The 125,285-nt window shown below is 38.9% G+C and overlaps 4 protein-coding genes across 4 annotated transcripts; 1 reads left to right on the plus strand and 3 right to left on the minus strand.

Moving 5' to 3' along the window:
- Window positions 1–32,596: 32,596 nt before the first annotated feature.
- Window positions 32,597–47,979, plus strand: LOC118807892 (polypeptide N-acetylgalactosaminyltransferase 5). Its single transcript, XM_036570062.1, has 10 exons — window positions 32,597–34,347; window positions 36,450–36,616; window positions 38,606–38,725; window positions 40,527–40,662; window positions 41,223–41,342; window positions 41,717–41,834; window positions 43,236–43,565; window positions 43,930–44,010; window positions 44,172–44,321; window positions 46,035–47,979. The coding sequence occupies exons 1-10, from the start codon at window positions 33,125–33,127 to the stop codon at window positions 46,185–46,187; spliced, it is 2,598 nt and encodes an 865-aa protein (XP_036425955.1). The 5' UTR covers window positions 32,597–33,124; the 3' UTR covers window positions 46,188–47,979.
- Window positions 47,980–51,327: 3,348 nt separating this feature from the next.
- On the minus strand, window positions 51,328–58,297 carry LOC118810397. The gene is made up of 2 exons (XM_036574129.1): window positions 57,469–58,297; window positions 51,328–52,369 (listed from the first exon to the last, which is right to left on the minus strand). The coding sequence occupies exons 1-2, from the start codon at window positions 58,082–58,084 to the stop codon at window positions 52,182–52,184; spliced, it is 804 nt and encodes a 267-aa protein (XP_036430022.1). The 5' UTR covers window positions 58,085–58,297; the 3' UTR covers window positions 51,328–52,181.
- A 3,247-nt stretch (window positions 58,298–61,544) lies between these two features.
- On the minus strand, window positions 61,545–69,052 carry LOC118807894 (cytohesin 1 interacting protein). The gene is made up of 8 exons (XM_036570077.1): window positions 68,832–69,052; window positions 67,916–67,965; window positions 67,710–67,764; window positions 67,358–67,460; window positions 66,224–66,317; window positions 65,911–65,977; window positions 64,758–64,824; window positions 61,545–63,449 (listed from the first exon to the last, which is right to left on the minus strand). Exons 1-8 carry the CDS (start codon window positions 69,006–69,008, stop codon window positions 63,016–63,018), a joined length of 1,047 nt encoding a protein of 348 aa, XP_036425970.1. The 5' UTR covers window positions 69,009–69,052; the 3' UTR covers window positions 61,545–63,015.
- A 6,452-nt stretch (window positions 69,053–75,504) lies between these two features.
- LOC118807903 (activin receptor type-1C) lies at window positions 75,505–118,388 on the minus strand. Its single transcript, XM_036570089.1, has 9 exons — window positions 118,184–118,388; window positions 110,044–110,274; window positions 95,575–95,817; window positions 94,488–94,718; window positions 92,611–92,778; window positions 86,051–86,207; window positions 83,924–84,048; window positions 82,263–82,393; window positions 75,505–80,349 (listed from the first exon to the last, which is right to left on the minus strand). The coding sequence occupies exons 1-9, from the start codon at window positions 118,251–118,253 to the stop codon at window positions 80,224–80,226; spliced, it is 1,482 nt and encodes a 493-aa protein (XP_036425982.1). The 5' UTR covers window positions 118,254–118,388; the 3' UTR covers window positions 75,505–80,223.
- Between the last annotated feature and the right edge of the window lie 6,897 nt (window positions 118,389–125,285).

The following is a 125,285-nucleotide window of genomic DNA, read 5'->3' on the forward strand; positions in this document are numbered from 1 at the left end:
CTTCATTTGGGCCCTGTCCCAGTAGCCCTACCACTTTGTCCATAGGCCAGGCTACAGAGACCCCCCAGCATGGAGCAGAGAGAGAAAGAGAGCAGGTTACTGGACTTTAAAGAATGAAGGGAAGGGGAGAGGGAGAGAGAGAGAGAGAGAGAGAGAGAGAGAGAGAGAGAGAGAGAGAGAGAGAGAGAGCTTGTTTGGTGATGGTAACATCTACACTAAAGGCATGTCAGGCATGAGCATATGCTTGGCCACACAAACACATGCAAATATTTCATACATAAGCATGCATTTTAGACAACAGTGAATATGAAGGCAGTAGACGCTGAAGTCAGATAGTCACAATGCAGGCAAATAAGTAAATTTAACAATATTAACAACAAATGAAAAAGAGTAGTTTAGAGTAAAACTCAAATAGGAAAAATAATGCACACATTTATTATTCATCTTGAAGGAGTATTGCAACACTTTTCAAACTAATCTCTATCTGCTGTACCTGTAGCATACGGTCATTTACCATGGACAACACTTTTAACAGGTTTCAGTGAACATGAAAAGAAAAGAAAACTCATCGACTCAAAACACACTCATAATAAAGGCCAATGGGCAGTTGTTAAATTCCATCATCTATAAATGTCTATGCCAGGGTTCGGCAACATGCAGCTCCGGAGCAGTAAAATAAATTTAAAATGTTTGTTCTAACACAGTTTTAACTATAAATGGTCTTAAATGCTGGAGTTAACATAGCCTGTAACTGCTAATTCACCAACTTTGTCATACAGCAACGCAGAAAACAATCTCGCTTAGCTAGAAACTAACGAAACATCAAAGAGAGAAATTTAAGAAAACATTGATCATTTGGACACAAATGAACTTATTTGCATTTATAAGCACAACAGCTGGTTACCTGATACATTTAATCTGAAACGAGAAACTGTCAAACACTAAAAAGTCGTGAAGCTGAAGTCAGTTTCTCATTTGCCAGCTTCTCGTTCAAATTTTCCCGTTCCATCTTAAATGGTGCAGCAGTTACATTCTGGCAACTCAGGCACCATTTAAGGTGGAATGGAAAAATTCGAACAAGAAGCTGGTGAATGAGAAGCAACTTCAGCCTTGTAAAAAATCAAACATTGAGAGACATTTTACAAGAAACTATTCTACCTTTGTGGAAAAGTTTCCTGCTGGAGATGCAAGAAAAGTGGCTATGGCTGAGCTAAAGCTTAAAGCAGTAAGTCTGTGTTTTCTTTAATATAATATTTTTTAGCCTATACTAATACATCAGCAGATACTGAGATATATGTACAGCCAAGATGGTAAAATGGATATAAAACGTTGTGGCACCCAAGGTGTTTTTTTTCATTGAAAACACAAAATGGCTCTTCTTAACATTTGGGTTGGCGACCCCTGGTCTATGCAATGACATTAAAAACATTTGTTTTTCAATTGAATATAAACCAAACAATATACATCCATTTTTTCTTACATCAAAACAGAACATCTGCCCAGTTAAGTCATCATGGAAATAATCAACTAGACTCTCAACTGACAGCAAACAGGTTTTATTTATATATGTAAAGAGGGGTCTCAAATTAAATAACCTGGGGGCCACCAGCCAGGTGGCTAGAAAAAAATGTAGGGAAAAGGTGTCCCATATTTTTTTCCTCAGTTATGAATTTTAACTACATATATGTATTAATTTAAGTGCATTTTAGTCAATGAAATGCCTCACAGCCAAAGAAAATGTAACCTTAATTGCCGTTTAATGCTGTTGCTCTGTTGTTCAAAAGTTGGATAAAACTTCATAAGAACAGCTTTCAAGTCAACAGCATTTGTGTTCTTTTAGAGGCAAAAGTAAAGAAATCAAAACTACTGCTGTGGTAAAACACTGGTGTATTCACTGAATGCTGATACTAATGTTTCTGCTTTGAAGAAACATTTAGCAAATTCACTTCTGATCTGCTAAAACAAAGTAAATGATTTAAGAGTTTGCAAACAAAAGGATGAATCACAGGAAGCCCAAGAGCAGAAATGTGCCCAGAAAGGCAATGCTTAGTTTAATAATAGTATATTTCTGCAAGAGAAAGGTGCCTCAGGAAAGATGAAAGCTGATATATATAACAGCTGAACAGAGGCCTAAAAGGGACCACAAAAATCAATTTACAGAAATCTATTTAAACCTTCCACAAAACTTTTGATTGGAATCCAGAAAAGTCTCCACTGTAACCCAAGTTAATAAGTACTGCTCCAGAGAGCTGCGGAGGAAAGTACTGTAGTCTGTGTCGTACTTTACTTGTCCTTCTACATTTGGGAATGTGTTTTGAGAAAGCCAAATGAAGCCTGCTTCCCACCCCTCTACACTTTTCTGGAAGAATCGTTCTGTTTCCTATCCTCTCAGAAATAAAGGTTCTAAACCCTCACTGGGGCAGTACCCTTCTTGTCACTGGGGTGGTACCCTCAAGGGTACAACTCAGTACCTTTATTGAGGGAACATAATTGTACCAAAATCCACTGAAATTATATGTTCTAAGTTGTACTGACTCCACACACCCCGTCTCGTCTCCAGGCTTTTTATTTCATTGTTCTGTTTAACATTAGGTTATGAAAAGGTACAAATCTGTACTTTTCACCTGGTTAAAACTTATTTAAGGTACACAGTTGGACTTTAAACCACTGTTGTACCTCTGAGGGAACATTTACATTGTTTGTACCTTGATGAACAAAAAATATACCTGCACAGAACCTTTATCTCTAACAGTGTACTACAGATTGTTCTGAATATATACTAGCATCGCAAAAAGAATACAATCTGCTGTGAAAACAAAAGGAAGCCAACTCCACATTATGATTAAATCCATGAATTACTAATATAACCATGTATTTCAATAGCAACTATCTGGGCAGAAATATTTTAATACAAGGCACAAATTAGAGTACCTAATTAAGTCCTTGAGGAAAAATAACTCAGCTTAACAATCGGAAATCCTGTATCTGATCCGGGAGCTAAATTTGGTATTATGCACTTACAGCAGCAGCAAAAGAAAAAAAAATCAGCGTAAAGAACTGGGGTGGACGGGACACTAGACGTGCTGTATTCATTAACATTAGCATATGGACCTGTCAACACTCCAGAGAGGCATGCTGTAAAAATGCCATTTAGCCCGGGACCCTGTGCTGCCAGTGGAAATGAGGGCATTTGGTGGGGAAAGGGCCGCAGACCCCCAGCGACAGGCAGCGGACGGACAGCAGAGACACACTCTGACGCCGGCCTTTTTACAGCCAGACCCTGGCCACACACCACAGGCCATCTACATCAGGTCCACTTACGCTCCGATATTGCTCTGAGCTATGGGCATCTCGGAGAGAAAGAGAGATAGAGAACGAGAGAAAGAGAGAGAGAGAGGAAACAATGAGGGAGGAATGGGAGAGGGAGGATTACAAACAAGTGGATACACTTTTCAAAGGATTCAGTGATCATCTCTTTCCAGACTGTATTTGATCTGCAATGAAAACCCTCTAAAGCACACAATGATATTAATACAGACATTCCTATACCCTGATATATATACAGCCATTTCTGTTGATCATATATCTACATTTAAGTTGAGTATTTGCAAACATCCTCAGAAAAATAAATTATTTTGTTAAACAAAACACGGATTTACATACATTTAATACAGGCAGTTAGCGTAAGTGGTGATCCACACCTGATTGTTGTGTCTTCCCGCATGTTTGACTTTACATGCTACCAGCTGGACTCTGTAATGCAGTGGAAGGTAAAACAGGCATGCAGCTGTACATCATGTTAACTGTATGGTTTAAAGGGCAGGTGGACACAAAAAGAGCTGGGGAATCCAGGAAAACTAACGAAACAAACAGAAAAACATGGAAAACCAGAGAGAAACCAAAAAGCACAACAAATCCTCTACACTGAATATTGCAAATTGAACTATATGATGGAGCTAAATAATGCAGGGCAGAGCAGAGGGCAGAGTTCCAAGCCAGGAACACATTACAGTAGTTTAATCTAGTAGAATAATAATAATAATAATAATAATAATAATAATACTATGCAGTAAATAGAAAAGAAATGACAAACTAGAGGAAAATAGCCAAAGAAATATGTTTTTAATCTGCATTTAATTTGACTGAATCTGCATTCCTGATGTTCTCTGGGATGCTATTCCAGAGTTTAGGAGATGTATAACAAAAAATCCATCAGCTGGTCTGTAAGAGATCCTAGTGGTTTACAGTAAGCCCACCTCAGCTAGGTGAAGTGGTCTGAATGGGCTATAATGCCTCAGCAGATCAGTAAGAAATGCCAGCGTTAGGCCATTAAGAGCTTTAAATGTCATATGCAAGGCATTGTATTCAATACAGAACTTAACAGTAAACCCATGTAAACTGAATAAGACCAGAGCAATATGCTCAAACTTTCTTTTCCTGGTGAGCACACGGGCAGCTGTATTCTGAAATAGTTGGAACCTAATCTAGAGAAACAGCAGGGCCAACAATACATGCGTTCCTCCGCAGCTTAGACCTACTTACTATTCCTAGTTTATATGCTTTTGAAAATCTTTATTAAAAATCACATAGAAACTAATATAATACTGAATAACCTCTTATATATCTTTTTTTGCAAATATGTGATTCATGTGCTCCTTCTGGTGTGGTTTCATCCCGACTTGCATGCTAATAGCAGCCCTTTAAACTGCAACACTCTAAATGAGCGATGAACATATTGCGGCTGTCAGAAGAAAATCTCGTATCTCCATTTTTGTCATTTTTCAGTTTTTGACAGAATTTAAAAGTACCTGTTGTCCTTTACATTGTAGGTAAATTTCACGATGAATGGACCAAAAGAAACGGCCCAAAATGACTTCTGAAAGTCTGGTTCCATTAACTTACATTAAAAGTAAAGTATGTTGTTTCCTTCTCCTGTAAAGCTAGCATTTTGGAGATACAAGGTTTTGTTCCGACAGCAGCGATATGCTTTATCAAAAAACAAGGTGGTTTTATTCGTTTGGAGTCATTTGGAGTGTTATATTTTCATAATTTTCATAATTTAACTTATCTGAACCACCAGGACACTTTAACTGTATCAAAAATACTGTGAATATTTCTCAGGCATATGTCAAACTCAGGAAAACCTACAAAACAGACAGTGGGAGATTTACTATACCATTGCCTAACAGTTTTAAGGACCCATAATAATCCAATGTTTTTACAGTAAAAGTGAATAAAACATTGTTTACATATTATTTAATATTATTTAGCAAGCTGTTTAAAATGTAATTAGTCCTAACTCCCTGTCTGTTCTCTTTCCCAACAGTGACCGCTGGCTTTTAAGCACCATCATCAGGTTACTTGTCAATCATTGAAAATATCTGATTATGATTACACTTCAAATATTTGCTTAATATTTGATTAAATACTGAGCTGAGTTTGAATATTCATATATGCATTCTGTGTATAATGTCTAAGTGTGTGTTTATCACTGATGTTATCTTTCTTTGAATCCATGTTGGATTTCCACTTGTGTAAAAGGTATCTTAAATCTTACTGTAAGACTCATTTTACTAATATTTTTCTAAGCATATTCTCTCTTTAAATAATAGGAATATGTTGAAAAGCAGAAACACCTTTGGCGGATGTGATGTTAGCGGAGCTGCCAGCGCAGAAAGACAACAGGGCCTTTCGGAGCTGTTTGTTTGTTTGTTTGTTTGTGATGTGTGCGTTCAGCCCTCCGGTGAGAGCAGGTATTGTTGTGCAGCGGGGCACAGCAGGGCACGCTGCTATTGTTGAGGATGGCTTTAAAATCAGCCGCCTGGTTATCAGTCCACCGCAGCCTCCAGCTCCACCCAGCCTGCTGCAGCTCACGACCCAGCACACCTCCCTGCCAGCCCTGACCCGGGCCATGCCATCCACACCAACACACACTCCACAAAGGAATAAGGAAACACGTACAGGTTGTGTCATAAAGAAGCTATTTGCTTATACTTTGGGGATGTTACAACATTAAGCTTCATTATGATCAAAGAAGTGATCTTGGTGTGAAAAGCAGGTTTTGTCTAAATAATGACTGTTTTCTTTTCCAATCTATTGTAAATAAATGGTTCTGCTACAGTATTTTTAATAAGGAAGCAAAGCAAAGAGACACCAGCTACATAAGGCTAATTGGGGTCTCCTAGATTTCGTTCATTCCTGGCCATGTTAGTAACCACGTTAGCATGTTTTAAAAGCATACTGGAAATCTTCTGGCCCACAAGTGGTTAAAACACCTGAAACATCTAAGTGCTGATGAGTGCTGATAATACAACAAGGGGCTGAAGTGGGTGGGCTCCTGCATTACTATTTGTTAAAGGAAAAGTCCACCTTTCATTATAATTTATGTAAAGTATGTAAAGCAAAGTTAAGAAAAGAAGTCATTCAGGGTGGTTTGTTGAAATGGTTTGTTGTAAAGAAACATACTGACTCAGATTTCTTCAAAGTGGTGGTAACAGGAAAAACCACTGTGAAGACAACACAAATATAGCCATTTTATTTGTTATCTAAAATAACCAGTGAACCTACATGTGTCTTTTGGGCTTTTCTAGGTAATATTATTAATGGTAAAACAGTGTTTAATATGAAATAAACAAACTTTTTCTTAGGTATATATTTTGCTTTATAATGCCTGGCATGCACTTCTCGACCCTCCATGTATTAAAAAGGCAAGGCTCAAAACTAATCTAAGGCAGAATGTGTGTAATGTAAAAGCATTAAACATGTCTGATGTCTGGTTTCTATCACCCCCACTGTGGACAATTCTGACTCTAGAAAGTTTCTCTAGAATGAAGAATTTTTCATTAAACCAACCCGAATGATTCTGTTTACATAACAACTTAGCTATGCAGAAATTCTGAAAAATCGGTGGAATACTCCTTTAAGTATGTTAAAGAAATATGCTCTTTTGTATTAAAGGGCCCATTTCATGGAAAACTTTCCTCGCTTTCTTGAATCAATGAGTTTTGTGCAGTAGGTAAACTGAGTTTTGTTAAAGTGTTTAATTCGTGTTTAATTCACTCCCCAGTCCTTACAGTCCATATAGAGAACGTATGCTAAAACTGTCCTTTTAAATGCACTGATTCTGTGATGGCATGAAAAAACAACACATTTACATACAGAATATCAACCAATTCTGCCTACAGCGGTTTAACTCTTTCCATTCAGTCCAAAGTTGAAAGGAATGTTTCAGCACAGACTGCTTTTTTAACTAGGCACAACACAGAGCAGCCAATCAGAATAGAGTTTATTTACATATATGAGTCTTAAAGGCACAGTAACAAAAACAGCCTGTTTAATTCTAAGCGATACTTAGAGGACTCACACACTCACTCACTCACTCACTCCCATTTACTCACTAAGTCACACTCACACTCATTAATGCTCTCTCACTCACTCACGCACTTCTACTCACACGCGCACCCGTTAATTCTCTCTCACTCACTCACTCACTCACTCACTCACTCACTCACTCACTCACTCATTCACTCACTCACTCACTCACCCTCCATTCTGCAGTCTTGTCTGAGCTCGTATATCACCTGTCTGCACCGTATTTTAATTCATTACATCCCATTAGAGAGTGTGCCGTTTAATATAGGGAGATCTCGGCGGGATTAGGACCTAATTAACCCTGCGATCTGCGTGTGCCAGCAGAAATTGCGGTTCTGCAGCCGGCTGCAGCCCTGTGGAGGAGCGCACGAGTGAGGAGGGAGAAAACGCTCAGAGAACCTGCAGCAGAAAGAGAAATGTAGGAGCCTAGGGCAGCCTGTGATATTTCAGCCTCCTGTCTGCTCTGACCCACACTACATCTAACTGAGACAGACTGGGGGTCAATCAGAATCAAAGAGGGGAAGGAGGAAAGGGAGGAGAGCGAGAGAGATAGAAAGAAATAAAAAGAGGGATATATATAGAGAGAATAGAAGAGATGCAAATAGGGAGAGAGAGTTAGAGAGGCAGTAACAGATTTAGATGAGAAGATGAGAGGGAGAGAGAGCAGACAGAAAGAGAGAAAGAAAGAAAGAGAGAGAGAGAGAGAGAGAGAGAGAGAGAGAGAGAGAGAGAGAGAAAGGGGGAGGAGAAGAAGAAAGAGAGAATTCCGGAGAGATAAATAAATGATGAGAGAGAGAGAGAGAGAGAGAGAGAGAGAGAGAGAGAGGGAGAATGAGAGGAAGAAAGCAAGATAGGAACAGAGCAAGAGAGAACAGAGAAATGGGGAGAAGAAGAGAGCAGGAGAGAAACAGAGAGAGAGAGAAAAGAGAGGAAGGGGAGAGAACAAAAAGAGAAACAGAGAGAGATGGGAGATAAGAGTGGGAGAGTAGAAGAAGAGAGGGAAGATGAGAAACAGAGAAGGAGGGATGATTGAGAGAGTGATGAAAAGAGAGAGGGAGAAAAAGAAATAAAAAAGGAAGAAGAGAGTGAGGGAGAAAGAGAGCGTGAATATAAATAGATAGAACGCCTCATAAAATCCCTCCTCCACCTCCACCTCCACCTCCACCTGCAGCTCTCTCTCTCTGTGCTCTTATAGACTGTGGTGAGTCCAGAGTGGGCAGTGCATCTCTGCCTCATTACAGCCACCTCTGTCCTGTACGCCACACTACTACCTCTGCATTAAAACCAATTAGAAGTGCCTTCATTCTGTCACACTGCTTATTAGAACAGTACATATTCACAGCTCACTAGGACAGAGCCATAATGAGCAGCAGAAGAGAGACTAAGGGTTTTTTTCTGTCCGTTTCCATGACATAAACTCTGAGTATTAATGAGTCAAGGGGAGAGAAGAGAGGGGATAGAAAATGAAACAGTTTCCACATGTAGCAGGTTAGCATTGTAAGGCTCCAGAAAGGTTCCAGAAGTGAAAGAACACACTCCCAGAATTTTAGCTTTCTGATACACTTCATTCAACTGATCTTCAGTAGCAACTGAACAGGAGAGCAGAGTACATTAAAGTAGCTCTTCCATCAGGTGCACAACATGCCCAAAAATGTCCATACACCCTTTAAATTAGTGGACTCTGACATATATTGTTAAAACTTATGCACACAGCTACATAATCTCTATAGAAAGAAGCATAAGCTGCTTTTTCACTGCATGGTATGGCTCGACTCGACTCACTTTTGGTACCAGCTACTTCGTTTTCCACTGCAGATATAGTACTCCCTCAATGTAGCTGGTCATCATAGTGACACCAAAAGATACTGCTGTGATGTGAAGGAGACCAACTTTGATCAGAAGAGGCTGATGGCAGCAAGACAAAAAACTGCTGATCCAGGAGAGTTTGCTCAAAAAAGGCAACGCAAGTGGGTACGCTAACCTGGTAGCTAACATTAGCATATGTGTTTAGCAATTCTCTCCAACCAATCAGTAGTCTGTAGCATTTTTACATCAGCTTTTAGTATCAGCTCAGCTCGTTTGGAACCACGAAGGAGGCGGTACCAAAAATAGCACTTGGTATCAGATACCAGATTTGCCTAGTGGAAAACCAAAAACGCGTCGAGTCGAGCTAGTACCATGCAGTGGAAAAGAGGCTATAGGGAAGTAATGTGAAAATGCTTTAAAGCAGGCACATAGAAGGTCTCACTTATATATATAAACTCCATTGAACACCTTTGGGATGAGTTAGAGGGCTAAAGCTCTGGGATGAGCTGGAGTGATGAAGCCCCATTGGAAAACTTTTGGGTGAGTATAAGGCCCAATCCCATTTCTTATTTTTACCCCTACCCCTTGTTTTCAAGTGTCGCTGAGTTACGAGGGGTAGTGGTTGAAATCTTGCCCTATGAAATGGGACCCTCAAACTAAAAAAAATTAATAAAACATTGCTTCATTAACAGGCTAGTGGTGCTCTGTAGGCGTCTTCAGTGATGGCAGTGAAGGGAAAAGTTCAGCGACCTCACTGCTGGGCTTTAGTTACATTTAGGGCATCATATGCTTTCAAAGAGGGAGTATAAGACAATTATTTATTATCGCCCACCACTAATCCTTCGGTGATATGAAGCTGAAGTCAGCTACTCACCAGCTTCTTGCTCGAATTTTCCCGTTCCACCTTAAATGGTGTAGCACTTGCATTCTGGCGCTTCAGGCGTCAATACTGCTGGACTATTTAAGGTGGAACAGGAAAGTTAGCTAGCTAGCTACCGAAACCTTAGCAAGGTATTAGCGATTTTTTATGCTTGTTATGAAGAAAATGACCATAATACATTGAAACGACATTAAACTAAGATAATACGATAGTTATTGTAATTTTTTAACAGAGAAAATACTCACATTTGTGGGTTTCTTTGGTCGCTCGCGCAGCCATCTTGCCGGTTTTTCTTTTTTTCTGATAACACTTCATTTGGAGAGCCGTGTAAAAGTGCGACACCCTAACCCTAGATGTGAACGTGCAAAACAGAGGGCTAATGCTAAGTAGTAGGGGCAAGGGGTGAAATGGGATTGGGCCTAAATGTTGAAGCTGAGGTTAACACTACTGAGATAAGTTGGAGTGCTGAAGCTAAGGTGAACCACTTTGGGATGAGTCGGACTGATTGAGCGCCACTGGACACCTATGTGAGAGTGACGATGCACTAAGTGATCTTCTCAATGACTTGGAGTAATGAAGCTCAATTGAACACCTTTGGGATGAGTTGAAGTGTTGAAGCCAAGGTGAACCCATGTGGGATAAGTTGGAGTGATGATGAGTTGGAGTGATGGAACGCCATTGAAGACTTATGGGATGTATCTCAGTGGTGATGCACCAAGTCATATTCTCGATGACTGAGTGATGAAGCTAAATTGAGCACCTTTGGGATGGGTTAAAGTGTTGAAGCTAATGTGAACCCTTTTGGAATAAGTTGGAGTGATGAAGCTCCAATGAACAAATTTGGGATGAGTTGGAGTGATGAAGCTCCAGTGAACACCAGTGGAATTAGATGAAGTGACAATGCTTCACTGAACACATTTGTAATGAGTTGGAGTCACGGAGCTCCAGTGAATACCTTTGGGATGTGTTTGATTGATGAAGCTCCACTGAACAAGAAGAGTTGGCATGAAGTTTCACTGAACACTTCTGGGATGAGTTAGAGTATTAAGGATCTACTGAACATCTCTGGGATTAGTTGAAGCTTTATCACTCCAACTAATCCCAAAGATGTTCAATAGAACTTTTGGGAAGAGTTGGCATGATGAAGTTTCATTGAACACTTCTGGGATGAGTTAGAGTTTTGAAGCTCTATTGAACATCTTTGAGATTAGTTGGAGTGATAAAGCTCCTTTAAAGACCTTTGGGATAAGTTGAAGTGACAATGCTCCACTGAACACATTTGTGATGAGTTGGAGTCATGAAGCTCCACTTTGGATGTGTTTGATCGATGAAGTTCCACTGAACACTTCTGGAATAAGTTAGAGTGATGAAGTTCTATTAAACATCTTTTGGATAAGTTGGAGTGATGAGTTTCTATGAATTTTTTGGGGTGAGTTAGAAGGAATGAAACTCTAATGAATACATTTGCAGTGAGTTGGTGTGTTGAAGCTCCATTAAACACATTTGGGACAGGATATAAAATAGCACTACAGTGCTCAGTGTTACTCTGAAGCACTGGTACAGAGATGTGCACTACCTCTAAAGAGAGGAACTGTTCTAATAAAAAAAAAAAGGCTAGACATACATTTACGTTCATGTTCATTTTGTGCTGTTCTCTTTGAGGGTAGACCTGCTCTCTAAGGGTATTTACTATTGTCAGTAGGGCTGTTTCATTTGAATAGCTTGGATATTGTTTTGCTATGAATGTTACTTGAAACTAATGAATTTATGCATTACATTATTCCAGTAGTTCCCAACACTGTGTCCTATGTGACTTACACATTGGGCAGGACATTCTATCCAGACATCATTACGTAATTGCTCCACTGTAATACAGAGAATGTCTATTAACCCTTTAAATTATATTACTTGTTACATCGCAAGGCTTACTCTTCAGTAATTACATTGAAATCAATATAAACTGGCTGAGCTATTAAAAAGTTATAGCAGTGCAGAATGAAAGCCTGGTCCATCCAGCAGGTGCTGAGCTTGTGAAGTCTCCAAATGTGGCTACCAAAAGCATTATTTCCCCTCTCTACTCCTCAGCAACTCAACTGCAATACGGCCAAGATCCCTGTGAGTCAATATTCAAGAGCAACACGAAAAGAGAGCACTCAGCCATGGAGCAAATCTGATCTTCGTCCCAGAATTAAACAGAGTTTTGAACGGTGCTGTGGCGGCGGCGGCTGCTGCTGGTGACAGCCTTCAACAGCTCTTGGAAAAGCCTTCCCCCTCATGCGTCGAGTAATAGAGCTACGCTAAAATTCCCTTTAGCCCTTCAAGCGCAAAATACAAAATGCCTAGCCTGCCGGTACCTGATTCAATCAAGTGTGCTACATTGTATACCCATGGGCTACAAGCAGAGAGAGGGGGAAAGCCGACTTGCGCTTTAATTAATAACGTAATACCCTATTCTCAAAAGCTAGGCCTTTGGCGTTTCTGGGTTGCCTCTCTCTCTCTTTTTTTCATGTTTCTTGTAAACACTTTCAAGACAGCAGCAGTGACGCTCGGAGCCCTTTTTTCCCCTGCCTCTGCTCACTCATTCTGAAATTATACAATTGCATTTGATCTATTATGTGCTGTGCTGCAACTCTGCGGGTTTGCGGAAAAAAAGGAACAACAACAACAAAAAAAAGCTTCAGAACTGACACTTGTCTTTGATTAAAGACAAGCAATGTGGCATAAAAATCACAATACAAGAGAAATATAAGTTCGGGGATTGGAAAGAACATCAGCCTGTGTTGTCATATTTGCTTTTGGTCTAAGAGTGTCCATATCTTGTGAAATTTGACAAATTTGTAGTATGAAAAGTCTCCAAATGCTCCCATCTAGACTTCTTCCTCAGCAGTTCCTGCTCTGTATGAATGAGTAACTGAATGACTGGGTGTATACAGGAAGGTTTTAACATCAAGAAGGCACACGCTTCTGTAACAGTGCTCCAACTGAAACTATTATTATTATTCTTAAGTATCGTCAAGTGGATTGCGTTTCCCCGCTATAACCTGTCTTCTGTTTGGGTCTTTAGGCTTCTGAATGGCTGGTTCATGATTCCTCTGACTGTATCCATCCATCTTGTAGCTGGTCATCCTCTTCCTCTTTTGCCTTCAACTGTTCCAAGAATAATGTTTTTCTGTTAATTGTGTTTTTTTCTCAGAATGTGTCCCAAATAAGAGCTTCAGTTTGATTATCTGGGATTCGAGTGAGAGGTGAGGCTTGATTTGATTGAGGATCCATTTATTTGGTTTTCTTTGCCGTCCAAGGTTCTCTCAAAAGTCTTCACCAACACCGAAGTTCAAAGGAATCTATTTTTTTCCTGTCTTTTCGTTCTTTCCAATAATTACTTCCTCTACTCTCTTGTCTAAGAAAATCGTGGGAACATGTGACATCAGGATCCTGGCTGTGACAGTAGAAAAAATCCAGGGTTAGACATAACAAATGTTAGGGTTTGATGCTTGTGTCTAACTCTTAAATGCTACATTAACAGTATTTGAACCATCTATTCCAACACATTTATTTAGACTATTTGAGTTAAACTGGGTGTAGATGTACCTGTGTGCTGTAAGATTAGAAGCTATATGATAAGCTGAAAGAAATCATATGCATCCAAGTAGAAACTGATAACTAAATCAATCTCAAACACATTTTTTATCTTTCTTACATTCTTCTCCTCCTCTTCTTCCTCATCTTCTTCACTGCTGTTTAACACTTACTGGGCCTTCATCTTTAACAAGACCACAGTGAAGTGAACAAAGATGTGATGAAAAGAAAAATGCAAACCTAAAAAGCAGAAATCAGAGATCTGCTAGAGCAGAAGACAAAAGGATGATGAAAAGAAGCAGGGAAAGATGAAGAGAGAAAGAAAGGTCGTGTGGTTTTGGGCTAATGAAGTCGTGGAGCAGCGTGTTTAACATGTACATATTGTTGCTGTTGGAAAACAACTTATATCTCCAGAATGGTAACTTTACAGGAGAAGGAAAAATGTTCTTAACTTTGAATGAACATTAATGTCAAAAGATTTTGAGTTCATTTCTATAGCTCTATTCATCATGAATATTTACAACAATATAAAGAGCAGCTGGTATTTTTTAATTATGTCAAAAAATGAATAACAAAAATAAAGATACAAGGTTTTGTTCTGACAACGACGAGCAGCAAACCGACAAAAGCAACAGCAAAGTGAAAATCTACAGTTCCCCTCAAAACAAGATGTACCATAGCTGTATGACAGCATGAGGTCTACAATCACAAGAGTTGAGACATGCAGCCACTGTTGCTCTCATTAGTTCAATCTATGGAAATCACATGATTTTTCTCTCAAGTTCAGACTATGGAAATTACATGACTTTGATGTTCAGGTTTGCGTGAACTGTGCCTTGATCTGGTGCCCACTGCTCGTTCGCCTTCTGGAGCAGTTTGACCACCATGGAGTTTCCTGCAGTAAAACACTGTGCAAACCTCACCTGCATGAACTGACCCTCCTGATAACACTGCTGCTCTACAGACTTGAACTATTCAATAACAGCCATTGCTTCAGCTGCTTTTGCCCCTTTTCTGTATTTTAATATTTTATATTCATGGTAAAACCTTATTCTCTGTTCATGTTGCTCTTGTGTTATTGTTTTGCTGTCCAGTGTCAACCAGAGGTTCCTCTCATGGTTTCTTCCCCTTGCTCTTAGGGGGTTTTTCATTGCCACTATCACCATTTGGGGGCTTGGACCCAGATTTTCTGTAAAGCTGCTTTGGGACAACGTCTGTTGTAAAAAGTGGTAAATACAAAAACTTTGACTTGACTTTTTGAACGTTCACATAAGGAAAATAATGTAATTGAATTAAATAAATAGAAGAAATAACTAAATAAATTAATCTTTCTTTAGGCTCAAATTTGAGCACATAAGACAAACACAATCACAATTAAATACACAAAATACTTTGATTAATTACAATGAATTATTTTAGTTGTTTGACAGCCTCAAATTAAATACAGGCATCTTGCGGCATCTTGTAAACGCATCGCGGGACGTAGGAGGATTAATAAAGGCTGCTTTAAATATACTGACCATTGATTTGTAAAAGCAACTCAAAGATGCATTTAAAAGCTTGGTTTAATCAAATGAACATTTTCACATATATTAAAAAGGAAAGAAACCCTACATGTAAACATCGTAATTACTTGAGGTGAGTTTTCCGCACCAGGAGATAGGGAGTGATTATTCTAGCCCTGGGAGTAGAGCTGTCTCCCTCTGCTCTGTCAAAAGGTCAATTATGGCCTGAGTGCGCCACGCGGCTCACACTGACCTGGAAGGACCAGGCGCAACCCCACCACCACGGGCACCAAGCACTGGATCATCTAACATGCAAGCAGCCCCGAGCCATGGAAATCTGACATTTGCCCTCATTCAAATGAACAAAAACAATATGCAGCTCAACCCCAGCGCACACCCTGGGCCAACTCTAAACGCACCGGCACAAGAGGAGGGGACGCTTGCCCACCCAGCAACCCCCCCAAACGCCCGCCACTGTAGCTCTGTATAACATCAAGAAGACTTGATTCTTTTATGCCTAAGGAAGCAGATGGAAAGGGTAAAATAAAAGATTTACTGTGTCCCCTGTCCTCTGTGTGTTCCTTTTCAACTGTATGTGCAACAAGAGTAACATCAATGATACTGCAAATGACAATTATACATAGATATCTACTCAATCTATATACTACTATAACAAGCTAGCCATAAACAAAGTAGCACCTGGCTGAATAATGACTGTTAGGAATTCAGTTCACAGCAAGCAAATAACAATTGCATTGCTTCTGCTGCCAAAATACCATGGAATAAGCGGAATTGTGACACTGGAAGCTACTTGAACAGCCAATAGAATAACAGATTCTCAAAATATCCAGACTGGAGCTTTAACATTTAGTGCCCATGTCATTATTTACCCAAAAGTTCTTACATGAAACGTTGCCTGATGCCTAAAACACTGTTTTACAGTGGTTTTGAGATAAGGTTTTGCCCTAAAACATATTTTTTAAACACGTCCATGGTGGAAAGATACATTCAGGGTGTTGTAAGGCAATATAGTACACCATAAAAACCTTGCCACTGCTATAACATTATCATCATTACCCTAAAAAAAAACCTCAGAATGCATGTGTAGGTCTCTGGTCATTTTAAGTAGCACATAAAATGACTATTTGTGTTGTAGATAACCTGATCCCTGGTCCCCATTTCTCCACCACTGTAGAGAAATGAGTTTTTCTACAATGAAATGCAAAGTAGTAGGTTTAGTCTCAGCTCTGGAGATCTGAATCATTGCATATTTGAATGTTTTTCCCCCTTTAACACACCAGACTCAGCTCACAAATAGCTTAGTAATTACTCAAAGATTCGTTGTGCTTATAGTCAGGAAAACTCAAAAGGATGCAAGATTTTCAGAACTGCTCAGAGGTGGAAATGAGCAAAACTGTATGTTATAAAGACCCACAAGATGCTTTTATTGTCAGTCTTACACAATCTCAAAACTACAGTATCTAACAAGCACAGATAATGGCTTCATCAATACTAAACATCAGTGTGGAACCAAGACTGGTTCTGAGCGCGTTCGTCAGTCTGCATGCGGGGGTCACAGAGGGTTCTTCCATGCGTGTTTGCCCCGAGCTTTCCCTCCCTCCGCAAATGTTTATCTGTGTGGACGAGCTTTCCTTCCCTGTCTGTGGAGGTACACAGGTCTGCGATCAGCGTGTGTCAGGACATAAGGGCTCTCATGACTGCAGGCTATCTGAGCCCAGGCCTCACAAACACATGAACACCAGCTACCATGGTAAAAAGGTTGGGCATATAACTCTGCATTCCTCTCTCATGCACGCACACACAGGGTTGTTTTTAGGCAATGTCAGAATGTGGGGTCATAAATATGTCCAATATTTATGGAGCTTTAACATGTATGTAAGTATCTATATGTGATAATATGCCCCCCACACACATATGTATATATGGGACCTGTCACATAAAGCATAAAGGTACATACTATATATATAGTAGATTTATGTAAGAACCTACCTGTAAAAATAAAATGTCCCATGTATATTATACATATACAAGTACCTATATATATAGTAATAACAAGTCCCATGTGTATCATATAGGGAAAACAATCAGGGAAAAGGAGTTTTTTATCATTATTATTATTATTATTATTATTAAGGCAAGGCAGGTTTATTTATATAGCACCTTTCATACACTGCGGTCATTCAAAGTGCTTTACAAATGAAAAAATACACAGTTGGTGTAAATAATGTAAGGTAAAGGAGAATAGAAATTAAAATATGATTAAAGCATGGTCAATAGATCTAAAAGAGAAAATCATTAAATTAAAAATCACATAAGAAATCAAGATAGTTAAAAAATCGAATTAAAAATTAAAAGCTAGATTAGGATAAAAAAAAGGGTCGTTACAGAGGGAAAGGGCTAGAAACGCTAACAGTGTGTTAAACTGAGCTGAACGCTGCTCAAATAGGAACGTTTTGAGCCTGGATTTAAACGTGCTCAGTGTCAGCGTTCTTCTAATGCTCTGTCAACTGGTTCCATTTAAGAGCAGCATAGTGGCTAAATGCTGCTTCTCCATGTCTAGTCTTCACCTTCGTCAGGACTAACTAAGTTCCTAATGATCTGAGAGTTCTGCTCGGCTCATATCGCTGCAACATATGAAATAAATACGCTGGTCCTGCACCACTGAACGATTTATAGACCAGTGATAGTATCTTAAAGTCTATTCTGTAACAGACTGGTAGCCAGTGTAAGGATTTAAGACTGGGGGTGATGTGTTCCCTTCTTTGACTCCTAGTGAGAAGTGAAGCTTTCTGATTGTCTTTTTTGGGAGTCCAGTTAGGAGACCATTAAAGTAATCAATCCTGATTGAAGTAAAGGCATGGACGTGTTTCTCCAGGTCTGCTTATTATTATTATTATTATTATTATTATTATGATATTATTATTATTATTATTATTATTATTATAGCAACATTAAGAACTATTGTATAAGTGTTAATGATTACTGCACATGACTAAATTATATGTTGGGGGCAATATGCCAAAAGGGGCCTTCTTGCCCAAAAAGTCTAACTTTAAAGAAAAAAAACCTCTCTAAACAAAATGTACTGCTACATGCACATCTATCATAATCATATATTTTAATAACTTCCCTTGAACAACTTTATTCAATTATGCATCTTCGCTTGTGGGGCTTTTCCACCCACATAACCTTGCATGTAAATATGCATATGATACATCTATATTATTATTGCACATATATCTATATGCAATCATATAATCAATAATGTGTTGCATATATTAGATGTAATAATATATAATATTTAGAGTTGTATGCAAAAAGCTTGAACACTCCCAGGCAAATGACATGTTATGTTGATTTTCTAAGTGAAAATAAATTAACACATCCTCTACAGAGAACAAACTTATTTAGCATTTTCTGCAAACTGTAGTGAACAATTTCTATATATTTGATCTACTGGAGTTCAACCTATTGGAATAAAGTAAAACAAAAAAAATTATGTTTTTTCCCCCATGTTAAATAAAAATAAACAGTGATTGCACATTAAAATGTGCAGAATTGTGTTCTCTGATTTTCACTTCAACAAAATCAACGAAACAGGTCATCTGACCAGGGGTTCCCAAACATTTGCATACGAGTGTTTATGTAGATTTTCTAAGCCTAATCCTAAACCTAACCTTAACCTCAGTAACCTAAAAGAAATGGTTTTCCTCTTTGAGTTTTAAAAACATGTAATTATGCAGCCTTTGTAAAACAACTGTCAAAACCATTGCGTTGGTTCTGTAGGTCAGCTCTTTTTTACGTTTTTTTTTTTTGTTTGTTTTTCCACATTTTTGCCTTGAAAATGTAAGACAACAAGCAAACCCACACTTGCCAACCCATTTTCCTCCTTTCATCATTCTGCTTCACTCTTTTGCAATATTCCTCTGCTACGTCATACAGGGAAGTATTACAAATCTTTGCCCTGCACAACCACAATCCAATCATTTCCCCCATAAAACACAAAACACAGAGCAATAGATACTCCATGGGCGAGAAATTGCTATTTTTCACATTCTAATTCAACCAGGAACACAAAAAACCCTCCACCTATATCAGATTGGTTGTGTTTGCGTGTATGTGTGTGTGTGTGTGTAGCCGGCAGCCATTCTCTACATGCTGATATTAGTTTTATATACAGATTGCTGGCAATAACCGACCAGAAGGGTCTCAGTGCATGCTGCTCCACACGCACAGGTAAACCCCCATCACCTTCCATCTCTCTCTCTCTCTCTCTGCGAGAAAGCTTCAATCAGAAGAAAGAAATAAATATACTTATCTGGCTCTGTCAACTGTAAACTGTTATTGATTTAACAAATGAAATTTGTTCATACTGATCGATCAAACACATTATCTTTTTAGACCCCCCCCCCTTCTCCTCCACTCCATTACCAGCTACAGAGGCAGCGCTGGTATCGATAACCACAGAGGCTAAAGTGAGCTGCCTGCCTGGAATAGGCCGCGGGGCGATTAAAACCAAAGTGTTCGCACTTAAAGGTAACGGAGCTGAGTCTCGGCTAACAGCGGAGAGCCTGGGGTGCTGAAGGCAATTCCACAAGACTCCCCATTCATGCTCTCTCTCTCTCTCTCTCTCTCTCTCTCTCTCTTTCTCTCCCTCCTCCCTGATCCCTATGGTTTCTCCCCTATCCTCCTCTTCTGGAGCAAAGCCTTCCAGCTGGCACACCCCACACGCTTTGGCAGGTCGCAGGAACATGAGATTTAAACCTTATATCGGCCTTGTTACTCCTTCTCAAGTATCAGACGACACCAGCCATGCACAGGGGACCCAACGAGAGGGGGTTCAATACTCCTGCTGGCTCCAGGCCCGCAGACTTGGTCAATTGGAAGCCAGGAGGAAAGTTGTGAAAAGGAAGCGCGCCCCTGCGCAGTAACAAGCAGATCTGAGCGGCATGAAGCAATAGATTATAGACGGACTTGCGTTCAAATCAATGCTGAAGATATATATGGTGCAGTAAGTGGTGTGTTGTGAGGCTCAAAGGCCTTCAGGGACCTGTAGAGGAAGGCGGTGAGGAGGTAGAGGACGTTCTGAGCAGATCAGAAGGGACGCTGAAGTTCCTCCAGGGAAATTGACAAAGATAATCCACTAACCAATAACAACAGCCACGTCTGCCAGGCCCTGTGGTTGGTGCACGCTTGAAACGCACTCAAAAGGTGGAGACGTGTGCTTATTAAAGAGCATGTCTAAATTGCCGAGTTTGGGGTGTTTAACATGACTATACAATACAGTGGAATTTACACCCCTTCCAAACCACTCGAAACACTGCCAATTTCTTCACTTCTGAGTTCTGCCTGCTCCTTAAATGATTTAACCTTGATGAGGCTGCCAAAAGCACACTTGTGTAATTGTACTCGTGGCATTTCGTCGCCGCGCCACATTCTGGCTTATGCTTTGATCTTTAATGAAACTATTTGACTTCTCACAGTTTTTTTTTTCAATCGTCTCTTTGCTGAATGTCAAAATACCATGTGCAAGTAATCACCCACTCATCACTTTCCATCATCTTAAGCTCACGACTTGTCATGCCATTCTAACACTTGCAGTCTATGGAGCAACATGGCTGTACTGCCACAGTGAAGCAGCTCAGTGTGCAGGTAATTGCGCAACCTTTAGGTGACTCCACACTACACCAAATCCCTTATTCATACCACACGTTCCTCCTTGTTGTCCTACACACATGTCTTCATTAGTCTTAAAGCTTTCCTTAATGCTGCTGTAGAGTATTTAAATAGCATAACTAAAATTCAGGAAAAAAACACACTAGGCCTGTCACAGTTATGACTGATCGCAAATATTTGAACTGAATTATTTAAACTGACCACTTCTGTTGTCCACAACTGTTAGCTTTCACAATCATATGTTTCTGTTACAACAAAAACTATGTGAATTGGGTGTGTTTTTATCAGGTGGGTTGAGGGAAACATGATAAAAAAAGTAGAAAACAAATTCATTGAGACACGTCATAGGTGTCATAACAAACAACAAAGGTTTTAACTTAAGAATTGCTGCTATAATACCTCTAGAGGGCGGCGGTAAGTCATGTTCGTTTATTTGAGCTTGAGCTGTATCCGTCGTCTGTTGGGAGCTACGGTACAGACAACTAAGAAGCGAGAAAGCTAATCAGCAAATTTGGCCACTATACATTAGTACTTAAACTACATGCTGTACTTAAGTTACAATGAGCAGAAAAAGACATTTAAAATGTTATTCGCAATTACTTATATGGCAATTAATCCTTTTCATGGTCATGACAGGCCTATTAAGTATATATTCGGAGCGATAATTTAACTGGTTTAAGCTGCTGGTGATCAGTGGTTTAACGTCATATAAAGAAACAGCAGGTCAGTTTTCAGACTTTATTCAAACTTGATTAAACTCTGATCGTCTGATAAATTAATACCATATGCTGAATCTGAGAATCAAATGTATGATTTAAGGTGAATGAATTCCTGAAGGAGGATAGGTCACAAGAACTGCTGACCTACTTCACCACTTATCTTCTAATATAAATCCACTCAACGCATTATATAAAGACCAATATAATTTTTTATATATATTATATATATATATATAAAAAAGTGTCAGTTTTTATATATATATAAAAAAAATCTTTGTAAAAGGTATTCATACAGTATTGTACAAAAGTCTTCTCAGATTCAGCATATGGGATTTATTCACTAGATTATCAGAGTTTAATTATGTTTGAATAAACCTGAAAACCAACTATAAGAATAAATCCCTGCCCACCATGCACACCATGCATACCAAAAAAGTCTTTGGGCAAGACTCCTAATACTATATTCACCTACCCCTGTAACATGAATAAAATTTTAAGCCGTTCTGGATAAGAGTGTCTGCCAAAATGTGTAAGCATTAGTTAGGAACCAAACCTGTACTCTTCTGAGCAAGATATAAATAACTTAAATAAAAAAACTTAAATGAATAAAAATGGTATATTTTACAGATATAAGTTTATTTCTATTTATTATACTGTTATACAGTCTTTGTTTTCACAGGCAAAAACAGACTTACTGTTGAGATAAATGACTTTAAACAATTTTCTTGGTTGTGTAAGACTTTATACAGTACCATATGTTATTTTACTATATGACTAAATGTATCCATAAATTCCTTCTTATTGGTGAACTCAGCTACTTCAAGGTGCTGACACAGGTGTTCAACTGTGCACATACAGCTTGTTTATCTCCAGAAAAAAGACTTGCAAATAGAATGGGACACTCTGGAGGAGCCACACATGTGCCTATGGTCACCATGCCCAATGCCAAACATTGGCTAGAGGGGTATAAAGTCCCCCACCATTGGGCTGTAGAGCAGTGGAACTGTTTTTTGTCTGGATTGATAGAGCATCAAATACCATCAAATACACTGTATGTAGTTTAATTTTCATTGACACTGTAAGAGGAATGTATTTGGCTTGAATACAACCAGTCAAACTGTTTATTATTTATAACATTTACAGCATATTCCACTTACGGCCTAGATGGAGTCGACCACTGGGCTCTATCTGGCTCTAAGACTGCATGTTGAGCAGCCTTCTTATAATAACCTACCAAGTGCACTGGAATCCAACACCATGTTCTCCTGACAAAATAATCATTAGTCCATTTAAAACTTTCTTTATGTCTTTGCAACCTGGAGTGGCGAGCTGTCACCAAAGCAAATTACTCATGGAGCCATCCACCTCTACGGCAGCACGCCGGGGCCGATAAAGCCCTTTATTATGGAAAATGATTTGAAACAGCGTAACCAGCACATGCTCGGGTTTTCCTTTTTGTAATTTTTTCCTTCCTCTCTCTTTCTTATTCTCTCTCACCCTCCCTCCCTTCACCAGGTTCCTGCCACTATCACTCCGGCTATTGATAAGATGTCTAAATTTATTGCAGAATAATTCTGAGGGAAGAGAGATAAAAGGTTGCTGAATAAAATATGAGCAGCAGGCTGTAAATTGTGGCAATGCATATCATTTCATTCAAATGTAGGACGCAATTACCATCTGCGACGCTCATCAGCACCTTCCTTTATGACTTAATTATATGTTTAATGCTATCAGATCAAGGAAAGGGCAAAACAGATGAATGAGGGAGAGAGAGAGAAAAGATTCCGCAACAAGACAAAAGGCATATGAAAAAGTAGCATAAAGGATGGAATTGATTTCATTTACTGGCAAATAGAGAAAGTTAATTTAGACGCAACGTGGGCTCATCTCCTCCGCCCGGTGTACGATAATAAAAAGACGTGTTTGGCAATAGGTCTCATACAAATTTAACAAAGGGAGTCAAGTTCCTCAAAACTGCCGCATGTCTTCCTGCATTCGTTTGGAAAAGTACCGCAGGCGTCTTTTCTTTTTTACTTCATCACAGCTCGCAACTCGTTGGGATATTATAAGATCAAAACTCTGTACTGTCCTGTGACACTGGAGCGGGCGCTGAAGGTGACGTGAGTCCGTCTCATGGGCGGCAGTGATAATCAAACCCCTTTGTTGTGTCAGGATCAAGGTTACTATGCAGTCCTTGGTCCTTATGAAAGTTTCTTCATGTTTACAATGTGAGGTCGGGGGTTTTTCAAGTTCTTTTTCATGCATATTCATAGAAAGACATTATGCCTGATTAATAAACAAATGAATGATTATTACCATTCACATACAATATTTTACATCTTTCTAATAACAATAGACACATACTTCACAGAAACTATGTATAGTCATGGTACCAAAACCTTAACCTTCATTTCCTGTCGAATGGACCCACAGAAATGGTCCAAAATAATTTAGACATAAAATCTCCAAGTTAAAAATGCTTTTTTCTTTTCATATAACATAACCATTTCAAAGATGCAAGCTTTTGTCCTGGCGTCTGTGGTCCTCAGAAAGCCTCAGTTCACTGAGGCAGAGCACTACTTGGTCAAACTCTGGGCTGAGGCATTAGGAGTCAGGTTGGCTGCAGGGCTCCAGGCAGGCTAGAGGGCATGAGAGGAGCCAGTACAACCACTGTCCAACGTCCGAGACCCCGGCCAGCTTTCATTAACGACTGACATTTAACATGGCTGCCATGCCAACCCCTGCCATAGCTACTGGACACACAACGCACTCCGATTTACAGGGTTCACAAACTCGCATGAGGACAGGGTCGCATCCAGTGCTTTTTTTACTGATCATACTTGACCACGATGAACAAAACAAAGTGGGACTAGACAACATTAGCAATGCAAATCCAATCTGACTCTCAAGTAAAATAGTTTGATATATTAACAAATGACAATCGCTATTACAATAGGTAGACAACCAAGGTGAGAGTCGTGACAAAACCTTACATCTCCAAAATGGTAACTGTAAGGTAAAGCATTGTTCTTAACTCTGAATGAATGTTTAATATGAATTCCACCAATTTCTCAAAAAAATCTATGAAATTAAATGATTAAGATATAAACAACATCATTCAGAGTGGTTTGGTGTGAAATGATCCGTTCTACAGAAACGTACCAAGTCAGAATTGTTCACGGTGGTGGCGATAGAGAGAAAGATTTAATGTCTATAAAAGCTCCCTCATATAAAGTTATTATATGAAATGGTTATAAATACACTGCCTGATGTTTGAGACACTGTCTTATGATAATTTTGCAATAAACTGTTGACCTAACACTTAATTTTTTAAATCCATTCATGGTAGAAAGATAAATGCAGAGCATGAAACAGTTCCAAAGAAAACATATTTTTAGGATTTACCACTATTTTACCATCATCAACATCACATATAATAACTCTGAAGACACGTCTGGGTTCACTAGCAGTTTTGGATAGTCAATAAAATGTATTTGTGAAGTAGATATTGCAACCCCAGGTTCCTATTACCACCACTGTAAAGACATCTGTGTTGGTAAGTTCCCCTACAATGAACCATTTCACATCAAACCACTGTGAATGACTTTGTTCACATCACCACTGAATTATGAAGAAATTTTGAAAATGTGGTGGAGTTCCCCTTTAAAGGAACAAGATTCTTTCCAAGTAATTCTGAAGCATTTCCACTGCTCCATTCATAATTTTAACACATTGTAAAGGACAGCTGGTGCTTTCAAATTCTGTAAAAAAATAAACAAAAACAGAGGTAGTGGTTTTGCTCTGAGAGCGGTGATAAATAGTGTCGCAATGCCTGGAAAATATGTAAATAATGATATTAAAATGTGCTACTTACTGAGCAGAAGTAAACGGAGGATTAAACAATAGATGAAACAGATGTCTGTTCAAAGTCCTGTTGGCATGTCTGATTTCTTGATCGAGCTGATTGTGACCAAAACCCTGGAAACGACAAAGCTATTCACATCAATTTCATGCCTATTTTAAAATAATTCCTCTGCTATTTTCATAGTCATGGGGCTTAGCAGCTGGAGACAGTTCTGAACCCATGTCCAAACGGAAAACAAAGTATAAAGCAGTAAGTCAAATTTAATTCTTTGTCAAACTCCACGTTTTTTTCTTATGCATGCTCTGTATAAGGTATTACTGTGAACTGTATACAATGATAATTCTAAAGGTGTGCACTATTATAGAAATAGTAACATTTTACTAATACTGTAAACCATTGGTAGTAAAACATCAGTATGGTCAAAACACAATGTCCAATACAGAGCATGCTGAAAAACAATAAAATTTAAGAGAACAGTAATGCATTTAGAAACATTAAGCTTTTTTTATTTATGTATCATGATTATGCATGAGATGACTTTCATTCTAAAGTAGAATTGCAACAAATGAGCCTTGTTTGGTGGCTGGATGTGCATAAAATAAAGCAATATGATTCATAAAATAAATAAAGACATTAATAAAGACATAAAAACAAATGAAGACATTAATCTCACTAAATCATCACAGAGGAATCTGAGACTGAATCTTTTTGATAAAATGAAGATACAGGTATAAATAAATTCAAAATCATATTTAGAGAATATCAAGAATAGCTGGAATTCTCAAATAAACTTTCAGCTGGTGATGCCACTTGTATTCATTACTAAAATCAATACATTTTGTATGGATTTCCAAAATCATTTCATAAATAGTTAAAGATTTAAGACAGTTATATGCCTAACCTTTGAGTTTCTGGTTCGTATTTCCCAAAGCTGTGCACTCAGCAGCACATGTGGTCCTACGTATCCAAGCATTACTGTGTCTGCTTCACATCTGAAGACCAAAGGCTCCATCTTGTGGCTTGAAGGGATCAGTTAAGTACTGCACCACTGAAAAAATCATACTCAACTCCTTTGGGAAGCAGCAGAACACATGGTTATATGAGAACATGAGATAAATCCGGATTAGATAATGTAGAGATTTGGTTCATATTTGAACAACTGTGATCCCACTGTACTGTAAGTGCAGGTAGAACATCACTGTGCTAAAAAAGAAACTGCTTTTTAGGGACGGAATGAATGATTTACACTGATTGATGATTGTTTTGATTGAATTGATAAGGTTATTAGAAACGTACAAAAGCATCAAGCATTGAGAAGTAAATTCTGATTAGGTTAAGATGTGCTGAAATCATAGGTGTTGCCAGGCAGTGAAAGAAAAAAATATACTAATAGTATTAAAGGAATACTACAGCATTTTTCAACCTAATCTCGATCTTTTACACCTTTAGCATATGGTCTATAACCACAGACTCCCTTGTACTTAGTAAAAGAACATAAAACTACAGCAAAAAAATATGTACAGTGGAAGCCAAAGGGTAAGTGATTCAGCACCTGACCATTGCCTTCTATTATAAGCAAGGTTCAAGTCAGTGGGTACTAAGAAAACAAGGAAACAATTGGGGAAAAAGTACAAAGAAAAGTATTGTATACAAACAGTAAACAGTAGATAGAGACCAGGCTGAAAAATATTGGAGTATATCTATAACTCATTAAACTGTATGGGCTTTTCAGGCCAATTCATTTTCTCGCTTTCATATCTTAGGTAACACTTTACTATAAGCTGCTACATAACATGACATAACCATGCCATAAACATGTCATAAGTTATCATGACACATTATGTCCAGCAATATAACAGCGTGTTACTATGTTACGTATTATTGTCATGATATGTGTCATAATGTTTTATGTCGTTACAGCACTTGGCAAAAATGAGCATGTGACAAAAACTGTCATGACACTAAACATTGACATGACATGGCATCAGTCATGACAATTACATGACACTCTTGTATTGCTGGACATAATGTGTCTCATGACAGCATATGACATCTGCCTTGACATTTTTATGGCATGCTTATGTCAACATAACAGTCATATGCACGTTTGAGATGACATGTTGTTGATTTTCTAAATGAAAGTAAGTTAACACATCCTCTACAAGGAACAAACTTATATAGCAATTATCTGCAAATGTAAATTTTAGAGGATAATTTCTGTTAATTTGCTGACTTTAACATATGAGAGAAAAATAAAAGTAACATATAAAATTCAGAAAAAAAGAGTAACTGTGCATTAGTGCTGACATGTGTTCTTCGTAGAGGCTGTGTACTTATTTCCAATAGAAAATTAACAAAAACATCATTTGACCAATACTTTTGCACACCACTGTATGCAGCAGGGTCCAAGTACAGTGTTACAATAACCTACATATTATTTTCACAGCAGTTACTGAATGGATACCGAATTATAAGTCTTAAGGTTAATAAATGAACAGCAGGTCTGCAGTTTGGGTGGTTAATATTTCATCCTTCAGAAAATATCATTTACTCACTGATACTGAATGTTGGGGAATTTTACAGTCTCTAAAAACAGAGGTCCTAGATAACGGTTACACCATCATGATCTCTCTCACACTCCTCTAGTTCTCTCACTGTGACTGGCAGGAACTCCTCTGGGGTCGTCCTGAGCCTGCGTGGCAGAGTGTCATTTACATAATCGAGCACAAGGCCCTGTTTACAAGCTCCAGAGGTTCTTATAACAGATCCCTCGTCTCTCTACCCGACCAGCAATCCAGGACTAATTAAGAAAGCTATCTAAGCATCAGCGTATTAAGGACCCAGCAGCCATTAGGCCTCCACTTTTCATTTCTGTGACTGCTGCATCACCAGAGGGGATGATGATCGGCCATTAGACCAATCTGCATCCAGTCACGGACCGCGCAAATAGCGCCGCACATTTCCCACGCACGCCTGATACAAGTTACAAAGAATGAAAAAGGGAAGTAATTGATTTTAAATTAATTGTGTGAAAGGTCTCTATGATGGGTACCATCTGTCCAAACAAGCTGCACATTGAGGAAAAGAAAAAAAAAAATTAATCTAAATTAATTAAAGTGCTAACAAATTACATACATCATAGTTAACACAGGAAAGAAACTACCGCAGGAAATGTTATGAAACAAATTAGCTCTAACAATGAAAGAAAATTACTTCACATAACTAAATATTACAGTCGTTTCCGCAAGCCATATTTCTTAATGAATTCTCTAATTAATTTAATTCACACATTGTGCATAATTTGGAGCGGGAAATGTCAGTGGGTCAGATTTAACCACAGTCCTGCTGGCTGTCTGTTCCAACAAGAGACACATTAGCTAAACATGACCTCTATGCAAATGAGAGACCAACTGTTGTAATTTCAATTCCAAGGCCTAATTAGCATGTTATAAAGACACAACAGCGGATCGTTCGCCTCCACTCGCACCATGCCAGAGCCCGTTTAACAGCGGCTGGAAACAGCTCAATTAAAACACTGTCTGCCCAGGATCTGCATCATACTGCATATCGGAATCGGACAGGTTCAACAAAAATGTTCAAAGTTTTCCACCCCCCATCAAATGTGAGAACGGAGAGAGGTTGAATTTTGAAATAATGATTCATAATCATATAAACTTGGAAAGAAGATGTGAGAAGAAAGACACACTACAGACAGACTACACTCTTAACTCAGTCATACGGTCTTACTTTGTCCTGTCCGTAATGCAGGTTAAGCAGTAAAGATGCACAATAACGTCAGCGTGAATCTACAGTGCATAAACAGAGCCAGGTTGATGACTGGCTGTAATTGGTTAATGCAAAGGCCTGTGTGAGGTAATGAATGTCATGGGTATTGGCCCAAGGCCTCAGGGCTGTCCTCAGGCTAATGGGTCCAAAGAACCCCTATGAAAGTGTCTCCGCCAGGACGAGAAGGCCACACACTCAGGGATCCAGACTCCCATCTGACCACACACACTCTGCATGGAGTAACAGCCTGCCTGCAACAACACAATCTCAACTTCTCTTTCCCTTTTCACATCTTTTTGCCATTCTTCATCTCTATTTCATCTACGTTACAATGCTGGAAACCCATATTTCAAAACTCAGCACCTTCAGAGGCCTGCTTAAGCATTGAGGTCTTTTATTCATCCATACATAAAACTAGTGTGTGCCAAAATATATGTCCAAAAGTATGGCACCCCTTCTAATTAGTGAACTCAGCTACTTTAAGGAGCACTGGTGAAAGAGGCAGTGGTGGACAAAGTACACAAATCATATACTTAAGTTAAAGCTGAGACCCCCAAGGTAAACTATTACTCCAGTAAAAGTAGAAGTCCTCCCTTTAGACCTCCACTTGAGTAAAAGTACAAAAGTATTTGCCTTCAAATGTCCTTAAGTATCGAACGTAAAAGTACTATAAGATAAATTAACTTAATGCAACTTAGTTACAAGTTTAAGTTTAATAAAAACTTGCTTTAAACACAAGTTCACAAGTGTGTTTTCCTTTACTATCTGTACTATCTGCAGGTCTCTTTTCATAAACACAAACTAGCAAAAACAAATTTACTATAAAATGAAATTCAGTCACAATCGCATATGTGTACATATTTCTATATTGTGGTCCATTTACACAAAGTTAGCTTAGTTCCATCATTTATGTCGACATAGGCACTCCCAAAATTTTACGCTGCTGCACTGACGTTGAACTGTTCAACTGCTGAACAGGTCAAAACAAGCTCAAAACGCATTGTAAACTGACTGGTGTGTTGCTTCACGCTTCTTTTGTTTTGACGTTACGTTTTTATGCACACATAAGCCAAAAGGAACGACAGATTTCGCATAACGTAGTGGAGTAAAAAATAAGATATTTGACTTTGAAATGTAGTGGAGTGAAAGTAAAAAAGTCACCCAAAATGGAAATACTGCAGTAAAGTACAGGTACACAAAAAACTACTTAAGTACAGTAATGAATTACATTTACTTTGTTACTGTCCACCACTGGCATAAGGTCACCATCTTTGTACATGCCAGTAGCTGAATTCACTAAATAGATAGGGGCGTCTGGATTCTTTTGGACAAATTCTGAGTGTCAGCCCCTTCAGGAATTGGGATCCGTAGAACTGTGTTCTCTGGAGTGATGGCGCTCCATCCAATACCTTTGGGAAGAGTTGGATTGATGTTTGTGATCCAGATAATCCAACATCAGTACCTGACCTTACTAATGCTCTTGCGACCAAATTCAATCAAATCCTCAGAGCAATGTTCCAACATCTAGAGCAAAGTCTTCTCAGAAGGCTGTTACTGCAGCAAAGTGGCAGGGGGACAAAACATCTATTAATACCCTTGATATTAGAAGAACCACTGGATAAGCAAATGTCTACAAACTTTTGAACACGCAAATTATATATCCAAAAGTTTGCAGTCACCTGTTTATCCAACACTTCTTCTGAAATGAACTGTACTAACCCTTTATTAGGAAGTTTGATGTAGTGTATGTTTATTTAACACTTTAGGCTGTGTATTCACAGGCACATTAACAACTGGCAACGTTCTAACATGAAGACATTTTTTCTAATCCAGCACTCTGTGACTGACAGTACTGGCTAAACTGGACACGCTTGATTTCATGTGTGACTCAGCAAACATCCAATGCGTCAACAGAATTCCTTTTCCCTACAGTCATTTTAAGGTATTCTGAATTAGTGGATCAACTTCTGATTTGTAAATCTATTTTCTACACAATACAGGGAGCTAAACTAGAAATAATAAACAAAAATATACATATTCATGTAAGTTCATAATGTCATAACCCTGCTCCAGAGGGACCTCTTGATCAGATCTTTAACTGGGTTGGTAACAGTTTTGGAGGTATGTTTTTTGGGATCTTACAGCAATTGCTCTGTTACATATTCTCCTTTGTAGCACCAGTAATAGTAGCTATTTTTTTTTTTTTTGCGATCAAATGATTTTATTTTTAAGATAGTGCTCCAGTGTAATACAAAATACAGTAAGCAGCAATAGACATAGTAACAAAATGAAGCACCCAACCACCCCAACATCCCCCTCCCCCCACATGGTACCCATAAACCCACCGCTGATCAAAGAAGAAAATAATAGTGAAAAAATAAATAAATGAATGATCTCTATGCCATATCAAGTAATACAAAACAGGTTTCACAATAAGTTGCCAATTTTCTTAGCTGGACTTTCCAATTAGCTCAAGGTCCTCCCGCTAGCTCCATGGATCCTTGCAGTTGAAAGTTCCATATTAATAATAAGTTACTGATATTTACTTTTGCCTCAGATTACACTGGTGCTTAATGACTGAACTACACCGGCGTCGGAGTTCCTTATAAACATGGAAACACTTCATTTCCCCAATCACCTGTACGTGGACTGAAGAGAAGAGGCCCGTCTTTAGGATGCGTAGAAAGATAGAAAATTCTGGCCATTTTTCTCTGTAAGAGGAAAGGATAGATTGATTAAGCTGTGAGAGCATACATTTTATAGTATGTTCTACGGAGGTAATGAAGGAATGTATTGCTGTGTATTGTGTTTAGTGCTGTGTTACGTTATTATGTACAGTATTGTGTGTGCCTGTACACTCATGTCTGTCACACCTATCACTTGTCATGTATAGGCTGGCATCAGTCCAGCCTATAAAACCGTGTCAGTTTTCAGTTTTTTGACATCATTTGAAAATGCCTGAAGGCCTTTACATTGTGTGTAAATTTCACGAAGGTTGGACCAAAAATAATGGCCCAAAATGACTTGGACAAAAGTCTGGTTCCAATTGACTTACATAAAAAAGTAAAGTATGTTTTTTCCTTCTCCAGTAAAGTCATCATTTTGGAGATAACAGGTTTTGTTCCGATGTACAAACATGTTATTTATTTATTTGTTTGTTTGTTTGTTTAATGCGCTTTGGTGTTTGTTATACATTTTGGAACAATAAACACATAAAACAATGTAAGTGAAATCCCACTTTTCCCATATTTAAATGTAAATTTACTGTAAAATATAATTTATTCTGTTTCTCACTTAAACTTAACCGCGCCTTAAAATGTATGAATCTGAATTCACACGTGGCCAAATGATTTGGCCTACGTGTAACTTTAAAGTGTGTGTGTTGCGCAGTAGATCCAGGAACTGCTGCATAAGCCACATCCTTGCCAACTACAGGTAGCCGGAGTGAGTGTTGTGGAGTCACTGACCAGCTGTGCTTTCTCCTAAACTGCTGATTTCTGACCTCAAAACTGCAGCGTGGCTCGTCCTCTGCTGGTGGTGCTGTAAGTGTTAATGCAACTTAATACCCTCTGAGCAGCCTTAAAGCTGAAGACTGCCTGTAAGAGAGCACTGAGCTACGACTTAACATGGGACCCTACCTTGTACCTGCACAGCGTGGGACTGGGCAGGAGGGGAAAGGCTTGGCTTGGTGAGTTGGTCTGAATGGCTGCCTGAATTCAGCCAACTTTGCTGTGTTTTTCGCCTTTGACTGCCTTGCTGAAGTAGAAATGGAGACCTGCCACAGAGGCTGGAGCTGTGGGAGAGAGAGATGCTGCCACGCAGACATGTCTCCATGTAAGTCAGCCCCCAAATTCAGTCACCCTCTGTCCTGTAAGTAGGCTTTATTTGAGCGGGATTGTCTGTCTTATCGAGACCAGAAATGAAGATCAGAAAGTATTTCAGGGGCAGCGGGCGGGTTTTTGCCTTTGTTTTCGTGGCCTCCGTAGTTTGGCTGCTGTTTGACATGGCAGCGCTCAGGCTGTCGATCAGCGAGGTGAACACTGAACTTCTCAAGGAGCTGGTCGTCAAAGAAAGAGAGCTGACCAAAAGGCAGGCTACGAAAGGGACCAAAGTAGCGGACAGGGACTTCAAACATCCCCTCCAAAAGGTACAGGCGGATTTGGGGGAGGGTAAAAAGTCAGACAGCTTCGACACCAAAGTTGTTGAGGTGTACAGAAAGCCTGGGAAGTTCAGAGGCAAAGTGGAGCCTAAAAAGGACGACGCGACGCCAACTGGGGCGAAAGGAGGAGAGAGAAAGGGGGTTAATGAGAATAAGAGAGAAGAGAAGAGTTTAAAAAAGAACAATAGTGGCAAAGACACAACTGTGAGAACCCCCATACCGCCACAACAACAAGCCAGAACTGGAACTAAGGAGAAAGAGAGGAGAATAGCACCGTCATACTCCAAAGCGCCACCTGCTGTCCAGGAAGAAAAGCGACCCCAAGAGGTTCTGAAAGAGAAAACTATCAAATTGCAGAGCAAGGAGACCAAAGACACTAAGGTGGTGCTAGCACAGGACACTAAAGTGGGGCTAGTACAGGACACTAAAGTGGGGCTAGTGCAGGACACTAAAGTGGGGCTAGTGCAGGACATTAAAATACCAGTGGATTCTGGTTTGCTGAAGAAAACCAGCAGCAACAGTACTCTGAAAACAGCAAAACAAGATGCTCACCCAACAATCAGTGCGAAAAAGGACGTCATACCTATACGGAGACTTAAAGAGGGAAAAGGCGTTATAGTTTTTAACCGTGATAACAAGCACATTAACAAGAATGACTCAGCTCAAGTCTTGATAGAAGACAAGCACAAATCATCTCTACAAGCTGGTGCTTTGAATCCGGGAAAGCTCCCGGCTGGAGAACCCGTGAAACTGCTGAACTCCTCAGGTGTGAGGAGGTCAGCTGGGCTCCACAAGGTGATGGCCCTGGACGTCACCGACAAGCCAAGAGAAGTGCGTGCGGTAGGGCAGTTTGGACAGGCCGCAGTGGTGCCCCTGGACAAGCAGGATGAGAGCAGGCGCAGGTGGAGCGAAGGCTACTTTAACGTGTTCCTCAGCGAGCAGATTCCAGTGGACAGAGCCATTCCAGACACAAGACCTCCAGCGTGAGTAGCTTATTCATGTCCTTTGCAGCAGTGCTTACAAACGTGTTTAAAAGAAGCTTAAGTATTACAGGAATTATATCATACGTTATGTCACTTGTGTGCTTTTATGTAGCAGCACAGTCATAAATACAGGACCATGTTCTAACCTCCAACTCAACAGACTGTTTTTGTTACTGTACAGTTAGAAGAAAGCAAGAAAGAAGGAAGGAAAGAAAGAAAGCAAGCAAGAAAGAAGGAACGAAAGCAAGAAAGCAAGCAAGCAAGCAAGAAAGAAGGAAAGAAAGAAAGCAAGAAAGAAGGAAGAAAGCGAGCAAGAAAGAAAGAAAGCAAGAAAGAAGAAAGAAAGAAAGCAAGAAAGAAGGAAGAAAGCGAGCAAGAAAGAAAGAAAGCAAGAAAGAAGGAAAGAAAGCAAGTAAGAAAGAAAGAAGGAACAGAAGCAAGAAAGAAGGAAAGAACACCAGAAAGCAAGAAAGAAAGAATTTTATTGATCCCGAAGGGTAACTGCAGTGCTACAGTAGCAAGACATATACTTTCACATAAACTTACATATATTAGGCAGAAATAAAAATAGACATAAATTACAGTAACATATGAGAGAGTAGGAATAGAAGCATGTCAATTAACATATTTACATAAGCATATAAGACACATTGTTGTATTTACATGAAAGCAGGTACTGCACTAAATGGTATGATGTAGTTTAAACACGACGAGTATGAACATAACCAGGAGCAGCTGCAGTATTTACAGTCTAAGAGCGAAGTGAGAGTGACATCACAGTAGCAGGTTATGATACATTGCTCAGTGTATATTAACAAGAGAGGTGATACAGTGATGCGATTCAGCACAGTTCACACAGCAGGAGATCAGTACCATGATGTAAGAATGATGCATTTAAGTGATCTCTGTTCTGATTGGCTGTTCAGCTGAAATAGTCCTTATCACTTCAAATTGAATAGACAGATATATTTTTAAATGAGTTTTGTGACAAAATGGGCTGTTTTTTCTCCTTAGTTAGAACTGAAATTCTGTTTTGAAACCTTACCCGTGTTTACATCCTACACCAAACTCCATCAAACAGTGAGGAAGATTAGCATTTCCATTATATGGGCCTTTTAAACTATCTTAGGCCATTTTAATGTTACATTATATTATTGGTATAAATAACAGCTGCCACTGATATTTCAGTTTGCTTATGTTTGTAAACTGGTTTTCCAGCAACATAGTTCAGTCTTAAATGACGATAGATGTTAATAGAAGCAACGATAAAGTGACCCTGACTCTTTTTACCTGCACATGTCCTCGTTTTGGGACCTAAAAACCATGTCTGGCTGTGATTTTTAAAGCTTTGCTTTATTGACATTGGCTGTTTACAGTCTGCCCTGTGCCACCCTCCTGCCCCCCGTGTCCTCTTTTTTAAAAATTTAACATAGGGACATCCACAGGGTGAGAGTTCGCAACCTTTCAAGCATATATTATGGCTAACAAAGAAGCATAATAATAATAATAATAATAATAATAGTAATCAAAAGTGGGTAAATAATCAATAAAGGTAACTGATGAAAGTCTGGCACCAAAAAAAAAGCGAAAAGTCATCTCTACACTTCAACATCTCCCCAGACTGCACTGAACAGAGACGCTTAAATAGACACTCTAGCCAGACTAGGAAAACCCCTTTTGCTGATGTATCTTGAAGGTGGGAGGAAAAACTACAACATTTTTGGGGACCATACAGGACGTGCTCAAGGGCTATGTGTGCATGCATGTGTGCTTTTGTGCATAGTTAATAATACTGCTAGGAAGCACATTTCGAACTGCTTGCCCCCAAAAATCCACCCTAAAGCAGTTTTCAAAATTTCCGCCCACCTTGAAGATACATCATCAAAAGGGGATTGTCCTAGCCTGGTCAGAGTGTCCCTTTAGCTCTGACCAAAAATCTTTACAGACATAACAAAAATTAATCATTGCAGTTAGGTTCAGTGTCATTGGCTACATTCAGTCAACTATGATTGTGTCCACGTGGGCCTCTCATGATATATGCATATATGTGAATCAATGATGTATGATTTTCATCCCCTTCACCTTCCTCTCCTCTTCTGTAGATGCTCCGAGAACCTGGTTCATGATGACCTGCCCACAACCAGCGTGATCTTCTGTTTTGTGGATGAGGTTTGGTCAACTCTGCTTCGCTCCGTCCACAGCGTGCTCAACAGGTCGCCTCCTCACCTGCTCAAAGAGGTCCTGCTGGTGGATGACTGCAGCACCAAAGGTGTGTGGACACAAAAGATAAGGGCATGGGTGGGATTTCCTTTCAGTTAGAGCTGATGGAAAACTGCTTCTGCTTTCCATTACGCAATCAATCAGTTAATTGTTATATATATGTATTGCAATTTGAAAAAGTATATATCCTATATTTTATGTCGGAAAGTTTTAAGTAAACAAGCGTACAAAACTTGGGTGTAATCTTAACTTAATCTGAGTTCTGTTTTATCCCACATGTAAACAGTCATTACAGTAGCTTTTATCATTTGAGAAATATTGCTAAAGTTCTGCCTTTTCTGTCTCAGTGCGACGTAGAGAAACTTGATTACTGTTGTGCTCTTTTTACTGGAGAAGACAATCCATCCTCTACAGCTCATACCTAATGCAGCTGTATGGATCTTAAAAGGAGCAAAAAAGAGAGATAATATCACTCCCATTTTGAAAGAACTGCACTAGCAGCCTGTATCTTTTAGGATAGACTTTAAAGTGATCTAAGATCTGTATACTAGCCTTCTGACCTTCCATAAAATAAACAAAACGTGGGGCCTCTTTCAGTTATTATGTTTATGAACTGTGGAACATTTCAAAACTGATCTCTTTAATTTAGCTTTTAATTAAATGTCTACCTCTCTTTTTGTATTTACGTGTTCTTTGTCATTGCTTCATATGATTCAAATTAATACCCTTAACTTTCTTTTTTTTTCCTTTTATTGCTGTTACTGAACAGTAACTATAATAGAAGCAAATCAAACTCAATTGTAATTTCTTGTGTTACTGTTAAAATGTATCACCTGTCTGTAGAGCACTTTCAGCTGTCACTGCTATGAAAAGTGCTTTATGAAGCTATTCTTATTCTTATTAACATAAATGGATGTGCTGGTCTTCTTGAGGGGAAAAAAGGCCTGGAGGTTAATTATTAATTAATCACAATTACAACATTTCCCCCAAATCATTCAGCTGTACTTAACAGGTTTATCATACTTTTCATTGTTGTTAAGTTTTTGTTAAGTGGAATGCAGTTTTTTGAATGTATATTAATAATGCTCACTTGTATTAATGATTTTGAAGTTTATTTTAGATTATCAATTATTGTAGTTAAAGTTTCATGAATATTTGTCAAAAGACAAATTGTGGGCGTGGGTTAATTTAGCAGTAACAATATGTGTCACTGTAAAAAACGCTAAGAGCTAATATTGGGTCGGTAGTAACTTTTAAGATCGTTAGCTAAATAATGAGCTCAACATTTAAAGGGTTGAACTCATCATCCTCCACCCCAAATAAGCTTCTGAGGCACAAGGCCAGCGGGCCAAAGTCAGGCCCGTGACACAGTCCTATTTGGCCTGCAGAATTATTTTAATTTTCTGTTATTTTTTAGGCCATTGCACCCTGAGAAGCACTACAGTCCCCAGCATGCACTGCAGCATACTGTGTGTTCTAACCCCCTTCACCCAACAACAATCTGTGGGACAGCAGTTACTCAAAAAGAAAAGATGCCTGGTGTCTAATTCAAGCAGATAGGCAGTTGTTGTTTTTTTAACTACCCACAACAATTTATTTTTATTTAGAATTATTTTTGAATAATTATCCAGTGCCTATTTTGCTGTTGCAGTTTTGGCATATTTTGAATAAATAATGGCCTGTTGGGGTCATGGCTAAATTAAATAAAAACAGAGCTGCCCCATGGATTCGCTGAGATTTTTTAATATGGCCCTTTTAGTGGTTGAGTTTGACACTGTTACTCAAGTGCTGTGTGGCTCATAACAGTTTAGCTTCACCCCTTCTCTCAGAAGTTATAAGGTGAGTTTCAGCCTGGTCTGATCTTTTTGAATGAGCAACAGTGTGAGCAGACTGGATGCAAAAGCATCTTGTGTAATCTCTTTTAATTCTACATGAAGCACAAGGTACTCTTGTAAGCTATGTAGTAATAGCATCGAGAATCAGTTGTTATGAAGCACAGATTGGTTGTAATCTTTCTCTTTCTCTTGGTGTGTTGTAGACTACCTGAAGGAAAAGCTGGATGTTTACATGTCTCAGTTCCCCAAAGTGCGGATCATCCGCTTGAAAGAGAGACAGGGGCTGATCAGAGCGAGGCTGGCTGGAGCTGCTGAAGCAAAAGGTAAATACATGCGAGCAGGCAAGCATGAAAACATACATACAAAACCTCACAATGTTTCACACTGTTTCACATTAAAATTCATACTGAGACTCACAAACACACAAATGTGTACGAACAGAATGCGCTTTCTTTCTCAAGAATGCAAATATATCCAAATGCATGCAGGTATACAAATGTATACCAACACATGCAAATACCAAGACACACAGATTGTGTAGCACTGCAGTGCATCCTGTTATTTCATCCTCTGTAAAATGAGTATCAGCAAGTTATTTCCTTCTATGCAAAACTGTCCTGGGGCCTGTGTCACAAAGCAGGATTTCTTGCATAGCCAGCTAGTTTTGGTTTGATACTGCTGTCGATTTTCTCCAGGGTGGGTTAAGTTTGGGATTTCGGATCATAAACAGCTCTTGGACCAATCAGGGCCAAGCTTTAGACCAATTAGGGACAGCCTTCTGACAGAGGCTTAGAGTCCTTAGTTTTGGGGCAGCAGTCACATGAAGAATATTGCTTTTTTCAGCAAAGGAAGCAAATCATGTTACATAGACATTAAGAAGTCAAAGCAGTTATTACTCCAGTAAGCCTTAGGATGTGGCAGTGGTGGCAGTGTTTCTTTTTTACTGCCATATATTCTTTACGTTCTACATGGAATTATAATAATCCTAAGAACTCACTGAAATTATAATAATCATAAGAACTCACTTTCTGCTTGGAATTATAAGGTTCTGTCTGGCGAAACATGAAAAGAAGCAGTGATTTCCATGGAATACAAACAGTTTACTTGTCATTTATTGTAAAACATTATTTTTCTTTGCATGAAGAGTATCTACGTGTATCAGAAAGTTAAATGTAATGCTTTCTATGACATTTTTATGGCATTATATTTTTATTATTTATTCATTTTTTAGGAATTTTATTTATCGTTTTAGGACAAATCATCTTTTTCTTCTTCAAAAAAAGCATTTATTGATAGATTTAGTATAAAGGTCAGTGCTAAATATTTTGTCTAGTGCAGAGATCAATTTTAGGTAGGAACCATTAGTTTCCTTTAGGTTTCACAGCAACCAGCTACTGTAAAACTGTCCTAAAAAGTAAGTGTAGCAGGTCAGTATAAAGGCAGTATTTCGTGTTGTTTTATATCAGAAATGTTGACTCTAAGGCAACAAAATGTCTTAATTTGGGAGAAAGAAGAAAAAGAAAAGGTGGATGAATGAAGTTTGTGTTTATATTGTAATTAAGACCCCATGAATTCAAATGTATACTACTTAGTCACCTTTAAGGCTTAACATTTATAACATGTTTCATAAAGTTTCATAAACTTGCACTGTGGCAACATGACAAAAAAGCAGAACCTGATTGGTCCTCCTGTGTGTATTCGAAGTGCTGATTGGCTCGCACTTAGAACCTTCTAGAATTAAGTTAGAGTTTGACTTTGGAGATAGAACCTTTTTTGTTTTCTACATAAAGAGCCCAAAACTCCATGCAACTTAAAAAACAGCTCACAAGATGCTAAGAAGTCGTCAGAGAATAAGAACATGTGAAGAACTTCATAATTCCAGGAGGACGTTATGTATGTAGTATGATTTCACACAGGGATTAATCATAGGTCAGTATATAAACCTAGGTGAACAGAAAAGGCTGTTAACCACCTTCATGAAATGAGTTAACCCTGGTTCCACTTGTTAGGCTTTGTGCAGCTGAAGTTTAGTCAGGAACCCTACCTAAGTTAAACTTGCTTTGAGAGACAGGCCCCTGGTCTGCTACGTGCTTGCCTATAGCAGGTTGTTTACTTGCTGTGCAGGTGATGTGCTGACTTTCCTGGACTCCCATGTCGAGTGTAATGTGGGCTGGCTGGAGCCGTTGTTGGAGAGGGTCTATAATGACCGCAGGAAAGTAGTCTGCCCTGTAATTGACGTCATCAGCGACAAGGACATGAGGTAACAGGGCTTAATTTACATTAACATTACATCAGTGATGACACATTTTTCCCCTTATTCTAAATGCTAAATATAGTCAATCTGTCTAGACATGTTTGGTGTTTGAAATTTACTTCTTTAGTTTAACTGAAACTACAAGGCTAATGAAGCTCATGTGCCCCAATTAGCATTGTACAGAATGCATGGCTAAATTATCATACACATGCTTCAAGCCATATTGAGTTAAGCAATCTCAGTAGACTTTGTTTCACTGTTGTTTTAAAAAATATGGACAAAAGTATGTCAAATGAAACTGTATACTTTTGTAGATTACTTCCAACTTTTACTAATAATTGTAATTTATTTTTTTAGGTAACTGTCTTGCAGGCCTATTTGAGATGAAAATATACGTTTTTTTTAGTTGAAACGTGACTTTGAGCAAAGGCACTGACTGTATAAAGTCCTGATCCCTGAATGCTTAGTAGTAAATGTGCACCAGCCAGCAAGGGTGTCTGATGGCTCACGTAGATAGTTAGGCAACTGAACAGTCAGCTTTAATCAACATTGCCTATTCTGTGCAGTTATGTGCTGGTGGACAGTTTCCAAAGAGGCATTTTCAAATGGCCGTTAGTGTTCGGCTGGAGCACGCTACCAGAGGACTACGTCAAAAAGAAACACATGAAGGACTCAGACCCCATCAGGTAACGCTTACTGACAATTCTGACATCTGAACTGTGATTACTAAAGTAGTTCGATTAATGTAACTGATTCAGTTGAGTTAATTCCATTCTTAATTAAAAGCTGTGGTGTTAACGAGTCTAATTTAACTCTAAATTCAACTCTATATAGCAAAACCAAATATTACACATACACTATATGTAATGTGATATTAGGTTTTCCTATGATCAAATGCAGTTCATTTGCCTTGCTGATGTGCATAGGAGCCCAGCTGACTGCCTGTTCCCTCGGGGGAAGAGCTAATGGTCACAGTAATGAGAGAAATTCAGCACGACTGCCATCTACTGCAAAACTTTTCCAACTTTTTTCATTGTTTGTATTTGCTTTTATTTGCCAGATGTCCTGTGATGGCAGGAGGTCTATTCTCTATAGATAAGAAGTATTTTTATGAGTTGGGAGCGTATGACCCAGGCCTGGATGTGTGGGGAGGGGAGAATATGGAGATCTCATTCAAGGTAAAGTAACCATGAAACCAGTTTTTTTAAACTTAATATGACACTTTCTGCCCCACTGTATTAGTGTTTAGGAAGCAAAGTTAGGACTTCAGTTAAACTTTATTTTCATGTGTGCTACACCCAGAATTCAGGTATCATCATAAAAAGCTATATCTAGTTTGAAACGTCCTTGGCATGGAATAATGAAGGCTTTATATGGTGTACAAAGTCCTAATCTTGTTTTTATTGATTTTTAGAATTATAGTTCTACAAATATACAACCATAGTTTATTCTTAATGCTGTGTCTTGGTTCCATTCAACCACAAATCCATAATCTTATCACCAGATCTTCACATCAGAAAGACATACATGGTGACAGCACAGTGTATCAATGAATCATTAGGGTTTTATCATGATCAGTTAAGGATAAATGATTCATTGATTAAAGGTTAAATAACAAATGAACAGTTGTTTGATTCAATGTATTTAAAAAAAATGTAAATTTGATTTTATTTAGGTGAGGAACATTCTAAACTGGACACGTGAGATATAGGCCTTCTAAGAAAATGAAGCATGCAGCTAAAACAGGTCTTCAGAACCATTTTTGAGAGGTTGATAGCACAGCTACAATGGTGTACCACACTGAAAGCAACCATCCGCAAGTGATAACACAGAAACCTATTTTGACCATGTTCTCCTTGATAAAGTGTGGAGGGGTGGGGAAATCACCCACTGACATGTAAAATTATAGAGAAGGACGTCTGGATGGTGATGGCTTTTGAGAACTGCTAAGGAGCACTGAGCTAAAGCTAGCTCCAGTTATGGTATTTATATTTTAATTTGGGCTAGGAATGAGTAGTAAATATGACTTTAGAATGTAGAATGTACAATCATAAACATATTACAATTGTCAGCCCCTTGGTTTAAACTAAACTGGCTTCTTATGTAGGGCATGTTTAAAATGGTGTTGTGCTGATTACGTCACATGCATGCTGATGCTTGGCCCCACCTATCAGCACTACATTCTACCGTCCATACAAGGAACACTTTTTAATATCTCAGTGCATTGGTACAGAATTCAATTGATGGCATGCACTCATAAATGTGTGTATATCAAGTATTGTGGCTTTAAATGCAGTTCAGCCAATCAGATTTTACAACCACAGTTATCTGTTTCAGAATTGATATTTTGATGGGCCGCATGCTTTAATTGTAGGCTTGCTTGTTAACGGTTAACTGCCAACTAAAGGCGTTCGGTTATTGGTCAAATGAATTGGTCAAAACTGCATTTCTAATTGATCATTTAAAAAACTTAAACCATACAGTCCTTACCTGTAGTTTTGTTACGCTACAGCTACAGCTCCATTCAACCACAAATCTACTGAGATATGTATATAATATATACATTTTTTTTTCATCAGATCTGGATGTGTGGTGGTGAGATTGAGATAATCCCGTGCTCTCGTGTCGGCCATATCTTCCGCGGCGAGAACCCATATCAATTTCCCAAAGACCGGCAGAAGACAGTGGAGCGGAACCTGGCGCGAGTGGCAGAGGTGTGGCTGGACGAGTATAAAGAGGTGTTTTATGGCTATGGCTACCTACATCTGCTGGACAAGAACGTGATAGACGTTGGAAACCTCACAGCACAGATCCAGCTGCGGGAGAAACTCAAGTGCAAGAGCTTTAAGTGGTACTTGGACAATGTCTACCCTGAGCTGGAGGCTCCGGTAGTCAAAGCTGAAGGCCTGGTAAGTACAGTAATTGCAGTAATGTAAACATTTTATAGGCCAAAACAGTTTTTATAGAAATGCTACCATATTTTCCAAATTCTCAATTGTTATGTTTATCTCTGAAAATGCCGTGCCTCTCCTGTCTTGTCCAGCGCATAGTAATTTGGTCAGTTGTTTTGTTTTTCTCGGAGTGAGACAACTGAGTCTTTGTTAAGTGTTTAATGTTTACAAGGCCCCATCAGTCTAAGTCTCCTTGTGATTTGATTGAAGCCTTTGTTTCAGTGAATCGGGGCCAAAGGAGAAACATCACTTTCAACCACAGTGTAACCCATCTCTCTGTCACATTGAGTGTAATGATGACCTTTCAACTATTTTCCTGTAGGTTTTCAATGTGGGCACCCGCAAGTGTCTGGCACTGAACAACGGCTCTTTATCTTTTGAGATCTGTGATCTTAGCAAGCAGGTAATCCCCTATGATACACCTATCATTCTCTATATACAGACCTCTTTTTATGTTTTTATGTGATAAGATTGTTCACCGCCATGAGTCATATAAGGTGATAGAATACTATGCATGCCGGCAGACTCTGGTACTGACTGTTGGCCTTGTCCTCCATCTTTCAGAGCCAGCACTTCAACTACAGCTGGGTAAGAACAGTCCGCCAGAAAGCTTTCTGTGTGGCTCCACAGGGCACAGGAACAGGCGTGACCATGGAATCATGTGACAGCACTAAGCCACACCTTCGCTGGCTGCATAAATCCAATAAAGTCCTGGTATGTTATGTTGTGTTGAAAAAACAGCCTCATATCACTGAAGATTAGTTGTTCAGTTTAGAATGTAAATAAGACAGGATCGCCTTATCAGTGGCAGTTTGTGATGAGTCTTTAATAAAGTAGTAGCATCTTGGAGGTTTAGGTGACAAGTAATTCTTTAAAGATCATACTTTAAATTTTAAACTTTACTTTCTAGTATTAACTATATCTATTTTCTGCATTTTTTCACTTATGTAACATTGCTCATCTTCGCCAGTTCCTGACTGATAATGATGCACAAACTTTGGTTCATGTCTTCATTATGATGTCCCGTATTGATTTCCTTCTTTGTTGGTCTCCCTGTAAAGTCTATACAAAAGCTACAGTACATTCAGAACTCTGCAGCAAGAGTTCTCACCCTTACTAAGCGCTCATCTCACATCACTCCCATTCTCTCTGTTACACTGGCTTCTGGTCCTGTTCCATATAAAGTTAAAAATTTTACTACTTACTTTCAAAGCCCTGCATATCATTGCACCCCTCTACTACAGAGAAGTCCTGACTTCTTACACTCCCTCTTGCTCTTTTAGGTCTTCTTGTAATAACTTACTTGCTGTCCCACGCACCAACTTTCCACTTTGGGAGGCAGGTTCTTCAGTGCCAAGGCCCCCAAACTCTGGAACTCTCTTTTTCTTTCCGTTTTTCTTCTTTCTTTCTATTTTTCTTCCTCCTTCACAGCTTAGTCTTTTAATGCTTAGTGTCTTTCCTCTTTGTTATGTAAAGCGACCTTGGGATTGCGAAAGACACTATATAAATGTAACATTATTATTATTATTATTATTATTATTATTATTATTGTTGAGATTCTCTTACATTGGGCTAGCTGTAAAGGGTGTAACCATACACACACACCGATCAGGCATAACATTACAACCACCTCCTTGTTTCTACCCTCATTGTCCATTTTATCAGCTCCACTTACTATATAGGTGCACTTTGTAGCTCTACAATTACAGATTGTAGTTCATCTGTTTCTCTGCATACTTTGTTAGCCCCCTTTTACCCTGTTCTTCAGTAGTCAGGACCCCCATGGACCCTCACAGAGAAGGTACTATTTGGGTGGTGGATCATTCTCAGCAGTGCAGTACCACTGACATGGTGGTGGTGTGTTAGTGTGTGTTGCGCTGGTACGAGTGGATCAGACACAGCAGTACTGCTGGAGGTTTTAAACACTGTGTCCACTCACTGTCCACTCTATTAGACACTCCTACCTTGTCAGTCCACCTTGTAGATGTAAAGTCAGAGACGATAGCTCATCTGCTGCCGCACAGTTTGTGTTGGTCATCCTCTAGTCCTTCAGCAGTGGTCACAGGACGCTGCCCACAGGACGCTGTTGGCTGGATATTTTTGGTTGGTGGACTATTTTCAGTCCAGCAGTGACACTGAGGTGTTTAAAAACTTCAGCAGCACTGCTGTGTCTGACCTACTCAGACCAGTGCAACACACACTAACACACCACCACCACAACTAATACCACCACCACCACCACCTCTAGAAAATGGTCATGTAAAAATAAATAATTGCTGTTTTTGGTACATAAAATCACACAAATGTTATAATTTGACCTCAGGGGACTAAAAATAAGATGCATAAAAATGTAGGGGATGGGCTCTTTAATAACATGGGCTATTGTTCAGGTGTGTCATTTGCCTTTCCAATGTGTATGTCTTTCAGCCAGAGCATCTGATTGCAGAGGTTTCCCCCAGAGGTATGTTCCAGAGGGTGTGTCTGGAGGGAGGGCCTAAAGCCGACAGCGTGTATCTGAATGCGTGTGATACGTCCAGCCTCTTCCAAAAATGGCAGTTCACACACTACTATGCACGCTGAGCCTCGCACAGACGTATTCACCTGCCTCCATGTGGCTCAGCAGACCAGGTTTTTCATCTTGCTTTGTCAGGATGAAAACATTTAGACGTGTTACACAGTGTTTTAAGTGATGGAGAGATGCATGTGTAGAGTTTATGTAGTTTCGGTACAAGGGATGTTTTAAGGGTTTGTGCAATGTTTTTGTTTGGGGCAGATGTTTTGATATTGTTCTTTTTTTTAGCTGGTCTGGAGTAGTTTTGTGGACAGCTGCTCCACAAAGTCATGGTTTTGTTTTGTTTTGTTTTATTTTTTTTTTAGACACTAGACATCTTTAAACTTTATTCATCGATAGCTGTGTTTGTTTTTGCAAACAAATATTTGAAGTGCCTGAAAAAGGAGGTACGGTGTACTGTTTGTAGTATGCCAGAGAACACTTAAGTGAAATCATAGACGAATGTGGTAATTCGTCAACAATGGGGAACAGTGAAGATTACTGGATCCAAAGGGACACACTACCACTTCAACTCCATTCAGCCAGCTTCAGATGGAAAAAGGACAATTTAGTAGAGAAGTTGGATCATGTTTGCTCTATTCAGTTAATTCCTTTTACCGTGTCTGCTCTTATTTTTGTTCTATTGCTAGCAGACGCGGGTAGAGTGGCCTGAAATCCTCAACTACATGTATTGTTACTTCAGTAAATGACTAAAGTACAAATAAAACTAGCTACCAACCGTTCAGGAACTTTAGTGAAAGGGTATCAGATCAGGTACTAGATTCTGTATAATTGTAGAAGCGCTTCTTTGTACATCCAGCATCTATCAGCACACGAACTAAAGTTTGTTGGTTGTTCTTCTTCTCTTTTTTGGTCCTATTAGTCTCATTAGAAAGCTAGAGCAGTTTTAAAGCAGTCCAGAAGCCGAACCAACAGAACAGAATTAAATTAGCCCTCCAAAAAAAGAATTGACTAAATTGGTGATATTTCTAAAATGGAAAAGTTAATTAAAATGAATCAGTGTTATACATATGTACATAAAACTGGAGCAAGTTACTACTCACCTCTGTTCCCTGGAGCCAGACAGCCCAGGGCTTTGGAATGTTAATGACATGGAAGGAGATTTGGGAGCTGGATTTCGGCAAAAACGTCAGTTGGCTACAGGCCTGGAGGATTGGATTGAAAACCTCTAATCTGTATAAACAATTTCAAGACCAGATGAGAATACCTAACTCCATAGACATGCATTAAATCTTATCTGTAAGAAGTAGAATTCCAGGAATACCCATGTGTTTTGAGTACCTCAGTGCAGGTTTCTAATCCTTCTCTTTTATGCATGTGCTTTTACTTTATGCAACATGCACTAAAACGTACATACAGGTACATCTCACTTAGTGGTTTCTTTTGGTACAAGCATTGTATGTTTAGATAATTATGTTGTTTACAGTGATGCATCGCTCCAGATTTGAGAGATAATTTACCCTTTGTGGCACTAGAGGGAGCTGTTTACAATGTTTTTAAGAAAGTTTTTCTGTTGTTTTTGTGTTTTCCTTTGGGGGGTTGTTGTGGAGGCTGTTAGAGGTGTTTTGAACAAATTAAATTTGATTTTATTAAAGATTTAACTATTTCTTTAAAATGTTATCTGTGCTGTATAATGAACAATTTTAGGTGTTGTGTCCGTTTTTTCCATGAAGACAAAGAAAAGCTTAACACAGGTATGTATTATCATGCAAGGGCAAGCACAAAGAATTTATTATTTACTATTAACCATTTTTGTCCAATTTTTAGACTATAGTAAACAAAAAAACTCTATCCATACTGATCATTAAAATTATGACTCATGTACTTACAGTAATTCTGAACAGGAAGTGTTGAATCTTTTCTTTGTAATTTAAGAAAGTACCTGCTTACTGTACAGCCCTGTAACCCAAATCTGGTAAAAAATAACAAATCCTGCAACAAACCCAGCCCAGCTGACCCAGTTAAAGTCCAATTGGCAAAATGTAAAGAACCACAGAATACAGTGCAGTCTTTACAGAGGACAGTGACTTTTTGTTGTTTTGGCTCTCTACTCCAGCACACTGACATATGAAAAGTGAGGTGCAGCATGAATTCTTAATTCAAAGATATGGTGCTGGTGTTCTCGCAACAAAGAGAACCAAAGAAGTGTCACTGCCAGTAAAGAATAAAAATAAACATGAAGAAGAAGCAAGAATTCATTTGTGAGTAGCAATAGTAAACAACCTCACAGGATATGGAAGACCACATTAGTGCATGACAGAGAAAAGACGAAAAAGCTTTTGCAGATTATGAGCACTCCAGGATACAGGCATCGATTTGCAAAAGCCCACCATAAAGTGAAGACTACACCTGCATAACCTCAAAGGTTTCACCACATCGTGCGAAACCATGTTACAGTTTCCTAAAAAGCAAATTAAAGGAAATAAAAGCCTACGGAGTTCTGTTATTTAGTCAGATGAGATCAAGATGCAGGCCCGATTCTAAGAAGGTACAAAGGTTTGCATCACATCATCAGTTTTCATTTGTGTACCCACAGTTCCCTCAGCTAACACCTGCCTAAGACTAATGCCATAGCGTGCAGGCAATTCTTAGGTATGTAAAGGGAGTCTGGTAGTCCCGTATGAAGACTAATCAGTTTACATAGCGCTTATATAGCTGATAAATCTTCAGACATTTGTGTGATCACTGTAAATGGTGTATTGTGCAGTTAGCGTTCACTGCCATTAAAAAAATAGATTTTACTAATTAATCAAACATAGCCAGAAAGTAGGCCTTGTGTTGTGGACATGCACCAATATTTTGACAAACAGGATTTGAATATCCTGAAGAGAACCATACTATTATATAGCACCACTTTTCCATAAGCACCCCTGATCATCTCCACAAATTAGCAATTAAAGCAGCACTTTCCTACCCCTATTTACACCGATCAGGCATAACATTATGACCACCTCCTTGTTTCTACACTCATTGTCCATTTTATCAGCTCCACTTACTATATAGGTGCTGAGAATGACCCACCTCCCAAATAGTACCTGCTCTGTGAGGGTCCATGGGGGTCCTGACCACTGAAGAACAGGGTAAAAGGGGGGCAAAGTATGCAGAGAAACAGATGGACTACAGTCTGTAATTGTAGAACTACAAAGTGCACCTATGTAGTAAGTGGAGCTGATAAAATGGACAATGAGTGTAGAAACAAGGAGGTGGTCATTTCTGATGCAAACAGTGATTTTTTACCGGGACTATCAAGATGAACCTGTACCCCAGTGATGGAACGAGGAAAGTGTGGAGAAAAAAGGAACAGCTCATCTGTGAAACTCATCTATGAAGCTAGCTGTTCTGGGAATCGTGTATGATTGCCAGTGGAACTGGATTACTCGACTTCAATGTGTTTGATGATGTGATTACTGATGGCAGAAGCAGGACGACTTCCGAAGTAAACAGAAGCATCTTAACTGCTCAGATCCAACCAAATGTCTCAAAACTCAGTGGACAGTTCAGTGGATGGCACTTCATGTTCCAGCAAGACAGTGACCCAAAGCGTACTGCTAAAGCAGTTATGGAGTTTTTCAGGCCCAACCTGAGCTCCAGAGAACAGTGTTTCACGTACTGAAGACTAAGGATGTGGATGAGTACTCGAGTTAACCATTCAAGGTCCTAGTGTTCCAATACTGAAATCAGTATTCAGGTATTTGTTGTTTTATCACAGAAAGACGAGAAAATATGTGTAAAAATTCAATGAAATGCTCATTTTATGTTTTAACAGAACAGAGTAAAATGTGGTGAGTGCTCTCATATTTGTACAAACCAAATTCCAAAAAAGTTGGGACGGTATGTGAAATTCTAATAAAAACTAAAATTAGTGATTAATAAATCTACTTTGACCTATATTTGAATGAAACATTATGAAGACAAGATATTTAATGTTTTATCTCATTAACATCACTGGGCCTCAATCTCCAATATCTTTTTTCTTAAGTTTGTTTTTGCGAAACGTTCTAAGAAAAAGTCTACATCAGATTCATGGCGTGTTTTTAAACCTCAGAACTGTTTGCACCTTTGTGCTCTTGAGTGTGAGTAGATTCTGTTCTCACCTAAGAACAAATGGGTTTTAAAAAGAAATTTCTTCTCAAGAATGGTTGTTGAAAGAGGCCCATTGTTTTTTTTGTAAATATATGTTCGTTTTGAAATTGATGCCTTCAACACATTCCAAAAAAGTTGGGACAGGTACAATTTAAGACTAGGAACATTGTGAAATGTTCAAAAAACAACTTAAAGAGATGATGTACCCATTCTTTGCTTTAAAGGAGCATCCAGATGAGGCCTAGTCTTTTACGAGTAAGGATGGCTCAAGGCCAGCCACTTTGCCAAAAATGCATCAGCAAAGAATCCAACCATGTATTATTTCTACTACGATGTGGGGGTGATTTATTGCAGGCGTGTTACCAAAGATATGACTGAGAAGACAAAGAGAGCGTGGTCAGTGTAACGAAAATAGTACTTCTCACATGTTAACCCTCCTGTTATATTGCGGGTCAAACTGACTCATTTCAAAGCTTAAAAATATATATTAAAAAAATGTTATTCATTTTTGGAGTATGAAACATTTTCTACTGGGCTTTATTAGTGTAAAGAACAAGTAAATGGAAAATGACTAACATAATGTGTTTTCAAGCCCCGCTGCATGTTTATATTATACACACACAATGTTCAGGTCAACTTGATCTAGCAGGAGGAATGGAGGCTAAAAAGGGTAAAAACTTATTTGTTTTCTTTTCAAATTTAAGGCACAGTGTGGCTGCCTAATCCCTCCCAACCACACACATGTACACACCAAACCTCACATACACACCCACACCTTAACCAGAACTACTACTAGCCTAACCCTAACCTTAATCTTACCCTAACCTTACCTTAAAATTTAAAGTTTCGTCATATGTACACTAAGCATGTGCAAATTTCTACACGTGTGAGTTTAAGTTTAATTTGTCAGCTTTAGAAAGCATCAAACCCATAAAATAAGCAGGAAACTTAAATGGTGGCATTACAGAATCAGCGTGTGGAGGAGGAGCAAAGGAGCATCTGGTCATGTCTGTCGTCAGGCAGCCTTTGATTACAAAGGATCTGCAATCAAGTACAAACAAAGCATTTTTATCCATTATGTTTATTTATTTTATAATGAAATTAGTCATGAATCCTTTACCTCAGATAGTAAAGCTGACACACTATACTTTAATTTCACTTTCATCTGAAATCCAATAGGCTGGAGTCACAAAACAACCCCAAAAAAACATCATTGTCCAATAATGTACAGACAAACTGAATGTCAGTTTAAATATAACACATGCCACTGAAAGGACTGATAGCCAGACTGATAGCCAAGTGTAGATTTTGTTGTGTTTACTTTACACTATTCTCTTTTATTGTTACCCTCTTGCAGTGTAAGCTGATAGAAATCTATTCCACAGCAGTGATTATTGTCCTTCCAGTCTGTTTAATTCATAAATATTAAGTTGGCCATGTTTTGCAGAAACTTTACTTAATATCAAGGTTCATTCTGATAATATTTATGCACGTGAGTGTACAGGATGAAGGCACACGTGTTAACAGTGTAGCCAAGCTGCAGCATGAACTGACTTAGCTTAGACTTAGCTGTACAAATATTCCAGTAATGAGTCTTCTGTTTGGAGGATTGTGTGCCTTCATCCTCTTATTTGTTTAGTCTCGTAGTGTTTTAGTGTTTAATTAACCTAGTATTTTCTCATATTTCTCAGCTCAGAAATCCCATCCTAATAGCTCACTGTAGCTTCACACAAGGGAAACTGGGTCATTCATTGATAACTGACCTATTAAATGAACCACAAACATTTACTTACTCTCAACAAGTCAATGAGGAAAATAACAAAAAAAGTCTCTTTTGTTAGAAAAGCTGTTGCAGCTCAAGCAAATTCAGTCAGTCTAGTCCTTGAACTCACGTTTCCTTGAGGCCCTTCAGCACATTTTCAGAGCTGCATCATGGCCTCAAACTCCTCGATCCTCTGTCGTGCAAGGCCTCTGCGAATCCGCCTGTATGAGACCGTTCCATACTTCGCTTGGCGCGAGTGGTCAGATGATTCGTTGCCTTGGGCCGGCTCCTCTGTGTCTTCATGTCCTTCAGCTGTGGCAGTGCTTCCATCTGCCCTTGCTGTGTCTGGAAAAGGAGATTTTTTCTGTGTCCCAAATCAAGACCTCATTTTGTTTACGGTCAAGTAACATAGGATCTGACTGAGCCCTTGTTGTCTGTGTAGTACATTAACTGTGCGTTTCTCTATTTCAGAGGGTGGCTAGTGTAGAAATTACCCTTGGAATCTCTTGGAAACGTTAGCCCCTTAACAACATTCTACAAGGCACCTCAAAATGTAGGACACTAACTGTCAGTTACGGCACTAACTGACATACTATATCCCAATTGAATTGCAAAATCTGTGTAATTGAATGGTTAAAATGGAAACAGTCATTCAGAATGGTTTGAATTGAAATGCTCCATTCCAGAGAAACATACACTCATAATTGTTCACAGTGGTGGTGATAGGAACTAGATATTCTGAGTGCTTAATGCCTGTAAAAGCTACATCACAGAAGGTGAACACATAAAATAGTTACGAGTGCATTGGCTAACACCTTAAACATTGTTTTACGATAGTGTTGAGATATTTTTTTGGCCTAAAACATATTTTTTAAAACTATTAATGGCAGAGATGTACATGCAAGCGTTATTAGGCAAAATAGTCCCCAAAGAAAATTTATTTTTTCAGACTCACAGATTTTTTATCATCATTAATTCTATTCAGTTTTCAATACTGGGTTCACAGTTTGGTATCGTCACAATACTTTAAACAAAATTTGAATGAAGAAAAATGACTGTAATCATGTTGTTTCACAACATATGGATTATATTAGAGGTAGGATTCAAGAGGTGTACTGCAGTGGTTTGTTGCTTGGTGCTGATTTTCTGCAAACCCTAGTGTTCAAAAAGTGCAATTGCATGTACAAGGATTATAATATTATGTCTGTTCTCCTGTTCTCTGTCCACGATGCACACTGTCACTGTTTTGCATTGTGATATTCTAGTGTCATGATGCATTGTTACACCCTATTAGACATACCCTTGTATCTCCATTTTTTGCATTTCTTTTAACATAATTTAAAATTGCCAGCTGTCATTTACACTGTGTCAAAATTCCATGATGAACGGACCAGTAGGAATGGTTTGGAACCAAATCTTATATGACATTGAAAGTTAAAGGGGAATCCTTTGTTTCTTTAGGACTGGTTTGTCTTACAATAACCTTTATGTGCCCCTCTACCATGAATAAAAATACACTGTAGGCCAAAAGCCTATCTCAAAACTATTGCAAAACAACGTTTCATATATCAAGCAAGCCCAGAGGACTTTTGACTCAGCAGACAGGTACCAATGGGCAAAAAAGGTAGCAGCAATGGCAGTGGCAGAAGCAAAATCCAGAACATAGGAGGAGTCTGGAGAGGCTATCGAAAAAGACTTTTGTTTGGCTTCAAGGAGATTCTGGACAACCGTCCAGCAACTCAGGAGCAGTTAGAGTGGCTTTGCACAAGCTGTATTCAGCAGAGGTGAATGTGTCCATAACATGTCTCCATCACAGGAGTCAGGGCCAGAGGCCTCTGGGGTGTCAGACTCCATTTCCCTGGTGGAGGTCACTGAGGTAGTTGGCAAGCTCCTTGGTGGCAAGTCACCAGGGGTGAATGAGATTCACCCAGAAATGCTTATGGCTCTGCATGGCTGACATGCCTTTGCAATGTCACATGGACCTCGGGAACAGTACCCTTAGACTGGCAGACCGGGGTCATGGCCCCTATTTTTAAGAAAGGGGACCGGAGAGTGTGTGCCAATTACTGGGGTATCACACTGCTCAGCCTTACTGGGAAAGTTCATGCCAAGGTGCTGGAAAGGAGACTCCAGCTGATAGTTGAACCTCAGATTGAGGAGGAACAGTGCAGATTCTGTCCTGGGTGTGGAACAGTGGACCAGCTGTTCACCCCTACGTGGATTGCTGAGGGGGCATGGGAGTGTGCCAACACAGTATACATGTGTTTCATAGACTTGGAGAAGGCTTATGACTATGTTCCACAAGATATTCTGTGAGAAGTCCTCTGGGAGTATGGGGTGCCAGGGCTACGACTCCAGGCCATTTGGTTTCTGTACGCCTGGAGTGAGAGCTGTGTCTGTATACTCAGCATTAAGTCTAGCTGGTTCATTGTGGGTGTTGGACTTCACCAAGGTTGTGCCTTGTCTCCACTCCTGTTCGTGATATTCACGGACAGGGTGTCAAGGCATAGGCAAGATCAGGAGGGCATTATGTGTGGAGGCCAGAAGGTGTTATCTCTGCTTTTTGCAAATGATTTTTGCATAAGTCTGAGTCCATGGTCCTTGCCTGGAAAAGGATGGCATGCCCACTCCAAGTAAGGGGGGAGGACCTGCCCCACGTGGAGGAGTTTAGGTATCTCGGGGTCTTGTTCATGAGTGATGGAAAGAGGGATCGTGAGATTGGCCGCAGGCTGGGACAGGCGGTAGTAGTAATGCAGTCACTGTACTGGACTGTAGGGGTGAAGAGTGAGCTGAGCCATAAGGCAGAGCTTTCTATTTACCAGTTGATTTACATTCCCACCCTCACCTACAGTCAGTCTTTGGGTAATGACCGAAAGAATGAAATCATGGATACATGTGGCGGAAATGAGCTTTCTTTGCAGGGTGGCAGGCTACACTATACTTGATAGGGTGAGGAGCTCAGTCATCTGAGCACATTGAGAGGAGCCAGTTGAGGTGGTTCGGGTGTCTGATCAGGATGCCCCCTATACCCCCAGAATGAGCTGGAGGAAGTTGTGGGGGTACAGGGGCGTCTGGGATTCTCTGTTTTCTCTATTGCTACCGTGATCCTAGCGGGATCAAGGGGTTTAAGAAAATGAATGAAGCAAAGGACTCATGCCCATTTCACACAATAACTTTCTGTAAAAGTCACTTTAAAAGGCATTATGTATTCCAGACGTCTGGGTCCTATTAAACCAATCTGAACAACTTTTTTATATCATAACGATTATGCAGAAATTTTGAAAATTCAGAGGTTACTTTTTGAAAATACAATGTCTTGTTCCATCACCAATGATATACCATACTATTTGGGTGTGAAAGTCATTAATGCATGACTTCTGCGATACACTATTTAAAACAGGTTCAACAAAGAATTGAATTCAGGATGGCAGCCAAACCAGCAATCATTCTAACATGCATCACTAGAACTTATGTTGAAATGTAGATGTTATCAGCGTTTTGTTAGCTATTAGATTGTTTGCCATATCTTTGCTAACATCTGTGTAGGCAGCCTCTCGGTTATTTTGGCAGTATTTGGCTTCCTGCTATGTTATCAAAGTCGAGTGTGCAGTTAGTTTACATGTGGCCATCGCAGTTTTTCTGAAAGTGCTGAGTATCCTCAACACTGATAACTTCAGTGTTCCCCTGATAACTTTATCAGTTCACTGTTTTTCATTCCACACATACTAATTCACTACATATAGAGAAAGGGGCTGATTTCAAATACATTGCTAGGTACTTTTCTACCTGTTAGAGAAATAGTGCAGACTGTGCAAGCCATTTTGTGGTGGAATTCTCTGTAGTAAGTTATGAGCATAAATCTAGTCTCCTGTTTATCAGTGTATGCACGATACTGATTATCTGACAGAACACAAGGACTAGTGTCGAGTCCTAGAAACAATAACAAATTTGCTTTAGCAATGACTGAATAACTCCTATACTTGTTTTATATGATCTGATTTGCATCTACTGTTATCTCATAGTGGAAATGTGAAAATGTTCACTGTGCTAGCAATGCGGCTAGTTATGGTGGATCAACACCAGGAGCAACTAGCACCTGGGCCTAATTAATCTCAGTCAGCTTTACGCTCCATGAATGACGAAAGTTGTAATGATGAATTAGATGATGCTCCTGTTACTGCAGTGCACTTTTGCTCTAGTTACAGTATGAAATAGTTTTGTATTATTATTATTATTATTATTATTATTATTAGTTTTGCCCTTAAACCAAACCATAGCCAGGCAAAAAGACATACCACTGTAGAACTTTAAGAAGCTAAAAGATAGTGTATGGGTTTGAGCTACTGAAAATATAAAGTCAACCTTGATTTATACACGAGATTAACCCATTAATGTCCATATCAGACTTGTTTCCTGAGATGTTTGCCTGAGCACAGATCTTACAAACCTTTAGAAATGTTTAAAATCAATCGAACCAAAAAGCTAAAAAGGTGTAAATCCCTTCAATTATTATGTTAATCCTAATCTTTTTGGTCACGACTGCTAAGTTTTCAATAAATCAATAGAAATTCTTACTACAGTTTGATGGTGAACAAATTTATTTACATTAAAAAATCCAATGTTTTTTATCCAGTGCATATCTATACATAATTTCATCACTTTATGCCAACCAGAATGAGTTCTGTGGCATTTATCCTTATACTGAATTTAGTTGTTGGTCATGAATGTTAATGTATTCTAGGGGACTGTTTACATTGTTGGTCATTGATGCTGTCATGTAGATAAAGACCTTAAAGGACAATTTCTAGTAACGGAAATGGTTCTATATAGAATCATGAACACTCAAAGAACCCTTTACATGATTAAAGGTTTTTTGCATCAGTAAAGCATTCTTCAGATTGATGGGCAATGTGCTGTAGATAGTTCTATATAGAACCTTTTTGAAAAGGGTTGCTTGACATCCTAACAACAGAAGAACCCTTTTCAAAAAGGTTTGATATGGAACCATCTACAGCACATTCTTAACAACCCTTTCATGATGCAAAGAACCCTTTAGTCATGCAAAGGGGACTTTGAGTGTTAGAGTGTCAGCTAGACAGTGCATTCATAACCATTTCATGTAATAACTTTCTGTGAGGAAGCTTTTAGCAGCATTAAGACGTCTTCTGATGTCTGGTTCCCATCATTAACACTGTGAACAATTCTGACTAAGAACATAGCATTTTACATCAAACCACACTGAATGACTTCCTTTACATCTTTACGATTTGATTATACAGAAATTTTGGAAAATATGTGGAATTCCATCCATTTTAATTAACAAAATGGTCCTGTTGGCAAATGTGCTTTGTTTGAACACAGACTTGGCTGATTAGTTCAGTTATGTAGTTATCATAAATTAAACTGACTCAAACTCCACCTTGCCTTAATGCCTAGCTGCTTACCTCTCTCCTGTGTTTCTGACGCCTGGTCCGGTTGCGGTTCTGATGGATTCTCAGTCATCTTGTGTGCCAGTATGCTCTTGTCTATCTGCTTGTTGTGCTGAATAGGCACTGGCGCAGCCTCAGCTCTAGCAGACACTGTGCACTGTACTTTTAAGGGCTCTTCATTGTGGACGGGGCTGTTTTTAGATGCTGTTTCCTGAACGTGGACTAAAGATGAAACATGATTCACTTTATTCTCCATTAACCTCTCTTCTTCCTCCAGCATGGCACCAGTGTGATGCGTAGAGTCTGCTTCCATTAGCACAATGCTGTGACTCAGAGACTGCACTAACTCTTCTGCTCCTGAATTCTGAATTTGGGGTGAAGACGGAGGCTGTACAGGCCCAGGGGGTCCCACAGACATATACTGTGGAGCACAAATGGACACTTTCTGTGGAATTTCTTCATCTTCACTGTAAAACACAGAGTCGTCTCCTTCGGTCATAACCAGAGCAGCTTGACTCAATGGTTTTTCCAGGGTCTGCAGGGCCTCCACAGTTACTCCTTTGCTAATGTCCACCGCTGGTGCCAGCGCTGTGCCGCTTTCAGTCTCAAGTGCTGTTGGAAATTCTTCCATCTTGGCTTAGCTTAGATATTCCTTTGTGGTCAGTTCGGTTCTTATAATTAACCTTCGAATCTGTTGTTATTGCTCAGGACATCTGCAGATTAGTTAAACTTCTGTTTGTCATGTCCAGCCACTGTTCTGCTCCACCATTCCTCTCTTCCACACTTAGAGAAACATCCCATTTTGCATTCTAATGACTGGGCTCACTGGCTGTGGCAAGCAGGGCTTTTGTGCTGGGGTGCGATGTAATTCTATAAGCGTTCTGAGCCAGGAGAGAACAGAGGATTTGTACTGCCCCAAATGAATAGCCTTTTGTCCAAGGCTCCACTACAAACAAACCATTTGTCCTTGTGTTTTAATCCTCGTCGAGTGACCGCCATCACCAAGAGGTATTAAGATTAACATTCTCATTCATGTTTCCATGTCAGTTTGTACCCTGGGTTTGACTGCAGGAAACTACCTCTACTTTGGCCATTTATTCTGTTGCATGTAATTGTAGGTAGAACGTTACAAAGTTATAAGATACATAGGTAAAACATGCTCCTATATACGTAAGTCTGTGAGTTTAAGTGATTATAATATATATACATATGTGACAAATTCATATCACTCTTGTTTTGAAAAAAAAAAACTGCACTGGTCACCTATATCTTCAAGGATAGATATGAAGTTATTATTATTGTTATTATTATTAATTAAAGGAAAAACTAGTATAGTATACTGGTAAGTTGTTGGGCCACCACAAGCCGTCAAAGCCGAGAGAACACCTTCAGTGCGTTACTAGAGAGATGAAACCCAATCTAAAAAAAAAAAATCCTCAATTGGTGTAATGATGGTGGTGGAAAGCGCTGTCTAAAATGTTAGTAAAAAAAGTCTCATAGGTGTTTAACTGAGTTAAGATCTGATGACTACAAAGGCCATATCAAATGATTTGCCTCACCACATTTTCATTAAACCTTTTTGTGACCCCTCATACCGTGTGGACTGTGGCATTGTCACCACTTCCAACATGACAGATGGATGTGATCAGTCAGAATAACTTTGTATTGGTTTTTAGTGACCCTTCCCTCTAAAGGGTCAAGTGCTTCCAAACCATGCCAGCAAATCGCATAACAGATACATTGGACCCCTTACTGTAGGGATCAAGCATTCAGGCCTGTACATCGCTCATGCACTCTCCCTCTTGTGGAGAATATAGTAATGGATGTCTCATCTGTCCTAATCACTTTTTTCCACTCTGCACCACTGAATGAATATACATTCAGCTTTGTAACGAGAAGTTTACGCACCGCAGCCCTGCTGTTGTAATATCTCTTCTTGTAGTTGTGGTCAGACTGATGTCTTTCCCATAGATCTAAATGCAGTCACTTTAGTCAGTGTGCCTATTGAATCACTAGCCACTTGAGGGGTCTTGAAAATTCTGCCATGTGTGGCCCAGTAAGGAACACTCTGTCAAAGTCACTTAGATCTTTTCCTCTTGCCATCTTGGTCCAAAATCAAAGAAATCTGAACTGTTCAGCAATTTTTATACCCACCACAGAGCATGGTAGGATGGTAATTGCTTAACTGCATTGCAAACTATTCAGAGTGACTAGGGTCATTATATATATAAACATCTATGTACAGGGAGATTCACTCTAAAGAGGCCCTGAATATTCTGTTGTAACTCCTGTTAGGATTAAGTAAAAATATTACAAGTATATTTAATAATTCTGCCTGAGGCGCCGAATGTAATTGCGACACCATTTAAGGTGGAACCACCATTTAAGAAGCGACTTCATCTTCGTAACTGTTTAGTGTGTGACAGTCTCTCGTTGCAGATTTAACGTACCAGGAAACCAACTGCGCTGCTTATAAACGCGAATAACGCATCGCTGCTAGGTGACCTGCAGTCTGCACGGCGGTTGTCAGTCGTTGCGAAACAGGGCTTTCGCGCTATGTTTCACACGACCCGAAGATATTTTACTGACACAGCGATCCCCCGCCACCGCCCCAAACAAGAGCACTGAATGAGAGCCTTCTAGTTCACTTGCCACATCATTTCCATTTGATTTATTAATAAGAGATATTGGAAGTAAATTCATTATGGATCATTACAAATACTTTGGTTTAAAAGTACCAAGTCACTTTGAATAACAACACTAAGTCACTGAGTCACTTTAAAATGTATATTGTCTCTATATTCTGTGTATATTTTGTGTGTATATATAATATATGTCAGTTAGTTTTTCTTGTATTTGTATTTTTACTTATTTACTTTCTGTAGAGTGATTAGCTGAGCCTCTCCACAAGCATTTCTATGCATAAATGTCCTGACACGTGCAAATCACAAATAAACGTGAAACTTGAACTTGAAACTTGAACTCACACAGTGAGAAAATAGAAATGCTGTATAGAAAAAAAAAAGATGCCTCGAGATGCATCGATAATCGTTTTATAATTGCATCACAGCCCTCTGAATCGTAATCTAATCGAATCGTGAGGTGCCTAGAGATTCCCACCCCTAATATAATATATAATTCAGTGCACATTTTCTATTGATTTCTTGTGTTTAAGATATTCAGAAAAAATAAAAACATAACATTTAAATGTAACTTTTGCACAGGCCACATCTTATTGCCCCCCACAATAAGTGTGCATAAAAATGTGCAGAAGTGTGTTCTCTGTAGAGGTTGTGTTATTAACTTATTTTAACTTAGAAAATCAGCAAAATGTAATTTGACCAGGGGTGCTGCATATGACTACCATTTTGTTTGAGGCATTAACCTGATGCATTTTGTTGCAAAATACATGAGCTTAGTTCATTATAATGTGATTCCACTACAACAGTACAAGCTGGGTGTGTAAAAAGGTGCCTGTTGTATAGCACCTGCAAAGTGAAACTGTTATCTGGTAAAGCTGTGTGGTGAGGTGAGGTGCACGCTCAGTCCTTTCACTTCACTGCTTCATTTCCAAAACTATCTCTTCAAAAATTCTACTACAACTACAGACTAAGATTTGTTATATATTCACCCAGGGCAACTCCTGGAATCCCTGTGCGATGCACATTGTTGTATTTGCTAGGCTAACAGACCTAATTGAAGTCATTAGGCAAATATGAGGTTAAAGTGAAGAAACCACAAAAACGTGCACCTGGTGCTTAGCAACAGGTGAGCGAAATGTAACTGCAAGTGAGTTCATGGTTACCGATGCACAGGTTACAGCCTTTGTGGCTTGTGATATGTGATCTGAAGATGGCTAGACATTGTCTGCAGTACAGCTTTTTCTCCAAAACTCTTCGCTCTTTTATGCTTTTTCTCATTTTACTGTGGTTACTCAGACAGAAGCAGCAGGCTTCATCGAAGAAAGCCACAACAATCGTGCTATTGATGCAAATGAGCGAGTGGGGACTGTGAACTTTGCTAAGTGTGATGATGGGTCCAGCCCCTTTACTGTGTGAAGAGGAGTTAGATCTACAAACTGCTGGTTTTGCATTGATTGCATGTGCTGAGTGACTTGAAATCAGTGCAGTTAGGTAAAAACAGTGTTGCACAACTGGAAAAAACAGTATGTGCAAGAAGTGAAAAAATATGTGGTTTCTAATGGATGCTTTGCTGCAAAACTACTTCATTGTTTAGAATAAAAACCCTCAGCCAAGATCATGAACATTTAATAAACCTCAAATATGGTTTTCCTTTCAATGAGTACCAACACACTGATGATCAGATCATCATTAAACTGCTGTGTTGTGCTTACAAACAGAGTATGATATTGCCCTCTGGTGTCCACTGTGGTGACTAAAACAATTTTTTTAATTAGCATCTCTTAATACAAGCAGGATATCTTAAACTATGTGAAAAAAGGTTTTCAGAGGTCAATAAGGATGATTTTGCATGTATCTTATTTATTTACATGCTCATCTGGGTGCAGGTAACTTCCTTATGTAAGGCAGAAGCAGCAAAAAAAATCACTGTAGACATATTTGAATAAACCACTTTTCCATTACACTCTTATAAAAGCGTGCGTCAGAGTTCTTTTAATGTATCTTGTGCTCATTGTTTTTGTGCATATCATACATCAATAGCAAACGAGACACTATGTCAGTCTGTTAAAAGACGTTACCTACAGCAAAAATAGTCAGTAGGGTAGCACCTTCATCAAGACCGCATCCTGTTTTGAACACTTCTCAGATATATCTGTGGTTTGGGGCTGTGGTACTTGTTAACTCATGTAGCCCAGCACGGTTCCACCTTACAGGAGCACTTTGAGAAAACTGGCCTTATTTCCAGAATAGTCTCCTTAAAAATGACCTTTATTCACACCATCTCTCAATATTACTAGTTAACCCAAAATACTCCAGTGCTGCAAAAGCACAGCTGAAGAGTGATTCCTCATATTTTACCAAACCTTGCTTTATTTGCTGCTACATGTAATGACATGCACATCTAGGTCACCTGGAGAACTGCACCCTCATCTCATTCTCACGCAATCTCTTTTATGAGTAGCAGATCACATACCAAGATCCTATAGAAACTGGCCATTTGCACTGGGATTTTAATGCAGTTTTCTGGTAGAGCTACCAAATCAGTGAAAATCAGGGTAGGATAATGCTACTTGCACTTCAGAAATATACAAATGACACATTCACTCATATACATTGTTCTGCACCCTGTGCTCCCTGCTTATGTACATGTCCATTGACAGTTCTTTGAGTGTATCTGCATGAAGAAGTTCATAATGCTCTTGTGTGGCTTGTGTCCATCAAACTCAAGCCTCAGAGGGGTCACTTCTAGAGCTCCATGAGTTTCAAAATGCTGAACGTACTTTGAAACATCAAATGTCCACTTTACAAAATGTTGAAAGAACACATGTCACATTTATCCTCTGCTCCTCACACGCCTAAAAAGTTTTTCATTTATTTCAAAGGATTTCACATTTTTACAGTCTGTGGGCCCAGTGATGACTCAAGTGGTCTCCTCCTCCTCTACTGAGTGGTTCAGTCCAGGTATAAACTTCAGAATGTGTTTGCGCATGCTTGCCCTCCTCCCTCTGCGGGGCAAGGTGGCAAACACAGAGTTGGGGACGGAGAGGGGCCGGTTGTTGTCATACGTAGGGGATTGGCAGCTGCTGCCACTGCTGATGCTGTGGGTTCGGGTCAGAGCCGACCGGGACGGCGCTACGTCTGGCTGTAATTCCCTGAAGAAGCCGTAGCTTGGCTCAGTGGGGCTGAATGGGCTGAGGTCGTCAAACACAGGGGACAGGCAATCCTCACTGTCATCCGTCAGAGCACTCAGGCAGCTGCTGTCGCTGGAAAAACGCAGGCCGCGCCGGCTCATAGGGGACGAGAGAGACATGAGCGACTCCACCGAAGGGTGCTGAGAGCTGACAGTCAGGTTACCTACACAGAAAAGATCCATTGTTAAATACATTTTATATAAAATCCAAGCAAGAATGAATGTCGGAGATAATACGTCTTCTTTATATAATTATGATACTACTACAACATATTTTTTGTATTACTTGTTAAGTCCACTTCTAACATTTGTGTGCTTTAATGCACCAAAAACACCATGATTCATCTTTTCCAGCCTCTCTTTAGCTCTTAGAATTAAACAGGCTGTTTTTTGTTAATGCACATTTAAGACTGATACATGTAAATAACCTCTGCCTCCCCCCCGGGCTGAAACCGACTTGTAAGTAAAAAGACTGTTACCTTCGGACTAAAACTCTTAGGGACATGAGGAAAAATAAATAAAATGACCTCACAACTATGAAGAACTCAAAACAGGCTTTTTTGTAGCTTATTGTAGAGAATAAGCTTGAGTCTCAAACTCACTGCATTTTTGAAGAGGGGGGCGGGGGGTCTGAAAGTAATCTCAGTTCCAGGCATGGACATGTGGCAAAATCAGTAATAAAGGAAGCCGTGCTGTGTTGTTGAAGAAGTGAACACTGGAAGGCCAAGAGTACCAGCAGATTTACCTTCCTGTTTGTTTATTTGTTATCTCTAAAATTAGTTCTGAGAAACAGCAGAACTGAAAGACACAAATCAATCAATCTGCAACCAGGTTGAGCTCTTGGTTGGTGCCACTCCCAGCCACAGATTACCGCAGCACCGCAGACATGTCAGTTTCCCAAAAACATATTATTAACTATTACAGGGAGTGTTAATAAAGTGGTACTTACTTTGCCTAAGTTTTTTTTTTTTGCCTAAGCCTGTTTTATTGATTGCTTTATTTTAACAGGCTTGAATAAGTTTACTAGCTAATTATCAAGCCATTCATGCACTGACTCAGGTGGGACAGAGTAGCAGAGAAGAGTTTAGTGGTAAACTCTGCAGCTTGTGGTGCTCTAGATTTGGCTGATTGAAGATGCCAGTTGGTTTTGTGCCATTCACTGAAAGCTTTCAGTCATTACTGAGAACTGATGTGAGAGATAGAAGCAGCAGATACTGATACTGTTGAATCTACATTACTGTATCCTCTGTAAAACTCAGTTCTTCAACAGGAAGTCAACATTGTGCCCAAGCCCGGTCTGACGATCAGCATTTAAGTATGAGGTCTAAGGTTGGAACTCCCCCAGAGAGATTTATGATTTCTCTCATTTCACACACTACCCTCATCAGCCCGTTTCATTAGGTGAATGGCAGCTGTTTGGTGGAGTGAGAGGATGTGCGTGTGGTTTTTCAGCTGTCTGTTTTTTTTCTCACCTCGAATAAGACGTTTTTCCTGCAGAGTGAGGGCCTTCAGCTCCACCCATTTCTCATGCAGTGTTTGCTGTGTTGAGAAAAAGCACACATGCACACACATGAGGACACGCATCAGTAGTCATTCTAGGAGATCTTGTAAGGCCTGAATCAGCGGGAATTTAGAGCACTGGAGTGCAATATCGAGATTTGCGGAAAGAGATTCAACTGATTTCTCATATTCGCTCTAAACATGATTTCACTGTTGCACATGAGTCCTTTCTACTATACAAGCCCATTCCCACCATATAGAGGAGAAAAAATCCCTGTTTTTCTTTTCTCCTCTGTTTCAGTATGTCAAAATATTGGTGTATTATCATGAAACAATGACTTATTGTTAAATATTAATGTACTTTTGTGAGTGATGACATATTTTCTCGAAATATTGATAGTTTCATGAATAATGACAATTTCTTTAAATATTGATTTAGCAATGTGACATAATTACTTGTTTTTTGATTTAGTATTATGAATAATATATATATATATATATATATATATATATATATATATATATATATATATATATAATAATGACTTATTAGTCTGAAATAATCACTTAGTTTCTTGAAACTTCATAACTCATTTTGACATCAGATTTATCAGATATATACAGATAGATATATATCAGATATATATATATATAAAAATCTGATGTCAAAATAATGAGTTATGAAGTTTCAAGAAACTAAGTGATTATTTCAGACTAATAAGTCATTATTATGAGATACTACATCATTTTTTGACATTTTTTGGTAAGTCATGGCAAGAATGGGCAAGAAAATGTTTTAAAGGCTACATATTTAGTAGTTAACCTCTTGAATCCTTCGCTTATTATTGAGTCTCTAGAAATATAGGGTAAAATACTACTAAAGATATAATACTAAAGATATTTGTGATGATTCCTTGTAGATATTAAGCAGGTAATTGTGAAGCCTACTTTGTACATGCATATAGTTCAACATGAACCTAATTTAAAAAGCCCTCACAGATTTCTCTGGGGCCTTCACGCTAGGAGTAACTACTGTAGAACTAAACTACCGAGCTAACAGGTCTACCATACATAAGAGTGTGACAGGCCACTGTTGATCTTTCTCAAACACTAACATGTACACACCTTGAGCAAGCGCATCTTCTTCTCCAGTTCAATTCTCTTAACCACGCTTCCACTGACTGTCTCCAACCTAGACACACACACAAACACACCACAGCACCATGGGTCAGAGTCCATCCTTCAGGTCAGTAGGCCATCTTGCAGAGAGCTTTTTAATGCCTCTCAAGCAAACATTTTATGCACAAATGTGTTTGCTCATTTCGCAGCTGCCTTAAGTCCAGTAATTTACAAGTCAAGGTCGCAACACTGGATTTTTCTGACTCACTTTAAATTCCCATTTATTTTGCCGTTAGTGGTTTCTTTGAATTTTACTCACTTTAACAAGTTGATGGACTCTCGGATCAGTTCGATAATGCGCTGATGGCTGAATCCTTTAATGCTGACACCATTTACCGTCAATATGATGTCACCTTAGAGAGAGAGAGAGAGAGGGGGAAATGGTGAGAGAGATGCATCTCTGACCTAATTCACATTTATGACTGTAAAGTGTGTGAACGACAGAAATGGATGGGAAAAAAAAGATAAAGAGAAAAAAGATATAGAGAAAGAGGGGCTGCTAACATCCATGCAAGATCTAGTAGACCACCAAAACTGTCCCCATCAGATAAACAGTATTTGAAGCTTTCAACATTCAACAAGAGAGAAGAGAAAATCAAGCTTCACTCTTGATTCAGATCTGAAAAAAACTCACTGGGAAAAGGAAATTTGCAGGTCAAACAAAGAAGCCGCTTGTGTTTTCAGAACAATGGACTGACTACCCCAGAGTCCAGACCTCAACATCACTGAATGTGTTTGGGATCACTGGGATTGTGCAGCAAATAAGTAGCAGAAAATGCCAAACCAACTTCTAAGACTGAACTTTGGAGGGTGGACACACTTCAGTACTGAAAGTAAAATGCTAAAAAATACTTTAATGTTTGATTTAGTTATAGTTTTCCTGATCTGACAAATTAAGAACTTGTACTTAATGGCTGTTCTGACTAGAAATTAAGTAAATTAAAAGGTGTCTTACTTTTGCACAGTGCTGTCAATTATTAATTAAGTGAGCTTAAAGTAAGTAAGGTTAAAGATTAAATTGTGTTCATATATTATTCACGCACACTTTCATAAAATTATTCACACTTTTGAGTGCAAATTCAGCACATCACTTTTCTCAGCACTGTTCTCACCCTTCACAAAAAAAGGTTAGAATGAAAGACTTGCATGGACGAGAATGAGGGGAGTGGTGAGTGTTGAACGCTGACCGTGTTTACAGTGGAAATGTCAGGCATCGGAAAAAGACAGCGAGCCAGTGGTGAGTGCAGAGGCGTTAAAATTAGCGGCAGTGGTAGCACTAGATACGGTGGTTGTGTAGGCAAGAGCATCACTGAAGGGGTCAGAACACATAGGTGTGGCCATGTAGAGCAAAGAAAGCGGCATCAGTGCTCTCTTTTTTAGCTCTGGTTCTCACCAGCGGTTAGACCTGCTATCTCTGCTGCACTGCCCTCCTGCACACTGCACACAAACGTACACATCTCCACCTCGCCACTGTTCTTCAGCTGGAGGCCATATGTCTATGGGTTGTAGAGAAAGTGGACAGAAAGTATTAAATATTAAAATTAGTAGTGATATAAAAAATATAACATTCTAACAGGCGATGTATGGCTGTTTATAGGCTGAAAAGAAGGGTTGAAAAACTGAACTGAAACTATAACCCCCCACCACACACACACACACACACACACACACACACACACCTATACACACACACACACACACACCAAGAATGCTTGGCTGAAACTGAAATGAAGAAGCTAATATACCTGAACTTCAAATCCAAATGCTTCATTGTCTTGCTTTTCTAGCTCCACTGTTGTCCTGAGGATAGAAAAGAAGCTCATTCATTAGCCTTTCTACCTTTAGAAAAGATGGTCTGCATATATTTCACAAATATGTGCTGAATTATTGGAAAAATCTTTTTTTCAGACAGTTCATTATGAGATATAAGAATGATATGCCCTGCATTTACCTCTGAGGATCCGTGTAGTCCACCAGGGAGTTTGAGAACATTCGGTTCAGCTGCAAAAAAAGACTGCATTTAGCACCATAGTGATCTAGTCAGGTATGCAATTCAGTATATAACACACAGTCTTATGCAAAAGTTTGAACATCCCTTTCCAATGACATATTTTATGATTTTCTAAGTGAAAATAAGTTACCATTTCCTCTTCAGGGAACAAACAGGGAGCAAATATGGCATTTTTCTACAACTTTTAGTGCACTGTTTATATTTATTTGCTGAGTTAAACATATTGGGGGGAAATTCAGCAAATAAACAGTAATTGTGCATTAAAATGTGCAGAAGTATGTCCTCTGTAGAGGATGTGGAAATTTATTTTCACTTAGAAAAACAACAAAACGTAAGTAGACCAGGGGTTCTCAAACTTTTGCATATGACTATATATAGAATTTAGTGTACCATCAGCTCCAAGGCAGTGGTCTTTAGCATATTAACAGCATCAACTCAATTCACAATTGTGCCAGAAATGCCCAGAAAAAGTATATATTAATGTATTAAACTTAAAATATAAAACATTAAAAATCAAAAATTGTTTGAACACATTATATATTCATGTATTCATTAACTGAACATAAATGCATATTGTGAAACCTTTAAGAGGTGATTTAGAACCTCATTACATAACCTATGGATTATCTTCTTTGTGTATGTTTACAGATTCTTTGAGTAAATTGCAGATTAAACTCATAACTCCAGCTTTAAACAGTGGCTCTTTGTGCGCTGATGCAAGAGAACTGCAAATACATTCAACACAAAACATGCAATCCAATAACAAAACTACATCACTAATGTAAAAACACATCACTGATGTAATATCACTGATGATCAGCCTGCAAGACAGCCAGGCTTAACCTCTACAACTCACTTGATTGCGTCCCCGTGGCAGCGTCCTGCCGGTGTTCTGTCCGTTCTTGGACTGTTTTCCATTGTTTAAGGACCGCCGTCTCCAGGGTAGACCCTTCCTGGGGGAGTTTTCCAGGATGTAGGTGTCCAGGCTCTTCTGCTGCTGCAGAGCCGCTTTACGGTTCATGTTGAAGCTCATGGTCGGAACAGTCAGTCAGCACTCACACCGCCACCGCTCACAGCAGCCTGCCAAATCCAACCTGCAAGCCTGCGGTCGGCAGAGTAAAATGTGTCAAAGCGGATATACAGGTCATGTGACCACCAGGGACGCGTGTGCACGCATTTCTCTCACACTTTTGCAGTTCCTCCTTTCTTCCTGTAAACTCCTTTTCTCATCTGCTGTGGTGAACTGTGTGCATGTGTTCCTCTCTCTTTTATTGCCTAGTTTCTCTCTTTGAAGGACCTCAGCTCAGCCAGCACTCCGACACAAACATGATGTTGTGGTGGTCTCCTCTCCACTCTCACCTGTTTCCTCTGGTCTCCACTTCTTTCACTTCTGCTACAATCTTAAAGACCACTTCTGCTCTGTAGGCCGGGGGCACGCAGGCTTTCAGAGTTTCAGCAGTAGGAGTATGAAAGTGAAAAGGGTGTTTCTCAGCCCCGGCTCTGGAGGACATTCATACATTTTAGTGTCTCCCTGCTGTAACACATCCTTCACCTTAAAAACAGCCTCTTAAACAGCAGATTAGGTGGATCAAGGTGAAAGAGAAAGCATCAAAATGTGCAGGAGAAGAGTAGAGGAGACAGGGGTTGGTTGACAGCTTTTATCCTCTGTCATAGAGCGCATCCCCCGTTTAAAGTAACTCAATGTCAGTGCTGTGAAAAAGTATACGCCCCCATGCATATCCATCACAGTGAATGCTTTTAGATCTTCAAACAAAATGTAATGTTAGAGAAAAAAAAGATCCTAATCAAACACAAAACACATTTTTTAAATGATTATTTCAATTATTAGCTATCCATTGCACCTGTGTGAAAAAGTAATTGCCCCCTTGAGTTAGTCAAGCAACTAACTGACCAAATGTGATTGATAATGAGATTTGGCTGATTGAACCCAGTCAGGCTTGAATGCAGCCAGCCCTATTGAAAGAAAACCTCACTCATATTCAAGTTTACAGTTGTAGATGCTGTACTCACCGCAAAGTTTTTTCAAGCACATTAGGCTATGACTGATATGAAACAAAATCCAAAAAATAAGCTGTTGAAATATATCAGTCTGGAAAGGGTTACAAAACATTTTTAGGACAACAACCACAGTGACAGACATTATCTACATCTAAATAAGAACCCTAGCTATCATCTAAATGAGAACCCTGGGAACATTGGTAAATGTGCTGGCCTGCAAAGAGCACAGATGCAAATCATCCAGGAAGTCATCAGAGAGAAAATATGCAAGGAACTGCAGGCCTCTTTAGCCTCAGCTAACGTCAGTGTTCATGACTCCACGGTAAGAAAGGGACTGGGCAAACTTGGCTTTTATGGAAGAGCAGCAAGGCAGAAAATGCTGCTAACCAAAAGTAACATCAGTGCTCGTCTCACATTTGCAAAGAAAGCACCTGGACAGTTCTTAAGCTTTCTGGGATAATGATCTATGGACAGACCAGTCTGAAGTGTAACTTTGCTGGCAACACAGTTCCCTTTGTGTAGATCACAATAGGTACATTATACCAACATTGAAACATAGTGGTGATGGTGGGAAGGTGTGGGATGTTTTGCAGCCTCTGAACATGGAAAACTTGCTCTTATTGAAGAAACCATGAATTCAGAGATTTCTTCATAAGCAGAGTGTCTGTTCTCTCTCCTTGAGCTGAAGCTGAAAAGGAACAAATCAAATGTTTTGGAATGGCCTTGTCAAAGTCCTCACTCGCACTTGTCGCAATTGAAAAACTAACAAGATGACTGAATTAAAATAGCTCTGCAAAGGAGAGTGGGTTCAAATTGACTGATTTCAAATTATAGCAGTTACTGCTGCTAAAGGTGATACAGGCAGTTTCTTTTTTCACATGGGTGATTCACATGCTGAATATTTTTGCTCCATTTGATGAGATTCTCTTTGTCTAATGTTACAGTTTGTTTAAAGGTTTAAAGCATTCACTTTGACAAACATGCAGTAAAAGGGAAAATTAAGACGCAAACAAACAGATCCATTAAACGGCATAAAGTATTTGCTGAACATAGTTACTTTTTCATTAATATTATGTTGTGTACTTGTGCCAACCTGCTCCAACACGGTTGGCACACATTATCAGGGTTGTTATTTAGCATGCCAGTCTACTTGTTATCCAGCTTGCACTGCTTAGCAGAGGCTTCACAGATATTAATATCAATAGATATTAAAATGATATAATTAGTAATTACTAGAGAGGGGAATCAGTAATATTTTGATGTAACTCATTCACCTTTCTAGATACTAATATATACTAATTATATCTTTTTAATATCCATAAAACGTTTCTATAGTGTGTTTTTTTTCTTTTGTTTTGCTTTGTTCTTTTGGTTTTCACACAGAAAAATTGAAAAGTTGTCCACACCTTAACCTCTTAAAAGGCCAAGGGCTGCTGGCAGGCCCAAAGTTTTATTACACACTTCTATAACATAAGAATAGCTCAGCCAGTTCGCAATAAAGTCCCTGTAGTTACTTTGTCATTTAAATATCTTGATAAGTCAGATATAAATATGTGATAATATTTAAAAATCAACCAACCACTGGTGACAACCGACACTGCTCTCCCACACACCACAACCTGGTTATGGAACCACTGCTGCATAAAAAAGAAACAGGATATGTAACTGGGTAAAAAGCACTTTGATACTTAGTAACTTAAAAGAAAAGTGTTGTATAAATAATGATAATTACAGTGATTTATTGTGCCTATTAGCCATGTCAAAGTTCAGACATTATCTTCACATTGCTGTTTTAATGCACAGACTAAAAATCAGGAGCGCAGCTAGAACGGGGTGTCCAGGTAAGACCAAAAGATTTCACTGGGGTGATGTGTTGTTTTCCCTTCTTATATAACTAATTCATTTCCTCATGAACAGAATATTACATCAATACAGCGTATTTTAGTTGTTCATGAGAAAATGATGTATTTGAATCAAGTAAATTAAATATATCTTATTTTCAGTACACAACATTACCTTTGAGAAAGACAGGCCATATACGTTATTCATTTCGGCTGCCCTCACGACAGGTTATATCACTGAGTCAGGAGTGATTAGAAAGCTAGAGACCCAGCGCATATTCACCCACCTGTTTGGTCAGCAAATTAGCCTATCACTGCTAATTATGCTAATTGCTAAATGCAGTGTTGTCATACTCTTATAACTGATTGGTAACCCGTAGCAGATTTGCACCATAAAGCGTAATTGATGCTTTATAGATGATGGCTGACTGATGACGGTTGACTGCCTCACTTTTCATAATTGGGGTGGCCAGAAGGGTGGCCATGCTTAATGCTAGGGCGTTAGCATTAATGCTACGCCATTAATGCTACGGCCCCCTACTCCTACAAATGTGCACTGAAAAAGGAGAGTTAGTCTTTGAAAAGAAAAGTGATTTATTTCCTAATGGAACTCCTTTTTAAATACTTCTGACAGCTTCCTCCTGAACACAGCTACTTTATTTTTCATTTTTGAGAAAATGTACTGGAGCTAAATGTACAGAAAAAAAAATCTAATTCCACTTATTATTATTATCAGATGAATAAAGAAAGGAAGGATGTTAAAACTGCACAAAAAGGTGAAAAACAAAAGTGAGTCACTCAGCAGTTTGGAGGAGGCTGCAAGCCCCTGCTTTGGAGCCAGGGGGCAGCCATGTTTGTTGCCCCACTCCCATGTCCACTCTGCTCCAGTGATCTGGACAGCACACACACACACACACACATACACACACACACACACACACACACACATACACACACACGCAGCCCAGCTCATAACTGTCTGGGCTACAGTTTTAAGCCTGAGAGCTTGTGGACTAAAGGGGAGCTGGCTAACGTCCCAGTGCATTTCTCAACATATTTATAAGGATTGAGGATTTTGTAATCACCGTTCCAAACACAGTGCCAAGCGTTAATTGCTGTGCTATAAAGACAAACAAGGACAGGACTGTTATTTTGGTGCCATGGTGACGGGCTTTGCATCATAACTAACACTTGATTGAACAACTTTACACCATGGACAGTCTCTCATACGCTGGCCTTGGATGGATCAAGTAGAAATACTTTAACTAAGAAGACACTGAGATGGCCAATAATAATTGACAATAATTGATAGTAAGTACTTAGTGTTAAATAAAGAGCTATTAAAATTTAGTTATCACAGTGGTTCAAAATTAGATACTAATTACTCTTTAATCAATACAGTAGCTTGCAGTGAGCAGTACGGAATACAACTTAAGATCTTAACATTTTTTTTTTGTTGAATGATATTAAAATATTTAAGCAAGATCAATAATATTTTTATATAGGGAGGCTACACCTTTGCTACAAATAAAACCATCACATTAGCTTCCAGCACATACCTGTCTGTGAACAATTCAGCCAAAAGTGGCATGACGTTACAACTCACCCCACAGGTGAGGGTAATCATAATAGAGACGCTAGTTGTTGGCAGAAAGTTGGTAGAAGTCTAATAAATACAGTATATTTATATTCTATTTAAAGCAAATAAGTTTAAAGCTTTTTGTATACAAATACATACATTAATATAATCGCCAGGCTGTGACAAACACTGGTTCATATAGTGTTGACGACAAAATAGGACAGCAAATTTCAGAATGATATTTAAATGGCATCTATAGTCATTTAATAGTGAATAAATTAGATATTAGATATTAGATATCACATTAGATACATGATTTAAAATTTTTGTTTTGATTTTATATGGGGGGGATTTTCATATGCCACAGTGTACTTTGGGAGGCTTAAATGTAAAACTAACCTTGTCATGTGGAGGCTGTACTTTAGCCTGGCTAAGTCTGAATGTGAGCTGTTTACATTACCACAGACAGAATTATATACACCGGTCAGTGATTAACAACACTTATGATGAAAAAAATGCAGATCATATTGGTTTGGGAATATGTGAAGGAGACCAAAAGAATGTTTTACTTGAATCTGTTTAACTAGATAAAAAAGCCAGCAATGGGCTGATTAGGCTGTGCCCTGCTCTTCGCTAATGAATGAAGAACTACTGTAGATAGGCCTGTCACGATCATGAGATTTTAGCTGACAAATTAATTGGCATATAAATTATTGCAATTAAGAATTTCTTTTTTATTAATTGTATGCAACTACTTAAGTGCAATCCCAAAGTGGTCAAATCTTGTTTAATAGCTGCTAATACTTAGTAGCTCCAACTGACTACAGGAACAGCGTGAACTCAAATAAACAAACATTACTCACCACTGCCCTCCAAAGGTGCTATTAAAAAACATCAAATAAACAAACATCACTCACAGCTGCCCTCTAAAGGTGTTTTAGGACCAGTTAGAAGTTAAAACTTTTGTTGTTTTTCATAAGATTCATGACGTGACTCAATAAAATGAAAATTCTGAAAGTATTCTGTTAATTATAGTGTAAACATATGATTGTGAAAACTAATAACAGTGGAAAATAATTGAGATTATGTAATGACTGTGACCAGCCTAACCTTACTGTTAAAGTAATAAGAACATTTGCATTCATTAAGGAATCTTACTGTAAACAGTTACTGCTTAATGAGCCCACTGCGTTAGTTGAAGTGACCCCTGCTTTCAGTGAAATGATTAATAGAAATCAGGCTACCTATTAGGAGCGTTTAGCTGTATTTACAGGCTATTTAATGAACATGACAATTCAGCAGGAGATGTACATAAAGTATCCTGCTTGGAAAACGTAGTTTAGTATCTGCTAGACAGGCAGTTACCAGCATCCAAGATCCCCAATAATGACATCATACTGCAATTAATTAATACAGTCAGTCTGGAACACAATGGAGGCCAGTCATTGTGTTTTGTGGGCAGTTTGCCCCAGTGTGACTTTTAAGTGAAAGCTCTAGTTTTACTCATGATACTCTACCATGCTAACCTCTTAATCAAACAGCCTACAGGCATTTCACTGTTACAAAGGCTGCTTCTGTCTCTCATAGTGCTGAGATGAATGAAGTGGTGTGAACAGTCATTTAGAAAATTTTCATTTGCTGTTTGTGCATTTGTTACCATTGATAACTTCTTTGTAGAATTCAGGGAAATGCCGTTATGAAACCACAGATAACCTGTCTGCTTAACGTCTTTTCCAATACAACACTCAGCAACAAGGCCACAGGGGAAGAAAACACACACACACACACACACACACACACACACACACACACACACACACACTTAGGTCTGACTTGCTTAAATAGAGATGAGAGCGGACTTGGTTTCTTAACGGTCAAAGCGTCTGAAACTACCAGACGTGCACTTTGTGTGCAGTTAGAGCTCCAGGTTTGAGTCATCAGTGGAGATGATTTAGAGTTAATCACTCCAGGTCACTTCAGGTCACACAAGAGCAAAGACGTGCAAAAGATAAGATGCATGAAGTTGACTTTGTGAGTTTGCAATGCATGATAAGTCACGAATCAAAGATGTGACAACCTACAAAAGCAGCTGTATCATGAAAAATAGTTTATTGTCTCACAGTTTATATATGAATACAATAAATAGTCCAGTACAGACAGTACAGTACAATACAATACTATGTGACACTCATGATCTAAAAGACACTCATGATTTGAAGTCGAAACATAAAAAGGAGTATGAATTCCACCCTCAAAGTCCTCTCATATAAAGCAAGAGAGTCACAGTACATTCTCAGAGAGGAACGAAAACTGCCTCACACGACATGAGCAAAGCCCCGTGCCTCGACGGTCAATGGTACAGACTTTTCTTTGGAATGAGTGACGATTTCAGAGGAGTAAAACAGTTAAACACGCGCACACAAGCATTGCAATTTTCAAGCAGCCTTACAGGCAGATGCCTGTCAGAGATCCTGAACATGTAACGGAACAGCAAAATATGACATTTACATACTTTTACCTCAGGGCTGAGACACAAGAAAAAAAACTATTTAGACATCTTCTCCCCCACCCAACAGGCAAAAAAAGTAGAATTATGACGTCTTTCTGCCTCGGATTGAATTTGCATGCGGATGTCAGACATCTAGCAGAGGATGCCATTTGCAGACAGCACACCCATGCTCTGTTAACCATGCTTATAGAACACTACCTCTAGCAAAGTGATGCAAATGCTGCTTAAGTGTCTCTCTGATCTGAAAGTAAACACTGCTGCACAGTGTAGAAGAGCAGTGAATGACTACTAGGCCTAAACAAAATAGGCCTAGAGCAAAACAGTCTCCAAAGTTTTGCCTATCTTTGACCTACAGAACTCACCAAGCTACTGTACTCAATCAGTGTCCAGAAAACTAATAATCTGTAACACTTTACTGTAGGGCAGTGCTCATACAGCTACATGACACCTATCTAAACATTTATAAAGGCTGGAAGGTTTGATCCTCTGAGCCGACATTATGTGACTGAGGTGCCCTTGAGCAAGGCACCTGAACCCCAACTGCTCTCCAGGCGCTGCGGATAGGCCTGCCCACTGCTTCGGGCAATTGTGCTCACTGCCCCCTAGTGTGTGTCTTCACTAGTGTGTATGTAGGTGTTTTAATAAATGGATGAGTTAAATTGCAGAGGTGAAATTTACCCGTTGTGGGACTAATAAGCGTCTCTTAATTGGGTGAAATGACATAACATATCATAACAATGAACTTTGTAGCTTTGTAATAAAATGCTAATAATGTGACAGCTTAAATCTTACAAATGGCAATCTCACTTTCCCCAAGGGCTGCAGCAAATGCTGACTTGTTTTATCCAGCCTGACATGGTAAGCTGTCATATTATCAGCATTATGACAATGTGATATACACTATGCTACAAAGTCTACATCATTATACCCCAGAAAGTGTCATGACCTAATATCAAAATAATGAAAATAACACCTGAAACAGATGTTACGCAAACTTGATATCAAAGTTGCTAAATGTATGAATGGCACATGACACCTATTGGAATAAGCATTTAGAAATGTTTCTGTAGGTTTATGTCAGTTGTCATGAAGGGCTTATGCAGGTGTCATGTAGGTTTTTGAACACTGCCATAAAGTGTTACCCAATAATGAAATGATTTGGCACAATTTGTTAGTGTAACATTATCTGTTTGCTTTAACCTACAGAAGTCATTGTTTTTGCTATTGCAAAAAAGCAAGAATTAGTACAATTCTCAATTTCTATTATGACTTGAATTTGATGAAAAACTATTATGGTGTGTGCAAGAGAAAACATTTTTGTCAGGCAGTTGTTAAAAGTGTAATTAATTGCATACATATGTAATGAAACATTGAAAAACCTACAGTGATAACTCCATACACTTCTAAGGGTTAAACTGAGAGCTGAAACTCAAAGTAACCATAGTGAGACCACAGATTTGCAGTATGCTGCATCTTACTCACATTACCTACAGCAATGGCCAATCCCCCAGACCTTCATATATATATATATATATATGTATATATTGTCATACAGGTGTCAGAAATGCAAGTCTATTTGAGATTACTTAACATCCCACTGTGGTTTAAGGCAAGTGAGTGCTGATTTGGGCATTTCTGTTTGCACAATGCTAATATAATGAGGTATAAGCTCCCATTATTTGTTAGTTACATCCAACTCAGCTCTAGTGCAAAACTAAACAAGCAAGAACTGAACAATTCCTTTAATTACCCAAGACAGAACAGATTACCCAAATCTTGTGGGCCAACCATCAACAAGACAATGAGTGCTGGATGCTCAGGTATGATCTATAAGTTGCAATGTGCAGTTTTAAAAATTTGCAATTGATATCAAGACAGACTCTCTCTCTCTCTCTTGCCTTGTTGTGTGATGTGTTTTATGAGATTCTCCACAGAAAGGCCTATTTTGGTCCAGGATTTGGACTCTATGCTCATAATATTAGATTTTCTTTTTTCTTTTTTCTTAGATTAGTAGTTTTGAAGCTTCTTTGGCAGCTTGATGCTGCTCTGTAGTGCAATGCAAGGACATTCCAAAGAAAACACAGATAAAGAGCATTCACATAGGACATTTTCACATTTCTCTTTTTTTTCCCCACACTGGCATTCTTAAGCTTTAGAATCTCATTTAAAAGGCTTCAGACGTCAAATGGCAGTTGTGCTTTTGTATTTGATATTGCACTTGATACAAAGGAATATATATCTTGCTGGGTATGTCCAGTGCATCTGTCTCTTAAAGCAAAAGCTGTTCGTTTTTTTTCTTTTCTTTTTTTCACATTCAAAAATAACATTGCCTTACAGGAAGTCACGCTCGCACAAGGAAATCTCTGTGCAGTGCAACTGAAAGTGATAGTGCTGAAATGATGGGTTCCGAAATTGATACATCTAGAAAATAACACATCTCTACATAATTTTTTGCTAAGGAAAGCACAACATGTGCTAAGCTCAAAGCGTTGCTTAAAAGATCTCATTTCCTTGAGCAAATCAGGAGAAAGCTGTTTTAAATCAAACTGAGAAGCAATACATGTTTCAGTATCAAAGAATATATAAAACACATTCTGATATCTTGGTCCTTTATGTATGCTTAAAAGGGCTTTACAAAAATAGGAAGAGGATGCTAGTAATAAACGGCATTTCAATTAGTTGGTTGGTTGATTGGCCAATGAATTAATTATTTGATTGACTGGCTGACTGATTCCTAATCAATCAGGCAAACTCATGAGTGTCTTGCTCAGTAACAATAATAATTCACATACACATACAGAATACAGTATATATGCATAATATCAACATTTATGGCACAAGCATATGTGCAACTCAAAGCATTTGGCACTTAAAGAAACACTTGAGGTAGCAGTCCATCTTCGCATTCTGAAAGGTGCAGGGAGCAGTGTTTTTACAGTTAAGCAGTATTAAGAGATTGAAAAAAACAGGATGTTATCATGAAATCAGAGCAGCACTTCTTCTGAAAGTACTTTTTGAAAGCCACCCACCACCCACCAAACAACACCCAGGCCTGCTGTGGTCAGAGACAACACCACTGAAAATTACAATGCTACAGCCAATGGCATGAGCTAAACAGTACATTCACATGCAAAATGTCCACCTTGACTGCAGAAATATCTTGGCAAATTAAATTGCCTTATTTACAACTGTTGTATCTAATATTTCACAAATTTGAGACTGTCGTGTGAAAATTATAAGACAATTCAACTTATTTTTAGACACTTTACCAGCAAAAAATGGCTCTAAACAAGTAAAAAATGTAGAAATAAGTAGAATAATGTTATAATATGCTTACAACAATCTCATAATGAGAAATATTACATATACTGACTACATATAAGATGTCTTCACCTGCCAAGAAATTATTTTTTGCACTGAAATGACTAAATGTTCAATAGAGAGATGCATTAAAAATATATCTAACAAGCTTCTCCTTAGCTTACGATACAGCATGGCTATACACAAGTGCAGCAAAAAAGCTCCAGCTGTCTCTTTTTCATAACATTGGGCCAGAGTTTAGTTGGCTAATGCACTTGGCCTGTTTGTTGTCAGGTTATTGAAATATATTGTAGTAATGGTGCACAGTATTATGCCCCAACCTCTTAGGGCCAGTTTCCCAGACCCAGATTAGGCCTAAGTCTGGACTAATAAGGATTTTCAATGGTAAGTCACCATTGGCATTATGATTTAGTGCAAGACTAGACTTAATCTGTATGGGAAACTAGCTGATGATGCAACATTTTCCACGGATGTTATATAAAAAAAAAAACTTTCTTCGCAATGTACTGCAGAGTCTGGGCCAACACAAAAAGCAACTGGAGGAGTGATGAGAGGAGAAGAAAACAGAGGAGAGCAGGATAATGAGATACGAGGCGATGACAGGTGAAGAGGAGTGAAGAGAGAAGAGCAAATGTTGAGGAGAGCTAAACTGGAGTGGGGAAGAGGTAGTGTTTAGGAAAACAGCCAGACTATGACTGAAAAAGTGCTCGTTCACAAGTGCGGAGTCATACCCCCTGCACCTTTACACAATCGTTGAAAAGAGTCAGAGACCAAATCTGCTCAGATCAGCTCAATATCCCATTGCAGTTAATCACTTCACTGTGGAGGTCCTCACTGCTAGACACTAGGGTTCTTTGGCATCACAGACAGAGCATTCCGAAATGTCTTTAGAATGTGGTCCCCTAATCAGTGATGGAGGGGTCACTCAGAGGTCATCAGACCAGCGCCTTCGAGCACATAGAGTGTGTGTGTGGCTCAGCTACTCTTTACCATCCTTGACGACAGTCACCTGAGAGATGGTTTTCTTGACACGCAGCGCAGTAAGGCGAGCAGCAGAGTTGGCATACCAGCACTCCCTCATGATTTTACCCATCACCCGCAGTGCCTGTGGACACACAGACATGACTGTTAAAAAGTCCTACATATAACATGGTGCATAGTTTGGGGTTTTGTTTGTCCTGAATATGTTTATTTTTTGTTGGTGCAGCTTGGTACAAGCAAAAAAGCACCAAAGATCTAAAAAAAAAAAACATTCACTACAAACCCCTGAGAAATTCAAGACATTTTTGGTCTTTTTATTTGTAACTGAGCAGAGAGATCATGACCTTAACTTACTTTGATATCACTTTACAATAAGACTACCCTTATAAAGGCTTTATAAATCGTTAAAAATTAGTTTATGAATAGTTTATAATTTGGTCATCTTAGAAATCATTAATAAGCAGTTATAACACATAAATATGACAGGTAATACCTTTTGCTTGTCAAATAGTGAGCCAATATTCATCTATACTGCAAGCTCAGATCTTACTTTTTCAGCATTATATGTGTCAACTTCATCAGATATTCATATTCATCAGATGTAACAACTCACTGTTGCCCACTTCATTAATGTGTTATAACTGTTTATTAATTATTGTTAAGGTGTTTATGACTTAATTAATAACCATTAATAAACTCACTTTAAACCATTCACAAACACTTTATGGGGTAGTCTTATTTTAAAGTGGTCAATTAGACTGATAAGGGATGGCCAGCTGATTTCACAGCTCATGCAATATAAGGTAGATTGTGATTTGTTGTAGTAAATTAGTGTTATATATGATGTCTAAGAAAACACCAAATAAAATTGTAATTCCAAAAAGGTAGTTAGGCAGCAGTACAAAAAATATTTCTTCATAGGTCACAACGTATATTTGTGCTGAAACAAGAGTACAGATAATTACTGACTTGCTACTGGGTTAAGAGTTTGAGTAAGAATACTGTGCTGGGCCTTAAAAATACACTGCGGTGATGGTGTACGTTAATATGCTGTAAACTCTGGTTTCCAAGACCCAGATTTTGGTTAGGTTGGCACTTTTCTTTTTTTTACCCAATTTTCTCTGCAGTTTAGTCTTCTCCAATTCCACCCGCTAGTTAGGACTCCCCCAATCACACAATACTATCAACTTTAGGAGGGTGAAGGCTAACACAGGCTTCCTCCGAGACTTGTGAAGCGCCACCGCTTCTTTTCGAACTGCTGCTCACGCAACGTCATTGGACAGCTGAACGCGCTCGGAGGAAAGAGCCAACCGCCAGATCTGTTACGTCAGCTAACAGATGCGCTGAGTGATGGGGGGAGAAGGAGGGGCCATCCCACCCACCCAGAGAGAGCGAGGCCAATTGTGCTCTCTTGGACTCCCAGCTACGGATGGCTGTAGCATCACCAGGGATCGAACTCGCGATCTCCTGATGATAGGGCCAACGCTTAGACGGTTGCTCCACTCGGGAGCCCAGGTTGGCACTTTTCAATGGTGAATCACCACTAAAAAAAAATTAAAAAGGGAGAGGTTTGAAATAGATTATGAAAAAAATACAAAAATAACAAAATATTATTTGGATAAGCTGAGTCTGGTCTGGTACACATTAAGCCTGTGAACTGTGAGTGAAAGCTCAGTGCTTCACCTTTTTAAACACTAGATACTAGATTAGTACTAGATACTAATCTGCAAAAGTGTTGTAACTCAAGCCGTCATGCATGCTAACAGGTTTTCAATTGCATCGATTGCATGTGGATATCACATCAGTGTGCTTCACAACTGCGAATCCATATGCATCTTGCAGGCATTTAAACTTTGGTACTAATTTTGATCCACACTTTCCTGATGAATGTCCTTAATAAGTACACATTGAGCAGTGTAGATGTTTGAGCTCTGGCCACAGCCATTCCATTATGGCATTACAGTGTTATATTTAAACCATAACTCTAGCTTTGTGTGATGTTTAAATTGTTCCCTCCTGACACACAGAGTCCCTCACCTCGCAGCTCTGCCACTGGTTGGGGATGCTCGGTCTCAGTTTCAGATCACACACCACTCTCCTCATTTCCTCCACCGATGGGTCTGAAGGCACCAGGTCATAATAAGGCAGCTGGAAATCCTCATGAATCCCTGGGAGGGCATAGAAATGAGGCTCACATGTCATGCCACAACACCGAAATATATCAAATCTACTTTAACTGCAATGTGTAATTTCTAATGTCATGATATAATTTTTTTCTACTGCTAAAAACTGTCTTAGATGCAAAAAAAGGGTAGCACTTATCGATATTTACTCCATTTACAAGTGTTCCATTCAAGAGTACTGTAGGACCAAGGTTGGGAATCACTGATTTATAGCAACTGATCTTTCCATTATCCGCCCACTAATGTGTTTTTTTGTAGTTACTGTTGGGAGGTTGGCAAGCTTTGGTAGAATGGAAGAAAAATGCTCCACCCACAAATGTGTTTTTTGCATTCTAAAAGCACTCAGGTTAACATATTTTGATGAAAAATGAGACTTTATCACAATTTCTTGTTGAACCTGAATGCATTTGCAATATGTAAGAGCATGGGTAAGTCAACTGTGGCACACAACGCCACATTTAGTGTGTGTTACTACTTTCAACTGATATTTATTTTGTACCCTTTGTAAAGGGTTTTTTGTAGAGATAGACGACTGACAGGCTAAGCAGGAAGTTCACTGGCTTCAGCTGTCTAAGCATTGCTATTTATCTGAGTATACATTGTTGTCTATAGGTAAGGAAAGTGGTCATATTCCTCCTTGCTGTCTGCATTCAAAACAGCTTAACCCCTTACAATCCCAGGCTTCCTACATACTAAGACTTATTACTCTGTAACCACAGGGACTCCAATGCAAACTGGCTGAGATATTCTTAGGTGTTAGAAGTGTGAAATAAAACTTGAGGCCTGCTGACGGGCCCTGGCCATTTAAAGGGTTGACAATGAATTGGATTTGATGCACAGTTGTAAGACCGCATAAGACCCCAGTAAAACAGTGTTCAATAATATTTCGATTAGAGTTCAGTTATATTTTAATCTTCATAGTTACATGGCTCACCATATATTCTGCTATTATACTGTATTCATATCTACTGTATTTGCATGGCCACAAAATGATAGTTTCACCAAGCAATATCAATAAAGCTGAGTTACTTAAGGACAGAGGCAGAGAGAAACAAGCAGAGACTTAGCTAGTTAAGAAAGCTGAAGCCAGTAAACTATCGGCTTAGCCTAAAAAAAATTGTACACCTGATCTATGCTAACGCAAAATAAAAATAATTTTAAATTATAATGCATGCTCATAAATTACATATTTTGACCAAAAACAAGGTTTGCGCTACTTTTAATTACGCTGAATGGGGTTTCGTCTGAATTGTCCAGCCTGTCCAGCAACAGTAGCTCTAAAAAATGCATTTGTTGGCAGAGCATGGTAGGTTAACTGTATAGGCCAATTGTATCAAAGAGCAGTAATGCTTGGAAGTAGCAACACTTATTTTTGCCCATGTAGTTATTTGCTATCACTGGACAAAACTACTTCCTTCCTAATTCAATCCACTCTGATTCACTGTGTTGTTCACTAGCAGTCGGATTCATTTGGAGCAACAGTGCAGTTCAACAGCTCTTTCATTAAGCTGTTACCTCTAACAGAGCACCTCCGGGCCAGCTCCCAGAACACCAGCCCCAGAGAGTAGATATCCGCCCGCTTAAACGACTCAAAGCTGTTCATGTTAATGGTGTCATCCAGAATCTCAGGAGCCATATACCTGCACACGCGCACACACACACAAAGGCACATAAATACACACCTCTGAGTCATGTACATTAAGCCCTGTTTAAGATGTGCTTTCATGCCAAAAAGTAAGCAATGATCCATCTGTCCGTTAGAGGGAAACCAGGTGTGCGGAGTTCAGAGAAAGGGCAGTACACGCCTAAGGACATCAGCACACATATGTACAAACACATGTACACACACACACTCAATAGAGCTAATGGACACTGATCCCTGTATTCAGAGGCTGGGCATATGGTCTGCTGAAAATAGCAGGTCAGAATGACTCAGTAATGGTGAGCTGATAGCCAGTGTTATGGCTCACTGAGCCATAGGCCTTTCCACTCAGTTCCACAATGGCCAATGAACTTTACAAATTATGCTACTTATGCATGTTTACTATATAAATTGTGGGGCTATTCTAGCAGTAATATCTGGCATACTTTGAGTTAGGGATACACTGACATGGGAATTGCGGCCTGAGGTCGACAGTCAATATTTTTCACGTACGTATCTGTCGATGCTGATGCCATTTCCAATACAAAACATTTATAAAATGTAGAAATTGGCACTACATCTACCTGGATTACATTACAGAACAACTTTCTACTCTTCTGGAAAACAATAAATACATCATCGAATATCAGTTTGAAATATCAGTCAAATCCAAATGTCTGTCTGAAGACAATGATCCACTTTAAACAATTATCTGCTGATACCGATATGATCTGATATCATCCTGCATCTCTAGTTAAGGAACTCATGCTCCTTTTCATAGTTATAAAGCAACACTGAACCTTCGTTTCTACGAACCTAGAATCCATCAAAACATAATCTGCTCCATGATTTGAACTAGTTTTTGTAGATATTAAAATAATTAAATACAATTTCCAAACTTTACCTCAAAAAGGAAAACATTTCAACTCAGTCTCTGTCTGCTGTGTCTGTAGTGTGAGGTCAGTTACAGTTATTTGACATGTTTCCCCGAAAGTAGAAACGAGAAAACACACTAATAATAGAAGCCACTGAGCAGCTGCTTAATTCTGTTAGTTTTGCAGAGGATATAGATATGTAGTTTCTTCACTCAAACGCATTTGTAAATTAAGATCTTCTAATTAATCGCCACTGTAAAAACATTCACTGTACAATTACAGCAAATTACTGGCTACTAATTGCATTACTTTCACAGTAATTCACTGTAGCATATTAACAGTAAATAACAGTAAAACAGCAACAATATACTGCTTACAAGATTACTGTGATGTACCTGTACTCTCCTTTATTTCTACATAATAACTGTAAAACTGAAATGCTACTCAGTTGCTGTTGATTTACAGAAAATTTTCGTATAAAAAAGAATTACATTTTATCAGCCATATAAATGTTTTTTTTAATAAAAAATGTACATGCAAGTAAAATATAAATGTAAAATGTAAATGTTAGTAAATTAAAACCAGTATTAAAGAATTTCATTTGCCATGTTTTGCAGTGTATATGCACAGGATGTCTCGAGTATGCATTTGTAAATGTAATTTGCTGTGTTATCACAGAAAATATCTTAAGGTGTGTTAATTTCACAACCATAATATGTTATCAACATAGTAACACAGTGATAGACAACCAGCTAACACTGCTACCCGACTGCCATTCAGCTCTACAAACACAGAAGAGCCTCACAGGTTTAAATGAGTGAGCATGAATACCACAAAACCTTAGGAAAACCTTAGAAAAGCAACAGTAGCCTGGAATTACTTTTTATTGCGGAGCTCCAGTGTTGAATAAAGCTTCAAAAGAATAGCCTGGGTAAGTCATTCTCTCATATCAGACTCATCCTAAAACCTGTATTTAACAGCTGTAGTTTCAGGTTAGCTGATTTTCTGTGTTTTCTAAGTACAGGAAAATAATTATTTTGTTGTTGTGTTGTTGCAAGTAGAGTCTATGTTGAAAGCACTTGATTCTTTTAACAGCTTTCATTGCTGAAAAGGAAAGGCTCAGACCTCTTGGTGCCAACTCTGTGGTTGACTGGGATGTCGATGGTGTTGGTGGTAGAGTCGTGTTTGACGGCCAACCCTAGGTCAGCGATCACTGCCGTGCCGTTCTTCTTCACCAGGATATTCTTGGACTTCATATCTCTGTGAGCGATTGCTGGCTTCCCTGAAACATACACATACATTACAGTCAAAATAATAGGTTAATTCAACTATTCAGGAGCCTGAAGACCCAAACAGAAGACAGAACATTCAACACTATCCATATGATCATTGGGAGTTGGAAACAACGTGACGGCACTTAGTAATAAAAATGAATACCCGCAGAAAGTGGTGCTATTATATATGAAGGTTATGACGTCATACTGCTTAAATTAAGCTGGTAAGGCCAACATGATAAAGTGACTATTTCTGCTGCTTAATCAGTTCTCCAGTAATTTCGTAGTGCTGTTATGTTTATTTGATATGCAAAGAATGTGAGCTAACAAAGCTGAAAATTTGTTTCTCTAATAAACCCAGTCAACAATAAGGTCTTATCGATCCAAACTGTGCTCTGAATGAGCTTGTGCAAAAAAATCACAGTACATTCAACAATAAAGAACGCCTTGTGCATCTTTTATACATTGATAGAAAACATGATGGCACACAAAAAGCTCCAAATCTGCATGTGGATAAGTTTCACTGAGGCCAACGTGGACATGCATGCACTGAATCTCTTCTGGTGGCAGATTTATATGAGTTATAAGGGCCTTCGCCAAATTCACAGAATGGATCGCCGCTGAGATGGTTGGTTCAGTAACACTGAAACCCTTCTTTATCTCCACTGGTCTGACAACATGGTAAGACATGAACAGCCGCAAAGTACAGATCTAAATATATCATCATTCATTTAGACAATTGATTATGTATACATATTTTCTACTTTACTTCAGGCAGGCACAAAAAGAAGTAGAGATAAATACTCTACCAATAAAATATCAATAACTAGTCATGCCTTAACCTCTTATTCTCCAGGGTATATTTTGGTTTGTCCATTTGAATTCACATGACCAAATCGTAAGGCAAATTATTCAGTAACTGCATGAAATAAATGTAAATTCTTATTTATTTATTTATTTATTTATTTAAAAGGCTCCCCTCAAATTAACAGAAAATGTGTTATATGATCATACACATTGCTATATGCTTACAATTTACTGCTGAAAGCCAAAAATCTTAGACACTCTTTGTACTATTTTATAAAAATTTTTACAGAGTATGTTACTGAAGAGACACCATCTGTTTATAGTTTATAGCCCAGAATTGTGGAAAAATGGGTCGACTTACAGTAGGAAAAAAACCTTGTAAGTTCAGCTTCTTCAATTATAAGGGTTTAAAATTGCATTACCCATCTATTTGACTGGAAAGAAGACAGTCACAGCTCTCATATGACACCCACCTTTTGAATGTAGCTTATGAAATATGAAAGTTATGAAGAATATGACGAAGTGCGTTTTGGAACCACCAGTGGTCTCAAGGAGTTGAAGAGGTTAACCATGATTCATAGCATAATTAGTAGTTAAGGTCATCACAGTAATCAGGGGAACATATTAAGTAGTAATTAATAGTTATGTAACAGGACGTAAAAATGTAAACACAGCTTTGAACTATGATTATAATGAGGCAGCTAAATATGGCAAGTAGATTAATGAACAGATACTTAACACCACTAACACATAAGCATGAGCAAGTTATGCTTATATTACTGCTTTAGATGAGTAAACACACTTTATCTATTCATTGGCAGTGCAATTAGCAGCAGCTAGTGCACAATAATATGCCTGAGTCGATTGACGATAGCACTGGGAACTGCAGACAGTTTGGATCAATTGCAATGGCTAATTTAGTCAGAGCACTTAAACGTCAGAAGATCAGTGGTTTTAACACAAGAGGAAAGCATATGTGTCTTGAAATATGGGTTTTCTTTTAATGCATAGTTTATGTCATATATTGCTCCTGATATGTTGTCTGGCTTCAGAAAGCTGTAAATCAGAATGAAGCAGCGCTTTTCTTTTACTGTGGTCATGATTGTTAAACAGATAAAACCGTACTGTGGCCTTCCAACACGTGAGAGCTTCGTGAAGCATGACTGGTTAACTGGCTGAGACTGTGGTTCCATTAAAGCTATAAAAATTTATAAGCAATTTATAGTTTTAAAAGCGTGATTTTTTCAAACCATCGCAAACAAAGATAAAGCAAAGGTAGTTTAGCTAACTTTGCCAGTGTCTGAGCAGTTTTCTCTGGTTTAAACAGGCTTCTCTGCTGCATTACTGCATTACTTGCTGTGCTGAAATGGGTTACTATGTAGAGAAAGGTGTCACAAATCTCAGCTGAAAGGCTCCTCAGTCTGTGGGTTAATATCAACCTTTCAGGCAGTATTTGTGGTGCTTTTCTCTTATGTGAGCTGAAAATGCAAATGCGGATGTTTTTATTTTATTCTTTTATTTATTTTATTTAGTTTTTCCATGCCAATAGTATCGTTAATTAGCAGCGGCTAGGAGGCACAATTGGATGATGTTATATTGCACACGACCTCACAAGCCTGCACAGTTAATGAGTTAATAAACTAGGAACTAATGACAGACTAAACAATGAGTTTATGAGTGTACTTAATTACTAATGACTACGTGTTTAATCAGTTACTAAGTAACAACTGATGCCTAATGAACAGTTAACTAATAATATCAATAATGTTAACTAATATATCAAAATAGTTAACTAATATATCAATAATAATCAATGACTGACTAACATTTAATTAATAATTAGTATACAACCCTTAATGTGAAGTCTTACCAGTGGTCTTAAACTCTCGCCCTGTGCAGCTTTGCATGAAGAACTACAGCGGAATGCCTCAATCTGTTAAGCTTATCAGGACTAATTTCAGAACTACATGTTGCTGGGAAGACTTCTGTAACTTAGCAACTAGTTCAAAATTAGAAAATCTTATAGAGACAATTGTCAACACTGTAGACTATTTTGCATTTATTTATAAGAAATCAATGTCAACAAATTCTGAGAAGGAACTACTAAAAAAAGCTTTAGAGGTGAACAACAACAACAACATCAAATTAAAGAGATTTGTCACCTCCACTAGGAGGCAGGGTAAGTAATCAGGCAGTGCAGCTAAATCTATTTTGACACAGGTTCTTAAAGAGGATTTACCTCAGCTAGCCAAATGCAGAGCAGACTTCTGACCTGAGAGTGGACTAGACACAGTTTTGGAAATGCAGTCTTTTCACCGAGGCCACCAGGTCACACTGATTTAAGAGTTAAACTGCATGAGCATTGACTTGTTAAGGTTTAGAATTCAGTAACTACACAGAAAACATAGAAAGCAGAGAGATTATTAACTCATTTTGCAAACAAGTTATTAAGTTATAGAAGTGAAGAATGGAATATTTAGTTACCACACTGAAAAAAGCGTGTTGTGTCTTTACATAATTTCCACATGAATAAATATATAACCAAAAGTAAGTAAACTGGAAGACAAAACTGTGTTGATGTAATATGTTTATCCCATGTAAATGATGTAGACTTCTGTAAACTTAACACATTATTTTTCAGTGCACTATGAATTATGTAGTAAATACTGTGGAACTAATAAATAAGCTGTGCAGCTATGAGAGTGAGAAAAACTGAAATGTGTTATTCCTCAAAGTTTCCTCAGAGTTTAGGGGTTCATCCCTAAGTGGCCAAGACCCACCTGCAGGTCCAAACTTTTATTCCTCACTTCTGTAACTTCAGAATAATTCAGCCAGTTTGCACCAAAGTCTGTGCAGTTAATGAATAATAAGGCTTATGACCGGGGTCGGCAGCATGTGGCTCTTTTACCGCGCTGTTGTGGCTCCACAGCAGAATTACATTGTTAGGTAGAAATAAAATAATCCTCCTTTGTAGTTAAATTAAGCTCTGCTGATCGTTGAAGACAGGTTTAACAATAAATGGTGTTAAACGCTGAAGTTAATGTAGCCTATATCTGCTAAATCACCAAGCTTTGACCCTGAAGGTTGGCACGCAGACAACATGCTCGCCTACCTATTTTTAAGACGAACATCAATAATTTGAGACGAATTGACTCATTTGCATTTATAAGCACTCTAGTTGGTTTACTGTGGTGTTTAATCTGTAACGAGAAACTGTGACACACTAAAAAGTCGTGAAGCTGTAGTCAGTTTTTTTGTCGCCATTTCCAGAATGTAACTGCTGCACCATTTAAGGTGGAACGGAACAATTCGAATAAGAATCTGGCGAATGAGTTGAATGCTGAGAGAAACTGTTCCACTTTTCTGGAAAAGTTTCCTGCCAGAGATGCGAGAAAAGCAGCAACTGCTGAGCTAAAGCTTAAAGCAGAGCAAAGTAAATCTGTGTTTTTGTTCAGGTTTTATTTTTACTGAGACATATTTACAGCCAAGATGGCAAAATGGACATAAAACGTTGTGGCTTCCAAGGAGGATAGATTTTTGTTGAAAGGACAAAATGGCTCTTCTTAACATTTGGGTTGCAGACCTCTGGCTTACGGTATGTGTCCAATGCACATGAATTGGTCAACCGAAATTTTGTCAGAAGAGAGTTGCACAAAAACTGCGAGTGGTGCGAAAATGACTCCCTGTGCAGTGAGAAAATTTGAGTCGGCTTCAATTTTATGCAAATTACACAAGGCAGCTGCACAGCACTGATCAATCAGGCAAAAGCAACTGTCCACTGTACATGCACAATGAGTGTTCTGTCTGGTAACATAGTTCCATCTGGACGACTTAGACTAAAAGTTAATAGCAGTTGTGTCTGGATCTAAATACAAAGACAAAAGTAAAAGAAAGAGCCAAACTTCCAGCCAACATATTGTCACTGTCCAAAAAAAAAAGTACCTCAATTTTTTCCAATTTACACTGTTGACATCATTCGAGCACACCCACGCCCCTTTACATCGTGTTAAAATTTCATGAAGAATGGGTCAATAGTAATTGGCTTGGAATATAATCTCTGTGCAACAATCATGAAATGTAAAGAACATTCCTGTAAAGTTGCCATTTTGAAGAACTTTGTTTTTCTTTATACTGAAGAGCATTTTAAGTTTAGCCGAGAGTAGCCTACTTAACATCTGAATTTATCTGACTGATTTTTTTGAAATCCAAGACTGACTGACAGGTTTATTTGTGTTCTGCTCTGTAGACAGTATTGTGGAGTTTAATGGGTTCACCTACATGCAACATGACTAAGTCTACTGTGGGTGGCATCAAAAGAACAGATCCAGGCCACTGCACCATGCCACACTGCCAGTGCACCACATTTCCAGTACGGCTAGTCTTCTGCAGTAGCAGCCTGTCCCATCTGAGAGACTTCGGCAGTGATATACAGGCCCCAGCTTTATTCATCAAATTTTGCTTGTGACAGCAAAAGTAGAGACAGCTACAATCACACAGTGAGCACTGATCCTACATACAGTAAAACTGAAATAGGGATGCTGTGCAAATGAGCACATTTTCACTTTCAGCTTCACTAAATAAATGACTAGTCCTGCACAGCCAGACACTGTCAATCATATTTTGAGCAGCTTTTACAGCTGCACTGTAGCCCATCATTAGATGTACTTACTTTCATAAATTCTGAAAATGTAATAAAAACACAATCCCTATGTGGATTTCATAACTGCAGAGAATGTAAAAATGCCCACATACAGCCTTCTTTTTCCAGAACAATGACATGGCTTTTAGAATAAGTGCAGCCCTAGCGAGTGGCTGCCTGATATAGAGGAGTGTTATTCAAAGAGGAAGACATATTTTTAAAGTGGATTTACCGCAGCTAGCTGACAGGAGAGTGGAACACTCAACAGGGGTGTAAATCTCTGACCTTACGATCGGATTCAATTCCAATTCCTTAGAAAAAGCAACTCAACTTTAGCCCACAATTTGATTTGTGTTGACTATTTTGCTAGTCAGAATGCGGTACAGTGAATGCACAAATGTGACTAGAGAAACTATTTACGCTGCACTGGAATACAGACAGTAACAACAATACGCCAAGGTTATTTTTATTTTTCATATTTGGACATAGTCTGACACTTTTATGGTTTTATAAATCATACAGAAAAAATTAGTGCCTAGTTTATTGAACACCATAATAACGGATTATACAGCAGTTAGTTTCGAAGTGTTTTATCCGTGCTGTTATTTGTGGTAACAGCATTTTTTTAACTGTCTGATTCCAGATTCTAAGTAACAACTCACTTTACTATACACTGCAGCTAATCTTAACTAAGTTTCTACTTTAATATAAAGTTTCAGCTTTCGCTGTTCAAAACAACAAAGAAATATGGTAACTTTTCAGTAAGAAGCAAAACTTTTTTTTAGCTGTAATGCAAGTTAATGTAAAGAGATTTTATTCCAAGCACTTTTGGAGCATTTCTATTGGTCCATTCACCATGAATTTTTCACACAGTGTGAAGAGCAGCTGCTGTGTTTAAATGGTGTAGAAATGGTGCAATCCCCCCCGCCCCCAACACTTAGCAGTGACCTGCAGTGCTGTCTTACCTTGAGTGCCGATGATCTCCATGTGTAGGTGAGCCAGGCCGCTGGCGATTGACAGCGCCAGAACAATCATACCATCCACAGACACTGTATACCTGTTCAGGTAATCAAACAGAGAGCCATGCTCATGATACTCCGACACCAGCCACAGCTGAGTCCACGAACCATTATCTAGAGAGAGAGAGAGTGAGAAAGAGAGCCCATCATGCTTCCAAAGAGGCAAAATAGCAATAGCTGAGGCTAATTTTTTGTGAAACTTACTGTACTGATATCGGTCTGCAGAAAGAGGTAATAATCAGGAGTGCTTTAACCTGCTTGTGGGCCCTGGGGCTAGGCGGTCAGGGGTCCTATGGTTCTAGTTACACACACATTGTGTAAAATTTTAAAACCGTTGTTTTTAATGAAAGTGCACACACTGCAGTCGTCAGGCAGTGACCTAAAGTTGAACAAAGCTGAAATTAGCTTTAGGTCTGTCACTTAAATGGTGGAACAGAAAATCTGAATAAGAAGATGGCAAATAGGACACCAGTTTCAGCCTCACCAAACTTAGACCCGGAACCAAACCAATAAAAGTCATAGTCAGTCAAGGTTTGAAATTTGCACTTAACTTGAGATAAACTTCAACTGGAGCTCATATGTGCTACCTGTGCTCCATCCAATCTGTCACACAATGCTTTTCCAGCAGTGTGTGGTACAGTTTACTCTGTTAAACCATCAACATTACCAAAACACGTCAAAACAGGTCCTCAACACGCTATATTGTATCGTTTGATCCAGTGGCGTAGGCAGGAATACGTCATTGGGTAGGCCTGTGAAAAACTGGGTAGGCCAACTTGGTAAACACAAAACCCAAAGAAGACGACATGATTGAAATGAAACCAAAACACGTGAGATGCATAAAGATGAGGAAAAACAACAAAGCAAACTTAAAAACCTAAACTAGGAAATACACAATACAGTGACAGCACTCACAGAAAACAAATCAAATTTAATAAATATTCTTTCCCCACTTGATTGAGTAGGCCTGTTATCAATCTGGGTAGTGGGAATAAATGAATCTCATTATCGGCCAATCAGAAGCCGTACTCAAAGCTAGTGCATTAAATCACCCCTGCTAATAAAAATACATTTCATTAAAATTAAATCTAATAAAATTAGAAAAATAATGTTTTTCTCAGACCAAAAGCATTACGAATTATATTAGTTCAATATCAGGTTTTTGTAAATATTTGTGTTATAGTTCATACTTTCTACTCAGATTATCTAACCCTTCTGAGGAAGTGCAGCCTGTGTGCATTCTAACATTTTATCTCTCTCATTAAGAGTCCTCTGCAGCAAAATCACTTAAATAAGTTAGATAACAGGCAGCCTAACTTGTCCTCAGGAGTCCTCAAGTGACCAAGAGAACACAAAAGCTTTCATGGCACCTGCTCATCCAATGTTTCTTCTGTGTATTAATGGGGAGTTTGTCCCCCTTTTGCTGCAGTAAAAGCCTCTACTCTTCTGGGAAGTCTTTACACTAGATGTTGGAACATTGCTGTGAGCATTTGATTGCATTCAGCATCAAGAGCAATAGTGAGGTCAGGTACCGACGTTGGATCAGCTCTGGATCACTCCAACTCATCCCAAAGATACTGGATGGAGTTTCATCACTCCAGAGAACACGGTTCCACTGCTCCACAGCCCAATGCTGGGGGTTTTTATACCCCTCTAAACGAAACTTAGCACTGTCATGAGGAAAATCCTATCAGTTTTAAGGATTTAACCGTGTCCTGCCTATATGCAGTCACCACCTCTTTACTTCAATCACAGCAGTACAGGATGAACTGGTAAATTTTAAGATAAAACACCATCTTGGTTAAAGGTATGAGTGTCAGTACCTTTATTATCAGCTGCGATGAATCCCAGGATGTTCTCATGCCGTAGCATGATGGTCTGGTAGATTTCGGCCTCGCGGAACCACGAGCGCTCGTCTCGAGAGGAGAAAATCTTCACAGCCACGTCCTCGCCCCGCCACTTCCCTCTCCACACCTCTCCAAAACGACCCTTCCCAATGCTCTCCTGTAGCACGATGGTTCGCGCTATCGTCCTCTGAACCAGCAGCGGCAGTCCTGAGATACACAATCAGAAAATTCAGTCTGGGCACACATACCCTGCCTCTGTATGGTATATAAATAATGTGTAATAAATAAACTTAATGAACAGTATCAGCCACAGCACTGTAAATTACACTTAAACCAAGTCATATACATGAATTTGAAATACAATGTCTATACTAGTAGACCGACCAAAATGGCCTGTGTGGGTTCAGGCTGTTTCTTTCTTTCTTTCAAAGTGCAGCCTGTATGACTCTTGATACAGTCACAGGCTGAGTTATTCAGTGGGTCTGGGCTATTTTAAGGGCTATATCCTGCATTTTTCTTGCAATTAAGCTTTTCCTTGAGGTCGGCTTACGGCAATTATGTGGATGCATCCAAAAAGGTTTCATTCACTTTTAACATAACCATTTTCCAACCTCTCTTTATCTCTTAGAATTAAACAGGCTGTTTTTGTTACTGTGCCTTTAAACTTGATATATATGTCTGATATATATGAGCTCATATATCTAAGATAAATGAGCTCTGTTCTGATTGGCTGCCTGTATTGTGCCCCATTTAAAATATACTCAAAGCTGAAGCACTCCCTAGAAATTCAGTGTGCATGGGTGGAGCTAATCTGCTGCAGGCTGAATAGGAGGGTGGATGTAAAACAACTGGGAGCGTGACATCACAGAAGCAATCATTTCAAAATGGGCTACTTTTGCAGCATCATTTCTACATATGAACTGTATGGACTGAGCAGTGAAAAGTATTTTAAACTTTGACAATGTTTACATATTACTTCAAGCTCCTTTTAGATGGAAATTTGGTTGCGATATGGGCCCTTTGATGAGTTAACATGTCTCTCTCTCTCTCTCTCCCCCCTCACCTGATCCTGAGCCTGACGTGCTCATGTCATATATCAGTTCTTTCAGGCATTTCTCAGGTGAGACGAGGCTCTGGTCATCCAGCGGTTCCTCTGGGTCTTGTTTCCGGGCTTTACTGTGCACACACCGCTGATTCTGAAGAGCACACAGACCCAGGACCACACCCACACACAACAGGCACGACGGCACCAGGATCACAGCTGCCAACTCCAGCCGGCCCCAACCTGAGCCATCAGAGGATACTCCTGTACCGCATATACAAACACACACACAAAACGCACAAAAATGTACAGTCAGGACTCAATCTACTGATACCAGAATACTGAAAAAAGAAATGTTTTTGTTTTTAGAAGCATAGCTTCATTAAAATACATTGGGTGGACCATTAAAAATGACCATATATTTTTTCCCCCTTTGCGATCTTGATTAAAGCATTTAGCACACTGTGAGTACACTGAGGTACAGAGCATTAGTAGGATATCAATGCCAATATAGAAAATGGACATATGGTCAATGCACTAAAACTAAGAGCGGTTGCAATGTCACACTGTCACACTGACACACTGTTACATTGTGTATCTGGTCATTTGCAAGGTAATTTGTAGTTAATCTGCCCAGTATTCACCTGAATTCATAATAAAAATTCTAATAATAATCTTTATTAATATAGCACATTTCATTTTATGTACAAAATCTCAATGTGTTTTACACACTAGGAAGTACAAGATTGAAAAAGATAACGTACAATGGTCTAAACAAACAGCACCATTACCAATAATAGCCCCAAGACATTAGGCATTTGCTAGTGTTAATTAGGATTTAAAAACATCTATTGAGCTAGCATTGCTAATATTCTCTAGAAGTTTAGGAGCTAAATAAGAAAATGATCTCCTGCCAACTAAGCTGTGAGTGATTCTAAGAGTTTCCAGTAAGCCTCAGCTGAGTGAAGTGGTGTAGGAGGGCTATAACGCTTCAACAGATCAATGTAATATTGTTACCTGTCAGAGCAAAACCTTGCATCACAACTTTTGTCATATTCATTATTGACTTTGAAAATACCAGCTGCATTTCACATAGTGTGAAAATTTCATGATGAATGTACCAACTGAAATTGTTCAATATTGCTTGAGATAAAAATCTTTCTGCATTAACTTCCATTAAAAGTTACCATTTTAAAGATCCAAGTATTTTGTCTGAAGGCAACAATATGCTGAGCTTCAGACGTCATAAACGAGACCTCACACATTTTTTCAATGTATTTGCAAAAAGGCAAATACTGAAGAATGCTGTTTGCACAATCATTCAACTAAATGTGAAGAATAAGAAGATAATAACTTAGATGCCACTCCGCCCTCTAGTGTTGGCGTCCTGAAAGCATGAGTCTGTCTGCAGCTTCCTGTCAGTGGACTATGATTAGATATGGAGGTGTTAATTAGTGTTGAATAGTTAGGATTGAGTGCACAGAGCCACAAATGATTTCATCCTGCTCAGGTTATGCTGGAGCTCAACCGTCAGCAGAGCTTAAGTCAGAGAGATTCAGATGGCCGATTGTGAAATAGCTTTAGTATGTGAAAGCAGTCTTTAAAAAAAGCTATGAGCTCTAAAAGAAGAGCCAAACAGGGCAGACGGAGGAAAGCACTGAGTCTGAAATACAAAGGAAGTTTTTTATTCATCGCTTCCTTCAGTGCATGACTACTGCAGGCCATGAACGCAGTAAAACACAGTAAAAAATCAACTAGTGACATGAAAACCTAAATATTAACTTAATTTTATAGATTGTTTTTATATAAAAATGCATTTTTATTTGTATTATAACTTTATTTGTATTATTACATTTTGGGTTGCATTTCAAGGTCATTGCGTATTTTTAGATCTGCACCAATTATGAATTTTTATGGCCTGCTATCATTACAGCCTAAGGTTTTTTCTTTTAACCTTTATCAATATAACCCATGCTCACATCGTGTGGGCTACAAGAACACACGAAACATACTAGCACTAGTGCTTTTTATTAGCTAAAGTCATAATAAATAACATTTTGCTCTTTAATGGGCCAAACTCGCATTTTAAATTCTTAAATGACAAATTTGTTGCCTATTTAAATTGCATGAAATCAAATAAAGTGCTAAACTGAAAGTAAGAGGCAACAGGCTGTTCAGCAGAATGAGTCATGCATAATTAAGTTACGACATTTTGGTATAGATGTAGCAACATTTAAATACAGTGTTATTGCACTTACTTGCATCACTTTATTTATGTCATAAAATTACAACACAGCTAAAATCAAAATAATAAATTGTTATGGCCCGTTCCATTATGCACCCCAAATTATAATATAGGTTTAATAATCACAATCATGATTGTTATTATGAGCAATATATAAACTGACAGAAAGCACAGCATCATAAACAACACACTGCAAATGTAACACTTGACTTTTGCAGTACATGGCGTTTTCCAAAGTGACTTTATGGCTTAGTTTAATGGCTATGACTCCATGACAATAAAAAATAAAGACAGGCGTAAATGTCATTCAGGTGTTCGGTCTTTCATAGTCAGTTTCAAATGAGTAATATCATCCATCACTGGACAGTCTCTATATGGCTCTCCTGTAGGCTTTTACTATGGATGTGAATGTGTACCATTTAACTGTTTCACAGAACAAGGCAGAAAAAAACAAAAAACACAGACATAAGAGTAACCTGAAGAATAAAAATAAAATAAAATAAAAAAAGATTTGTAATCATCTCTCTGTGGAAAATCTTCATTGCTACATTTTATGTACAAAGGTATCCAGAAACCATTTATTTATTTAGAAAAGTGCATTTTCTAAACAAAGTACAGAGTGATTGCACAGCTTAACCAATTCCCAGATGGTTGCTAGGGTGTTGCTAGGTGTTAAATGGAAAATCATTTAACGATCAATGTACGAAAAACATCCAACCAGAAAACTGTATATAAGCACACCATGCCCGATCAGACTGAACAACCCATCCAATACCTTTGGGAGGAGCTGTGATTCAGAACTAAAAATCTAAGATCTAACATCAGTACCTGGCCTCACTAATACTCTCGTGGATAAATGCAAACAAATCCTCACAGTAATGTTCCAGCATCTAGAATAGAGCCTTCTTAGAAGAGCAGAGGATGTTACTGCAACAAAGGGGGACAATCTCTCTATCAATACCCTTTGTTTCAGGGGAAACTCTGGATAAATAGGTGTCTGCATACTTGTGGACAAAGTTCCAGCTTCCCATGCTGAAATTAAGCCTAAGTCTGACTGAAAAGAATTTCCAGTGGTGGTTCACCATTGGCACTACCTTTTAGTCCAAGACTAAGCTTAATCCATGTCTGGGAAACTGGCCCATTTTGTACCTGCCAGACTGCAATTTCCTCACATCATAACAGCTGCTTTCTTCTGAACGCATTTTCATCCAAAAAGCTTTCAGGAGAAAAACAGTCTCTAAAATTAAGAGCTTCCTGCTGCTTAGTAGACTTGAAAAAAAACAGCTAGTTAATACTGCCAGGAGCTGGAAACAGTTGTAAGCTGTAAGATGTAAGTTTTAATCATGCTTCAATCTATTAGCATTGAACCTGAATTTATATAGTTACTTAACCTCTTAAACTCTATAAGCCTGTATGCAGATCCATACTTCAGTTCCTCACTCGCACAACTACATTACATAACTTACATACTAGTCTCACTGTAGTTAAGTAACTGAGTAATTTATAATAGAGGATAATAAGTCTTGAGAGTAAAGACAAACAAAAGTAATTTTAAAGCATTAATATTGGCAAGAGGTGGAATTCAGCTGCTATTAGCTTCTAAACATCTAAATGGTTCACACTGCATTTCAACTACCATACTGCTAGACACAGTTTAGTCTAGGTTTGTAGTTCTAGGGCTCTGGAATAGACAGAGCAGCACTGATTTCATCTGGACAAACTCAGACATAGCAAGGCAGTCAGTCGTCCCACAGGGAAGGCAAGTGTGATTCAAATACAAGCCAGTCATTTACTAATCAATCAGACCCACACAGCTGTGTCAATGATTAATGAAACTAATCAGAGGTTGGCATTTCTCAATTTCACTACAAAACTGCCCAAACAGCACTGATGAAATCATGAAAGTTTGAGAGATGGTGTGACTAACCTGGTACTAGGCATGCGTATTCAGACTTTTGATATTTGTATATTCTAATTTTGATATTTAAGTATAGAAAGAAAGAAACACGGCTAAAAACATCCTTCATTGTTCAAAAATAGCCACAGGAAATCAGTGCCGCTTCAAATGAAGTAATGAGCTAACACTGAAGCTACCAAGTGCAACATTGGATGCTGATCAGCACTAGTCTGCATGAGGTCTTCTAAATGAGGCCTTTTCTTCTCAGTGGACCACACGCACTCAAGTGCTACGTTTTCACTGTTTCTGGACCAAACTAACATCAGCTAGAGTAGTTGGCTTAGTTAACAATAAAGCTGTGCTACCTCTGCATTCTCGGTCACATCCTTAACAATGTGTCCTTGGCCACACGCTCACTTTAAGGCCTTTGTGTTTTGAAGTAACAAAGTATAACATAATTATTCGCAGATATGAGCAAAACAATCACTTTTACAGTCCTGTTAAAACAAAATCAAGTGTTTGACTGAATTGTTAGCTTATATATTTTCTCCGTCTTTCTGTGATGAAACACAATGAATACCCAAACAGTGATTTCAGTATTCAAACACCGATACCTGGAATAGTTAGCTGAGTATGTTTAAATCAAACAAAGTTATCATTTATAAATGGAATTTAACAGTAGTTTAATTTATTCACAGTAGTTAAATGAATTCAGTGTTTCACAAAATTAACCAAAATTATTTGCTTACTGAACACTATTATACTGACATATCGAAAATAATTATAGTCACACACTTTATTTTTATACTACTATAAATACATACTTTACTGAATATTATTATAATTGGTAAAAATCGATTCCAACATTCTAAAATTGATACAACTAAATTGCGCTTTAACATCCCAAATAAACAGAGCTGTAAAAATCTGCATTTCAGCACTGCAGTGTGTTCAGAGCAAAACGGCCAAGCTGGTCTAAACCGGACCCTGGTGTGTCCCTCTCCCCGAGGGCCCCACTCTTGCTGCATCTGCACAGGGTCACCAGCAAAAGACAGAGGCAAGTATTTCAAAACACGTTTCCCTCTCCTTTCTCCCAGAATTCAGTCTGCCAGAGGGTTCAGCCTGGACACAGCAGCATGGCAACACAAGCGCTTCTCAAAAACAGTACTGAGATAAGCAGACACAGCGTTACTGAAGTACTACAGCAACACAGTGTTTGTGCCTGAAAACACATCTGTGTTTGTGATGAGGTTGTCAAACTGAAATGACAGAATGGGGGATATTTCATCTAACAGACAGATGCTGAAAGTGCAATTCTGGTCAATCTGAACTGTTATTTTGTGGTTGTGCTGGTTTCCTATGTTGTATAGTGACAAGCAGATGCTCAGATCATAGGATTTCTAAAGGCCTACTGTGTATAAACTGAGTCTGTGAACTAAACACAATGTTCTCAAGTTCACTGTTCAATGTCGCAACCACTTATAACTGTGACACAGATATAGGTTTGCATGATAAGAACAAAATGTTATGCCGCAATTACGTTACTATCACATATGCAAATGACCTCTGCAAGATTATGATTGACACCACTCAGCCAGTTACAATCATCCCTACATGTTCCTTCCTTCGTCAGTCAAAGGAAAAATGATGGTGGCTGTAAATTAGTCTGAATGATTGGACTAAGACATGGTGAAAAGGTGTTATGCCCTTTAATGCTGAGCGTCTACACGATTTTGATTTTATTTCATGAAGTCATGGAATTCCACTGTTTAAAAAGTGTATGAACCCTGTAGGCTGGCTTTACATTTTGAAACTTTCATGCATTTCCTTGCAACTTGACAGTTACATGAAGCAAGTCAAAAACAACCAAAGTATATTTAAATCTGTGACATTACATTTGCACATTTGGAGAATTATTGTCTTTGTATCATTGTTCAAGCACTCATTGCCGTTGTTCATCTTTCTATCTAGTGTTCTTTACCCTATATTCGACATTTTAAATCTATCCCGTTTATGTTAAGCCCTTTGAAAATGGATGTTTAAGTAGCTATTACGTCCTAAAAACTCATGGAGAAGCACAATTTCTGTAATAATTTTCACTCTTTGGATCCCAAGGAATCTGAGCTCTGTGTGAAATTAGCAGGTATCAAGAGAGGAGAAAATAATAGATTTGTATATCATGATAACAGTAGGCTAACAAAGAAGAATAAACACAAGCAGCCATTTTAACAGGCATTAGCATTAGCTGGCGGGGCCAGCTGGTTACAGAAACCTCAGCTTTAAGAAACTCGGATTATTTGTTGCCACGGTTTAGATAACTACCAAAAAAGTCACATGGAAGATTCACTGTATTAAGCCATCCTTACTAAAAGTTTGACAAATGTAACAATAACTAAAGGAGAAGGGACTATTTTAGAATTTTGCAAATGGTCAACTGAAATACGCCTTGCATTTGAAAACACATTGGTGAACTTTTAACATAACATGGTTAAAAACTAGCCAACGTTATTTTGACATTATTTTGATCAAAGATATGCACATTTGCTGGATGATGTGAAAGCCTTGAAAGCCCACAGGAACTCATGTGGAACATTTAATGGTCATTGCGAGTGGTCAAAGTACAAAATAAAATGATTTGTTTTTGACTTATTAGAGGGCTTTCTGGCATGTTGTTGCCTTCTGCAAAGTCCAATGATGCAATAACTGACAAAAAAACCCTGTGCATATGTATCACGCTGCCGTCCGAACAAAACCTCGTACCTCCAAAACGGTAACTTTACAGGAGAAGGAAAAAACAAACAAATAATTCTTGGCCATTTCTTTCAGTTCATTCATCATGAAATTATACACAATGTAAAGGGAAATTGGGATTTTCAAATTATATCAAAAACTAGAAAATGACAAAAATGGAGATACAAGGTTTTGCTCCGACAGCAGTGATATATGCCATAAATACCATGTCTAACTTCAGGTTTTCAATCAAAGCTTTATTTAATTCCCATGAAATGGCATCTCTGGGTGCATCTTCTTACTGTTCTGTTACTCACAATTTAAAGACTATAGCTGCAGTTCAGTTAATAACCCCCAACCATTAAAACTAAATCAACCTTTGTCATTTTGCTGAGTTTCAGTGTGGCCTCCCTGCTTCAAAAACACCAGCAAAACCAGAATATGTTGTGTTTTGGGTGTTGGTATACTGGTCAAACAGCATGACCATGCTGGGTTACCAGCTAAACCAGCACCAGATCTGCACAAACCAGCTTAGACCAGCCTGGATTTCATGCTGGTCTAAGCAGGTTTTTTTCTTGGCAGTGTTGGCAATCCCAGGGACTGCCTGTCGAGAATAAGTCACATAAAAACTTACTTCATCACCCATCAGGGCTTACAGCAGCTGCTGACTGGCCTTCTGAAGTTCGGTTAAACAGCAGCTCCATTCTGTAGCTGTATAAGTGGATCCACTGTAAAGTCCAATATGAAGCTTTTGGGCCATCAGTGCCGCATTTCAGAAGCCTGGCCATTTCATCAGTAACGAAGCTCAGTGCTCCCCTTTAATCTGCATCAGCAGTATTTAATAAAGAAGCTTAATCTTAATGTTTTCTTTTCCGCTCACGCGTTTCTCCCCCTTTTCTGCTTCAGTAAACAAGCCCCGGCAACGGTAACCACGGTAACAGACATTACAGCTCTGATGCAGAAAGGTGCTACCAAATAGAAAGTGAAGCTCTTCAGTCACGGGCACTGGACACCCACAGACAAAAATCTATCAAAGCAGAACAGGATATTATGGATAATTTTCTTGTGGGGGTCTTGCACCTCCTTTAAAAATTGCTCAAGGATGCAAACTCATAAGAGTAGGAAAAACTCTACTGAGAATACTGTCTAATTATGTGTGAAAACTACCATCATGCACTGAAATGTTCACAGGCCTCCTGTCTCACCTTCTGGAAAAAAGCATTAGATTCACTGGCCCATAACTCCAGTGCCATGGGACAAAACGTTTGCTGATCAAAGGAATAGTTCAGATAAAAATCAAACAGACAGTTTTCCCCTTACCCAAAATGTGGCTGAACAGCCAAAACACATTTGGTTTGGTGTTTGCTTCTTTTGATTTTGCACTGGAGCTCCAAAGTTAATGTGGCTAACAAAGAGAAGCTGTTTTTTAGCTCTGCAAGCTATTTTTGTCCCTTTTTAGATACCAGTATGTCATACAGTGTAAGAAACCGCATCAGCAAGTCTATTTAGGAAGCTCAACGTGGTTTGAGGCAAGCATGTGATGGTTTCAGCATGCAGTTTAGACAAGGCTAATTGATGATTAGAAGCTTTTTAGCTACCTTATCCTCGTAGCTCCAGCGCAAAAGCAAAGAAAAAAGTTCAGACACCAAACTTGTCTTGACTGATTTGGAGTAAAGGGACATTTGTGTAAAACTGATTCTTTGCCAAACTTATTCTTTAAGGTCTGAATGAAGCCTGAAGTGAGTAAGTCTAAAAACTACTTTACAAAATCAGAAAAGTTTCATGATGTTGATAAAAAAGTGTGTTTAATTTGCTCGAATGTGTGCATCTGTACACATACGTTATACGCACAGCTGGCATTTGCCTCCACCAATGCTATTTTACCCCAGTCCCCACGCTCCAGGCCTTTGGCCCAGTGAAATACTGCAGCAACAACTGCTGAAAACAGTTTTCACAATACCAATCTAAAAGAAGAGTCTCTACATGATACCATACTTTCCATCATGGAGAATCAAGCTCAAGATCTCAAGCTGTGCTGCTTATTATACTAGCTGACAGCTGACACTTGGGTGTGGGGGTGTTAGGAGACAGACATAAGATACGGAAGCTCTCTCTAACTTTTACTCGTCTCCTCTCCTGGTCACCTTCATTAAAGTTTAGAAAACAACAAAGGGAGTTAACGAGGTCAAAGGAGGTAACGAGGTACCAACGCAACTACTGGCACATCCCCCTCACCAACAAGCGATCTAAATTTAACCTGGCTTATCCTCAAACAGGAGCGCTCTTCAGAAGACATAATCCAACCCACAAAGTCCAGCTACTTTAGAATATATGAGGATCATACTGCTAAACTGGTTCCATGTGTTTTTCATGAGTTGAAAACACATTTTGGATTTTTAACTGTCTTGGACTTTAGACTAAAATCCTTTTGACCCTATATCTTAATTATGTTTATTTAATGAAATTATGATTATGATTGAACTTTCCATTTTGTCAATACCAATATAATAATTATGCCTCCAAAACTTTATCAGTGACAATTTTAACTACTTTTGAGCATAACTCAAAAACACTAAATTAAATATACTAAATATAAAATTATGACATTTTCATTTACACTCAAAAAAGTTTGCTTAATTGCAGAAAATATGTGTTTCAGTAGTGATAATTCTTAAAGTTATACAATGATGTTCAGGCTTCAGGACACATGTACTTCAAAACAATGGGATCTAGGTGGTCACCATGTGGCCATGAGGGACAGGGATGCAGCCTTGCTTCCTGCTCTAAAATCTCAAAATCTTTCAGCTTCGTCTTAAAATACTGAAAAAAAATGTAAGTATTATTTTCACAAGTTGAAATTTAAGGTTTGAGACAAATATCTATATATATATATATATATATATATATCTTATTACTATCTCAATTAATGTCTTGGGTTTAAACAGATCATAATGTAATCCTTGTACATATCTAAATACTTCATTTTTTTAAATCATTTAATCATTTATCATTTTTAATGTGGGACCACACTTTAAACTAATTCGGTGGAATGCTCCACACATTGCATCTCATTGTTGCTGTCAGGACCATAGTTTTTTGTTCTTAAAAAGGAAGCTGGGTTATTTTCACATACATTAGTCATGCTATTACTTGAAGGTGTAATTCTCTTCCACAAAGGACTCACTGAAGGATCCTCCAACACACCCTGAAGGAGATATCTAGAGGAAATTTGAACTTCCTCCACTTCTCTCCACTTCTCAGCGCTTAACATGGCAGATTATCAAATATTTTTGGGTTGTGTGGCAACAAGGAATCGAGTTGTGGAGACAAACTGTACACAAATGCTGCCATGTTCTAGACTATAGAGAACTTTTTTCTGGAGACAATAATACAGTACTAGTCAAATGTTTGGAGAGAACTGACTGAAAGCATCTTAAAGAAACTGAGCTAAAGGCTTGTAGTTCCATTGAATTACACTGATTTTTTTCTAATATTCTATACAGTTCTCTCCAGCACCCCACCGCAACCCAGAAGGATAAACGGTTTAGATGATGTGTGTGTGTATACAGTTCTGTCATGGGGTTGTAAACAAAATCATTCAGAGTGGTGTCATGTGAAATGCTGCATTATAGACAATTTCATAATTAATAATTTTACAATTGATAGTTTTATAGATTTCTTTACATTGGGGGTGACAGGAACCAGGGGTCACAATGTATAAAATGCAAATCTAAAACCACCAGTGAATCTACAGGTATCCTCTTGATATGTAACGCTGATGATGGTAAAATAGTGGTAAATCTGTAAAAATAACTTTTCTTTGTCCTTATGATGCCTTGCATGAATGAATTTCGCAACTAAAAATAATGTCTGAGGCATCAGGCAGTGTATTCGTAAACACTGCATGTAATAGTTTTCTGTGATGTAGCTTTTAGGGCATTAAACGTTTCAGACGTCTGGTTCCTGTCACCACCACTGTGAATAATTCTGATTCAGTAAGCTTCTCTAAAATGGAGCATTTTACAACAAACCAATCTAAATGACTTTGTTTACATCTTGATGGTTTAATTACACAGACATTTTGGAAAATCTGAAGAATTCACTTTAGAGTAACTTAGAGATCACATGATACCATTTTTTTTCTGTTTGGATAACAGAACTGATATCGAAACCTTGAATATTGACCAACAATGGTCCAAAATGTTCCATTTAAAAAATTAAACCTTAATTAAAAACTTTACTTAAAATGAGCCTCTAAAAGGAGCTTATTACGCTCAAGCCACTTTCTACTGTTGCAGAGCTGGTGAGCCAAAAACGTTTGATTAAAGCAACAGTTTTGCAAAAAAACAAATTTACATGATTTAACAAAATCACATCACAAAATGTGAATGAGTGCTATTTCAGGGCAGATTTGTTACAGGACTGGATCCCATTCATTCTTTCATTCTCTCTGATGACCAGTATTTTCTGCTGACATCGGCCCAATAATGATACCTGTTTTCAGATCAGTGTCAACTTGTTTTTGTGTTTCTAATGCCGCTAGAAATATTGAAGGTATTATCTATAGAAGAATTTAATTCCAAAGCAAAAAAAAAATTAAATGCTCCAACTAGTTTTCACAAGCCAACGAGTTCTCAGCAAGCCCATCTTGGAAGAATCAAAAACAGAAGACAGTTTTGTCTTTACTATTATTCTAAAATTTGGAAAAGTTTTATGATTGTGTCCAAACTTTTGACAGGTACTGTATCATGTATATTTGTTCTCGGTGCATAATCACTGTGCATGATGTTCATGAGCTTGTGTGTTGTGGTATACAGCTACAGTGAAACAAGTTCACAGGGGTCAGAGAACAATGTCATCATCTCGCCATCTGTAATATCATAATGCCAGAACCCAACCGAAAAAAAGTGTACAGCGTACGGTTAGTCCTCAGGATTAGCATACATCTAATCCAAACTGTAATAAATCAAAACGATTATCTCTGGAGCCTCAACCCCGTAAGCCAGGAAAGTCAGGCCATGACATTTTGTCTACATTAAATTTTCGAGGTGAAAATCGCTGCTAAAAAAAGGGCAACGTTACAGTGGTGGCTCCTATTCTGCACAACAGGGATGTCATGCAGCATGCTGACTCAGCCACTTTAATATAACATGAATTAGAACTCTACAAATTACTTGATTAATTTATTGAAAAGAATAAAAGTGATTTTCTCAATAAATTGGCAATGATTCATTGGCAATTTGCAGAATAATAATGCATATATTTAATTCAGTGTTTTATAGGCTTTTGATTAAGTGTTTTTAAAAGTAATTTTTACACAAAAAAGTATTACGTAATCTTTGGAAAACTACATATGATTTGATATTGTTTAGTTAAATTTTTTTTGTGTTTTTCATTTTTTTTTATTCTAATTACATAATTAATAATCAGCAGACACAGTGCTGTGCATCAAAGATCACATTTCATTTATAAAATTTCTAGTCAAAAGGGCCTTTAGGTATAAGTTACTGATTTTTCTGAATCTGGGAAAAAGCAGAAAACATTTTTAATAGAAAATTACACAGAAGCCTCAACAATTCAGTTTAACACTCCATTTTTTCAGAATTTAATGTGTTCATCTTTCCCTTGTATTACAGCTTCCATTCTTTTCAGAGACTTGTTTTCAGCTTTTCAAAGAAATCTGCAGGGATATTTTTCCACACCTCCAAAGTTCAGTCTTAGTAATTGGTTGCATTTTCTGCTTTGCATGATCCAAGTAATCCCAATCACATTCAGTGGTGTTGAGGTCTGGACTCTATTGTTCTGAGAACACCAGCAGCTTCTCTGTTTTTTGGCCTAATAAGCTTTTCTCAGTAAGGGTTTCCCAATAACTACACATCCTTTTAGACTCACAGTGGCTTGTCTTCTCACAGTGGAAGGATGGACAGAAGCACCTGTGGATTTTTTTCAGATCGGGAGCAAGAGCGGAGCTTGATGTTCTCCCCTCTCTCACAGATGCAAGCTTTAAGTACTGCCTATCTGATGGGGACAGTTTAGGTGGTCCACCAGGTCATGCACAGTTGTTGAGAGCCCCTTTGTATCTATATCTTGTAAAAAATGTTTGATCTCCAGCTTTGAAAACTTTTCAGTTTTTTCCACTTACTGTCCTTTGACTTTGTCCTTCCTTCTGCAAGTGGATTATCTTCTATTTTATCTCCACAAAAATATCTCCTGAAAATGCATAACTTGTACTTAATGGTGGTTTTGACTGGATATTAAACAAATGAAATGTGGTCTCTGACTTTTGCACAGTACTGTAACTCAACTAATATAACTGACAGAACAGCCCAAGAACAAGAAGTTCAATTTGGCTAAACAAGTCTTTATCTGTCTGTAAAACAAATGATTTGTACACTAAACGATAGACTCGCCAGACATTTTACAGTTTGAAAACAACAGTAAATCGCTAATCACAACCAACAAAAGCAATCCCCCCAAAAATCCACTAATGTTGTCTCACTGTACTGTCCAGTCAAAGAATAGTGATAAACTAACCACTAAGCTTTGGACATATTAACCAGAGAAGAAGTCCAAGACCACAAATATTAATACCAGCATGTTTGACTCGGGTCTGATTAAATGCTTTGGAGTCTATGTTTGATTATCTCCCCATGAAGCACTGTGGGCTTCAGCTATAACCACTCTATCATTAATCACTGGTATATGAGAGTTTTTGAAGCATTGAATCTAGTGCTTTAGCTCCAGCCTGTCCTCCCCCAGTATGATGTACCAGCCAGGCAGGCACCCAGTTCAGAGGCTGTGCACTCCCCCGCTAGGCCGTGGTAAGGTATTAATAACCCTTGGCTGGGAGATTGCACTGCCTGCCTGCTCGTAACCCTGCCAGGATATTATGTCACAGCGCAACTGAGAAGGATCAACGCCTCTATCGTCTAGCAGGGTAACAGTCTGAGACCACATATGTGAACACACACACAAAAAAAGAGGAAAATCCCACTTAAATGGTACTGCTGCTTCTATTATTTACAGTGAAATAGGAAAGAGAACACCACATCCTGCCAAGCAATCATTTTACCGAGCTGAGATCAATTCAGATATAGGAATGTGAGTTTTTGGTGTATATGTTTGTTTCATGCAGGCCTTTTGTTGAAGCATGTAGACTCATACTACTTTGATCCATGTAGATCTATTTTTGTTAAAGCATATAGATCTGTAGATCTATTTTTGATCATGTAGATCTATTTTTGTTAATGTTTTGACAATTGTCTGCCATTACACATCATATAAGAACAATGGTTTATAATTGGTCAGCTCACATGTCAGTCATGGCCCTTTCCTGCCCTAGTAGGTGGATTTTGGCCACATTAAGCAATAAAAAACACACCAAATTCGTAGCATGCTGCAAAACGTAGCACGCTGCTAACTGGTGCCATTGTTTGCTAACTACTTTAACCTCATAGCTCCAGTGCAATACTTTGGAAACCCAACCTGTCTTAGCTTACTGACTACTTTTGGGGTAAAGGGAGATTGTGTAAATTAGATTTTTGGCCAAACTACCGCTTTAAGTGACACAAATATAATTTCACATTTATTTCTGCCACAAGATCAAGGGGCATGGTACCTGGCTGAAGGTGAAGGGTCTCGTTGTTGCAGAAGTCGGTGAAGCAGCAGTTGCGTTTGGAGACGTTTTTTGAGCTGTAGCAGAACACTTGGCCCTTCAGCTCACTGGCAGAGAGGCAAGACTTCACAGCCTCTTCTTTCCCATTGATCAGCATCACTGAATTCCAGCACGCTCCCTCAGCCTCCGTCTCACAGGTGTGATTCGCACAAAGCTGACACACACACTTAAGGGCTGAAAGAAAATATATGTACGCATATTAGGGAGGAGATATTCAACAATTCAGATATTCCAAAAAAGCTAGGCCTTTCTAAGTAGCTTTAAAAAGTGATCTGTCATTGCTGTGCATAATCAGAGTCAATACCTATGTTACATTTTTGAATGTTAAGAACTAAAATCACTAAAAAACTAGGGCTGTCAAACAATTAAAATACATAATTAGGATTAATCTCATTATTTTAAGTTAACTGGAATGACTTTTTCTATCTTTAAAAGCACTGCATTTTGCTATAGCTGCATATGTGGACAAAACAAGCTTCAGAATAGAGATCAGAGCATTTTGATTACTTTTAGTAATTCAATAACATTATTAACATTTCATTTCATCATGTGAACACAGCATTCACAAGAATCTGAAAATGAAAATCACATGAACGGAGGGTGAACAGAAAAATAAGGTACAAACAGTTTTCATTTGTCATCACCAACGTCCAGTGAGAGCACGTTTCAACTCCGCCGTGATTGTAGCCCTCTCACACTCACAAAACTCTGTTCTCTTTAAAGGGGAACTGAGGCTTTCCATTTTGGTTGCTTTTGTTAGTTTGTTACATGTTGATTTATCCACAGGACTCCTGCGAGCACTGCCCAGCGTAGCCTGATGAAGGTGTCCTCCCAGTGCTAACATTACTGATATTACTGATATTGCCTGCGCTAGTGGTGAGATTTGCTTGTAAATGATACTTCAGTCCTGATGTACTTCAACGATAAAAACATCACAGAGGCAGTAGTTATAACACACCATTGATATTATCATTACCAAAAACTCATTTAAAAGCTGTATTTGAATGAGAGGCCTACAGTCGTGAAGTCATAGTGCATGGTTTGAATGTTCAAACTAAGAAAATGCATTACCAGCATTACAAAAACATTAGTGGCATTAACAGTTAATACATTAATAACTGTGCCACCACTACTAAAATCATATACTCATGCAATGATATGAATTTCTACCATCCACTTATCACCAGAATGAGACATGTTTCTCTTGTTTAAAGCCATTTCTGCATGTGTTCACTCATGGTAAATATTAAAATATTTAAGCTTTTAAAGCTACGGATATTCACATAGTTCCTGTGGGTGACATGAGCAGGCCTACTAAATGTATGCTATTCTATTTATGGTATACAAATTGATGATTTCCAGCTTTTATTCTCTTTCACAGTCCTATTTACATTTTTTTTTAAAAAATGTGGAAACCTTTTATTGAATGTTCCCTCCATTTATAACTGTAAAAGAAATCATTATCCATTACTCTCCATTAAAGACAAACACTTGGGTACACGTTGTGTCCATTGATTACCATTGCAGCGGAGGGTTCTGACTAATACTACCACACTTGACCTGATTTTCCAAAAGGATTACTGAACTAAAATCATCATAAGATGTTTGTGCATCACTGACAGAGCTCTCATTACCTCTGATTTAATGCTAGTTTTGCTTTCAGAATATCAGTTGTAATTTGAGTTTTCCAATCAGTTTTCTGAGCCAAAACAAACTTTCTCTCTTACTGTTTGGGAACCTGATCTTCTTGAACTTTCAGTCCGGGCATTCCAAAATCTATCTTAAATGAACTACACTGTACACACACAGCACACTGCTGCAGACAAACCACACTTTCTTAAAAATCGCCTTTCATTGTCCTTATGTTGCACCACTACTAACAGTTAGAAATAGACAACACAAAGACAGCAATAATCCTTTTAACTTCTATTTTCTCTAGCTATCCAGTGGCCAATAGCTCCTTGAGTGGAGCTTTTTTCAGGTTACGTAACTGTGTCCATGCTCTTAGACTGAAGGGGAAAGCTGCGTAATGCTGCTTAGGCTAACACCATGCTAATCTCAAGCTGCTCTCAGTATACCTGTCCTGCTTTCGGAGGCCGTCGCCATGCTGGCCTTGCTCCCCTTTCTGAGAAGGTGTCATGTCCCAGAAGAAGAATACGGGTTTCTCTTTGATCATTCACTCAGTATTTCTCCCCACAAAAACACTGGAACATTTTGTGTATCTCTAGTTTTACATAGCTCAATTCAGACAGAAAGATAAGAGGTCAAAGGGCAGGATCAGCCACGTTAGACTAAGGCAGAATGGTGGGAAAGTGGCTTGCTCAATGTTTGAATGGCTGGAGAAAAGCATCAACAGGGTAATGGACACTACTCTGTCCAGCCAAATACAGTGGAACAGAAATCCAATTGCTACTGCTAGTTTCAATATCTGCAGGCTCACTTGAGTTCAACTGACCTATCCATGTTCCACTCAAAACATCATCTTGATTCTTCACCACTGTTGCAGGGTGGGATAAGCTGTACAGAACGTGGCCAAAAATTCCCACCAACCTAACACAACTCTGTTTTTGTCAAAACATGCAAATTGGACCACTGCAGCGTTTGATAGGATGCTGAGTGTTGAGTTTTAAATGCTACCAAGCTGCACTGTTCACTATAATAAGGTAGACTGGAAACATTTGCCACCATTCTGTAATTAGCTTGATTACATGATAAGCTTAAGAGATCACGTACAATATACCATCGTCTGATCTCGCCCCTTAGCCATCACCAAGTGACAGTACTGTCTTTAGAATTGTGTTGGAAGGAAAGCTGTTTACGTGGACATGGACAACACATTAAAAGACTGACAAATGAAGACTAAAGAAAACACACTAAAAAACAGACTATGTGAAAAATAGGATTTATTGTGTGTGTCTTAAAGCTGCAGATAGCATGTTTTCTGACATTCAAATTGTCCAACTTTACTGGCCATCATGATAGTTGGAATCTATCAGTGATTCACAATACTATCATCAATCTGCTCAAGCCTATAAAACATATCTGATCTATTCTTTTTTTGGTATTTTTCCCCAATTCTGTAGCCTATTTTGTTGGATCCAATTCTACCCGCTAGCTAGGTCTCGCCTAAAAACCCAATATTACCAGGGCTAGGAGGGTGAAGGCTAGTGCATGCGCCCCACGAGTCATGTGAATCACTCAGCACATCTTTTCGAACTGCTGCTAATGTAATGTGACTGAACAGTTCAACATGCATGGAGGAGAGCGCTAACTGCCCGTTCTGTTACATCAGACAGACAGAGGCCCATGTTGGCTACCTTCACACAGAGTGATATGGGGAGGAGCAGGACCATCCTAACGACTAATTATGCACTTTTGGACTCCTGGTCACTGATGACTGTGGCATCACCAGGAATCATACTCTGGATCTCCAGGTGATTGGGCTATGAAAGGATGTATTTGTGAGCAAAGCACGGATACATCATTCTAAGGCCCAATCCCATTTCTTCTTTTTACCCCTACCCCTTGTTTTCAAGTGTCACCCTAACCCCTTGGAACTGAGTTACAAGGGGTTGTGGTTAAAATCTTGCCATACGAAATGGGACAACCCTCAAATAATAATGATAAAAAAATGCTTCATTAATAGGCTACTAGTGGTGCTCTGTAGGTGACCCTGCCAGTCTGCAGTGACAGCAGAGAAGGGAAAAGTCCAGTAACCTCACTGCTGGGCTTTAGTTACATTTAAGGCATCATATGCTTTCAAAGAGGGGGTATAAGACAATTATTTGTTATCGCCCACCGCTAATTCTTTGGTGATACAAAGCTGAAGTCAGCTATTCACCAGCTTCTTGACTATTTAAGGTGGAATGGGAAAATTAGCTAGCTAGCTACCAAGACATCAGCTTACTATTAGCGATGTTTTATGCTTGTCATGAAGAAAACGACTATAATACACTGAAATGACATTAAACTCAGATAATACAATGGTTATCGAAATTTTGTAACAGAGAAAATACTCACATTTGTGGGTTTCTTTGGTCGCTCGTGCAGCCATCTTGCCAGTTTTTCTTTTTTTCTCATTACACTCTGTTTGGAGTGTTGCCTCTGAAAAACCTCAGTTTGGAGGGCCATGTAGCCCCAACACTTCGCCCTACCCCTCCATCTCAACAAAAATTGGGACACCCTACCCCTACACGTGAATGCGCAAAACAGAGGGGTAAGGGCTAAGTGGTAGGGGCAAGGGGTGAAATGGGAATTGGGCTTACATGTCAGTCACTGATATTGCCTGGCTGCATCAATGTAAAAAGCTCAACCACTGAACGAGATCCATGTGCCAGTGGCATGTGATTGATCTTCTTAAAGCCAAGCCATTATGCTCTACTTCCTTCATTCTGCACAGATCTAAAAAATAGCAAAAATGATCTACTGTAGAAGCTGATGCAGCTGTTGCAGGCATTATGCACTGCAGTGATGCTTTAAAGCAGTGGAATTCCATGAAGTTTCAGTACCTGGCAGTACCTCTACCTAAAAACGTTTGTATTGCCAAAGAACTGATTCTGAAAAAGCAGTACACTAGTTTGCCTCATTGCAGGGTAGTTCTACAGTTCAAGTCCTCTTAGCTGTCCTCTTAGCTTAAATCAATGCAATGAAATTGGAATAAAAGGAAGGTAAGGTCATGTACACATGAACTTTTTTTTTGTTAATGACCTGGAGTAAATGCTGAAATAGACCGAGTGGAATCCTTCAAAACATGGCATTTCATTTTCTCATTCGTTTTTACGTTACCTATGTGATTTTCCAGATTGATTTTCCATTGTATACTGCAGAAGGCAGAGCATTTCAGAGTGCCCTGGCCATTTTTCCCTACACCATGAAGAGGTATTTTACATCAAATGCAATCCAACTGCCTGGCTGAAATTGCTTTTCCTGTGAAGGTTTACTTGCAGAGTTAAGCTCATAAATTTAGCAGTGCTATGTGAAGTATGTTTCCCCAAACCAACATCATAAGCTGTTTGCTAGTTCTTCCAACAACCAGCGGATCAGCGTACACTTTCTGTTCCATTCCACACTGAAGCTCATAACACAGCAAGGCATTTCAACTAAACAGATTTTTCTGTCAAGGCGAGACCATAAAGCACTGGGGTCTTTGATGTCTCCATGCCAACGTTTCACACCTCTGAAACAAATTACTTCTCCGGCTGGACTCAAACGGGCAAATGAGATAAGACAAACACTGCACAGATGCACCACAGTTGGCCTCATCTCACAAAGTCAGTTGAGCAATATGTTAGTCAAAATAAATTTCACCTCATTTTTAGCACAAAAACCTGTTCACTTCTGTTCCATATGTACAAGTCCAGCATGATGAACTTTTTACCAAAGACAAACTGCCAAAAAACGTGCTGTGGCCACTGCTGGACAATGTCAAAGTTCACTAGCAGGGAACATGATAAACATCCATATGCTGGGTTCCCCTGGGAACGTCCTTGTGACTGCCAGCTGTAGCAATTCCTGAATGAACTTCGAATTTTGCAATAATTGTTGGTGGGTCTGAGTTCAGCTTGAGAAACAGAAGCTTCAGGGAAAACTGCAAGCTTCTTATAGTGTCCTTGACAACAAACATTTACCAACAGGCTTCAAGCTTCTCAGTATTCCAGTAAACTTCAGTTTTTCATGGAGCTGCCATTTCTCAAAAACATTCACACTGACCAGTTAGTTAAGCCACAGAACTACTTTTGTTTACTTTTCCAGCTCCACTGCTCTGACTGAGATTAAGGTACTCACGTTAACTTCAGGATGGGCTCCCACAAACAACCACAACCACGAACGTTCAAAACAACAAATCTCCGAATCTCCATCAACAGTTTCTAAAACCCTGAAAGAATGGGTTTTGGGAGCATGTTGTCCTGCAGAAACAGGGCTCCAAGTGCAAGAACCAGTCAACAACAGAAAGAATGTCATTTAAAAGTAATGAATGGTCTACTTTGGTGTTTGGTGACTGGGTGCAATCAGACTGAAACATCCACTATTAAAGATCATGATGGGAAAAACTGATAATATTGGGCATATGACAATATTTAGGGCTATTGTTATAAATTACATCACAGTAAGTCCCAATATGCTCTGAGCAGTGCACTTAAAGTGCACTGACCAACTGCACGTTTTATTACAAAAAGAGCATAATTAAGTTCTGATACACTGGATTCAGTGCATCACAGCATGTGAAAGGTTAAATGCAAAGAACTGTATTCATAATGTTTGATATTATTTTTAAATATGACACTACTGGTTCTTTTCTCTGTTCAAGCACATCAAACATCAGAAAAACTAAATATTGTTATATTTATCGTGAATGGTGAAAATATCTTTAAGTATCTTGATGTTGTATCTTTGCCATATTGCCCACCCCTAGAAAGACTAGTGGTTTTTTGGGAGTTTGTTTTAGAGAACAAGACATTTAAAAGCTGCAGAATAAAGTCTATGAGTTTTATTCTCAAAAAATTTATGAACACTTTTTTGAAACTGAAGACTTCTCTGTGGAATATTAACATAGGGCTAGTCTTAATCTGTGTCCGGAGCTGTGGCCACTGCAGGGTTCTCCTGATCTATATTTAAGATCTAATGTTCTTGGAACATCTAATGCTTGGAAAGGAAGTGCATAATGCACTTGTCACACATCTTTGTGATGACAGGGACTCAATATCCATCTCTCAGTTCAGTTCAGTGGCGCGCATTCATTAGAAAACTAACTGGAAAACAGAAAACACTGAAAGCAAAAGCCACATACTGAGACATTTACTCAGTACAGTAGGAAAAACATCAAACACTTTAGCTTTAAATCAGGACCGCTATGTTCTTCCACACTCATTAATGCCAGCCCCCTAGGGTTGTAAACGTTTGGAGAAATCTGTTTGGACCCTTAAATGACAAACAGGATTATCAAGTGAATCAAGAGCAAAGTGCGAACTTCACACACCAAACATGACAAAGGATTCATCCCAAACAGCCCAAAGTCATGATAAAGTACAGACATTCATACAAATATAATGAGATATAAAACAAAAAAATCCTATTTGTTGATAAAAAGCTGTTTGGCTTCACTCACTAGTTGTGAGTGGTTGTGTAGTTTAATACAAAATAAGCAAATCGGAACCTTTGCCAGGAATTTTGCTCCCCATGCTGTTTTTAAAGTATTATAGAAAATATTACAGAAGTGTATTTGGCTATAAATGTGACAAAACAAATATCTGACTACAAGATGGCAATAAAAACTGGGGTAATGATGATAATTATACTGTCCAAAAGTTTGTAGACACCTGTTCATCCAGCATTTCTTCTGAAGTCAAGGGTATTAATAGGGAGTTTGCCCCCCCCCCATGCTGCAGTAACAGCCTCTACTCTTCTGGGAAGGATTTATACTAGATGTTGGAACGTTGCTGTGAGGATTTGATTGCATTCTGCCACAAGAGCATTAGTAAAGTCAGGTGATGATATTGCACGATCAGCTCTGGATCACTCCAACTCATCCCAAAGGTACTCCATGCAGCTCCATCACTCCAGAGAACGCAGTTCCACTGCTCCACAGCCCAACACTGGAGGGCTTCATACCCCTCTTGCTGACGCTTGGCATTGGGAATGCTGACCCTGAATCTTTTGGCAGTGCTTTTCTAAGGTGTGCACAATTGTCCAGCAAAGAAGGCACCTTAAAGTGAACTAGAAAGTGTGCCTGGACACTTCTGGACATACAGCGTACTTTTTTGGGGGGACAAACGGTGGACTGTTCCTTTAACCTAGCAAAGTAGTTAAGTGCATGCACACAGCAGTGAGAGTAAAGCTGCACCGCATCACATCCCGCCTGATCTTTTGACTTCATGCTCTCTCAAAACCCATTACATAATGCGCTCGTTCCGTTGCGCAAAGGCGGTCCAGAGTCCGCGAGCGACTGTTCAAACCATAAAACACAAGCGAACTCGCTCTCACGTTTGCGGCGGTCAGGGGGCTCGAGGGGCGATGACACTAAAGCAGACACGACTGAGTTTACCAAACTGCAGCATGCGCGAGCGGGGGGCTTTCACCTACTTACCTGCGCCGAGCTGGGTGAGCGCGAGCAGGAGCAGCGCCGCCGTGACGCCGGGACACCTGAGCCCGCGCATGTCCGCCCCTACATCGGGCTTTTCCTTGGCGCGCGCACACACTCTGGTAGCTAGCACGCTGTTGCTCTGACAAAACAAGTCACATCGCCCGCTTCTCTCGTCTCTTCCTCGGCCACACTTCGCATTGCTGCACGCTAAATAACACGCTCGAGCGCTGGAGTGTCGGAGGCGGGGTAGGCTGGAGGGGGTGCTTAAGCTCCGCCCACAGGCTGTGTGTATAAGCGGATTAGAGACAACACAGCGGGATGACAAGTGGAAGCCGGACTAACACTATGGACCTGACGTGTGTCGGTCGGGGCTTGTAATTCATAAGAAAGACGGAGCTGAATGAGAATGATGATTCACAGGAATGATGGCTTTGAAAAGGCTGAGATGCACCTGCGCGCGTGGGACGCGCTTCTGGATCAGAGGGACAAAAACGTCAAAATTAAAAACGTAACCATCACTATATCTGGTATAAACAGCCCCACTGATTCATACAGCAGTAGTTCCTAAACTGAGATTTCGTGGGTTAAAGTCTAGGAACAGCCCTTTCTGATGATGCATCTTGAAGGTGGAAGTAAAATTTAACTGCTTTGAGACTCGAGGGTGGGCTTGCTTGCTTGCTCACTTATTTATTTATTTGGGTCATTCTACAGAAACGTTCATTTTTGTGTCCCTGGCGTTTACAGATATATTACACTTAAAAAAAACATGTTAGGGTTACAATTTATTTATATTTTAAAATAAAACAATAAGTTATTTTATCAATTACACCTTCTTCAGCCTCAATTTAGCAATATTGGTTTTTAAATCAATCAGCTAGAATTCCAAGCACCACAGAAGTGCTCGTCCCCACAGTCATGTGTAAAGGCTGAGGCCCTATTTTGAAGAAAAAAATGTTTTTCTGCAATTTTAACTGTAGTAATCTATACATTACTATGAATTATATAAATCAAATGACATAAAGAAAACACTGCCAAATGCCAAATAAATATAATAAAATATATAATGAAAGTTGTGTCACTGGTGTTACCGCGTAACAAAAACACTCTTATTTTGAAATAAAAATCACACTGATGACATCACTTGACTTCCTTTTAACTATTTTCTGAAGATCTATGAAGAAAAGCACATGGTAAGTCTACTGTGTCTTTTCAGTTATCAGAAATTTTCTCATTTAGCTCATGATTTCATATGAAGCTTTTAGTTGAAGTCACTGGTGTGACCTTCTATATTCTTAGTTAATTGTGAAAAAATAGAATACAAGTGGATTAAATTACATATTTTGGTGGATATTCCATGATTGACAACAGGTTTGATGATCTGTAGCAGCAATTTTGTAAAAGGTATTTTTTCTTAAAAATGTCTCTGGTGTTACCTTTCTTATGTTTAACACCAGTGAGGATTGGTCACACCAGTGACTCCTATGGATAGACAGAAAAGTGGACGTTTCTGTAGAATGACCCATTTATTTACTTACTTACTTACTTGCTTACTTACTCACGCACTCATTAGCTACCCAGATAGCAAGCATATATCAGTTCACTGGCTTAATAAAGTCAGTACCCCCACTCACTGTATGCCACTGCTGGTCCACCCTCAGACCACCCAGATTATTGTCCTGCACACAAGGTCTAACTGGTTTTTAATCTCCTCAAACAGATTATAAATGTATTTGTTACAAGTGAAGTTTGGGGGAGGAGCATGGCTGAAACCCCTCCCTCTTCCGGTCTAATACTCTATGAATTCATATCCTCACCTTCCGTTCCGTGTCAAAGTGTTCACAATCCCCACCGCCACCCCATCTCCTCCCTGGTCCTCAGTCCTACATCAGTCCTACTGCAGCTATGAGGGGGTCTGGCCTTCTAGCTACAGGCAGAAGCTGCCCAGAACTCCAGCCCAAGTTTTCAAAGTTCTCCCCCCTCCCTCAGTTTTCCCTCATACTACCACCACATGTTGAAGGCACAGTCTGAACTCACAAAATGCACACAGCCTTTTATTTTGGAAAATAAACCAAGACAAATATAACAAATAACTAAGAGAAAAAAGCTAATGAGTGGTGCACTATCGACATGCTGAGTGGCAAAATCTTCAAATGAATTTATTTCAAAAATAGAGATTCACAACCATTTGATGTTAGTGCTGTACCAATGGCGCTTAGCAAGCACCACATTTATTAGCATCTAGATCATTGGCAAGCATTTTGCTGAGCAATGTAAGCATTCCCAAGGGCTGCGTGATGTATTTGCATAATGCATGCTGGGTAGTGTGGTGAGAAAACACTGACAGACAAAAACACAAAAAAGATAAAAAAAAAAAAAAACATGAAATCTGTCTAGGCGATGAGGCTAAAGGGTGCAATGCTGTGCTACAGAATGCTACATAACTCAACAAATAACATTAAATGCTAGTCTTAGACCTTTACAGGTTTGTGCCAAGATTGAACAGCAGTGGTTCAGTGAGTTAGCATAAACCGTGAAGGGGATGTGTTGACTCACATGTACACACAGGTTTGTATTTCTTGTTTTGGGGGGCGTTTCCCCATCCTTCTGTATGACGGCAGCTAAATGATGCTGTATTACACCTCGCCCAACACTAATTTTAACCTCAGCAACCAAATGATCAGCTTTGGGATCTTGATCTTGTAATAAAATCTGCATTTAGAAGAAAAATATTAGAAAGAAAAATATTCCTGTTAAAATTTCAAATATTCAAATTTTCGTTCAAATGGTTTTGCTGATAATATAATTTGTAATGAAAAACTTTGCATTTTTTTACAGAAGAAAGCAAAATAGAACCATTTTCACAAATATACACACATATGTACATATACACTGACCAGCCACTTGATTAAGTACACATTGTTTCTATGTTCTTTGTCCATTTTATCAGGTCTGTTTAGCATATAGGTGCACTTTGTAGTTCTACAATTACAGATTGCAGTCCGTCTGTTTTCACCCTGTTCTTCAATGGTCAGGGCAGCCACAGGACCACCTCAGAGCAGGTGTTATTTGGGTGGTGGAGTTTTAAACATTGTGTCCACTCACTGTCCACCCTATTAGACACTCCTACCTTGTCAGTCCACCTTGTAGATGTAAAGTCAGAGACGATAGCTCATCTGCTGCTGCAGTTTGTGTTGGTCATCCTCTAATCCTTCATCAGTGGTCACAGGACCCTGCCCACAGGACCCTGCCCACAGGACGTTGTTGGCTGGATATTTTTGGTTGTTGGACTATTCGAAGTCCAGCAGTGACACTGAGGTGTTTAAAAACTCCAGCAGCACTGCTGTGTCTGATCCACTCGTACCAGCACAACACACACTAACACACCATCACCACGTTAGTGTTACTGCAGTGCTGAGAATGATCCACCACCCAAATAGTACCTGCTCTGTGAGGGTCCACTGGGGTCCTGACGACTTAAGAACAGGGTAAAAGGGGGCAAAGTATGCAGAGAAACAGATGGACTACAGTCTGTAACTGTAGAACTACAAAGTGCACCTATATAGTAAGTGGAGCTGATAAAATGGACAATGAGCGTAGAAACAAGGAGGTGGTCATAATGTTATGCCTGACTGATGTATTTTACAAACAATAGCCAATGGCCATACAATTTTAAAATGCTGATTAGATCATAAAAGTATGTTCAAAATAAAACACTTCATCAAAATATATTGAATGTGTCTTATTTTATTAGTTGCCTGGACTAATATTAAAAGTTAAGCATTTAAAGATGACATTTGTTGCCATATATTTATTTTAACTTTGTAAGCGAGAACTTTTGACATGAATACTACAACCAGCAAGCAAGTGGCACTCCAGGACCAGGAATGATTACTGTTATTCTCTAGATATCTGTAGGGTACCCACAAAGAAATAAACACGCATGCACACATACACTGAATCTGAATCAAATATAACCTACTCACATAAACACACAGGTTTGTGTTCATTGCTTTGTGCTTTATGAGGGATGCTGCTGTGATGTGCAACCCTACCCTTAACCTCAAAATCTTTCGGCTGCTGTTTTGGAAGCAAAAACAAAAACAAACAAATCAAACAAATATTTTCCTTCTTGGTATCAGCCAAATTCCCCCACAGCATCAAGATGTTCATGTTCAGAGACATTTGGTCCCCACAAAAGAGATAAATACACACATGAAGAGAGCCGAAAAGACGAGCTCTGTCATTTATCACAGTTTCAACCATAAATTAATACGTTTCAGTGTTTCGTTTGGCAGGCAAATGCGCCTCTGCCCAACTTCAGCTGATCGTGTGTGGCATCTATCTGTGCAGAAAGATTCAGGGCAAGGGTAGAGTGTGTCAAAGACCAGCAGCTAAACACTGCCAGAGCTACAGGAGAGGGAACTGTTAGAGATACTTCGGCCCCGCTTCCAAAACAACGACCACCCTCTTCCAGTCCAGACCCTTCAGCTTTGGATTTACTGTATGGTGACACATACCATAATACAGCTCGACTTAAAAATGTACATGAAGTAAAACAAACATGAACACAATCACTGCAAACTTTTTATATGAAACAAATGAGCACCATCAAGAAACTGAGAGAGATATTTTTTTATAAGCGCTGTGGGTAAAAATATCCTGTGCCATGTTCAAGAGTTGTTTTTCACTTGCAGTTCATTTATAGCAACGTTAAAGCACTTCCAGTTCCTAACTGTGTTTTTAACTTTCTCTGCTTTATACTCCCGTCAATTCTATTAAAATGGAAGGTTATTAGCTGAAGCTTAACCTAATGCTGGAGCAAGGCTCATTCTACTAGAATGCACTACCTGCAGATTTCGGGGGGGGTTTCTAGCCCTCCAGAGGACTTCCTCAATCATAGTGAGAGAGGCTCTTCTGCCTGATTCTTTCATTAGCCACTCAAATAGAGGCAAATCAGGGCTCCGGTAATTGTACATTACCACTAATGTTCTTAATCAGTGAGAAAATAACCATTATCTCAAAGCTGCATCTACGGATATTAACGGTGTTTTTGAAATATGAATACAGGCATAACAGCATGGGTTATCCAGAAGAAAATTTGTTTACCGGTTATACTGAACCTTGAAACTGTTGACTGCTACTGTGTTTCTCAGGACCTGCTATCAACACACAGGAAGGTAAGACGGTGATTCAACTGTATGAAACGCAGCCAAAAATGTAACAAATATCATCCAAAACACTGCAGCGCTACTCATACTTAGTAACTAAACTCTGTTACACTTCATTCATTTCAAAAACAGATGGTTTTAATGTGAACAGATAAAAAAAGTCCTGCCCACAGACTACAGATGGACATTAGCTAGTGGTAACTCTGGTCTGGTCTGAGATTAATGTTTATTGTACATGGTCACTGACAAACATTGTAAACTAAACTAAACTGAATAAAATGTGACAGCATGACAAACTAATGTCTTTGCCAACAGGCGCATCAGCTAGAAGTCCTGTTAAAAACCTCAAAGTTACAGCCTTGGATAATACCATGAGTCTCTTATCCACCCTTTTGACCTCTGTTCCCTTTTTAAAGGTTATTCAGTTCACTTAATGGAGATTTTTTTTGGTTTCGTTTGGTTTCAAGGTGCAAATAAAAGAACGCAGAAGAATGACATGCTTGCCATATTTTGCTGTATTATGTTATCTGCAGGGAATGAAAGATTCATTATGCCAAACACAGCTAATAATTACTCAGTCAAAGTATAGAGACTGAAAGCGTCTGTGTATAAGCTTTCTGATCTGTAATTATCCATAATTTTACAAAAGGATTCAGCACTGCTACTCCGGTGGAAGCAGATGATGCGGAGCCTGTATTTGTGCTTTTAAAATCTAAATGCAGTTCCACTATCATGACAGAGGTAAAAAGGTTTGGCAAAGTATTATCATAGGGTTGATGAGGAGACATCTATTACAGTCCTACCAAAATGTATTATAAGATATAAAGTACTTAGCAAGCCAGAGACCACCCTTCATTTATATAACTTCCAGTAGAATTGGCCATTAAGTATAAATTATTAGTTTTTCAGCATACTTTATCTATTTCCTTTTCTCAGTAAGGGCTTCTTACCTTCTTACCTAGCTCCATATCCTTTCAGACTAAGGCCCAATCCCATTTCATCCCTTGCCCCTACTGCTCAGCCCTTACCTCTCAGTTTTGCGCGTTCATACCTAGATAGAGGGGTGGGGCGAAGTGTTAGGGCTACATGAGGTTTTTCAGAGGCACACACCAAACAGACTGTTATGGGAAAAAAGGAAAGATGGCTGCGTGAGCGAGCAAAGAAACCCACAAATGTGAGAATTTTCTCTGTTAAAATTTATGATAATCATTGTATTAGCTTAGTTTAATGTTGTTTCAATGTATTACAGTCCTATTCTTCATAACAAGCATACAAAATCGCTTGTAGTGCTGATGTCTCGGTAGCTGGCTTGCCAAATTTTCTTTTTCCACCTTAAATGGTGCAGCAGTTACTTCACATCACCAAAGACTTAAGGGTGGGTGATAATAAACGTCACTTCCCCCCTTTTGAAGGCATACGATTCCCTAAAGTTAACTAAACTCCAGCATCGAGGTTGCTGAACTTTATCCTGCTCTGCTATCACTGCAGACTGGCAGGGTCGCCTACAGAGCACCACTAGTGGCCTGTTAATGAAGTGATGTTCTTTTTATTTGTGGCTCCCACTTCATAGGGAAAGACTTCAACCACTACCCCTCATAACTCTGTTCTAAGGGGCAAGATGACAATCAAAAACAAGGGGTAGGGGTAAAACTAAGAAATGGGGTTTGACTCAAGTGTTAGGTTGTCTTCTCACAGTGGAAGGATGGACAGAAACACCTGCGGATTTTTCAGATCTGAAGTACGAGTGGAGCTTGATTTTCTCCTCTCTCTCAGAGATGTAAGCTCTAAGTGCTGTTTATCTGATGGGAACAGGTTTGGTGGTCTACCAGGTCTTGCATGGTTGTTAGGACTCCCATATTCTTTGTTTTAATAATAACTTTATTTATGGAATCTCCTGTTTTTCCCCCAATTTATTTTTTTTCCCTTCCTTATGTAAG

This window comes from Colossoma macropomum, unplaced genomic scaffold (genome assembly GCF_904425465.1).
Source record: "Colossoma macropomum unplaced genomic scaffold, Colossoma_macropomum, whole genome shotgun sequence".
NCBI classification, from domain to species: Eukaryota; Metazoa; Chordata; class Actinopteri; order Characiformes; family Serrasalmidae; genus Colossoma; species Colossoma macropomum.

Bases quoted from the DNA above. Each gene is read 5' to 3' on its own strand.
- LOC118807892 (XM_036570062.1), top strand. From the start codon at position 33,125: ATGAAGATCAGAAAGTATTTCAGGGGCAGCGGGCGGGTTTTTGCCTTT. The intron at 44,011-44,171 runs GTAATCCCCTAT...TCCATCTTTCAG, and splicing joins TCTGTGATCTTAGCAAGCAG to AGCCAGCACTTCAACTACAG. The intron at 44,322-46,034 runs GTATGTTATGTT...TATGTCTTTCAG, and splicing joins ATAAATCCAATAAAGTCCTG to CCAGAGCATCTGATTGCAGA.
- LOC118807903 (XM_036570089.1), bottom strand. From the start codon at position 118,253: ATGCGCGGGCTCAGGTGTCCCGGCGTCACGGCGGCGCTGCTCCTGCTC. The intron at 110,275-118,183 runs GTAAGTAGGTGA...ATTTTCTTTCAG, and splicing joins GCTCACCCAGCTCGGCGCAG to CCCTTAAGTGTGTGTGTCAG. The intron at 80,350-82,262 runs GTGAGGGACTCT...GTGTGTCCACAG, and splicing joins ACCAGTGGCAGAGCTGCGAG to GCACTGCGGGTGATGGGTAA.
- LOC118810397 (XM_036574129.1), bottom strand. From the start codon at position 58,084: ATGGAAGAATTTCCAACAGCACTTGAGACTGAAAGCGGCACAGCGCTG. The intron at 52,370-57,468 runs GTAAGCAGCTAG...CTCCTTTTCCAG, and splicing joins GTCAGAAACACAGGAGAGAG to ACACAGCAAGGGCAGATGGA.
- LOC118807894 (XM_036570077.1), bottom strand. From the start codon at position 69,008: ATGAGCTTCAACATGAACCGTAAAGCGGCTCTGCAGCAGCAGAAGAGC. The intron at 67,461-67,709 runs GTATATTAGCTT...TACAACCCATAG, and splicing joins CATTTGGATTTGAAGTTCAG to ACATATGGCCTCCAGCTGAA. The intron at 63,450-64,757 runs GTGAGAAAAAAA...TTTTCTGTGTAG, and splicing joins GGAAAAACGTCTTATTCGAG to GTAACCTGACTGTCAGCTCT.